The following is a 109818-nucleotide window of genomic DNA, read 5'->3' as shown; positions in this document are numbered from 1 at the left end:
GATCCTGTAGGGCTTCCTAAAATGGCTATTTCTGATGATGTTCAAAGACATTGACCTCAGAGATTGTTACTATGACCCATGTTACTACGAAGTAACATTTAAATTGTAAGTCTGTAAGTGATTGTCTTTCGCAAAGAAAATGTCTTGCCCTAGTAATAAGCTGCTAATTGGCAGCTCCTTTTTTCCTCAAGATCTTTATCTTTGTGATATTTGTTAATCAGAAGAAGACAATTGGTTTTTCCTACTTCCCCCATATGCGTGGAAATAAAGTAAAAAAATATTAAAAGAAATCAGTGATTCACTAGAGAGCTGATTTCAACAGAATTTGAGTCTGTGCCTCATGTAAATAGAGGAAACAAGGAGCTAAAGGAGAGAGAGGGGCAAGCTGGGTTCAGGGAACAAGGGTGGGCCATTTGCAGAAGGCAGTGGAACCAGGAAGGGAAGAGGTGGAGCTTCCGTTAAGATCCTTACCGCCTCTACCTTCCCCTTTCATTTTATTCATTGTAAGACAGGAGAAATAAGAACAGTTACTAAAAAAAATAAAAAAATTAAAAAAAGGAGAAAAATTTGAAAGGAACAAAGAAAAGTAGGTAGAGGAGAATACATCACAGTAAGACAAATATAACATAATTAGAAAAGAATAAGTTTATTTATTAACTAGTTAGTCTACAATAAACTACTCCAAACAACTTTCACCACTTTTACCTCATTGTTGGTAGGGAGCTGAAATTTTTTTATTATTTGTTTAGTTCACTTTTTTATCCATTTACTTAAATTGCCAAAAAAAAAAAAAAAAAGCTGTTGAATGCCTGCTGTGTGTGTGACCTGCTCTGTCTAGAGCTGCCAAGTGCGAAACAGATTCTTTTCAGTTGAGGATTTAGGAGGATAGGGAGATCCAGGCATTTGATCTGGGTTTTGGTGGTATGGACAGTATACTGGACAGCTTGACATGGACACAGAAATCTCTGTTAATGTCCAGAGTTCTCCAGCTGTGGGATTAAGGTTTTCAGGAAGCTTTCAGGTATTTTTTGTTTAGTCCACACTATTATACATTTTTTATTAGTTGTGATGAAATAAAATTCATATTTTATGGCAAGACAAGAAAATTTTAAACATAAAATTTTTCTTTGCCTATTTGGGCCTCCTCCCTCCCCTTTAGTGTGTGTTGTACATCTGTATTAACCAGATCTCCCTAGGAGATAACATTCCTTATTAATCTCATCAGGGTCACTATTCCTTAGGAGATAACCTTCCGTCGTAATCTCATAAGGGGCCATGATGGCCCTGACCCACTACTTGATTTGTAGGCATAGATCTGGATTGTGTAAACTGTCAATAACACGTCATTGTATGTACAGGTCTCAGTCTCAAAAACTTAACTGTGCTTTGATCTTTAACGGGTGGAACAGTCTCTCAGAACTTTCTGAGAGACTGTTCCTGGGTTATCAGCCGCAATTTGGCTTGAATAAAAGTTTCCATTTCTTTCTTAGATTGACCGATTAATTTTTTTGTTGACAATTGCCAATTTGGAAAATTTGAAGTATTCCTTATTAAAATGCAAATCCTCTTGAAAAAATTGAAAGACTCACTGACCCTGAGCCTGCAGCCCCACGAGGCAACAGTCAAGTGAAATCATAGTGTATAGGCTCTGCAGCCTTCAGTTTTCTGCAGTTCCCACTGGTCCCCTTAGTTTCCAAGTGTGAGTTGGCATTTATCAACATCCTTGTGCTGTGGTTGTTCGTAGGGTAGTATTAAGAGAACAGTGAAATATGCTACTAAAACTGGGAAGGTGAAATACAGTGTCAGAAGTCTTTGTACTTCAAGAAAAATAGCAAAGAGCACCTTGTAGCCAGTTTTGCTTTTATCTGCTAGGCCCCCATGAGCATTTGACTTTTAACCTCTGGTTTAGGGTATATCACAACTGTCTCTTTAGCTGCAGTTAAAGCTAAATGTAAACATTTTATGAAAGACAATTTGGAATAGAAAGTTGGGATCAAAGCATGGAAAAAATGGCCTAAATGCCAAAATGGACTCAATCGTGTTCCCTCAAAATTCCTTTGTTTTGAGCCCTAACCCCAAAGTAACTATATTTGGAGATAGGGCCTTTAAAGAGGTAATTAAAGTTAAATGAGATCATTAGGGTAGGGTCCTAATCCGAAAGCCCTGGTATCTTTATAAGAAAAGGAAAAGACTCCAGGGGTGCAGACACACAGAAAAAAGAGTATGTGAGGACACAGCAAGACAGCCAGCTGCAAGCCAAGGAGGGAAACCAGTCCTGCCGACACCTTAACCTTGGACTTCTAGCCTCCAGAACTGTGAGAAAATAAATTTTTGTTGTTTAAGACACCCAGTGTGTGGTATTTTGTTGTGGCAGTGCTAGCAAACTAATACAAGCATTTTAATAGGATGTTTGTTTGGACTTAGGCAGTAGAAACTGTCAAAGCAGGACTAAGAGACAGAAACGTTTGGAAAGGAAAAAAAAAGTCTACCTGCAAAGAGGTCAAGAGTCAGACTTTGAGGAAAACACACACACACACAAGTATTTAAAATGGTGTGTGTTGGAGGGGGGAGCTGCAAAATGACTGAGGTTACCACGTGCACGTTGGCCTGTTCATGGTGGAAAAATTGCAACTCACATGGTAATTATTATCCTGACAAGTCCTGACACATCTTCAAAGAGCAGTCTAGCAAAAATCAGGGTATCATTGTTCTGTCAGGTGTTTAGGTTTACAGAAAACATTCAAGTATTTATTACTTTGAGGACCAGAACTAGGGTGAGCAGGACCCTATTATTTTTTATTTATTTTAGGGTGCATAATATTTTGATTTCTTTTTTAAAATTTTATTCCTTTTTATTTCCACAGCTCTGACCAGAGCACAAAACAATACCTCTCTCCCTCTCTCACATGCGCACAAGTGACTCTTGAAGTGACTAACAAATCCGGCGGTTAAAGGGAGACAGAAATGATCACTCTACTCATCCTAACTCACTGTTAGTAAAAAGTTGAAGTTAGGAAGCATTTCAGCTGGATCTGGAAAACACGACACCTTGGATCGGTCCTTCTGTTTTCTTGCCACAAGATGGCAGAAGAGGGCAATACTTCTTATTTCACCCACTCTGAAGGTAATTATCCCTCTGATCTCTTAACAGTGGAAGAAAAAAATCTCGGAAAAAGCAAATAATAGAAAGAGGGGATGAATATGATGCTGATGAGTTCAGGATGAAATTAGGGGACTGCTCTCCACCAAGTAGGGTAGCTTGTCGGTGGGTTTTGTCGCCAACTCCCAAGACCTAATGACAGGGGCGCAGGGACTGGAAGAAGAATCTCATCTTAGAGGAGTGAATGACAAACCCGTATATTTTGCAGACCCATTGACCTGTCGGCATGAATTCCTGGAGGCTTGTTGTCTGTGACAGGGACAAGACTGTTCGTCTGACATAGGATCTATACCTACAACTTTAAGGAAAGTGACAATAGGGAAAGAGAGGAAATGTTACAGCCTGGAGGGGGGATGTGGTAGTAGGGGCTTATTTTGCTGTTAATGGGGGAAAAAAAGATTTACAATAGCAGTCATTTACTGGTGAGAGGGGATGACAGGGTAGAGGAAAATGTTAATGCTTCCAACTGCAAAAAAAAAGAATTTAGGCATTGTTGAAAGGTGCAGGGGAGGGGGGAATTGAAGGACTTTCGATCATGCCTTGAGACTCCATTCCCTAATATTCCTAGTTAGCCCATGCGTTAAGTAAGTACGCCCTTCTCTTAAATACTGAGTTCTCTGACTTCTATCGCGGGATTTTAAATCGCGGACTCTAAAGTCACTGCCAGATAACTACTCCCCCAGCCTAGCGAGTCCTGGCATATCTCCTTCCGGCACATCGATTAAACATTGGAAGAACGCGGCTTTCCCAAATTGCTGGGTTCCTTGTTCAAACTTTTCTCCTTAAGGAACGTCCCTGACCTTTAATATTCCCGTTGCACTTTGACATAAATCACTTCAACTCACCCTAAGATCTCCGTAGGATAGGCAGGTCTAATGTTACCGTACCCATTCTGTAGTGGATGAGAGATAGACACCGAGAGGTTAATTTCGCCCAGGATCCGACTGCAGAACACAGTACCGTTAATTGTCAGCTTTATGGCTCTTGGCTCCAGAGCCCGGTGCATTTCCGCAGATAAAGCAAGTCATCCTTTTACTTTGGAGAAAATCTCTTCAAAACGCACAACCCTGATGGCAGACTATTTGGCCAATTGCAGCCCACGGCGGGCTTTTCAAATAGTGCTTCTGCCCAATCAGAGACGGGGAGCGTTCCTTGCGTTGAAAAAGTGTAAACAAAAGCGAAATTTTGGCTATTGCAGCTGAGGGCAAAACTGAAAATCTTTTTCAAAGGACGCCAAAGAATCCACACTAAATTTGCATGACACTGCATAAATGCGTATACTAGAATGTTTACGGAGGGCTTTTTAAGTTTTTACCCCGTTTTCCGCTCCCAAACCAACCCCCTACTCTCCCGAGAGAAACTAGACTACAGGCAAGTGCACCAGCTATTTCTCTGAAAGTGTAGGTGGCTCTGAAAAGAGCCTTTGGGTCATGTGTGGCAGCGGGCTGGCTCACTTGGAGCTGGTGTACTTGGTGACGGCCTTAGTGCCCTCGGACACGGCGTGCTTGGCCAGCTCGCCGGGCAGCAGCAGGCGCACGGCCGTCTGGATCTCCCTGGAGGTGATGGTCGAACGCTTGTTGTAATGCGCCAGGCGCGACGACTCACCCGCGATGCGCTCGAAAATGTCGTTGACAAACGAGTTCATGATGCCCATGGCCTTGGACGAGATGCCGGTGTCCGGGTGGACCTGCTTCAGCACTTTGTACACGTAGATAGAGTAGCTCTCCTTGCGGCTGCGCTTGCGCTTCTTGCCATCTTTCTTCTGGGCCTTGGTCACCGCTTTCTTGGACCCCTTCTTCGGAGCCGGGGCGGATTTAGCCGACTCAGGCATGATGAAAAAAATGACAAGATTCCCGAGAAGTAAAGAGAGAATAGTGAATCGGTCGAGTCCTTTTTATTTACAAATCCATATGCAAATAAGGTTTAGTAAAGTTCTTCGTCGGATTGGCGAATATTAGTGATGACGTGATTTCAATATTGTCCAATCAGAACACGCATTATTAGGAACTGCATTTGTCTTGTTTAAAATGGGACAGCAACTCTGGCCAATGGAATAGCTTCTTTTTCGCGCGCAGCTGCGGTTATAAGTTGTGGGTTTTTCTTTCTCTTTAGTCTTTTTTGGTGTAGGTGCATAAGCTTTGCACTATGTCTGGACGTGGCAAGCAAGGCGGCAAAGCTCGCGCCAAGGCCAAGACTCGCTCCTCGCGGGCCGGGCTCCAGTTTCCCGTAGGCCGAGTGCACCGCCTGCTCCGCAAAGGCAACTACGCCGAGCGGGTCGGGGCCGGCGCGCCGGTGTATCTGGCCGCGGTGCTGGAGTACCTGACGGCCGAGATCCTGGAGCTGGCGGGCAACGCGGCCCGCGACAATAAGAAGACGCGCATCATCCCGCGCCACCTGCAGCTGGCCATCCGTAACGACGAGGAGCTCAACAAGCTGCTAGGCAAAGTCACCATCGCTCAGGGCGGCGTCCTGCCCAATATCCAAGCCGTGCTGCTGCCCAAGAAGACTGAGAGCCACCACAAGGCCAAGGGCAAGTAAGATCTGAATTAATACTCCAATCTCTAAGAACAAAGGCTCTTTTCAGAGCCACCCACAACTTATGTGGAAGAACTGAACACTGTCCTGAAACCTATCACGAATCCCTGGCTAAGTTTACAGTACTGTACGTTGAAATATGTAGTCCTATTGATTTGACCGAGCATGCGTTAACTCATCTGGTAAAAACTAGTTTGCAGTTTACTCTTGTAAAACCATGAAAGCGGCCGCATTTATTGTCCCCTCCCCAGGAACACATTTCCGGTGATTATTTGTTCCAGCAAATGTTAAATATTAAACCAATTTTGTCTTGTTTCTGGGTCTTTATCGTTAAAACCCGATGGTCCATTAGTTAACTAAAACTGCCCCTACTCGAAAGCTCCTTTCAGAGCTACCCCTATTTACAGGAAAACACCTAATCACTGATCAATGTAAATGTATCATTACTCCAGGCCTGCTTAAGTACACAGTTTACATATTAAAGTCCAATCAGCCATTTGATTGCATCAAAATCAATTAATGAAGTCACAGTCATTTACTAGTATTTAGTCAAGCACACATCAAGCTCCCCCTTCCCCACACCACGCTAGGCAAAGTTCTGTGTTCAGGAGGCCGGTGTGCCAGAGTCTATTCTGAAACTTTATTTTAGGTCTTGGTACACTCATTAAAAATAGATCCTGATGCAATTATGAAATGTAACTACTATTTAGAGAGACTAACAAATACATTATTTTGCTGTAATTTCTCCCTACATTATCTGAAAAGGAAAAAAGTCTCCAATGAAAAAATGCATTTCTTTTAGGACAGTTTAGGCGCTGACTTCCACAAATTCTGAACCAGACTCCTTTTTTACTGGAGTCTTAACATTTTGGTCGAAAACCATAAACTCAGGATGGAGTACGACCATAATTCTTTCCTGCGAAAATAGAAATCACAAAATAGTATGGACAACAAAACTTTTCAGAGGCGGTAAAAACCAAATGAGGATTGAATTAAAAGCCAATCAGGTTACTCCCGCAAAGTTCTGGCCAATCAGGATCGGATCATCTGTATAAAGTCTGGTCCTGGAAGCGCTCAGTTGCTTCTCTCGCGGCATTAGCACAGAAGCATGGCTAGGACCAAGCAGACAGCTCGCAAATCCACCGGCGGCAAGGCGCCACGTAAGCAGCTGGCCACCAAGGCGGCCCGCAAGAGCGCGCCGGCCACGGGCGGCGTGAAGAAGCCGCACCGCTACCGGCCCGGCACGGTGGCCCTGCGCGAGATCCGCCGCTACCAGAAGTCTACGGAGCTGCTGATCCGCAAGCTGCCGTTCCAGCGCCTGGTGCGCGAGATCGCGCAGGACTTCAAGACTGACCTGCGCTTCCAGAGTTCGGCTGTGATGGCGCTGCAGGAGGCGTGCGAGGCCTACCTGGTGGGTCTCTTCGAGGACACCAACTTGTGTGCTATCCATGCTAAGCGTGTCACTATTATGCCCAAGGACATCCAGCTTGCGCGCCGCATCCGTGGGGAGAGGGCATAAACGGTCCTTTCTAATCCGCCCTGGGCGCATTTGCTTTTTTTCCAAAGGCTCTTTTAAGAGCCACTTCTGTTCTCATTGAGAGTAGCTGTTATACTAGGGTGGGTATTTAGAAAATGGAGAAGGGTTTCTTTCAGCAACTAATTTTTGTCATGCAAAATGGGTATACAGAATACTTGGCAAGGCTACACATGCCGTGTTCGTTTTGTTAGCTATCTAAAAGGACTTACTGAATAGCAGCTTATAAGGGCAACAGTGTCTCCAGCAATAAGGTCACCTGGACCCTGAGTAAAAAAAGATTTCACTAGAAGGAATCAGTCAACAAAAGAACTCTCAACCAAGTAAACTGGGATTCAGAGCATAAATACTAGCCAATCCCTCCCCCACTTCGGATATAGTCGGGGTGCGGAGTTCTGGCTGACTGTTCTGTGATGTATTGGCAGTGCATGGAAGGACAAGCACTTTGCATGCCCTAATCAATTATTGATTTGAACTGTTCAGGGTCCCAGGAGGGGCAGAGTACATCTCGATTAAGCCAGACAATGTTGGTGGTTTGCCCGGGATCTAACAATAGGGGGCAGACTTCTAATGTACTAATTTAGTTTCTTTTATACAACTCCAAAAGGAAAGAATGAATCTGGCTGAAGCTACAGGGTGTTCAAACTAAGCATTTTTGTTCTCATGAGAATTGCATTTCTAGCTGTTTAGTAGTACCACCTGGTAACCCTACGGGATAAAGCTCTGAACTGTTTACTCTCCTTCACACCCATTCCAAGATTCGGTACTGTAAAATTAACAAATTAACTTTTTTATTTGATAGCTTTCAGGAGCCTCCTAATGCAGATGTGCACGAGGAGCAATCCACAGGTACCGTGCATGCCATCAACATCTGGTGACTTCCCTGAGGCAGAAGCCACAGTGAGCCCGTTTGGGACAGTAATACCCCCCACACCACGTGTGGACTTCCCCGTGTCTCCTTATCCCTTAAATGAGGTCACACTTACAAGTATGAAATACTAGCTCCAGGAGCGTAGTCTCCCAACTCTGTGTGAACCTGTTTTAAAAGTCGAATTTTGCCCCTTTTTTCTCACCATATACATATAAGGCCAAAGATTTTTTCGTGTTCACTGTTGTTTCTCCAGAATAGAAAAAGCCTGACACGGGCAGGTGCTCATTAAACTCTAGTTGAATGAATGTATTGCTGATAAGCAACCTTGTAGACACAAGATAGCCTCAGTCGCTGAGTGCTTCCCACCTTCTGCATTACACATTTCATCACAGATTCTTTTTGAATTCTATGGGGAGTAGATATAATACTGATGACAACAATTATATAAAGCTTTATAGTTTCCAAAGTATTTTCACATGTCTTTTCATATGTGAACTTGGTAATAGCTCCCCAGGTTTAGATGAGGCACATATTAATCCTTCACTAGCTCTAGAAAAGTCTGTCTTTTCTAAAGGTAGCCAAGTATTGGGAGGACAAAGCCAGGAAATCTGTTTGGGATTCTTTCAACAAACCCTGAAAGGGGATGAGATCTGGGTACGCCTCCAATGACTAGGAAAATAAAGGAGGAGAAATCGTTTAAAAAAAAAAAAAAGAAAGAAAGAACTGGGCAGAAAAGCCTGATTTCTTTTAAGTGGAAAAGCAGAAGTTCTCCTCAGCAAGGACATCTGCTGGGATTTGGGAGTCTTTTGAGATCTGAACTTAAGATCTCAGAAGTGTACTATGGGTCAATGAGGACATGTTCTATTTGACGCCTAAATTTGATTGTAGAAAAGGTGGTTTTAGGAAATATCCAAAAATTCTTTGATAATCTTCCCTTCAAAAAATGGAAACTAGGGAATTCCCTGGCGGTCCAGCGATTAGGAGTCCACACTTTCACTGATGAGGGTGTGGGTTCGATCCCTGGTTGGGGAAATAAGATCCCGCAAGCCGCCCAGCGCGGCCAAGAAAAAAAAAAAAGGCATCTAATTCTTCTCCCCTTGAATGTGAGCTGGATTTAGAGACTGGTGTGGCATAAAGCCAAAGTGACAATAAGTACTTTGGAGACTAAGTCATAAAAGGTGCTTGTTTCCTGCTTGCTCTCTCTCAGGTCACTTGCTGGGGATGGGGTGGGGGAGCCCCAGCCGCCATGTTGAGAAGATATTCAGGCAGCCCTGTGGAGACGCCGGCACGATAAGAAGCTGATGCATTCTCCAACAGTCAGTGGGCAACTACCAACAGCCGTGTGAGTGAGCCATCTCAGGCCCAGTCAAACCTCATGTAACTGCAGCCTCTGCTGACAGCTTGATTTTTCACTTCTTGGGAGACCCTGAACCTGAACCACCCAACTAAACTACTCTCTGATTCCTGACCTTCAGAAACTGTGTGAGAAAATACATTTGTTGTTTTAAGCTACTAACTTTTCTGGTAATTCACTACACAATAATAAATAACAGATGCAAGGGAAAAAACAAGAAGAGTTAGGAGTTATCTGACAGACTTCACTGGTCTAATACAAGGGAATAAATAAAATATAGTGGGCACATAAAAAGAAATTCTCTCTTTCTTCTGAGATCAAGAAACAAATAAATGGCAAAAATAAAAGCTGAACCCAAGAATCAGTCCATACCTGGGCACACCTGTGCCAGGATCTCCAACAGCATTTTCTAGCTTTATTTTAAAAAACAAACAACAACAACAACAAACAAACAAGCAAATCCAGAATAACCACCAAAACCAAAGGCAAAAAATCTGAGTACTATTTTAAAGCATGACTTGCAGAGTACCAGTGTCTTAGTCTGCTCAGGCTGCTGTAACAGAATACCATAGACTAGATGTCTTATAAACAATAGAAATGTATTTCTCACAGTTCCGGAGACTGGGAAGTCCAAGATCAAGGTACTGTCAGATTCAGTGTCTGGTAAGAGCCTACTTCCTAATTCATAGATGGCTATTTTCTCAGTGTGGAAGAGACAATGGGGTCTCTTTTATAGAGGCACTAATCGCATTCATGAGGGCCCTCCACTTATGACCTAAGCACCTCCCAATAACCCTACCTCCAAATACCCAATACCCTCACATTAGAGATTAGGTTTCAATATATGAATTCTGGGGGAACAGAAACATTCAGTCTATTGAAACCAGTCTGTTTTTAAAGATTAGAAGCTTAGGAACTGTGTTCTTAGCTTCTGTCCCTGTTGTAAACCCAAGAGGGCGAGGCAGTAGAGGACCCCTACCCCAAAGGACCCACACCTTCATTTTGATTCTTGTCTTCTCAGTATCCAACCCTGCAGATGCTAGTAAGTTGATGTGAATGAAAGGGAATCAGAGTTTCTGGCAGCTATTGTCTGATATATTTCAGGCATGATAACTAGCTACATTAGGAGACACTTAGAAGGAACTATAAAGACCATGGTATTATAAAATTTTGGAAACAAGGTAGGACATTATACAAAACAAGGAGGGAGTGTTAGGCATGAAAAGCTGTGTATATTAGAGAATACATTTAGGTTTTGAGAGAGTTTCAGGAGAAAGTAAGGGGTTTCTTAAAGGTTTTTGCAAATTAAGGTTCTGACTTGGTAAAAGGCCAATCTATGTGGAGAAATAAGACTGTATGGAATGGAAGGAAAGATTTGAGAGGTTAAGTTCATGGAGTTGAAAAGACTCCAAATGGCTAGTGGTGTTTTGGATTAGTGTGTGTGTGTGTTTGGGGACAGGAGAAATGAGAATTAGGAAAGGTACTAGTTACTAGTCAGTAAACTAATTTTGAACGAAGAACAACTAAAGAACAATAAAAGAGAAAAAAATTAAAAACAAAAAGAAAAGTAAGAGATATAAACACAATCTACCAGCTAATTCCAAAGGTTTAATCAAAACAGAGAAAACAAAGTCAAGTGTCAAGAAAATAAACGTGTGGCACATCAAATTGAAAATACAGTAATAATGAAAAGGATTGAGCCCAACACTTGGAACTAAGAACATTAAGAATTGTCAACCAGACAAGTGTGAATCAGTAGCAACCCTCAGAACATTGGAAAGGCAAGTATACCTACCTCATTTATTCAGCTGATTGAAGGGGAAAGGAATTCTATGGACTGTAAAGCATTGCCAACATTTCTCTCAGAAAAGAATAGCTCTCCTAATGTGAGAAACAAACAAACAACTCCTAAATATTTATCCCAATTATTCAACAAGAATTTATCAGGCAATATCATTATTATTTGCTGAGAAAGACAAAAAGGAAGCATTTGAACAGTACTTAATTTAAATAACATTCTCAAACTCAATTTTTTAATTGAATTATATTTGATTTACAATTTTATGTAAGTTTCAGGTGTACAACAAGGTGATTCAAATATACCTATATATCTATGTACATACAGATATCTATCTTTTCCAGATTCTTTTCCATTATAGGTTATTAAAAGACTCAAACTTTTTAAGCTGAGAAATCTGCAGTTTGTTTCCTCCATGAAGGTCGGAGAAGAGACTTAACAAATTATTTTAACAAAGAGAATCACACCTTTGGGACACATAGATGTGAATATAAATATTTCCAGGGCAAAGCATTGGCAAGGCAACTGTATTTGTCAATTAAAGGCATGGAGTTTTTGGGTGCACTTGATTTCTCAGTTCAACAAAGGAGAGAAGCGAGGGGGGGAGGGGGCAGGGCGGTAATCCCTGAGAGGCATTTTTACTTGTTCATGGACTCATCAAAGGAAACTACAGGTAAAAGATTACCTTCCTCAAACAGCTTCCTGAAGTGTTTCTAAGTGAGATGAAGAAAATTTGAAAAAGCCAGTACTACCCCGCAAAATGTGGCAGCCAGTGAGGGAAGGGAAAGTAAGGTGATAGGATGAGTAAGGAAAAGGGGAGAGCACCGACGCTGAGAACGACAAAAAACCCCACCTGGACGCTATCTATAATCAGGCGGCCAGCCACGAGGTTTCACAAAAGCTCCCAAATGCCTACAATCATCGCTCTTGAGATGCGCCATTCATTCCAGCAGCCACAAGTCGCTAAGAGATGGCAGAAAACAAAACAAAACAAAACAAAACGGACAGCAAGCCCTGACCAAACCAAAAGAAAGGTCTTCCAGGGGCGGGCGAGCGCAACACAATGTAGAAATTAGGCTGAGGGATTTTCATTAGGCGCCGGTTCTGACCAAGTAGTTTAAGCACCGCCCTTTCCAGTTTGCTGAAAACGTGGGCGGGGCTTCGGGTCTGGAACCTCCCTGAAGAGACGCAGCTGGCTTGAGCGGTTCCCAACCAGGTCCGATATACCACTATATAAAACACCGCCTTTGCGAATTGGAGCATCGTGTTTGATTAGAATTGGTGAGATGTCTGGTCGCGGTAAGGGTGGGAAGGGCCTCGGGAAAGGAGGTGCTAAGCGCCACCGCAAGGTTCTGCGTGATAACATCCAGGGCATTACTAAGCCGGCTATCCGACGCCTAGCTCGGCGTGGCGGGGTGAAGCGCATCTCCGGCCTCATCTATGAGGAGACCCGTGGGGTGCTAAAGGTGTTTCTGGAGAATGTGATCCGGGATGCTGTTACGTACACTGAGCACGCCAAGCGCAAGACTGTCACTGCTATGGACGTAGTCTACGCGCTCAAGCGCCAGGGACGCACTCTGTACGGCTTTGGCGGTTAGAGTTCCAAAGGCATCATAACGTCGCTTAAAGGCCCTTTTTAGGGCCACCCACGAAATCTGTTAAAGAGCTGTAGGCATTAATGTGCACTCTAAGTATTTGGGAGTAGTTGGGTTGGGGGGGCTAAAAATTTGAAGTTGAGCTTAAGTTGCGCGTTGTCGCAGTCCCCAAGCCCTCGTCAGCCTTTCCACCTACAGTGGCAAATTCTCTGAAAACTCAGCTGCGTTGCCAGTTTTTACAGAGGTTTAGTGTAAGCTCGGGCTCATCTAACCTATGTCGACTGCGCTCGCACTCCCACGTCAAGGGCAAAGTAATAATACAGTATAGCGAGTAATGCCTAAAATACTATCATACCTTTTTTGCAGAAAAAGTTGGCCGACCCTCGTTTTAATAAGCTGAGAGGTTCTTAAGCACGCTGAAGTTTGAGACCACTGACATAGAACATGGCTGGATTTCGACTTTCAATGCCTCCGTTTATCATAAGCTGGTTGGTTCCCTTTTATGTTATTCAGTAAACTATTTTTGTCAAGAACCCAATCATGACATCTTGTACTGTATTTAAAATAGTGCAAGGCACTTTGAGATTCTCTAGATAGCACCTTAAGAATTTTGATGCATCCTGCAATCTTTTTTTTTTTTGGCGGTACAGCGGGCCTCTCAACGCCGCGGCCTCTCCCACCGCGGAGCACAGGCTCAGGAAGCGCAGGCCCAGCGGCCACGGCCCGCGGGACCCTCCCGGACCGGGGCACGAACCCGCGCCCCCCGCATCGGCAGGCGGACCCCCAACCACCGCGCCACCAGGGAAGCCCATCTCGCAGTCTTTTAAAGCCAATAAGATACCTCCTCTGTACATTATCCTAATGACCGAAGTAGAAGCGGGAAAAGGCTTCCTTTTCTTTGAGGAATAAGCCTAGAACCAATTCTGTGGGCGGGGAAGGGCGGGGCAGGCGAGGGAGGCAGCAGTCTATTGTCCAATCAAGACGCGAGGGTCCCTATATATATTGGGACGACTGGGTCCTGTTACTACCGTTAAAGTAATTGGCGCTGCTTGTGCATGGCTCGCACAAAGCAGACCGCTCGCAAGTCCACAGGCGGCAAGGCGCCGCGCAAGCAGCTGGCCACTAAGGCGGCTCGCAAGAGCGCGCCGGCCACGGGCGGCGTGAAGAAGCCGCACCGCTACCGGCCCGGCACGGTGGCCCTGCGCGAGATCCGCCGCTATCAGAAGTCCACGGAGCTGCTGATCCGCAAGCTACCGTTCCAGCGCCTGGTGCGCGAGATCGCGCAGGACTTCAAGACCGACCTGCGCTTCCAGAGCTCGGCCGTGATGGCGCTGCAGGAGGCGTGCGAGGCCTACCTGGTGGGTCTCTTCGAGGACACCAACTTGTGTGCCATCCACGCCAAGCGCGTCACCATCATGCCCAAGGACATCCAGCTCGCCCGTCGCATCCGCGGGGAAAGGGCTTAAATCTTACACCGCCTCCTATTATATATACCTCATCTGAAAAGGCTCTTTTCAGAGCCCCTCAACTGTCACCAAAAAGGAACTGTTCATTCTAGAGGATACATGTTATCCCCAAAAGAAAAATGACAGGAGAGTTTTGATGAAATAGCTGTTGTGGGCTCAATTGTTGCTGTGTCACTTCAGTGCTGCATATTTGGAGATTAAGCTGCAGACGGAGGTTACTGTATTCTGTGATCTTAGTCAGCCTATTGAGCTGTTTCTGGGGAAGCATACTTAAAGTGATACAACCATTAAGCCTTTGGCTACACGAAGGGACTGAAGGAAAACTGGCCCATACCTTGCGAAAGTTTATTGGTTTCTGTGGATAATTGTGTAAATGGCAAATGAAGGGTTTTTTTGTTTGTTTTTGCCCAGTACCCTAGCTCCTTGACTTCAGAAAATGTGCCTCTTGCCTTCCTGTTGCAGAAAGAAATACTGGTCGAGGTTAAAGCCTCACAGCTGCCATTTACTACTAGCTGTATAATCTGCCAAATTACTCATCTCTCTGGGACTCACCTAGAACAGCTGTAAAATGTAGCAGACGAATTGGTTTGTACGGCATGCTTAGATTCGTTCCTGGCAGTTAAATGCTCAATGAATGTTAGCTCTCTTTATTATGCTTCTCTCCTGTAAAGCATGACTTCCCCCAACCTCTTCCCAAATTTTCTGAAAGTTTTGTGATTGAAAAAGTGGGAAATACTTGGTTGGAACATTTTCTTGTTAAGATCTCCTTTTTAGGTCTCGATTTGCATAGTTCTGAAAGGCAGGCCTGTAGCAACACACCATGAACTGTGTCTGTGAGAAGGAATACAAAACAGCAAAAGAGCCAAATAGTAAATATTTTAGGTTTTGCAGGCAACATATAGTCTGTCACAGTTTTTTAAAAATACAATTTAAAAATAGAAAAACTCAGCTCGACGACCATTCAAAAATAGGCCACTGTCTAGATTTGGCCATAGTAGGCTATAGTTTCAACTCCAGGAGCTCCTGAAGAGATGAAGTGTATTGGCCTACCGTTTTTCACAGGGGAGAACTGTTGATTGCATGAGAGATCCTAATCATCACCCCATCCAGCCACAAAATCCTGTCCATGCCTCCCCCTCCCACCTCCCAATAAATAGCAAACTTCATCCTCCATTCCACTTCCTGGTCATTGCCTCAGTTCCCTTGGATGTTAATGTTTTCCTGAATTCTCTTAAACTTCTATAACCTCCAGTCCCTTAAGAGCCAGTCCACACTTACAGTCAGTGGCCAATTATTTCACTGGAAGATACAGGTCTATCTTCACTTAAACACACAAAAATATCCACACTGATGTCCTACAAAAGAGGGTGTTTTGACCGTGTAATTTGTTAAATGTTGATGGAGGTAAGGAGTTTGAGAGCATTGGGAAAAGCACCGTGAAAGAGGGACAAAGTCCCATGCCATCTAAACAGTTTGCGCTTTCGAGGGCTACTGGAAGCCCTTGAATAATTTTTAGCAGGTTTCAGGGTTTTTTCTAAAATACATTATTGGGGTTAAGCATTTTTCTTTGTTCTTATTTTATTGGATTCGCTTAGGAATTAAAGAGAGAAAGCATCTCAATCAAAAACAAACCAAATTTGTTTGAATGAAGGTCATTGGATCCTGTAGCCAAAGCAATTTCTATTCCTCCTGGAAGAAGTCCCTTTGGCAACAGAACTTTTCCTAGCGGCAAAATCCCATTCTCTAAAGACAATGGCACGTGGAAACTCCTTGGGAGGCAGAACCGGTTTTTAAAGTAAGATCTATATGGTTAATTTGGAGCTGTAGGCAACCAGCTGTCCTGCGCCTGTGTTACTTGCCGCAGTTTGAAACAAAGTTTATGGCAAAACCACGGAACCTAGTGTCTTTCCTCTTGCAAAAATCAAAGGCCGAACTTAGGGACAAAACCTTTTAAAAAACGTTCACTTGGTACTTAGTAAAAATTTATTGCAACAATGCAACTAACTAGCTCGATGCCTTACGCCTGATGGACACATATGAAAAGCTGAAGGGATTTTTAAAAATATCTTTCATTAATTGCGCGTGATTCATAAAAACACAAACAAGTATGTGAACATGGAGGCTGTTTTCCTCCTTTGGAGCTTCAAAGAGTCAAATTCTGTACCACTGTTTTTAGCATTTAATCAAATTTTGGGACTAACAAACACAATTTGGGAGTCCAACCACGAGAGCCGGCTGCCTGAGGGCGGTGGATCGGACGCTCCACCAATCACAGGGCAGCACCGGCTTATATAAGCCCCGGGCCCGAGCAAGGTAGCATTGCAAAACTTGCTCTTTGGGTTTTGAATCTCTCTTCTTCTAGCAGTTTCTTCCGTCGCCATGTCGGAAACCGCTCCTGCTGAGACGGCTGCCCCGGCGCCGGTGGAGAAATCTCCTGCCAAGAAGAAGTCTACCAAGAAGTCCGCGAGCGGTGGCGCGGCTAAGCGCAAGGCGACCGGGCCCCCAGTTTCTGAGCTGATCACTAAGGCTGTGGCCGCCTCCAAAGAGCGCAATGGCCTTTCTTTGGCAGCGCTCAAGAAGACCCTGGCAGCTGGCGGCTACGACGTGGAGAAGAACAACAGTCGAATCAAGCTAGGTCTCAAGAGCCTGGTGAGCAAGGGTACCCTTGTGCAGACCAAGGGCACGGGTGCTTCCGGCTCCTTTAAGCTCAATAGGAAGGCGCCCACTGGGGAAGCCAAGCCGAAGGCCAAGAAGGCGGGGGCTGCTAAAGCGAAAAAACCCGCAGGGGCCACCCCTAAGAAGCCCAAGAAGGCTGCGGGAGCAAAGAAAGCAGTGAAGAAGACTCCCAAGAAGGCGAAGAAGCCCGCAGCCGCTGGCGTCAAAAAGGTGGCCAAGAGTCCCAAGAAAACCAAAGCCGCGGCAAAGCCGAAGAAGGCTGCCAAAAGCCCCGCTAAGCCTAAGGCAGTGAAGCCAAAAGCGGCGAAACCCAAAGCTGCCAAGCCTAAGGCAGCAAAACCCAAAGCTGCAAAGGCAAAGAAGGCGGCTCCCAAAAAGAAGTAGGAAGTTGGCGCTTAAGACGCAAACCCCAAAGGCTCTTTTCAGAGCCACCCAGAGATCTCTGAAAACAGCTGTGCACTGAGTAACAATTCTCAGCCGCCCGCCAAGAAAAAGTTGCTTGCCCTCTACTTCCACTAAACGTTTTCACCTTTCCTCCTGCTTGGAACTCAAAGCGAAAAACATACTCTTTTTAAAACACAACAAAGTTAGAAAATTTGACCTGTATCCAGGAACCTGCAAAATTGTCCACAAACATGTTAAATGTGAGTTGACCATTTTAAGACATTTTGGTTCCTGGGTGTTTAGCTACAAAGAACTTTTTAAAGTTAAAAAGCCCGCGTCACGTTCAGATAGGTCAACTGTTTCTGTTCAAATGGTAGACGTTTTTATTCCGGTTTATGCACCACCTAATTCACTGCACACATCTATTTTTGTTATTGCAGGAATCAAGGCACAGAGCATAACTTTAGCACTGGCAGAGGTCGAGTTATACCGCAAATAAGCCGAGAAAGTGTTTTGATTGTCCTCAGGGGCCCTTAAAGATACTTTGATTTTGCGTCTTGACACTGCACTCAATTCCTTACCAAAGCTCTTGATATCTTCCTGACATTCCGAAGACATGACTAGGAGTCCGAAAAGTGGCTCAAACTGCTTGCCAAACTAATTACATGAAGTAATTTCTTTTCCCCAGGCAATAATGACAATGGAATTAAATGAAACTACTGTCCCAGCTCCTCCGCAGAAAAAGTAGGTGGCTCTGAAAAGAGCCTTTGGTTTCGAAGGCGTTGCTCTTGAGGCCTTACTTGCCCTTGGCCTTGTGGTGGCTCTCGGTCTTCTTGGGTAGCAGCACCGCCTGGATGTTGGGCAGGACGCCGCCCTGAGCGATGGTGACTTTGCCTAGCAGCTTGTTGAGCTCCTCGTCGTTGCGGATGGCCAGCTGCAGGTGGCGCGGGATGATGCGAGTCTTCTTGTTGTCGCGGGCCGCATTGCCCGCCAGCTCCAGGATCTCGGCCGTCAGGTACTCCAACACCGCCGCCAAGTACACCGGTGCGCCGGCCCCGACACGCTCAGCGTAGTTGCCCTTGCGGAGCAGGCGGTGCACTCGGCCCACGGGAAACTGGAGACCGGCGCGAGAAGAGCGAGTCTTGGCCTTGGCGCGAACTTTGCCGCCTTGCTTGCCACGTCCAGACATAATGCAGTATTTTAAAGCCTACACCAGAAGCAACTAAGGTGAAAGAAGAAAATCGCACATTTTATAGCTGCAGCTGGGCGCGAAAAAGAAGCTATTCCATTGGGTAAAGTAGTAATTCCGTTTTAAAAGAGACGTGTCCGTCCTTTAAATGCGCGTTCTGATTGGACAAAGTTGATAATGACGTCATTAGCAGTGTTCGCCAATCAGACATAGAACTTTACTAAGTGTCATTTGAATATGCAGTTGTAAGTGAAACGGACTCGCCTCGCCCATTGCTCACTCTTTGTTTCTCGAGGATTTTGTTAACGCCACTTCACCATGCCTGAGCTTGCCAAGTCCGCTCCTGCCCCGAAGAAAGGCTCCAAGAAGGCGGTGACCAAGGCTCAGAAGAAAGACGGCAAGAAGCGCAAGCGCAGCCGCAAGGAGAGCTACTCCGTATACGTGTACAAAGTGCTGAAGCAGGTCCACCCGGACACCGGCATCTCGTCCAAGGCCATGGGCATCATGAACTCGTTCGTTAACGACATCTTCGAGCGCATCGCGGGCGAGGCGTCGCGCCTGGCGCATTACAACAAGCGCTCGACTATCACCTCCAGGGAGATCCAGACGGCCGTGCGCTTGCTGCTGCCCGGCGAGCTGGCCAAGCACGCCGTGTCTGAGGGCACCAAGGCTGTCACCAAGTACACCAGCTCCAAGTGAGCCACTGGCTGCAAAGCAGTTGATCAGGTTCCGTCATATCCAAAGGCTCTTTTCAGAGCCATCCACGCTTTCCAAAGAGAACTGGCACTTAGTTTAAACAGCTTTAGAGGTAGACAAAAGCAATATTAATCTGAAGCCTTTAGTAAATGCTGCTTAATTTGTGCAACAAATTAGATTTTGGGTTTGTGGCATTTCAAATAAGATGATCTTGATAACAAGTTGTACATGTTACAGCCATCACCCAAAACGAATTTTATTGTGCTTATTTCACTTACTGTCCAGCTCAGCTTTACTCTGAGGATCAATCTTTAAGCTAGTGGCTAGCAAATTTCAAATGCTCTTTAACTGAACGTTTACTTATCTTACGTCATTTTTCAGCAGTTGTACACTTGCCATTCCATGCCCTGACCCTCACCATGCTTTATAAATATCACCCCAAAAAATGGATTAAAGGAAAACAAGCAGGTAGTGTCCCCTTTAGATTTTTCATGTAATTTGATCCTGCTGCATTCTTAAGTTTTGGGGAATGGCATTTCTGTTCACTATTATTTTTACATGGTCAAATTTTTTAATTGGGAAAAAGAATTTAGAGTATCAGTTTCTTTACTGAGTCAGTTCCACATTTCATCTCACTCTGTTTCCTCTTTACCTTTTTTCCCCTTGTAATAAGGGAGAAACTCTAAATGAAAAGGCAATCTTTGAGACCTGAAGGATGGCATTTTTCTCCAAGGGGGAAGCGCAATCTCCCGGTGTTTAGGCCCATATTTCAGAGCTAATTAGGCATTCTCAAAAATCAGTGTGGAAATGTAAGTCCCAAGCATGCTACAGACTATCAGATATTAAGATGGTAAAACCCAACATCTTTACTGTTTTTCTAGATATTATTCAATCTTTTCCCATTAAAGGACAGGAGGCCTTGGGCTTCTGGGATAGAAAGCACAAAATTGGGGCTGAACTTATGAGCTCAGGAACAAAGGAGAGTTAAGCCAAAACTGTAGACAAAAACCAGTGATTGCCTTCCCTGTAGCCTCAAAAAGGTCACTAGAAATATGCAGAATATTTATGGAGTTTAATATTAGTTCATTTCTTTACTACATCAATTAACAGTGAATATGAAATTAGAATTGTTATTGATGTAGTGAAGACATGACTAATATCAGGCCTAGAAAGATAGTTATTTCCTGAAATGTACCATATAGCCGTTCTCCATTCTGTTTCTGTTAAGCCCCAGTTCCTCTACCATCTAAATCCTGTCTGTCCTGTCCTGCAAAGCCAATTTCAAATCTAATCGCCTCTCTGATTATTCCAACTTGCATTGTTTTACCTTCTTGAAGTTTCTCCAGTTTTTTTCTTTTTTATTTCAACCTCTCCCACACACATACACCCTGTCTATATGCAAACCAGGACCTCCCAGTCTTTCCTATATCTTTATGCCTTTATCTCCATTAGACCTAGGAAGTGTGATTTATTTCTAGAGTATTCTCTAGGTATTTAGCATTTTATTTTACAATTTTTTTGGGGCGGTGCGTGCCATGGCCTGTGGGATCTAGATATCCGACCACTGCATTGGAAGCACAGAGTCTTAACCACTGGACCACCAGAGAATTCCCTTATAATTCATTTTTAATCAACATTACCTGTGTCCACTGTTATGATTGGCCTATGGGACCTACACTTGAAATTAGGAGACCAATTCCTAAAACGTTTGCCACTTACTTTAAGAGGCCAAGATTTTGGCTTCTCTGAAACACAGTTTCCCTATCTGTAAACTGGGCATAACAGCAATTCCTAGTCACATGACTATTGTGAAGATCAGTGAGACTGCTTTGTGAATGTCTAAGAATTATTATGCACATATTTTGTATATATTAAAAAGGAATCTTATACATGTATTTGGCATTTGAAAGGCTTAAGGTCATCTTCATTTATCAAACTGAATCTCAAAGTTCAGCCCGTACAGTGTTTTCTAGTTCATTTTTTCTTTCAATAAATATTTGTTGAGCACATATTATGTCCCATAAACTCTTCTAGGTGCCAGAAATATATCAATGAACTAAACAGAAAGGAAGTCACGCACAGATACAGTTTATTTTCTAATGTGGGAACAGACACGCACATAACAAAAACAACAACAAAAAAAGAGTGTCAGAAGATAATGAACATTAAACATTTGGGAGGAAAACAAAGCAGAAAAGGGAGATAAAGAATGGTTTTGTTATCTTCCATTTTAAATAACATAATCACAGAATGCTGATCAAGAAGGTGAAATTTTAACAAAGATGAAGAGACGAGGGAGTGGGCCACTGGGGAAGATTCTTCTAGGCAGAAGGAAGCAGGAACAAGAGACCCCGAATGTATATGTGGGGTAAGGGGGAAATACCTGGTGTTAGACAAGGGACAGCAGGTGGCCAATGTGACTGGGACTGAAGTGGCAAAATAGCTGGAGGTGGGAAACGGTGCCGGGAATGGGGCCTTCCAGAATGTGTAGGACCTTATATGACAGTACAATGGCTTTGGTTTCATTCTTATATGTTTCAAATTCTTAGTAGCTGCAGAAAGCTGTAGGTTTTGGGTGATCAGCTGTGACTCTTTTTTTTTTTTTTTTTTTTTTTGCGGTACGCGGGCCTCTCACTGTTGTGGCCTCTCCCGTTGCGGAGCACAGGCTCCGGACGCACAGGCTCAGCGGCCATGGCTCACGGGCCCAGCCGCTCCGCGGCATGTGGGATCTTCCCAGACCGGGGCACGAACCCGTGTCCCCTGCATCGGCAGGCGGACTCTCAACCACTGCGCCACCAGGGAAGCCCAGCTGTGACTCATTTTGACCCCTGATCCTGGACTTCAAAAGGACAACGGGCATGGTGCTCTGTGTGGAAGTGTCATTTTACTTCTTTGCTGAAACCTCTCAGAGAGGTCAGAGAGGACTACCAGGCCAAGTCAGGGCATCAGGCCCTTCCTTACAGATATAGGAACTCCAGGCCTTTTACTCCCAACAGTTACTTTTTGTTCCAGAATAGTCCTCTTCTCCAAAGCCTCCTGAACTGAGCAAATTCCTGTGGAAGAATCACTGATTTTGAATCTGTTTCCAGTTGGGGGTCACCAGGGACCACACAAACAAGAGCCACTGACAAATAATGTTCTTTCAAACATCAAACCCATACCCACCTTTTAATACATGTGTCCACTCCTGAATCTTAACCTTTCTCCAACTTCTTTTGTTTTTTCTGGCCTTATTTCCACCCTTGTCTCAAGCCACGAGAGCGAAATCTCGCATATTTCTTCTCATGGTACATTATCCATGTAACTAGGTAATAATCAAATGGCCACTCTCACTTTTACGTTCCTAGTTTCTCACTCCTCTTGTGTTCAGTGGTTCCCAATTTTAATCATGCATCAAACTTGCTGGTAGAACTTTGAAAAAATATATTACTGCAGAGCTTTGCCCCTAGAGATTCTGATTCAATTTATCAGAGGAGGGGCCTGGACATCTGGGGTATTTGAAATTCCCCAGCTAATGCTGATGGCTGTGAGGATTGAGAGGCACACTCTTCTGTGCCCACTGTGGGAAGTAGCCCCTAAGATGGCACCCAGTGACCCCTACCTTCTAATACTTGTGCCCTTCCCACATTGCTCCAGCATTATGGTCAACAGGATATGACAGAAGTAATGGTATGTCACTTTCAAGATTCGATAAGAGACTTCCATCTTGATAACTCCCACTCTCTTGGATCACTTGTTCCAGAGGAAGGAAGCCAGCCCTTGTCATGAGTAACCTTATAGAGATATCCACATGGTGACGTACTGAGGCCTCCAGCCAACAGCATTATAAACAAGCTTTTTCTTGGACTTTAGAAGCTCCAGTCCCAGTCAAGTCTTTAGAATCTAAAGTTTAGATGACCTGACTGCAGCTTTGTGAGAGATCTTGAATCGGACTACCACCTAAGCTGCTCCCAGGTTCCTGACCCTAAGAAAATCTATGAGGTAATAAATGTTTGCTGTTTTAAGCTGTTCAATTTTGGAACAATGTGTTACCCAACATATTTAGTTGATAATATACCAACTGAAACCTTAGCGATCTTTTCTTTCAAGGTCAAATCTTGTTATACCTCTTCCAAGAAACTTTCCCAGATTGCCACATTCCAGAATAATATTACTCCCTCCAAATTGCTACAGCAGTTAATATTAAATACAGTTTGATGTGATAATAATAAATATTAATTATATTACATTTTATATATACAATTATATATAAGTAGTGTTATATTAATGCTATAATATATAATTTATATATTTATATAACATATATAGATCTATAATTTATATAGAAGTATAAAATATAACAATAGTGCCATTTTGCCATTTACTGGTTTATGACATTGCTTATTTTATTCAGTATTGTTCAAACTTCAGTTAGTTATTTGAGTTCCACTTTTATGATTTTTTCTGTATCAGGGTGCGATCTATACTATTGTTTACTTAATATTAAAAAAAATATATATTCTTTAGGGGAATTCCCTGGCAGTCCAGTGGTTAGGACTCTGCACTTTCACTGCTGTGGGCCCAGGTTCGATCCCAGGTCGGGGAACTAAGATCCTGCAAGCAGGGCTGCTCAGCCTAAAAAGAAAAAAAAAAAAAAAAAAATGAAATCAATGTATTTTAAAAGACATAGTGGAAAATTCCTGCCTCTGACCGTGAACAACTATAAAACAATATGTAAATATGTAAATATATGTATATATTATTCAATTTCAGTTATATGCTATTTGCTGTCTACTACTTTGAGTCTGAAACTTGTTCTTTGTTATAAAGTTGAAAGACTGGGAAAGGGGGCAAGGATTAACAAGTGTTTGCAAGGCCTTAAAGATCTGCTAGAACCAAATTAATGCTTTCCCAGTTACTTAATCAGAAAGATTTAGAGAGAGAAGAAAAGAGAATGATATTTTCACTCTCTTTCAACATTTTAAACACCAAAGTCCACATACTACTTATGATAATTTTCCATGCCCCCAGTAATACTTAGTACAGATCTGAGAAAATACTGGTTAATTAATGTACTATTTAATTGAGCCACTATTATATGTCTAACCCAGGAAATATAAAGTTGTATGACCCAGGGAAGCTCACTTTGTGGTGGAACATTTATTAAATTATACTTATTTTTGTTTCTCATATTATTTAATCATTATTTTGTTGAAAGAAAAAAAAATCTATGTAATGTCTTTTTCATAGTAACTTTTATTTGTGCACCTCACCTGGGTCCCAAGAACACACTTGGAAGCAGGGTACATCATCTCATAAAATCCTTCTAAGAAAACTGGGGCCTTATTATTATCTCCATTTTACAGGTAATCAGAAGAATCACAGTGTTAGGCTGCACCCTGTAGGCCTGCAAGTCCTGTAATTGCCCAGCCTTGAGACCAAAAAAAATGCCTGGAGACAGCAACAGAGACATCAATGGTTTATTGAACAGGGGATTTACACATCTGAAGCAAAGTTCTAGAGTGACTCCCCACTCCGTACCAACAGCAGACAGAACATGGCAGCAGTCTTCATGGTGGGGGTTGGGTGGGGGGTGTACCAGTGTACCAATTATAGGGGGAACTGATGTCAGGTGGGCTCATCAGTTACCGGGGAAATCAGCAGAGGAGGACATCCCTCACCGTCCCTTTGGTTAACAGCCATCAAGGGGGCAGATATTTCCCTTTAATAACCCAGCATGCTGGAGCCGTTCTGTTCTAAGAACCAGAAAAATTTCTGGTTGGAGCAGGGGCAAGCACTTAAGCAGATACTGATAAGCTCTATGATTAAGAGGAAAGGTCAGTCCTGTGAGTAGGGTGAGGTGAAGCAGGGACTGTTCGATCAGGGGATGTACAGAGAGCAAGAGAACAGCCATCTTGTGTGGCCTGATCATACACACAGGCTCACTGAAGCAGTATCCAAGATAACCAGCTAACAAGCATTGGGCAGAACTTCAGTCACAAAAGGTTTTCCAGGGCCTATGTTCCTTCCACCTGTTTAGGCTGCTTTAGAGTAGGTTCTTTATTAATTCAGATTATCAGAATGACCTTCCTTTGGTGCTCTATTTGGTTTTGCTATTTTCAGCATTTTATTCCCGTTCATGTATTTCTCTTGCTTATCTCCAGTACATCTGGAAGTTCTTCATTTCGTTTGCGCTAATATTTTGTCATTTGAGGGATTATTGAATGTCAGAGTTTACGTCATGGCTCTTCACTCAAGGATCTGCCCTTAAGCAGTAAACTGTATGGCACTTACATCTTGCTTTTGGCATATGGGGAAAAAATCCCAGTAGTTATTGGCTGTCATTTATTAAGTGTGTACTATCTTTGGATACTGTGCATTATCTAATTTATTTTTCCAATCTAATGAGGTAAGTGCTAGTGGTATCTTTGGTTTACAGCTAAAGAGACAGAGGATTGGGATTGTAACATTATCCTAACATATTGGCTGCTTTATTAGTTTGCTAAAGCTGTCATAATAAGGTACCTCAGTCTGAGTGGCTGAAAAAACAGAAATTTGTTTTCTCACTGTTCTGGAGTCTAGAAGTCTGAGATCAAGGTGCCAGCAGGGCTGTTTACTTCTGAGGGCTGTGAGAGAAAGTTGGGTTCTAGGCCTCTCTCCTTAGCTTGTAGACGGCCATCTTTCCCCCTCTATCTTCACATGTGTTCCCTCTGTACTTGCCTATGTCCAAATTTCCTCTTCTTAAAAGGACACTAGTCATATTGGAGTAGGACCTAACCACTTTCCAAGGACCTCATTTTAATTTAATTACCTCTTTAAAGACTCTATCCCTAAATATGGTTACATTCTGAGGGTTTAGCGAGGCAGGGGGAGGCAGATAAAATTCTCCCCATAATAGCTGCCTTACTTTAAATAGAACAGCCAATAGAAATCAGGGGTGTATGACTACCTTCCCCGGACTAGGCCTAGTTTTGGTTCTTTGGAATGAGGAGGACAAAAGAAACTAAGAATAAGGATAGGTTAATGTTTAAATGTCTACTTTAAAGATAACTACATTGTATCTATTGCAAATAATTAAGCAGCATTCAGGTCTCATCCACAGTGATACTTGCCTTTTACTTGGGCAAACCTGGATTGCTGACCCTCTGGAAGAATGAGTATAAAGGGTCTTCCCAGGGGGGGCTGCTGCTTCAGGGAGAGGCCTCTTCTTGTCTATTTCATTACTGCTTTCAAGGCAGAAATAATGGTCAGATAAGAGATATAACAACAAGTCCATGTCTCACGTGGTGCGATTTCAGGGGGCAGGTTTCTCTCTGCTCCTTGGTGGTACATATTTCCAACAATTGAAATACAGGGTGTCTGCAAGCATTGTGAGTATAAGTTGCAATTTTCAAACACTGTCTTCTGGAAAAGTTACAGACAGAGCTTAGCTCGTCTTAATTTCAGTACTATAATCAACAGGCAGACTTTGCTATACATGCTTGTTTCCCACAGGAAAGGCAAAAGTTATTAATTGTATGATGATGATAGGGTAGAGCTATAGGATCCTCCAAAGAGAATTTGACCAGTATTCTCCAAGAAAAAAAAAGAAAAAATTGACATTTTTTTTCTTTCCTGTTCTTGGGAACAAGAGGGAGAATCTTTTTTTTTTTTTTTCAAATAAAGAATGGCATCTTTTTCACTATTAAAACAAATATGAATGAGTCATCTCCATTTGTTTTGAAAGAATTTAGTTTGATGATAACAAAAGACCACAAAATCTATCATTTGTATACTGATGGCCACTACCACGAGGCTTATAAACTGATTCTGTCATTGATCCTCTAGCTATTTAGACAAAATACTCCCCTTCTCTGCATCAGTTTGTTCATCTAGAAAATAGGTATGGAATGAGAGTGGCCTTAAAGTTCTATTGCAGGCTATCATCTTCCTACATAGGAAGGACTGAGGTCCGGGACACTGGAGCAGCAGGGCACGGTGCAGATTAATGGTATATATTCTTCTATATTTCTTAACTCCATCAAATTACAACTGAAAAATTATTGAAAGTCATGGTTTGTGGTTTGTAGAGGTCTATGTTCCACGGTGTGGCCACTGTGAAAATTTAACACTAGGCTTGAAGTAAGCAACAACTACAGTCTGATGTAGCCTAAGGAGATAAGCATCCCACCTTAAGAAGTCAGGATGTTGTTCAGGGATTTCCCTCCACCAAGATTTTGGTTCCGACAAAAATATATCAGAGGTTGTCAGGATGGCAGAAGCGGAGAATCCATAGTAGATGTTATTCTGAGCGCTCTGATGAGGTTAATTGTTCTGATGACTTCAGAAGGATCCCTTCTCAAGCACGAAGTGATGGATGTAGCTCTGGAAAACAAGGCATAAGCGAAAGTTCAAGGAAAAAAAGATGTGACTGAAGAGATGGTAGCTTTGATAAAAATGTCCTTGACAGTGAGGTGAAGGTGTTTGAATGTTAAGCTCTTTGGTGTGGACACTGCAAAAAAATGGAGCCAGAATGAAATGTCTAAACTTCAAGAGATTTGACTCAAATATAACCTATACTTTTTAAGGTATATCCTATTACCATTTACTGATAAGGTATTGCAGTTAATCTCTGTATGTTTAAATTTTGGGCTTCACAGACACTGCATAAAAGTTATTGATTTCTTCAAATTTATAAACCTGATTTCTTGAACCAACAATACAGTGTTTAGTCTCTTCCTCTAGTCCTGTGACTAGTATTTATTTACATTCAATTTACCATCTCACTTCTTTGATCATGAACAACTAACCCACTATGGCAACTGATGTGCTAACTTGAGCATCGTTAGCAAGAACTTGAGTTATCGCTGGACCAGAGTGTATGCCTGCAGTGACCCGTATCAATTTTACACAACTGCATTTTAAAGATTTTAAGGATTGGAAGTCCTAGAGTAATTTATGGGTTGACATTTAAAAAAACATTTTAACAAATACTATACCTTGATCCTATGTCCAGTAATAGTAGACTAGGCAACTCAGATAAACCCTGATGCTTAGAACAACTAGAAAACATCTGATTGAAGGGTCAGGCAGCTAGCAAGAAAATGAATTACAGAGCCAAGAATCAGAAAAAGAAGAAAGCCCAGAGTACTAGGCAGCTAGAAAGTAAGAAAGGAAGAAAATCTCCATATACTATTGTGGAATGATCTTCAGGATATATATTTTAAAGGAAAAAAAACAAAAACAAAAACAAACCCAAGGTAGAGAAAATTATGTGTAAGATGTTACTGTTTATCTAGTAGAGAGGTACTGGGACTTCCCTGGTGTTCTAGTGGTAAAGAATCTGCCTTCTAATGCAGAGGAAGCTGGTTCCGTCCCTGGTCAAGGAACTAAAGATCCCACATGCCAAGGGGCAACTAAGCTGGCGCGCCACAACTACTGAGCTCGCACGCTTCAACTAGAGAGCCCGCGTGCCGCAAACTACAGAGCCCACGCACTCTGGAACCCGCACCACAACTACAGAGCCCACGCGCCCTGGAGCCTGTGCGCCACAACTAGAGAGAGAAAACCCGCACGCCACAACTAGATAGAAGCCTGCACGCCACAATGAAAGATCCCGCATGCCTCAACGACGATCCCGCATGCCACAACTAAAACCGGAGGCGGCCAAATAAATAAATAAATATAAAATAAATATTAAAAAATATAATAGAGGGGAACTAAGAATACACAAATGCATGTTTATAATTAACAAACAAATAATTGGAAGTTAAATCACAACATTAAAAATTGTTACTTATGAGAGAGGCTATAGGCTAAAAGAGAAAGACCTCTTTGAACATAGCTTGAGTTGACCTTGGAACTATGTAAAAATATTTTATGTAAGGATAAGGTTAAATTTTAAAAAGCCAAATCCCTAAACATAACAGCAAAATGAAGCAAATGGATCTGTGTATTCAGATAGTAGCATAAGCACACAGGAAATTATTTCCAAATAATTTGAAAAACAGTAAATCAAACAGTTCTAGTGTGACATAATTTATTAAGGCAGCAGTTCTCAAAGTTTTCGACCCATGCACGTTTTAAAAGTATTGAGGATCCAACGAATTTGTGTTTCTGTAGGTTACTACTATTGATATTTACCTTACTAGAAGTTAAAACTGAAAGAATATTTGTTTTATTAATTCATTTAAAAATTACAATAAACCCTTTTCAACATACATATTTTATGAAGATAGCTATATTTTTCAAAATTAAAAAATTAGTAAGAAGATTAGCACTGTTCTATATTTTGCAAGTATCTTTTAAATAAGTTTCAGGATAATTGTGAAAATAATTTTAGCTTCACAGACCCATTAAAAGGATCTCAGGGACCCCCAGGGGTCCCCAGACCACATTTTGAGAATCACTGCCTTTAGGACAAAGAGAAAGCTAACATTTTATTTATTTATTTAGTAACCACATTGTTGGTGGTAGTGCTGGCGATGGCTGTGGCAGAAGCTGGTACACAGGACAATTTCAGAATGCCTTGCTTATTAGCGCTTGGATTGATTTCTAACAATGGCAATCATTAAAATACAATTTGCTCTCCTGAAATTTTATTGAACAAAGCATCAGCGAGTTTCTCAGGGAGCTCTTTTTTGAGACTTGATCCTATAGCATTGCAGGAGGTGGAGTTTCCCCTAATATAAGTACAACAGAACCTTAAGACTGTAAAGCCAGGCACTTTCTGGAGAAGAAGATGCTCATCTCAGTGACACAGGGCACAAAGACTTTGGAAAAGATGAATAGTGAGACACACCAGGTAAACTTCTTATTCAGCTCATCATAGTATTTGTTCCAATTGCTTATTACGGATTCATGGCTTTTACATGCTGAATCTATTCCAGTAAACTACAACTGTTCTGTTTGTTTAGTTTTAATTCTCAAGTTAGCACTACTTACACCGTGGGGATTCTTTCAGGCTTTCTTGCCACTCTCATCTTAACTCTCTTTATTGTTACTCCAAACATGGAAGATCATCCTTGCTTTCAGTGAGCATGGTGTTCTAGACCCATCAGATTTTCCCTTGTCTCAAAACTTGTAATCAGTTCCTCTTCAAGGAATTTAGTTTCTTGAATAGAGGTGGAAATCTCCATACCAGGGTTTTGCGTCATGCACCTGGCTGCATCAGATGACTTTGAGAACACTATGATGACAGATTAAAAGCCCTGTTTTTAAAGGCTAAGTGCCTGTTACTCTTTTCACAGAAAGCACTTTATCTTGTCCCCAAATAAATTTTTTTTTCAATCAAACTCGCTTTTCTTCTTGAGCTGATAGCTTCACTCTTCTCTGCCATATAAAACGTCACCTCACCAAGGTTAATTTACTAGATTTTGGGCTGCTTATCTAAACAATGTGTTTATAAAACAGTATTATTAAAAATTTTATAAAACATACAATGGACTTTTATCCAGATATATATTTCTAAGATACACATAATACATTAGTAATTTTAATATTTCACTTTGAGCTTTTGGAAGAATTAATATAGTCCACAGCTCATAAACATGAGGATGATCTTACTATGTTTTCTTTTTGCAATGCATTGTCCCAAATGATTCTCCCAGTCATTATCATCTGTACACCAGTTATTTTAAAAGAAAATGAAATTTTAATTTTTCCAACACTTCCCACTTTCTGATTATTCTATTAATTCCATTAAATATAATTAAAATATAATAGAAATTAAAACTTAATATATATGTATGCATGTATAAAGTGTATCCTGGCTAATGGAATGGTATAGCTAAAAATCTCAAAGGTTTGGCTCTATACTCTCCATCTCACTGCTGTTCTGTACCAAGAGCCTAAAATAATCAGACACTAGACAGTCAATGCTTTTATATTTTTTGTCACCCTCTTGGAGCAAGAGTGTTGGAAAAATTAAAATATAACATATTTTAGTAATGTGTGTATAAATAAAACATATTTTATGTGTATATAATATGTATATGGATAAATATATGTACATATACATACATGCACACACTCATATTATGGTGTAATTATTTTAATTGCAGGCAGCACTGAATTTCAATTTCTTAAGATTTTTGGTCAAATACAGCTATTTGGCCAAATACAAATACATTAAAACATACAGAGTTATCTTAATATTTCACTAGTTTATTTTCAAGATATCAGTTTAAAATGTTGGGGAAGAAAGAGTAAATTAAAACGAAGCTACAATCAAATTAATACAATCAAATTAATATCAATAATTATTTTTTAGGGGCTTCCCTGGTGGCGCAGTGATTATCCGCTTGCCAGTGCAGGGCACAGGGGGTCCAGCCCTGGTCCGGGAAGATCCCACACGCTGTGGAGCAACTAATCCCATGCACCACTACTACTGAGCCTGCGCTCTAGAGCCTGCGAGCCACAACTACTGAGCCCGCGTACCACAACTGCTGAAGCCCGCGCGCCTAGAGCCCATGCTCCGCAGAAGAGGCCACCGCAGTGATAGGACGGTGCACCGCAGCAAGGAGTGGCCCCCTCTGGCCGCAACTAGAGAAAGACCACGCGCAGCAACAAAGACCCAAAAGAGCCAAAAATAAATAAATACAATGAGCATCTGAGGTAGTATTTGTTGGTCTCATTCCACACATGAGGAAAATAAGGCAAAAAATAAAATAAACTTAGCAATGTTATGCACATAAAATTTCTTTAAAAAAATTATTTTTTAAAAGTCCAGTGTTACATTTATACAATGTCACGTACCAAATTTGAGTGGGATATTTTTATACAGTTCATATTCTCAAAACACTGTTCCACAAGAACCAACTAGTAAAAGACACTGATATATTTGAGCTATATTTTAGGTGCAACTCCAGAGTCACATCACATATACATATTCCTAGTATTAAATGAGGTGTAACTTTATAGTTTTCTTTTTTCTTGGACATGTGCAAGGACGTTAGAAATTAAAGCAGACACGATATAAAAAAAGTCATTTTTTAAAGAATTAAAACATATTTTAAAAAACCCTTAATTTATTAATGGATATTTTTCTTTATTCTAAGCACATGAGGAAATCCTCTGGGAAATATTTTGTCTCTATGCTTTATTATAACCTACATTAAATTATTCTTTTTAATATGCCTAATATAAAAAGTCAGAAATTTGAAATTATAAATCACCTAGAAAAAATAATATAATACACTTTGCAAAGATGTAGGTCATACTTATTAATTCTGAATGTAAGCCCTTAAGCAAAGATTCAAAGTAGTTTCTCCATCGTAAGACTTTAGTCCTTAAGAGACTTTTCATGGCTAGTCACTCATTTGTCTTGGCATACTGCAAATTAAACATATTAGGTCACTTATGTATTTTCATATGCAATATGAACAAATGGTAATTTTTGCATCAAGTGGTCATTTTGTAGAATAACATACTTTTTTGGGGAAGCATTTCCATGCTGATTCCCTGTAAAGACTAAAATAGTTTTAAATATGCCATTCATTCCTAAGGGCCTAAAATGAAGAGATGGATTTTGGTTTCCCGAACTGAGGATAGGGAAACAGCCCTTCTCTATTTAAAAAAAATTTATTCCGATTAATAGAGAAACAGTAAATGCAAGTGACATGCAGAAAGAAAGAAAACATGGAGAGGATCCTCACAGTAAAGGCAGGAGTAGGACCTAATCCCTCCCATACAGAGAAATTTCACTCAGAGAAATTAGGGAGTGGAGAAAATGGCAGAGTTCTTCCAACAAAGCCGCGTGGCCCAGAAATCTCCCAATTAGGATAGACTCATGAGGGACACCGTTGGTAAACTTCAAACTGCGCGCGCAGCGTCTGGATTGGCTATCGATAAACGTGGCACCTGGTTGATGTGTGCGATAATTTGAATTGGATTCTCACTTCCGTTTGTTTTTCTTCTGCCTTTCTAACTTAATATTTGGCAAACCCAAACCCAGGGAAAGGGGAGGAGAGCCAGCACCTCTCCCCAAAGAAAACATAAGTGAATAAAACGATTGGTACCTTTCTTACTGTGTGCCAAGCAATTCATTAGCCAGGTATGTACACGTTAAAATTAAGGATGGAAGACTTCCCTGGTGACGCAGTGGTTGAGAGTCCGCCTGCCGACGCAGGGGACACGGGTTCGTGCCCCGGTCCGGGAAGATCCCACATGACGCGGAGCGGCTGAGTCCGTGAGCCATGGCCGCTGAGCCTGCGCGTCCGGAGCCTGTGCTCCGCAACGGGAGAGGCCGCAACAGTGAGAGGCCCGCGTACCACTAAATAAATAAATAAATAAATAAAGTTAAGGATGGAGCGCTCAAGCCATTGTTAGCAAAAACTTCTGCCGGGTTCAAACTTAAAGGCGAGCGGATTTTCCTTTGGGACAAAGTGCATTTTGCCTTCTTCACTACGTGTGTGTCTGATAATGAACCTCCCCCTTCTCGACATAAAACATAAAAATATCTCGAGTATTGCTGCAGCACCACCTACATTGTAGTGGAAGTAATTTCTAACAAGATGAAAATGAGGAAACGCGAACAGAAGGAAGACCAAATGAAGACAGAAAAGATGACCATCTGCAAACCAAAGAGAGAAGCCTCAGAATAAACCACCCCTGCTGACAGCAAATCTTGGCCCTCTAGCTTGCAGAACTGCGAGAAAATAAATCTGTTTAAAGACCAAAAAAAAAAAAAAGGAATCGCGGAACTTGTTATACTTTGAACCAAATAACAAACACCTGCTGCATAAAGTGAGTGCCACTTCTCTTCAGAAGATTGAGTGGCTCTGAAAAGAGCCTTTGGGGTGTGGGCCTAGCCTTACCGCTCGCTCCGCTGCGGCCTGGCTCATTTGGAGCTGGTGTACTTGGTGACGGCCTTGGTGCCCTCGGACACGGCGTGCTTGGCCAGTTCGCCGGGCAGCAGCAAGCGCACGGCCGTCTGGATCTCCCTGGAGGTGATAGTCGAGCGCTTGTTGTAATGCGCCAGGCGCGACGCCTCGCCCGCGATGCGCTCGAAGATGTCGTTAACGAACGAGTTCATGATGCCCATGGCCTTGGACGAGATGCCGGTGTCCGGGTGGACCTGCTTTAGCACCTTGTACACGTACACGGAGTAGCTCTCCTTGCGGCTGCGCTTGCGCTTCTTGCCGTCCTTCTTCTGAGCCTTGGTCACCGCCTTCTTGGAGCCTTTCTTCGGGGCCGGAGCAGACTTGGACGGTTCAGGCATGGCGCGGAGTTAACTGCCAAGCAGTTCAAAAATAACAGGAAGAACAAGAACCAGGCTGAGCCCTCTTCCTTCACAGCTTCTTAAACAAAGGAGGCAGTGAGTAAAGTCGAGCGTCTGATTGGTGGTGAATCCTGGAAACAGCACGTAACAGTTTTGTCCAATCAAAATAAGTGTATTTCAAAATCCGATTTCATTGGGTTAAATAAAACTAGTTTTAGCCAATGGTACACCTTCATTTTCGCGCCCAGTGAAAACTATAAGTAGAGTAGCTCTCTCTGTATCTATTCAGACCTAACTCATACTGGTGGGTTTCTACTTTCAGTATGTCTGGACGTGGCAAGCAAGGAGGCAAAGCTCGCGCCAAGGCCAAGACTCGCTCCTCGCGGGCCGGGCTCCAGTTCCCCGTGGGCCGAGTGCACCGCTTGCTCCGCAAGGGCAACTACTCCGAGCGGGTCGGGGCCGGCGCGCCGGTGTACCTTGCGGCGGTGCTGGAGTACCTGACGGCCGAGATCCTGGAGCTGGCAGGCAACGCGGCCCGCGACAACAAGAAGACTCGCATCATCCCGCGCCACCTGCAGCTGGCCATCCGCAACGACGAGGAGCTCAACAAGTTGCTGGGTAAAGTCACTATTGCTCAGGGCGGCGTTCTGCCCAACATCCAGGCGGTGCTGCTGCCCAAAAAGACCGAGAGCCACCACAAGGCCAAGGGCAAGTAGAAGTACGTTGTTCTTTGCAACTCAAATCTTTCCAAACCAAAAGGCTCTTTTCAGAGCCACCCACCTTATCAACAAAAGGAGCTGTGCTTTCAAAGTCGCATTGTTTTGGAAAGCAAGATGCTGTTGGAAATTAATCCTAGAACAAAGTTTGGCTAAGTCATTTGCATCTAGGTTATTTTCCTTAATAACCTTAAATGCCTTCCAAAAAGCAAAACATCTGCTTACATAATTTAGGTTAAATTTATAAGCAAAATTAACATCCCTGTGATTCCTCTACAGGGGCAAGTGTCCATCTATCTGAGATAAAAAAACTTAGCACCATCCGACTTTGGCCTACCTTCCCTTCTAATTCAATTCAGTCTTACTGCGCACCACACACCCTGCTAAATGGGAATGGGGTAGTAATCCAGACAGGTAAACTACTTGTTTAAAAGTAACTTCAGGCAGAGGACACATTTCATAATGGACTGTTTACATCAATGATGGTGAAGTAAAGGCGGTTTGGAACTGCATTAGGAAGAGTGTGTGTTAACAAATAGGAAAGGTCGACATTGTAAATCACTTATCAGGTTCTTATAGTCCTAGTGCTGTCAATGATTTTTGCTTCCCCTTTACCCCACCATCATCCTTTTCACCTTCTCTCAGATCACCAAGTCACCCTAGCTAGAGAGGGCCTTCAATTCCTCTCCACAGCAGCTCATGAATACATTTTGAATACATTTTAATGAAAATGAATTTCTATGGCATTCCTAGTCCATTAGAATAGGTTTTCTGAGTCTCCTGAAATATTTGTCTTATACACACACACAGGCCCTCTGCAGTGGAAGCGCCTAGTTCTAACCACTGGACTGCCAGGGAATTCCCAGTATATCCTATATTTAAATCTGAACCTCAATCACATGTAAATAATATTCAGTGGAATAAAAGTGACCTCAGCAATCACAAACAGGACGTAAATGTTACCTTTTTTCCCTTTTCTTTTTGGCTTCATTATTTGATGTTGGAAGACCCGAATCCTGATATCAGTGAATCTAATTATTCAATTTTTCCCTCTTAAAAACTCATCTGCGGGACTTCCCAGGTGGTCCAGTTGTAAAGAATCCGCCTTCCAATTCAGGGGACGCGGGTTCGATCCCTGGTCAGGGAAATAAGATCCTACATGCCACATGCTGCTGGACAACTAAGCCAGCGCTCTGCAACTAGAGAGAGAAAACTGGCACGCCACAACTAGAGAGAAGCCCGCGCGCCGCAACGAAAGATCCCGAGCACCGCAACTAAGACCCGACGCAGCCAAAAAATAAAAATAAATAAATTAAGAAAAGAAAGTCATCTGCATTACTTGAGTTTGTATATTTTAAACAACTATATCTCAGAAGTAGAACGGTCAAGTAGAGTAAGTGATACAGCTCCAAGGAAGGCCTATGAGTTCTTTCAATTTTTAATAATAAAATATGCTGTTGTTATCGTTATTGATATTGATCATGCAATTACTAACACTTGCTTATTGCATCATTCTATTCCCCATGGCAAGAACCACCACATTGTTAAAATAACGCCTTTATAATTATCGATGTGGTTTTGATTGATAAAATCAATGAACCTATAATCAAATAGTTGATAAATGACTATAAATTTTTGTTTTAAATAAAATAAAATATTCAAGTGTGATATGTCATTGCTTATAATTCCACGTGTTAACTGAGTTTTTTAAATTAATGGAGTATTAACCCAATTTCATTGGATAAAGCACTTACTGTTCTTTACTATCTACATAATCAGAAAAAAAGTAAAACTTGTATTTAAAAATGGAGATAACAAAACTTTCAAAAAATCTTGCCAAAATAATTTAGATATTTCTAATTTCAATTAGCTCCTGAAGAACTTTTCAGGACTCCATAGTTTATACTGTAAAGTTGTTTTCATAAGAGGTACAGTTCAATTTTAGTAGCACAAGATTTATGAAAGGATTATTTAAACTTTATTCCTGGAGTTGGTCTTCCCATTATTTTCCCTTTCTGCAGACTCTGGACTACCATGAAAGAACCTAACAGTATCTTCCCATATTAGATTTGTTTTATATTGTCGGGGAACAAGGATTTTCCTCTACCCTTCTAAGGTTCTTTTAGCTGGTCTAATCATCAAATTGACATGAGATAGATTAACAGGAGAAAGTCAAGTTTAATTTCATACATACGGAAACCCCACATACATGAGAAGTTCAAAAACAGAAAGGTAAATATGCCTTCCTGAGCTAAGGAATGGCTTAGTGGCTTCCAAGCACAAGGGGATAATTCACATGGACAATAAGAGGAAAATTAAATATTGGGTAATTAGTTTGCCCTGCCATGCAGCTGGCTCACTCAGATAAAATTTTTCTCTGGTAATAATTCTCATAGTGGGAAAGACCCCCAATTCAAATCCTTCTAAGTAGTTAAGGGAGGGGCAGAAGTTTATCTTGAGATTGCAGGATCTCAATTGCCTTTACCTCAAAATAATCAATGTGCAAATGTGGCACATTTTGGGGAGCTCATTCTGAACACTTTTGGTATCTTATCCATTAGTGTACAAATTCCTTTAGAGTGGAGACTGGGTTTTATTCATATTTGCATATCCCCAGACCCTATTTCAATGACAAGCTCATAAAATATAGTCCAAAAATTCTGTTAATTCTATAATAATAAAAATCCTTATAAACTAAATAAGTGATATAAATAAAGGCAAAAAAGAAGTTGAAAGTTAAACAAGGATGAGATCACATGGAGGAAAATGTAGGGATTTTCAAATGAATAACTTCAAAGTAGCTAAACTGGAGGAAGGAGCCTAAAGATCAGAGGGGTCCAACGAGCAAAGACCAGTTGTAAAGAGTTACACTGCCTTTTCACTTCATGATATTAATTTATCTGTAAAAAAATTGATCTGCATGACCTTATTAGTTTGGTGTACCTCCTACTTCCTTCTCCAGTCTAGCAACAGTCTCACATTTAAATAAATGCTACTGATGTTAATGAATATTAATTACCTGGTGGAATAATGAAGACACTGAATGATTTTGGGGACCAGTAACTTGGAAGAAGGCAGGGACTCTGGACAAGAGGCAGACAGTAAGTACAGAGAATTAGGGAGCCTTCAACAATACGAATCTGTGAGGCTCCCAAACAATGCCTTTCCCCTAAGGTTGTTTTTTGTGGTTTTTATAAATTTCTCCTCTTCCAGACCTTTATCTATGCTTACTATTTCAATTGTTTATACGAAAACATTAGTTTCACTGGTTCTGTGGCTGACACCCTGCTGTAATTAAAAACAAAACAAAACAAAACCAGACTAACAAGAGAAAAACAAACTGTAATACTGTGTATGTCTCATGTATACATGGAATAAACAGAGGGGAACTGAGTAAAACTCCCAGAAGTGGCCCGAACCGCCACTTTAAATATCATCTTCAGCTAAAGACAAAAGACATGGCTGTGTGTGTGTGTGGGGGGGCTGTTGGAGGTGACCCGGAAGAGCACAGTAAACAAGGGGAGGCCGATTAAATCCTGCATCTTCTCCATTGGTAAGTTTCCTGTGAGTTATCTTTCTCTTCCTGGCACACTGAGTGAGATACCCTTACAAATGGAGATTTCTCATATAAATGTAAATTTCCCTTAAAAAGGGGTAAATTCTATTCTGTTTTTAGAGCTTCTGTATCTGCTTTTTCTCAGAAACAATCCGCTCAAAATAATCCTTATGCTAAAGGATATTTGGGAGTGGCGTATTCTGCTATCCTTCATTAGAAATGTCAGTATAGTATATACCCAAGTAGAGTGAAGAAGTAAATTTTTCTTAAATGGAAAAAAAAAAAGATTTATTAAAAAAAAAAACTGGCTGCTAGGGAGTTGGTTAAAACTGTATTAAAGAGCATTCATAAGAATAACAAGCAGACATAAAAAATGTATTTTCTCTTTAAATAAGGGAAATTGGTTAAAATGTAATCAAAGAGGTTCCAAAATGCCATTTGCGGCATTGCATACATTTTCTTTGAAAGACTGTGCTTTTATCTGTTCACCAAAATATTGATACGAAATTAGCTACCAGCAATGATCTATGTGTGGTGAGATAACGAGTTTTACCCTTTTCCACAATATTTATGTTTTGCGTTCGCATTCAAAAGCAATTGTTAAAGCCTTAAACACGGTAACAAAATAGTTACCACCGTATGAAACACAGTACAAAGGAACAAAAAAGGCTTTTTTTTTTTTTTTTGGTCAAATTCCCCTCCCCCTCCCGGGGCGGGACTTCCCGCTACCTTTCTTCAGGTTCTCAGTTTGGTCCGCCAACGGACGTATAAAGGCCTGCATCTGGGAGGCCTGGAAGTTAACCTTTGTTAATCTTCCAGGTTTTCGACATGTCGGGTCGCGGCAAAGGTGGTAAGGGCCTTGGAAAAGGGGGCGCTAAGCGTCATCGCAAAGTTCTGCGCGATAACATCCAGGGCATCACGAAGCCTGCTATTCGCCGTCTGGCCCGGCGTGGCGGTGTGAAGCGCATTTCTGGTCTCATCTACGAGGAGACGCGCGGGGTGCTGAAGGTGTTTCTGGAGAACGTGATCCGGGACGCTGTCACCTACACCGAGCACGCCAAGCGCAAGACTGTTACCGCCATGGACGTGGTCTACGCGCTCAAGCGCCAGGGACGCACTCTCTACGGCTTCGGCGGCTGAGTGTTCGCGCTCTTTGTTCAACAAAAGGCCCTTTTCAGGGCCCCCATCTTTTCATCTGAGGAGCCGTGATACTGGTTTGTTTTGAGCTTGCTTTTTCACGCTTCACATTCTCTACACCCATAAGCTCTTAGCTTTGCTCTTTACCCTTAACTGTTTAGAAGCACTACTTACATCCTTTACTGTGAAAGTTTCTTTGCTCGAGCACAGAAAGCTTAGATGGTCATAAGCTGGAAGCAAACGGGCCACCCAAATACATATGACTTGAGTGTTTTACCAGAGTGGTATTTCTCTTTGTAGATGGAGTGCAAGCGATTGTTTAGAAAGGGATGGAAAAGAAGTGCACCTGGCTCCTCACTAATTCGTAGCATATTTAGTATACATAAATGATTCGATCACAATAACCTATTCTAGCTCCATGTGTCCTCTGCTCAAGAAACAAACCCGTGGCTGTTAAATAGGCTTTAACACTCCAGTATGGAAGGCTGATAAAGGACAGGCTCACTGTAAAATCTCAGAATAGTTGGTGAGGGTGGGATATGATTAAAAGACATTTCAACTAAATTATAAAAGAAACAAGGTCGCATTACAGAAATGTTCTCTACGGTGAAAAAATACAGGCAGCCCTCTAAGCTAGGAGAACTAATTAAAATAAGATCCTTGGTAGAGTTTTTCCTAACAGATTAGGAAATCCAGGCCTAATCTCAAAGGAGGCCTTAGTATCTTCCCACAGGTCTTAGAAGCTATAGGAAAAAACCCAAAGCCAAAGGTGAAAGCTTGACTAATGCAGAGACACAGACTAAAGGACAATTGCCTACATGTACAAAAAATGAGAAAACAATGACCAGATTTACATATTTTATAGCTGAAGTTAAAAATTCCCTTGCCTCACCAGTAAATCTTCATAATGTCAAGTGCTAAATACTCATCTAGCCAGTCTCCCAACTCAGGAATGTTTCCTCTTTGAAATACAATCAAGGAAGATAACACATCTGTTCCGGAAAGAGGCCTAACTTCCCTTATCACAAGATTCCAAACTGCTAAGCCTACATAATGTTTGAATGGGTTGTACCCATTTAGCTGTATAAAAGAGATTTCTCTCTGCTTTGCAATCCCTTTGGCAAATTGCCTGTGATGTACTTCACGTTCTGGTTTAATGCTTATGCAATAGTAAAACTTTTCTGTTCCTACTCCCTTTTTGGAGAGCTTTTCTGAATTGGGAGATTTTGCTTTTAATTATATTTCCCCAACATTTTCTGAGCGTCTATTACTATTTGTGGCTTTCCACTGATTTCTCGAATAATTTTGACAAAAGTCTCTCAGTTCTTTGAAAAAGAAAAAAAAACCCAACAGTCAAAAAAAATCCCTAAGCATTCTGTGTATAGTTTAAATGCTATCTTATACCCAATATTTTAGTATTTGGCTGTAGAAATCTCTTATTACATTCATAGCCTGATTTCTTTTTGATATTACTTTTTCTAAATCCAGACCCCCAAATTTTGAATAATGAAGCCATTAAGGTATTATCTATTTATATCTAAGTTATTTTTGTAGTTGTGACCACTAGACCACAGGTAAGGTTTGTTCTCTCATTTATATTTGTAATGAAGCATATACAGTTGTGAGAATTATTCTCTATATATTGTGCAATATTTGAAAAAAGAGGGCAAATCAAAAGAGGAAACTATACATCCCTAAGTTAACCAGATAAAATGCTATTGATATAAATGTTTAACGGTTATACTTTTTAAGTTGGGTAGACCATAATTATATGCATATAAAAGACACAAGAAACTGCCAACAGATTTTGTTCCTAGGTATAAATACCTTCTCATTTGGTGACAATAATAGCAAATACTTTATGACATATATCAAAGGGCACTCGGAGGTATGTCAGTGTCCTCACTATTCATAATACATATCTAAATCGGGGATTCTATCCTACTCCATACTGATAACGTTGATTAATATAATACATTGACCAGACGTTTTCTCTTTTATCATCAACAGATAGTTGCTGGTTTTCCATACAGTTATCTCTAAAGGCCCCTGCTACAAAACAGATCTGAAATTGAGTTTTCCAGAAGAAACATCGAAAGAACTTTAATAAATAACTGTACCTGATACTGTCAGGCTCTACCACAGGTCTGATCTAAGATTTTGCAAGCCATATTAGAAGCAGGCTGCTTAACCCAAGATCAACAAAGCAATGATTAATCACTTTTCTTTTTTTTTTGGCCACGTGGCATGAGGGAATTTTAGTTCCCCCACCAGGGATCGAACCTGTGTCTCCTTCAGTGGAAGTGCGGAGCCCTAACCACTGGACCGCCAGGGAATTCCCAAGAATTAATCACTTTGGACTGAATGAACTGATTTGATTGTGGCTAAAGGTCCTTTACTAAAACCTTTTTATACTTTCAGTTGCTATATTTTTCAAACTGACTCCTCAAATTTTAGAAAAATATTCCATTAAAAGAACTTTTGATAAACAGTAATACTTAACAATGACTTTTGAAAATATAAAATATAGATTGATTGGCCCTGTCTACAAAACAATACAGAAGAGTGATTGGATTTTATACAGAATCCTTTTTCATAGGAATGTGGTTATTAATATAGGCTTAGAACTAACCACTCCTCTTAAACAAGTAAGCCTTCATCCCTTTTTCACAACTATGTCATATTAGTAAAAAACAGACCAAGTTAAACAAAAGATAAAAATTTAAATACTCTATTATAAAATACCTATCTAAAGGTCTGAGCATACTTAATCAAATTCTTGGCTTCCTAAATATTATGAAATATGTATTTCTTATACTATTTGCAGAGATTTAATTCTGCTACAGAGAAACAAAGTGATGGATGAAACTCATAAGATGTATTAAGTACTGTATAGATAAGTAGTTAGAAAGTAGAGCACATGTGTGTTAAGTATAAGGAGAAAGGACCAGGAGATCTGCACGATCCTTGAGGCACTAGTTATACCTGATACACCTGGACACTAAATATGCCTGGGATACATGAGGCACTAAATATTCCTGATACACTAAATATATTTGGGATATGGGTTATCCATTCTGGCCCCCAAGCATCCTTTGCCCAAGATAACACAAATAAAACCCATGGCTATTTGGCAGGCAAATTGGTGAGCAAGCAACAGATGTGGTCAGGGGTAATAATCTCTCTTTGATAGGTACTGGCCAGGGTCTATCTGTGGACCTTCTTGCCCAAACCTGGACTCTGGGCTTCATAACCAAACCATCAGTAAGGAAGTTTGATGCAGCAGAAAGATATCTGAACATTGTGTAACCCATGATTCAGCTACTGTGGCCCATCTCTTTGAAACCTTATTTTAAGTCTTAACTTACCTCAATCTTTCCCCTTGTCTCAGGTTATGTGTTTAAATTAATTTAAAAAATCATGCATCCCCGACATTTTGATTTAATTTGAGTCTTTTTATGCCATGGGAGAGCTTGCCTGGTAGTGTGTTTGGAGGCTACCAGGGCATCAAGGTACCTTCCCACAGGACAGTGGGGAGTCAAATGTGGAAGTAGGAAAAATATTAAGGAAACTGAAGCCAGTAACCTAGGGGAGAGAAGACGGTCCTCAAGCCAGGGTGGTAGCATAGTGGTACAGAGAATTGATGTTTCCATATATATTTTGAAGGCAAAATCAAGAGGATTTCTAGAAGAATTGAATGGACAAGAATGAAGTAATTATCAACTAAATGGGGGAGTGTTTTAATGAAAGATTGGGAGGGGGGAATACTAAGGATTCTATTTTGGACATGTTAACTTTAAGATGTCAAACATCCACGTGAAGAAAAAATATAGGGAACTGTGGGGAATTCTCTGGCTGTCCAGTTGTTCAGACTCGGTGCTTTCACTGCTGAGGCGTGGGTTCAATCCCTAGTGGGGGAACTAAGGTACTGCAATCCACTCGCCCCCAACCTCCACGCAAAAAAAAAAAAAAAAGAAAAGAAAAGAAAAAGAGAAAGAAATTGGGTGTATGTCTGTCTGGAGTTTAGGAGAGAAGCCTGGGTTGGCAATATAAAATTGGAGGTCATTAATGTACAGATGGCATTGAAAGTCTGAACTTGGTGAGATCTTCAAGCGAGTGAGTACAGAAAAAGAAGTAGTAAAAACTTAGCCCTGTATCCCCCAACATTAAGGGTCTGGGGAGAAGAGATGAGCTAACAATAGATACAGAGCCTCTGGTAAGAGAGAACCAAGTGAAGAAAGTATATCAAAGAGAAATTGTAGGGTCAATTATGTCAGTGTTTCCAATAGGTCAAAAAAAAATGAAGACTAATAATTGGTCATTGGATGTAGAAAAATGATTGTATATTAGTTTATTTTCTGTCTTTCCCTAGTAAAAAGAGACTTTTTTTTCCTTGCTGTATCACTAGTGCCAAGTACAATGCCTGAAGCACAGCAGTCATTCAGTAATATTAATGAATAAATGAATTAATGAACTAACATTCCTGATGCTATCGACTGAGAGCTTTCCTGTATACTCACTAGGTTAGAGTCCTGAACAAGCAATGAAACTGTGTTAAGTAATACATGCTGATTCTCAGGGTATTTAGTCACGATACTTTTTTCTATTTGTTAAGGTTTTAGTGTAGACTATGTTGTGTTTTGTGTTTTTTGTTTTGTCTGCATTGGGTCTTTGTCGCTGCGCGTGGGGTTTCTTCAGTTGTGGCAAGCAGGGGAGCGGGGGCTACTCTCTGTTGCAGTAAGTGGGCCTCCCATTGCGGCGCCTCCTGTTGTGGAGTATGGGTTCCAGGAGCATGGGCCTCAGTAGTTGCAGCATGCGGGTTCAGTAGTTGCAGCACGTGGGCCCTAGAGCGTGTGGGCTTCAGTAGTTGTGGTGCACGGGCTCAGTGGTTGTGGCTCTCGGGCTCCAGAGTGCAGGGTCAGCAGCTGTGGCACACGGGCTTAGCCGCTCTGCAGTATGTGGGATCCTCCCTGGCCAGGGATGGAACGCATGTCCGCTGCATTGGCAGGCAGATCACCAACTACTGCGCCACCAGGGAACTCCTACGGTTTCTTTTTTAAGGGTAATTTTCCCAGTACAGCTGGAAAGGAAAGCCAAGAAGTTGTCCTTGGTTTCTGATGTCTCGATTCTATAACCGCTGAACCTAGCAGATGTTTATAGCAAGAACTTTTTATGCAACAAACTTTAATCCATTAACCACAGATAAAATAAACCCATGAATTTTGAACTAAATCCTCTCTTGGGAGAAAGGTAAGGACTTGAACTCCTGGACAGGCCCTCTCATTGCAAGAAAGGATGATTGATCCTTTGTCCATTAATTTGGGTCTGAGCTTTGGGTCTGAGAGTTCCACAGCCTTTGAGAGCATTCTCTTAAAGTTGAAATTGATGAAAAGATGGTATTAAAACACCGAGATTTCCCCTTAGATTTGAAAAGGCCTGTGGGACCAGTAGAAGTGGGAAGTGCTAATGAGTTGTATTTGAGGTGACCCAATCCTACAGATTCTGATTAACTGGTCTAGGGAAAGACCAGTTATTATTTAAACAAACAACTTTTTCATAGTAATTCTTATGTGCCTTCACATGAGAGACAGATCTTTTGTCCACATGATGCCTGGGTTTCTCTTTGGAAGTTAAATTCTATGGCTATTCAGAAAAAATGAGATGAGGTTGATAGAAAGTGAGAAAGAGAAAGACAAAAATCACAGCAAACCTACCCAGTTATGCTGTGACCATCCTCAGAAGGCTAAGGAAGGCTCCTCCTGCCTTTTATTTACCACCCAGAATGTGAGTACAAACGAACAGGTGTGACACTTAGGAATAATCAAGATAATATCTCCAAGTGCAAAAACTGGTTCAAAAAACATATTGACTTTAGGGTATTTCCCATGGCCCCATAACAGACTAGAGAATCTCAGCTGGAATGTGGTTGTGATGCAATTAGGGATGAGGCATAGATGAGTAATAACTGCTACACTTTGCACTTACTATTTGTCAGGCACTGGTACTTAAGCACTTTTCATTTATCGACTCATGAATCCTCAAAACAATCCTTTGAGCGAGGTATCAATATCATTATCACACAGTTGTATAAATGGAGAAACTAAGGCCCAGAAAAGATGTGTAACTTAACCCGTTCTCACCACAAGAGAATGGTGGTATAGGTTTAATCCCAAGCCATCTGCTTCTAATGATTATGCTTAAACGTTTCACCATCTTGCATTCTTTTGGTAGTGAAGTCACAAAACAAGACATTTACATCTCCTAAAATATTTATTTTTATCTTTTACATCCTAAACAGAGAGATTATTTTTTATGTCCAAAATATATGTGGGTCTGCTTAGCGGTGCCAAGTCGGACGATTTTTCACAAGTAGAAAACAAGTACATTTTTCATTAACATGCTTACATTAATGACAAAAAATTAAGAAAAATATGTCTAAAGAAAACATATGTGCTCTCCATACGTGGACCAGGAATTTTGTACTTTTGCTTTATCTGAATCCATTACTATAACTGTCCCTCCCCAGTTCTTGTCACCAGTGACATTCACTTCACCAAATACATAAATTAAGACTTAATGAGCGCTAATTATGAGCCTCGCCTTTTAAAATCAACCAAAAAACCCTTTACTCACTTGACTCTATGAATGGACTAATTTAAGTTTAAAATGTTCTCCCTATCCTTTGTGGTAAATAAGTGATCCGGACCAGTAATAGGCTACTGACTATCCCTCCAGGGACATAGAACATGCCTGCGAGCTTGATTTGACAAGATAGTTATTACCTTTAGAGAGGCAGAGATGTCACTAACTAATCTTAAAGACGAATTCTTTTTCTATAAAACTTTCCCACTTTGGGATCTGAATACACTTTTTCCAAGTAACACTGCCAGACTCCAGATTGTGTGTGACTTCTTGCCAGTGGTACCGTGTATTAACTGATACAAAGTTACCCCACTTTTAATAGGTGGTTCAACTATAAGTTACTTTGTAAAAGAAAAAGTTACACAGTAGCGAACGTAGGCATCTGCAAGGACTTTCCCCACTACCTCCTTTAGCAAATTACACAACTAAAGATTCCATACCAACTCAGCGTGGATATATCCTTAGATAAAGAATTGACTGGACAGCGACCCTAACGACCCCTGCTGTACCTAGGCGGGATTGGGAACACACGCGTCCCAGAATGAGCACAAAATTTCGCAGGCTAAAGTACAATAATTAAATACTCTTTTTAATATCTCCAAGCAATGAAAAAATTAGAGAATCACAGCTCCTTACAAGCGAAAAGTAGGAAGCCCTGAAAAGGGCCTTTTGTTAACAGAACAGACACAAAACTGAACACTCTAGCCGCCAAAGCCGTAAAGGGTGCGTCCCTGGCGCTTGAGCGCGTAGACCACGTCCATGGCGGTGACGGTCTTGCGCTTGGCGTGCTCAGTGTAAGTGACAGCGTCCCGAATCACGTTCTCTAGGAACACCTTCAGCACCCCGCGAGTCTCCTCGTAGATGAGGCCAGAGATGCGCTTGACGCCACCACGCCTAGCTAAACGCCGAATAGCGGGCTTAGTGATGCCCTGAATATTATCGCGCAGCACCTTGCGGTGGCGCTTGGCACCCCCCTTTCCGAGACCCTTCCCGCCCTTCCCACGACCGGACATAACGAACACTTACTGAAGCTCAACAAACCTTTGCTTCCACGGATCGCGGATGCAAGCTTTTATACGTCCGGTAGCGGACCGAACTGAGAACCTGAAGGCGGGAAGTCCCTCCCTAAGAGGGGGAGGGGAATTTGACCAAAAAAAAAAAAAAGAAAAAGAGGCCTTCTCTGTTCCTTTGTACTGTTTCACGCTGTGGTAACTTATTTTGTTACCATGTTTTAAGGCTTTAACAATTGCTTTTGAATGCGCACGCAAAACATTAGTGTTGTGGAAAAGGGCAAAACTCGTTATCTCACCACACAGAGATCACTGCTGGTAGCTAATTTGGTATTTTGTTGAATAGATAAAAGCACATATTCTTTCAAAGAAAATGTATGCAATGCTGCATATGCCCTTTTAAAACCTCTTTACACTGGTGTATTTAACTCAATTTCCCTTGAGTTTTTAATAACAAGTTATTAATGTCTGCTTATTATTCCTTCCCATTAATTCTCCATAGCACAGTTTTAAACAATTCCCTAGCAATTCCTTAATCAGCCAGATTTTTAAAATAATTCTTTTCTCCACCAATGAAATGCCTTTAACATCATACTTGGAGCTATTACTAAAATTCTATTCTGTTCTATATACTATGGTTTCCCAAATCTATTTGTTACATTCAGAATTAATTTGGGGATAGATGATTTTTTTTTGGTCTGGTTGATCAAGTGGTCAGCAAGCAAGATTTATGGATTTATTTGCCAGTGATAAAGTACCCTTTTTAATTTCTGTAATGTACTGGGGACACTAGTTCTTCCTATTGTGTTTCCATTAAAATGTTTTAAACATTGTAACTTGTTTCAAGAAAAAAAGAAAACGCCTTTGGGTTTTTCAGAGGCACCAGGCTTTCCTACCAACATAGGAAAGGTATAATTTCAAAGAGAACTGAAGAGGTGAAGGAAAAAATTTTAAATTTCCAACCTTTTCTCTTACAAGAGAAAGGACTCAGGTTTATATTTCAAACTGCTCTTGTTTACTCCATGACTAAAAGCCATCTAATCCCTTTAGCAATGCTTATCATTTTAGTTACGTATGGGAGGTGGTGGAGCAAGGTGGGGTACATTGAAAGGAGAGGGAACTAGGTGAGAAACTAGAAAATGAAACAATCTACATTATGCTGTCTCGTAACTCTTAAGTCATCAAGTCCTGTCAGCACTCGATCTTAAAATTACCCCAGCTTCCAACTATTAAGGTTGAGATTTTAATAATGCATAAGGTTGTGGGCCCGTTGCAGCTTAGGGAGGAAGCACTCAGACACACTGGCTGCGAATTCGGCCTCCTTGTCAACTAATACCTTCGACTTCTGAATCCTCCAGGAGTAAGTAATTCCTTACTTCAATTTCATAGGCAGTAAGTAGCTAAGTAGCTTATTGGATAGGACCCAGAAACTAGGTAGCTTATCGGGATAGGATCCGGAAAACCTAGGATAGGATAAAGAAAACCCCAGGAGTTATTGCGATGCTCTGGCTACTTGCAGTGCAATGAGTTATCTTCAAATACTTCTGCAAACTGAAGGATACATGCATTATTAGTTCTTCACTAAGTACACAAAATCTACTTATAATAGTGAAAGGTAACTGTAACGAACATGCAAAAATGCATGAGAATCAAGGCTCCCCAAAAAACGTACAAACTTTTAATCTAAAGCTATATTTACACATTCAAGAAAACATGAAACATTTCAAAACAGACCTAACAACGGACAAGCTCTTTTTCGGAAAGTGTAGGTGGCTCTGAAAAGAGCCATTGGGTGTGAGAAAGTCTGATCAATCGCTCTGCAATCAGTGACTCACTTGGAGCTGGTGTACTTGGTGACAGCCTTGGTGCCCTCAGACACGGCGTGCTTGGCCAGCTCGCCGGGCAGCAGCAGGCGCACGGCCGTCTGGATCTCCCTGGAGGTGATGGTCGAGCGCTTGTTGTAATGCGCCAAGCGCGACGCCTCGCCCGCGATGCGCTCGAAAATGTCGTTAACGAACGAATTCATGATGCCCATGGCTTTAGACGAGATACCGGTGTCCGGGTGGACCTGCTTCAGCACCTTGTAGACGTACACCGAGTAACTTTCCTTGCGGCTGCGCTTGCGCTTCTTACCATTTTTTTTCTGGGCCTTGGTCACCGCCTTCTTGGAACCCTTCTTCGGGGCAGGAGTGGACTTGGCAAACTCAGGCATGGCGAAAAACTGCGATACAAGGGATAAACGAAGATCAGGACACCAACAGGTACCTCTTTAACAACAAGGCTTTATGCAAATGAGGTGCAGTAAAGGTTTCTAGTGATTGGTGATTCTTCTCCAGTGAAGTCATAGCTCAGTTTTGCCCAATCAAGGTAAGCATTCTGCATAGTCGCGTTTCCATTGGTCTAAGTGAAAGTAAAATGTTAGCCAATCGTATAGCTTCCTTTTCGCGCCCAGCAGGGGCTATAAAAGGTGCGCTTTAAAGCTTTTGCGTCAGTTATCTTTGGAAGCGTCGGTTGGTGTCGAGTTATGTCTGGGCGAGGCAAACAAGGCGGCAAGGCTCGTGCCAAGGCTAAGACCCGGTCTTCGCGGGCTGGGCTTCAGTTCCCCGTGGGCCGAGTGCACCGTCTGCTCCGCAAAGGCAATTACGCTGAGCGGGTCGGGGCTGGCGCTCCGGTGTACTTGGCGGCGGTGCTAGAGTACCTGACAGCCGAGATCCTGGAGCTGGCGGGTAACGCGGCCCGCGACAACAAGAAGACGCGTATCATCCCGCGTCACCTACAGCTGGCTATCCGCAACGACGAGGAGCTCAATAAGCTGTTGGGTAAAGTCACAATCGCGCAGGGCGGCGTCCTGCCCAACATCCAGGCCGTGCTGCTGCCCAAGAAGACCGAGAGCCACCACAAGGCCAAGTAGGGATCAAGTTTGGAAGCAACAAAAGGCTCTTTTCAGAGCCACTTCTATCATCATAAAAAAGGTGACACGACTTGGTACATTTTTAATTTGTTCTGTGAAGTACAGTACTGATACTCTCTAGTTAGGCTTCAGTCCTAGGATATCCTCATCTTTCCTGTTCATATTTCACAGTTGTTATTTAGAAGTCAACAAAATTGACATTTGTGTTAGACTAATTTCAAAGTCACTGAAGCTACAAGGTTATTGGCTCATATCTATCTAGGTCCATATGTGGGAGTTAGGCAAGTGGCATAAGTGAGTTTTTATGAAGCCAAAGTATCTGTTGGAGGGGCCCTGAGGTGGTTTTTTTGTTAATGATACACAAACTCATTTGGGGTGTCAGATAGTAAATCCTGCATCTTAAAATTTGCTTTTAAAGAGTTGTTTTAAAACACGATACGCAGTCGTTACTTAGGCTTATTTTCAACAAATACCACACGCTTGGATACCAGGCATTAAGGATACAATGTTAACGAGACGCCGCCGGTCCTAAAGAAAGTCTAATGGGGAGAAACAAAAGTAAGTAAAGAACAATGTAGCAAGATAAGTAAGCTCAGAATATAAGGGGAGAGTAGAGGAATAAGATCTGTGAGAGGTAACACTTGGTCTAAGGATTAAAGGAAGTCGGGAAATAGAGGAAAGTGTAGGGATTCCAGCAGAAAATGAGCGTCACCAAATTCATGGCTTGTGGTGTGTGCAGGCAAATGAGAAAAAGTTCGATACTGGCAAATAAGGCAGAGTGATCGCAAGAGAGGAAGAGCCAGAGGGATTTCTAGGCCAGTCCTTTGGTTTCAATGCTTTATATATACTAATGACTTCCAAATCTTATGTCCATCCCAGACTTATCTCAAGTTCAGACATACACATACATCTACTTTCTGATATTCTTGTAGATCTCCGGCGAATTCAAAATGTATATCCCAGACTGAACATCATCACTACTTTCCCAGTGAATCTTATCTTAGTACTTGGCATCACCATCTACCCATTAGCATGAGCCAAAATGGTCTGGCGTCTTGAGTATTCATTTTTGTGAGCCATTACTATAGCAAAAATCCAAGTTCCTTGTATGGAATGATGAAATTATGTTGAAATTCCAGAAAAGCTTAGGTAGAAGGATAACACTACCGGAGTTCAGCACTTAGTTTAGAGACATGGAATATTTGTATCCACATAATTAGAAATGTACACATAACTAGGACTGCTCATTTCCCCTGAATAAATCTTCAAATAATGAGGACTGAAAGATTACTTGGGGAAGCAATATACTGACTGCATATATTCAGGGGAGGGTGCCCTACCCAGCCAGCAGAAAGGGCCATCTCTGTTGTGGGCCCCTCTTGACTTAATATCTCAGTTCCCCAAGCTAGAAGGCCCTGTTTACACACTCAAGAATACCAATCTGATTAGAAATTGGCCTTAGATGTGCCCGGGGAGGGGGTGGGGGACGACTGCTTCCCATGAAATCTTTTTTCCCATAGGAAGGCTGATTCCTGGGAGGGGACACTCAATTATTTTTTGCTTAAGGTGTTAATCCAAGTAGAAAGCATTAAATCATTTTAACGTGGTAAAATATTAGCATCACCCTAAATCCCATGTGGAAATCATAGGTCCTACATTTCACAAGCCCCCTCAGAAAAGGAAAGGGCATGATTACATCTGACAGTCTAATCGTAGCAGTAGTGTTTTCTAACTAAAAGAGAAATTAGGAATGTAAGAAAGATCTAACCACTTGTTTTACTACATTGGGAGACGGAAATAACACATACACCTGGTACTTAGAAAATCACAATGTATAAAGTTCACCTGTCTCCCACAAGCAAAGCTAGTAGCAGTAATTAGCAGGGAAACAGTCCTTTTTCAGTGTGCATGTAGGCGGCTCTGAAAAGAGCCTTTTGGGGTGGATGGGAGACCTTCAGGCTCACGCCCTCTCCCCGCGGATGCGGCGGGCAAGCTGGATGTCCTTAGGCATGATGGTGACGCGCTTGGCGTGGATGGCACACAGGTTGGTGTCCTCGAAGAGTCCCACCAGATAGGCCTCGCACGCCTCCTGCAGCGCCATCACGGCAGAACTCTGGAAGCGCAGGTCGGTCTTGAAGTCCTGCGCGATCTCGCGCACCAGGCGCTGGAACGGCAGCTTGCGGATCAGCAGCTCCGTGGACTTCTGGTAGCGGCGGATCTCGCGCAGGGCCACCGTGCCGGGCCGGTAGCGGTGCGGCTTCTTCACGCCGCCCGTGGCCGGCGCGCTCTTGCGGGCCGCCTTGGTGGCCAGCTGTTTACGTGGCGCCTTGCCGCCGGTGGACTTGCGAGCGGTCTGCTTAGTGCGAGCCATGACTAGATGGTTCAGCTAGCATAAAGGCGCGCCCTAGCCACCTATTTATAGCGAGAGTCACAAGCTGATTGGACAAAAGGAGACCAGGACTATCCAACCGGTAACCGGACTGGTTAGGACTCGAAAATTTTATTTGTTGTTCCCCCAATCCTCCGACAGTGTCAGTTATCTGTGACCTCAATTTTTTTTCATTTTTCCTGTAAAGTTGTTTGCTCTGTAACAGCAATTTCCAGTAGAAATAAATACAAGCTACATAAGAAACAGAAACTTTTCTAGCAACATTAGAACAAAATAAAAACAGAAGAAATTGTTTTTAATAGTATTCTGTTTAACCTCATATATCTAAAATATTCATTTCAACATGTAATCAATATAATTGTTAGATATTTCACATTAATTTTTTTTATTTTGCAGTTTGAAATCCAGTGTGTATATTACATGTCTACTGCTTTGTTCAAACGAGCCACATATCCAGTGATCAGTGGCCACAATTGGTTAATAGTAGCACTGTACCATCACCCCTCAGCTTTCCTTCAAACACGAATTTTAAGAACTTAAAAATTTTTTTCAGTAAGTACAATCTGATTTGCATGTGAGGAATTAAAGGGTTAATAACTTCATAGGGAAACTCATCCTTACATGAACTTCTTTTCATTGTTAGTTAATATAAAACAATTCCATTGCAGCACAATTTATTTTTCTATTTTAGGAATGTAATTCCTTTGTTTTTAAAGAATCTAATTCCCCACCAGTAACCTATGTTTACCGCAAGCTACACACCCCTTGGGTTTGCATCTACATCCAATAGTTCCTTAGCAACTGGCAGAACCTTAGGAGAGCCTCCTTGCCTGGCATCTGATACATCTGATCCTCCCCCTCCCCCCAGGGCCTAGAAATTACCAAGGCAAGCTTTTTTTTTTTTAAGGAAAAAATGATCTAATCCCATCAGTACAAGGTCTTTTAACAATAAAAAGACTAAGAAAACGGTATTTTAAACTAGAACTTAGCATTTTTATCCTGAAACGAATGATCATCGACTTATATAGACATCTGTTTGTATGGATGGGTGCGAGGGAGCTTGGAAAATACTTGAGAACCCAATAATAAACAATGAGTATAATTGTCAGGCACCTCAGCTAACTTTTCCAATAAGAAGCCTGAGTATTTAAATATTCCTTAATCAGCAATGTAAAAGGTAATGTACACTGATGTGAAATTAGGTCTTTCTCAGATATCTTACGGCTCCAAAAATGGCCTTTGACCTAAGATACAGGTTTGGTTTGATCCCTGAACATTCAGGATGTCTAGAACCCAGAAAACAAAGATGTCTTAAAACTGCCACAAAAAGGCACATTGACCTTCCACCAGAAGTTTGTGCTTTCCAGAGGTTCATGATGCGTAGAGGTGAAGGTGACAATACTTAAGAATGACTCACTCCACATAACCCCTCAAATCTGCCAATGGTGTTGAATCAAAGTTTATAGGTTATTTCACACACTTTAACATGGAGTGGAAATCACTTCCTAACACAAGTTTTGAGGTTGGTATAATTCACCTATAATGGTCCTAAGTATTATCTAGAGTATAAGCTTTATAAACCTAGTGCTCAGTTCTTCCCAGAAAACTGTAGGTGGCTCTGAAAAGAGCCTTTGGTTTGATTGCGAACCTTGAGCTGCATTAAACTAATCCAGACTTCTATTTGCCTTTGGCCTTGTGGTGGCTCTCAGTCTTCTTGGGCAGCAGCACGGCCTGGATGTTGGGCAGGACCCCACCCTGCGCGATGGTGACTTTACCCAGCAGCTTGTTGAGCTCCTCGTCGTTGCGGATGGCCAGCTGCAGGTGGCGCGGGATGATGCGCGTCTTCTTGTTGTCGCGGGCCGCGTTACCCGCCAGCTCCAGGATCTCGGCCGTCAGGTACTCCAGCACCGCCGCCAGGTACACCGGCGCGCCGGCCCCGACCCGCTCGGCGTAGTTGCCCTTACGGAGCAGGCGGTGCACTCGGCCCACGGGAAACTGGAGCCCGGCCCGCGAAGAGCGAGTCTTAGCCTTGGCGCGAGCCTTGCCCCCTTGTTTGCCTCGTCCGGACATGGCTCGGGATCAACAACGGCTATCAAAGATAAGAAGCAAAAACTTAAAAACGCATGTTTTATAGGCCCTGCTAGGCGCGAAAAGGAAGCGGTACGATTGGCTAACATTTTAGTTTCATTTAGGCCAATGGAAACGCCACTATGCAGGATGCCTACCTTGACTGGGCAAAAATTGAGCTATGACGTCACTGGGGAAAATCACCAATCACCAGCCACCTTTATCCCACCTCATTTGCATAAACCCTTGTTGTTAAAGAAGCGCCTTTTACTTTCCTGGTCCTTTGTTTCATTTCGATCGCAGTACTTCAGCATGCCTTAGCCTGCGACGTCCACTCCTGCCCCAAAGAAGGGCTCCAAGAAGGCGGTGACTAAGGCACAGAAGGATGGCAAGAAGCGCAAACGCAGCCGCAAGGACAGCTACTCCGTGTACGTGTACAAGGTGCTGAAGCAGGTCCATCCGGACGATGGCGTCTCGTCCAAGGACATGGGCATCATGAATTCGTTCGTTAACGACATCTTCGAGCGCATCGCGGGCGAGGCGTCGCGCCTGGCGCATTGCGCTCGACCATTACATCCAGGGAGATCCAGACGGCCGTTCGCCTGCTGCTGCCTGGAAAGCTGGCCAAGCATGCAGTGTCTGAGGGCACCAAGGCTGTCACCAAGTATACCAGCTCCAAGTAAATGTGTTTATAGGCGTTACCAAACCCAAAGGCTCTTTTCAGAGCTACTTAACACTTCTCAAGAAAGCTGGGGCGCCTTGCCTGTCATTTCCGTGCGGGGGGTGGGGGAAGGTGGCGGGGAGAGAGAAGGAGGAGGTGTCTTTGCTGGATTTGGGTAATATTTGAAGAGGTGACGTTTAACCCAAATTTGGTGTTAATCTGACAAATGTTCAGACAAGGAAGTGCATTTTGGCGAGCACTTCTGGTGTCAACACTATGTTCTTTGATTCATCTAGCCCGTCTCCCCAGGTTTTGACTGGACAGACAATACCTGAAAACCTCGAGAACAACAATGACAACGCCAGGGAAATCCAGGAAGTCACTGGACTGGTTCCCTTTAGATACTAGTTTAATTTCACAGTTAGGAAGCCCCAGGTTAAAATGTTTGCAGTTTAGCCCATTCTATAAGTGCGCCTGGGAGCCTGTAAGCATTGTGAATGGAAGCCATTTTTACGTGTACAGGAACTCCACACCCATTCACTGCATAGCCCTTTTTCTCGTATCACTTTGCAGCAGACCACGATGCCGTACACTAGTGCAGGAACAAAGGAACAAGACTTCAGCTGCAATACGTGATCTGAACAGATAACTCCTTAAAAGAAAAGATAGGTACCCCTGAAAAGAGCTTTTACAATTGAAAACAGCAATACTGCAATCAGCCGCCAAAGCCATAGTGGGTGTGTCCCTGGAGCTTCCTAACACAAGTTACAAAGTCTACAGCGGTGACCGTCTTTCGCTTGGCACGCTGGTTATGGCGTCATGGTCACATTTCATAGTAAGACCTTCAGCACACCGCGTGTCTCTGTAGATGACACCGGAGATGCACTTGACTCCACCGCGGCAGGCCAGGCGCCGGATGGCGGGCCTGGTGATACCATGGATGTTGGCACACAGGACCTTACCGTGGCTCTTAGCACCACCATTAACCCTAGCCCCTCCCCGCCTTGCCGTGGCCTTGCCATGTTGAGAGTACAGATAAATCGAAACTCTAAAGACAACAGTGGAAAAAAGGTGTACTCAAGGCGGGGGGTGGGGTGGGGTGGGGGTGGGGGTGGGGGGGCAGCCGTTTATTTGAATTCTTCGGACCAAATTAAAAACTAGAGAAATTTGAATTTGAATTCAAATTCAAATTTGAATTTGAATTCAAATTTGAATTCTTCGGACCAAATTAAAAACTCGAGAGGGAAAGACTCGCATTTCTCGTTCCGCTCCCTTCCTTGTTCCAAACAAAAGCGGAACTCCCGAAGTAGCTGAGTTCATCTTGGATAAGGTGAGGCCTAAGGTGCGGTGCCCTTGGAGGGAAGAAAAGGTGCTGTGGACTCAGAGATGTATTTTAGGCACGAAAAAGAGATTAACCAGAGAATGCGGAATGTGCTGGATGGCCTAGGGGCAGGGATGGATGGAGGCTCTTTTTAATTGTGCCCGTTTTAAGCACTTTGAATCATATGTACACATTGTCCATAAATAAACAAACAAAACACAGGTAAGATAATAAATGCTTCAGTAGAGATGTGCGTGGAAAGCCCAAAGAGCCCAGAATAAATAATATTACCAATAAAGGAGCGTGGTGTACAAAACAGCATTCTGGATACTTGAAGTAAGAAAGTGGATATCACATTCAAGGCATTGGAAATGGTCAGTGGGACTAAAGTCTACAGGAGTGGGCTTCTCAAAACGATGACAGAATTTCAGTATAAAACCACTAGGTATGAACCATGAAACGTTTATCAAGTAAGATTCTGAAGTATTCACGATTCAAGATGCCAATTTAGTGTTGTATGGTTATTTAAATGAAGCAGACTCTCACATTACTTGTTAAATTAATCTAGCAGTCATACGAGTTTCTTTGTTCCCCTGAGCATGAAGGAGAAAAAGAAAGTACCATTGGTCCGTTTTGGAACTAGTAGTCCTCTTTTTAACAAGCTAAAAAGAGATGTCAAATACAACATTGTTACCTTTGCAGCCAGCCAGGGATCAGAATTGCAAACTGCATAGATCTATATCTAAGGAATATGCAACAATGTCTAATGTTTGGACTTCCTAGGAGATCTCTTACAAATCAAATGAGACTCCCACATTTTTATTAACTGAGAACAGACAACTCGGTGGTAGTTTTGAACACCGGCAGAGAATTCCATATTAGACAGGAGAAAGAGAATCTGACAACTCTTTAGATCACATTCTTTTGACTACTTTTATGAAGGAGGATTGGAACTGTAATTTCAGGGTAGAGGAACATCTTACTTTTTTGAGAATCATTAATTATAGACTTTCATTTTTAAGGTTAGGTTCTGAAATTTAAGTAGTTAATATTATAAGAAAGAGCAGGCCTGAGTTCATATTTTACATGAAAAACAGAAAAAAGACTGCAGAGGATTTTATCCTTCAAAAGGGCTTTATCTTCCACCATCCAGGAAGTCCTCTCTACTGTACAGATTGGCTTATTGTCAATAATAAGGGTATTCTTTGTTTTTTGTTATTTTCATATGTTTAGTAGGTACATTCCTCACCTTCGTTCGTGCAAGTTTTTTAATAAATTTGTTTTCTATAACCTCATATTCTTCTATGAGAACCTACTATTTAGTCTGTCTCAGCAGGTTTATAAGACAGAAGTTGTAACAGAGATGCGAGAATCCATAGAGCGTAAGGAGGGCCTGCTTTCCTTTCCAGTGTTTCTATGAGCCTTAGTTGTTATAAACTGGAAGTAACAATGCAATGCTTCAAGCTGGGACTTTATTAGGATTCTTACATCTGAGGAATATATTCACGATAACAAAACTCACAAGAGATGCTCATCAAACTAGAATTCACTATATTAGTTGTAATGAGAAGTATGCCTGGCCTGACTGACCAATTTGTTGGTCACAAATTGCTTTAGTAAGTCAAGAAAGTAAATGAAGTAGCCTGATTCCTAAGGAACATTTTCATAAATCTTTAACAGTACTATAACTTCTCTCTCTTTATTCTTGGTATAATTGTATCTTAAACAGTCACACTTGCAATCTAGCATGAATTGATTGTCTCCCTGGAGGATTTTGAGGTAGAGGTCACCAACAATCCTCACACCTCACCTTTCCTTTGCTCAGATCCTAGCATTCCATCTCAACTCCCGTGCACATATCTGTCATTAAATTGTTGGAGTTTCACTTTTATATCATTTTACATTTGACTGCATGATTTCTTAATATCTGAGAAACATTAGAGATTTGGAAGTGCTTTCAAAGAACCTCATCCATCTATTCCTGCTCCTGTTATGACCAGGTTCTATTTCTGTACCCTTTCTTCAACTTCTGGGAAAGAACCCCACGTAGGGTTTATAAAACTGAATTCCCAGATGAGAGCCCCCAAAGATGCACTTACATATGGGAGAGGTTAGCACCCTTCAGGCTCTCAAATGTGTTGATTTAGAAACTCAATATCTGTGTGTACAAAGAAAGATTACAGACTTAGAATTTTAAAACAAAACTTTGTCATTTATAAAACTGTGCTGCAGGAAGAAAGGGAAAGGGGGGTGAGAAGGAGACCTGCAAGCTTAACCAAGCAGAGGTCCAACCAACCTCTCATTTAGTGGCCCCCAGGTATTCCTCTCCCTCTCCATGCAATGAAGGTAGGAGTTAGAACTCTTAGATACCAAGACCATGTTTCCTTGGCAAAACAAGACAAAACAAAACAAAATACCAGAAAATGGATGATCTGAGGTCACCGAGGGGTGACTTCAATACCACAAAGAGGCAAATGCCATTCTGGTCACTGTGCGGATCACAGACAAGTCAGTGAAACTCGTACCAGTTTCCTTATCCGCAAAACAGGGGTAGAAAGCCAGCCCAGTTTCATCAAAAAGTTGTTTGGATCGAATAAAACAATATATGTATCAGGGAAATAATTAAGCATCATACAATAAGGGAAGAAGAATTATATAGAAAGTATTGCCAATTCCAGTTATAAATCAGGCATATCATTGTAGAGCCAATGATTTTATGTGACCCAATCAGCCAGCAAAAGGTAAATTAATTTATTTCATTGTCAAGTATTTGTTAAGCACCTATGATTATGTGACAAGCACTATGCTAGTATGGAGGATACACAGTGAAAAAAAGCCTGTGAAAGTTTCTTGGGAAAAAAAAGCCTGTGAAAGGGGAAAAAAAAGCCTGTGAAAGTTCCTGCTCATGTGACACTTTGAGGGGAGGGGTAAGCTAGGCAATAAAAAAATAAATTAATAAAATTCTTAATATATCAGCTCCTTAGTAAGTGATTTGGATAAAAATAAAGCAGGAAAGGGGATAGGAAGTTGGGGATCTCAATTTTAAGGAGGGTATGCAGACAAGGCGTCGTGGAGGAGTCATTGGCATAAAGTGCTGAGTCACTACCTGGGGAAATCTGTTCCAGGCAAAAGGAACAAGTAACCAAGTCAGGTACTTAGTGTGTTCTGGGAACTGCAAGAGGCCGTTGTGGCTGGGGAAAGGGAGCTATGGGGTGAGCAGTTTTGAGCTTCTTGTGTCTTTTTCTCTTAGTCCAACTTAATTTCTGCACAGAGCCTTGGCAGCCTGCATGTTTTCTAAATAGCTGCTGAAAAAAATGCCCTGCAAACAAGACGAGATGGTGCCACCTCTGCAAGGCTCTAGATCCAGGAAAGCAAACAGTATTATTGCAAAACCATCCCGAAAGAGGTGAATTCCAACAAAGGAGTCTTGTTCTCAGCCATACCCCAGCACCAAGTGCAGAGCCTGGAATGTACACTCAGTGAATGACACCCCAACAAATGTTTTTTTACAGCTTAATATAATAACCATACATAGCACTTAGATGGTGTCTTTAGGGGAGTTTTCTTATCTCTAATCATCTCACTCTCACAAAACTCCACGCAAGCCCAACAATTTTGTAAACAATCATCATTTCTGAAAACATATGACAAACTTAAATAGCCCCATAAGAAGACACTGACGTTCACTAAAGCATTACTATAGTGGCAAAAAATTGGGGACACTCCTACTGAGTAAAACTAAGGGAGTAGATCAGGAAAATTCCTGTTTCTAGAGTTGTTCAGGTTACTGTTACTGCATAGTAAGCAGCCCAAGCTCGGTGGCACAAAACATTTTATTATGTGCATGGATTCTGTGATCAGGAATTAGGGCAGAGCACAGCAGGAATGGCTGTCTGCTCCAAAATGTCTGGGGCCCCAGGTGGAGGGTCACTGACTTGTGATTCTTGGGACAGCCGCTGAGGGCTGGAATCATCTGGAAGCATCTTCACCCACATGTCTGGCAACTGACACTGGCTGTGGGCTGGGACTGTCTGCGAGAGCACTTTTATGTGGTCTGGCTTCCTAACTGTGTGGTGGCCCAGAATGTTCAGACTTCTCATATATTCCAGAAGTGAGTCTCCCAGGACATTTAACCAGAAGCTGTGACTACCCATCTTAGGATAAAAGTCAAAATCCTAACCAGGTCCCACACAGCATTGTCAGTTGTATATAAGATGATTAAGTGGGAGGTACAAAGCTGGAAGCAGGGATTCCACCCTTAGAAAAGGTCCCTGAAAACCCAGATGAAAATGTCGTTTTACAAAAGTTGAGGAGTCCTAACGATAATTCTTGGGTATAGGACTGTCCTGAGCACAGCTGGACTTCCAGCATCTCTGGCCCTGTTCTGTCAACGCCAGTTGTGCCCTGAGCCATTGAGACAACCAAAACACCCACACGTTTTCAAAATGCCCCTCCAGGAGGCGGTACAGTTTTGTTGGTGGGGTGGGGGGAACAGGTTGTTTAAAATTTACTAGTTGGGATCCGGTGCCTAAAAGATGGATATTTGTCACAAGAGATACCTTTCCAAAATTATTCCTTGTGGGCCCCATGGTGTAATGGTTAGCACTCTGGACTTTGAATCCAGCGATCCGAGTTCAAATCTCGGTGGGACCTTACTGAATGTTCTCGTTTTCATTTTTATTTCTGCAATCTCGTCCCTTAAAACCAGCATTTCCCCCTGTAATCCAGCCCACCACACGTCAGTTATAATGAGCAATAGTATCTTGGTCAAGCTTCGGAAATCGGAGCCCACCGGCTGCTGGAGCGAAGCTGTATGCAGAAACCAGCGCCGCGGGGAGCAGCCGCCAATCCTGTTACCTGTGCCCAGGTCCGGGCGCGGAGGGGCTGTCTCTCGACTGTCTCCCCTCGCTTTATTCCTAGAAAGGAATCTATGTACGCATGCAAACGGACTTTCTGTTTTTAAAAGAATGGCCACATTACCCTAAAACTGGAAAAGGAAGTCTAAACCGAGACGTGATAAATATCTGATTAGCAGCTGCTTTCCCTCGCGGCTTTGCTCTTCACTGAGCTTTCTCAGAGGGTGGCATCCGAGCCCACACAGGCAGAGCACGATGCATTAGCAGTCCCGGGCCTTAACCACTTTCACGCCACCTCGACCCATCTTAGCTGCAAATTCCTTAGATTCTTCCTTAGACTTATGTTAGTAATACTTCTGCACTTCGATTACGTTGATCCGTGTGGTACAGTTCTTCAAACTGCAGGTAGCAACCCATGAATGAGCAGCCCTTGTTGTCACCTTTGAGAATCCTAAGACAGGACAAGTTCTTTTCACTTTGCTCGGGCAGCTTTCCACATTTTAATGATTGCTGACCTAACCTGCCCACATCTCCAACCTCATTTGTCACCGTTCCTGTCACACACTTACCTCCAAATTAGCTTCTAGCCACAAGCCACGATAAAATTATTTCTATTCTTCCTTTTTTTTTCCTCTCCACATTTTCTACCAGCAAAACTTTTTTGCCCTCCCATTTCCCCTCATGTTATGAGGTCTGATTCTCTACTCATTCCTCAAATATTAACTTAGCCCTTTCAGCCCTTCTTACTGAGGACTTCATTGACTCCCTTCCTCTAGGCTTTCGTGCCCCATCTGTTTCCTCAGCACCGGAATGTCCCCTTCTCCTACCACCTCACGTTTTAATTGCTTGTTTGATAAGCCCTCCCTCCTGCTCTAGACAGCAAGGTCTCCTAGGGGAGAGACCAGTACTGTGGCCTTGTTCACCTTTCAGTTCTCAGTCCCACAGTCCCTGTTTCCTGTTAGGAGTTCAAAAATACTTGCTGAGTGCAGGGAGTTCCCTGGTTCCTAGTGGTTAGGATTCCGGGCTTTCCCTGTTTGGGGAACTGAGATCCCACAAGATGCATGGCCAACAAAACAAAACAAACAAACAAAAAACAAGTTGCTGAGTGCATAAAGTTTTCACCTAATCTGGTTTGATCATCCCAGAACCCAGGACAGTTCATGTCCACGCTTGGTTCCAAATCTGTCTGCTCCACTTCTTCCCAGATTTCTTCTCACTCTTTTCCTTCAATGATCCCAAGTCTACAGTGACTCTAAGAACAAGTCTTTGCCCAAGACTGGAGCAGAAGCCTCCCTGAAGGTGAATGTCAACCATGACTCTGTCTTAATGAGACCACAGCGGTAAAGTTGGGTGGGGGGATGTGTAATTTGAGCACTGAATTTTGCACTTTTGAATGAGAGTTTGAAAAGAAAGTCTCCTTTGACTACATTCGTGCCCTGTCTTCCTGAAGTCTGTATGTGCCTAGTTTCGGTTACCTATTGGTTGTAGGGAGGCCAGTGCCTGCCATGGGCTTAGCCTCTGGAAAGCACTAATTACACATTTGTCCTTCAGCTGAAGATTTTTGAGCGCTGCACAGAAAGCTAGGATTTAGGCTGAAGGTGTTCTTTTTCCCTTTCTGAGGGTGCAGGAAAGAGACAGACCTTAACCTCTGAACGCTGCACTTGTTTGTCCCCTACTCAGAAGGGTTTGTCCCCTACTCAGAAGGGTTTCACTTGCTGCTCTCATCACAGTTTGCCTGGGGGCAAGAGTCTGGGAAAGCTGTAGGATGTGGCCCTGGAGAAGCACAGATGCTTTTCTCTGCTAGACGGGGAGCCACTGCTGCACAAGTCACAGGCACCTTCCTGCACGTGGTGCACTTTTGTTAACATATCGGGAACCGCGCAGGGTCAAGGCCATTGGGACTATTCTTCCCTGTGGCGTTGGAAAATGTAATTGAACTGGTGTATTCGTCGCTGACCGGTTATGCCGAGGGAAGAGGAATCTACTGCTTTCCCCGCACAGGTTTAAAAGCATCTCCTTTGTAAGGACATTTTTCTTGAATCTGCCAGGTTTCGACAGTTTAGAATCTCCAGTGGAGGATGTTTACCCTCTCTCCTGAGGGTTTCCTACCCACTCTATGCAAAAAATGAACCGTCCTTGGCCATTCTCCACCTGTTCTAAGCTTGAGGAAAACTCCCAACCCAGCTTTCCAGAAAAGAACCAATTTAAGATTTTTCCAGTAAAAGCCACCCTGAAAAAATCCTTCTGCAAGGGAATCCTGCAAGAAGCCTGGTGTTTACAGGGATACTTACAGGGTTGTGGAGTTTTTTGTTGGTTTGTTTGGGGTATTTGGTGGGGTTTTGTTTGGGGCGGGGAGGGAGGGCTTGCGCTTTATAGTCTGTGTCCACAAGAGGGCGCGCCGTCCTCGAAGCCCGCCTCCAGCGTATCTTCGCTTAAAATCTGAAATCCTGGAAATATATTTGGAGCAAAACTGGACTCCCCTATACCACTAAAGAATTTGCTAGGCACTCACTCCTAAACTTGCGCAGGATATCGTCGCGCTCTGAGCCAGCGAAAAGCCAGCGCAGGAAACTTGTGAAGATACTGGATTAGGATGCGACTCAGAACATTCACCAAGACCCATCACAGAAACTGATTTGTCTTGTGGGTTTTCACAAAGTGTGGGCGCCTATGTGTGTGCGGGAAATAGATGTGACAGGCGGGGCGGGAATTTTCTTTGTGCCCTTTTGGGAGTCTCCTCTGCTCATATTTCCCGTTGGTGAAAGGGGAGCAGGAGGGCCGTGGGGCTGGACTCGGTCCTAGGAAAACTCCCGAGCGCTTCTCCTTTCTGCTTCCCCCCCATCGCCCCCCAACTCTGAGTTGTGTTCCCAAGACTGCAGGGATCCTTCCTCCAGCCGCGTCTTCCAAGCATGTTTATTTCAGTTTTTTCTTAAACACCAATGTCTCCTCTGCTACTTTGGTAAATCTTTCCATAACGCGTCCGTAAAAGATTATCATCCTAAAAAAAGACGAATTTTCGTGAAAGCAACAGGATCCAATAAAGTAGGGTGAAAGACACCAGGTCTCTGCCTCAGTTTCTTCACCTGTAAAGCGATAATGCCTCCCATCTCACAGGGCGATTGTGAGCCTTGGGTGAAGTAATAGTACAGTCACAAAACCGAGCACTCTGTGGGATGGATGCAGGCATGTGACAGGTAAGCGTCCATGAATTAATCCTAGAGGAAGAAAAGCAAAATGTGCTTATACCTTTCAGATAACCAGATAAAGGGACTTAGGGAGGAAGAACTATATCATCAAAGAATTTAGCAAACACTAAGTGAAAACAGGCCCCACGGTGTAATGGTTAGCACTCTGGACTCTAAATCCAGCGATCCAAGTTCAAATCTCGCTGTGGACCTGAGGTTTACCTGGTTATCCATCTCTCTGCAAATTTCTGATAATTCTGCTATTTCTACGGAAGCTTTCCCATTCCAGCTCCTAGAAATTTTCATCCGCAGACACATGAGCTAACTTGGGGGAAAAAGTCCTGTCCCTTTCATTAGGTTCAAATACAATTTTACTCTTCATATACTAAATACTTCTCAAAAATACTTTGAGATACTTTTTATTGATCACATGTTACTATTAAACTTGAAAACAACTCAAACTGGGGGCGAGGCGGGGGGAGATTCTTAAAATACGAAGACACTCATTGGAAATAACTAAATATCATATCTCATTTTTAATATATTTTTCTGTTTCGGAGTAGTATAATAATCAGTCACAGCCTTTAAGCATAAAAAATGCAATATATGGGGATAAAATTCCATGACAGCTATAGAACAGAAATGCCTTTGAAAGAGAAAAATAACTCATGAACATTTTTCGACTGTTAAATAAAAGTATACCAAGTACATTTTTAAAGGATGCTAGGGTATATCAAATTGCTCTTAGGTTCCAATGGAAAAAAATCAATGATGGATTGGACTCTTTTAATGTTCAAATCTTACCATATACTGGCAATTACATTCTTTAGAATGATTTAAATTTATTAAGAAACATTTTAGAAGACCACTGGAAAGCAGTGTGTAAGAGCATCAAAATATTTGGCAATTCATAGACTAAGGAATTAAGATAGCATGAAGACACTGTCCTTGGTTAAAACAATGAAGTGATAGACCAAAGCAGCCCCCTCACCAACATCTCATTCTCAGACTCATTCATTTCTAATTTTCAGGTGGATTTTTTTCTTCTGTGAATTTCCCATTTGTGTACATCTGATTTAAGATAGCTTATTATGATTTTGTAGGCTTTCATCAAAGCATATTTTTATTAAGCCTTTGTTGCTCAAACTTTTCCTATGCAATAGTTTCCAAGTAAATATTTTTCTTCTGAGTTCTTTTATTATTTGCAACTACATGTTTTATTATTTTATATTTTGTATTTAAGTCACTAATCTATCTGGAACTTGATTTATTACTGGCTGAGAGGTAAATGTCCATCTTTGTTTTCTCCAATAGGCAAAGTTAGTTATAGTGTCACAATTATTTTAAAATCAATTTTGCCTACCTACTAAATTGAAGTATCAACTTTGTCATTTACTAATTTCTACATATCCTTGTATCCATTTTTAAATTTATCTGTTTCCCTCTATGTATATACTTATGACAGTGCTAGGATCTTCTGATTAGATTTTCTTTTAATACATTTTACTGCCCATAGAGCATTCTTCCCCTAGGCTATTTGACATTTTCAGCTGCAGGGGAATAAGAAGATAAAGAGCGGGAGGTTGGAGATTTAAATAATGTTTCAGTTTGTCATTTCAAGCTCCTGGTAAAGAATTGAGAACAAATTGAGATGAGCTGACATATGACCCAGTTAGCCTGGGGTAGAGCACAACAGAGTAGATCAAAAACAGCCATGTTACAATAGAATGTATTTTTGTGGGGTAGGGGAATGAAAATACAAGTTCAAATACAAAAGAGAAGATGTAAAATTTCAAATGTTAGAGAAAACTTATTTTTTTAAATAGATGATAGTCCATTTAAAAAATAATCACTATGGTATTTAGATTCATTTAGAAGAGTGATGGAACACATTTTGAAATGGCACAATTTACAATGTACTGGAAATCAGGTTCTTTACAACTGTCTGAACTTATGTGAAATTTTTAGATGTTGATCTAAAATTGTACAGGGGGTACATAATTTTTCAGAGGAGCATGCTTTCAAAGTTTGAAGACTACTACTTTAGAGCAGGAGTTCTTAACATGTGTAACACAGTGGCCACAAACAGACTTAGGAGTCAAGTCTTGCTGGTTGTGTGACATTGGGCAAGTGACTTAAATTCAGCTCAGTCTACTTCTCTGTAAAATGGGGACAATAACAATACCCTATCTACAGAGATAAAGTTGTCAAACTTCAGCATACATCAGAATCGCCTGGAGGGTTTGCTAAAACAGACTGCTGGGCCCCACTCCCAGAGATTCTGCTTCAGGAGGTCTGGGGTCAGGCCCCCAAATCTGCATTTCTAACAAGTTTCCAGGTGATGCTAATGCTGCTGGCTCAGGGACCACACTTTGAGAACCTTTGGTCTATCTCATAAAGTCATTCATTGTGAGGATTAAAAACGTTAGTACATAAACATTCTTAGAACTCCACTGGCCCACAACAGGTGCTAATACATATTAGCCTATCAGTCAGGATTGGATTCACTGCAAACAAAAATTCTACTCCAGTGGGTTAAACAGAAAGGAGTTAGTATATGTCATTTAGCAAGAGGTCCTGAGGTCAGTCGTCCAGGGCTGGCGCCACTGTTCAAGAATGTCATGAAGTTCCGAGGCTCCCTCTGTCTTCTTTGCTCAATTGTCTTTATTCTGTGGCTTTTATCATCACACTTATAATAGTTGCTGTTCCTCCAGGAATCTTGTCTGAATTCCAGACAGGGAGAGAGAAGAGCAAAGGATACAGGGTAAAGAGTTGATGGAGCACGCCAGCCAAGTCACAGCCCCTCCCTTTATTTTTTAGAGAAGTCACTTGCATTTTAAAAATGTTTCCAGAAGTCCCCCACGAGCGACTTTCACTTGAATCTCAGTGGTCAGACCCAGCTCACATCCCACCCCAACTACAAGAGACAAGAAAGGGAAGGATTTTGGCTTTCTAGCTACCATGGTGGAGGAAATCAAAGGAGAAAGGAGTTTAGGATAAATAATATACAGCATCTGCCTAAAGGGTATCCACGAACACACAGAAACTCATGCAAAATATCAAATGTATGTGTATTTTTTTGAGGAGTCAGTCCACAGCTTTCATTAGATATTTAAAGATCAAAAAAATATGGCTCTCAAGCCCAAATTTCTTGACTCAAGCATCCAAATATTTTAAAAGGATGTCTACTCCTCTGCATGCTCCATCTCTCAGCCATCACATGAAATCAAAAAACCTGAGAGCATGGAAGCCTCTTAATTGCTCTCTCTCTTCCTTTTTTAAAAGATTCTACTGAACTTGTAAATGCCGCTTATGTTATTTAAATACCTGTTTATAAGTAGTCCTACAGGGTGGTTCTTGCGGTGTGCCTGTGTTTTAATGTGACTTCCCAAATAGATCATATACTTCTTTAAAAAAGGCTTCCTCGTATATTTTCTTCCTGTTTCATTTATATAAAGTTGCGGAACAAGGAGCATTAACTTAAGAATTAAGTTCTTCTGTCCTGAATTTCAGGCTGGCATTAGTAACTGGAGATTTAGGTTCCCTGACAGAAGAAACTGGATGACTATTTAAAGAAGACAGGCAGGACTGGATTTATTTCTTTTCTAACTGTTTAAAACACTGAAGTCTGTACTTTGGGCACCTCTGCTTTAACTATCAAAACAGAGCAGCAGTTGACAAACTTATTTGGGGTTGCCATAAAACCATGTTAAATGTTATTATGAATGGTTTCCTTAAGGAATATGGATTCCTGGTGTCAAATGAGATATGAACTCTGGTCGGATATTTATTAGGTATTATGGGTTGAGTTGTATTCCCCCCAAATTCAAACATTTAGGTTCTAGCCCTCAGTACCTCAGAATGTGACCCTTATTTGGAGACAGGGTCTTTAAAGAAATAAAATGAGGAAAAGTTAAAGTGAGGTCATTAGGGTGGGCCCTAATCTAATATGACTGGTGTCTTTATAAAAAGAGGAAAGATGAACACAGTGACACAGAGGGAAGACAATGTGAAGAGACATAGAGAAAGGATGGCCATCTACAAGCGTAGAAAGGCCTGAAACAGATCTTTCCCTCACTGCCCTTCAGAGGGAATCAACCCTGCTGACACTTTGATTTTGGACTTCCAGACTCCAGAATTATGAGACAATATATTTCTGTTGGTTAAGCCATCCAGGTGTGGTACTTTGTTACCACAGCCCTAGCAGACTAGTACAGCAAGGATTCTCTGATGTTGTACAAAAGTTTTCTCTTATTCCTCACATTCAAAGACCACTTCCTTCTTTCTCCATGCAAGGACACGATTATATAAAGGCTGAGCTGTGGCCGAAAATTTGCCCATGCTTTTCATACTTACAAACACTTTCCTAAATATATGGCCCCTCTGATGTCAGAAAGAATATCCCAAGTTTTAGCTTAACACAGAGTGTGAGCAAAAGTGTTGTGGGCAACTTTCATTCTGTCATGTTGCTTAAAAGGAAGTTGCTTGGTCACAATATTTTCCTTCCCTTTCCTATAGGCTGTGATTTGGTTTTGCCCATGTGGACAAGGATAGTACTCTGGAGATCGCAGAGCAGCAAGAAAAGCACAGGCCACTGGAGAACTTTTTGGAGAAGAGCTTCCAGAAATTTCTGACTTGCCTTTCAGCAGGACATTCACATGATAAATAAATTTTCTATCCTACTTAAACCACTGTTACTTGTTCTTTGGGGTTCTAATCATATAAACAACCTAACAAATACATGAAAAAAAAAGAGAATAAAGGGCTGTTAACTGAGGAGGTGGCTAAAGTTTATACACACTTCCCTAGATTATTTCAAGAGTCTCTTAACTGATTTTACTGCTTGGGGTCTTGTGCCTGTCCAACACATTCTCCACATTCTGACTATAAAGTAATCTTTCTAAGATATAAATCTGGTTATGCTACTTCTCATTTAAAACCACTGCCTAGAGTTGTACTGTCCAATATGGTGGCCACTAGCCATATGGAGCTAAAAAAATTAATAAACATTCAATAAAATAAATTCAATGGTACTAGCCACATTTCAAGCATCCAATAGCCACAGGTAGCCAGTGACTACCATGGTGGACAACACCAATGTAGGACATTTCCACCATTATGCAAAGTTCTACTGGACAGCACTGGGCTACAAGATGCATGTCTAAGTCTCCTATAAAGTTCTTTCTCTCCAGACTTACCTGCTGTTGCTATACACGTTACCAGAGGTCAGCAGGCTGTTTCTCAGATCTGCACTGTTTACCATCCTGCTGCCTGGGAATTCTATCTTCACCTTGCCCATCTGGAAAACAAGAATTCATTTTTTAAGTGTTACCTTCTCTACACACATATACTAAAAAAAAAAAAGCCAGAAGAATTGAACATGATTCAAGACTTATTTCTGAGCGTATCTTCTCTTTTATCTACCATCCCTGCAAAGAATAGCAGATGAAGGAGGTTCTTCAATTAAAAAAAAAAGAAATCACAACTTAACAAAAAAAACAACTTGATTAGAAAATGGAAAAAGAACTTGAACATTTCACCAAGGAAGATATACAAATGGCCAATAAGCACAGGAAAAGATGCTTAACATCGCTAATCATTAGGCATATGCAAATCAAACCCACAATGATACTACCACCTCACACCCATGAGGATGGCTACTATCAAAAAACTCAGAAAATAACAAGTGTCGGCAAGGAGGAGAAGAAACTGGAATCCTTACATACTGTTGGTGGAATTGTAAAATGGAGCAGCTGCTATGGAAAACAGTATGAAGGTTTCTCAAAAAATTAAAAATAGAATTATATGATCTAGCCATTCCACTTGTGGGTACATACCCCAAAGAATTGAAAGCAGGGTCTCGTAGAAATATTTGTACACCCATGTGCAATAGCAGAATTATTCACAATCCAAAAGGTGGAAGCAATCCAAGTGCCCATCAGTGAACAAATGGATATACAAAATGTGGTATATACATACAATAGAATAATAGTCTTAAAAAGAAAAGAAATTCTGACACATGCCACCACAAGGGTGAAACCTGAGGGCAAATACATCCTCAACCATATCTTCAAACATCCCGGATTCTTATACTAAACAATGATCTTGCTTTTCTTTCTTTTTGTTGAAGAAATATCTGCTTAAACATAGAAAAATATTGCTGAGTGCCTCAGATTAGACAGCATAAAATGAGAACTGTCTTCTTCTACTCTGTATTATCCAAGTGTTGGACCCTGCTGATAAATTTCATTCGGAGAACCTCTACACACAAATTAAGTGCTAGTTAGGCCCCAATGCTTCGACTAGACAGTGTCAGAAGAATGGTTTCTGCCCAGAAGAGTAAAGAGTGAGATGCACTTCTTCAATCTGACAGCACCTCAGTGGTTATTATCACCCGCTGCACACTATCACTACCTAGGAAATTTAAAAGCTCTCTAGATGGTTCTAAAGTGAAGGCAGGCTGGCTGTGGAGACGTACTGTCTGATGACGAACACCCCCCCCCCTTTACCATTACACAGCTCATATTTACTTGATACCCAGAATCATCAAACTGCACTCAACACAGTCGCAACATTTCTGCCTTGCGGGTAACAGTTTTCCACCAAGTATTATTACCCAGAGCATGCGGACTCTCCACCACCTGTCGCTCAAGAGCCTGAATGCCTCCCTGCATGCGTCCATCCCTCATAACCACACCCATAAATAGTGACTCGTTACCTATTACCATCCGCTAGGCCAGGCCACTTCCAGATGGACCGTATTGATGGCGAGTGTGCAGGCCTGTGCCATCTGCTCTCTGGCCAGAGGCGTCTCTGCAGTCGTCGACTCCGTTCCGCTCCCAAATCCGCGGAGGCTGTGTTGGGGTCCGGAGGCGAAGCGCCGGAGCTTACTTGCCTTCATCCCCCGCCCGCCCCGACACCTCCTGATTTTTGAAATCTGCTGCTTCTGACCAAGAATGTGCGCCATGGGGGCCAACTTTAGTCCCAGACTTAGGCCTCTCGACATTTGCCCAAGTCCCACCTTTGTCAGGTTGGAGGCTCCGAAGCCTAGCCCTTCTCAAGCCACCTGGAAGAACCAGGCGGTGCTGCCTGGGCACGAGATTCACGGTGTTTGCTCCACAGCCCGCAGAGGCCCACTGACCGGAACACAAAACGACGAACTCTTCCGCCCTGGGGGTTGAATAAAGGATGGTTTACCTCCACTGACGTCATTTCCAGGTCCGCTCTAGGAACCTGGGAGGTTTCTGCGTCTCTGTGGTTATTTCTAGCTGTTAAAGCTTCACGTGCCTTTAACTCGGTCCTAGGCCTTGCCTTCTAAATGTGCTGGGAAGGTTTCACAGAGAAATTATTTGGGAAAAACTTCAAAAGTATATATGCAGGGCTTTCCTGGTGGCGCAGTGGTTGAGAGTCCGCCTGCCGATGCAGGGGACATAGGTTCGTGCCCTGGTCCGGGAAGATCCCACATGCCGCGGAGCGGCTGGGCCCGTGAGCCATGGCCGCTGAGCCTGCGCGTCCGGAGCCTGTGCTCCGCAACGGGAGAGACCACAACAGTGAGAGGCCCGCGAACAGCAAAAAAAAAAAAAAAAAAAAAATAGTACAATGAATTCGATGTTCATATCTCACACCTTCAACAATTATCAACTCACGGCAATCTTATTAACATATAACCCAACCCTCATTCCTCCAGACACGTGTCATTGGTAAATTTAACACAGCCTAGACTAAGATGAAACGAGTTAGACACTTGCCTCGGGCACAAAATTTAAGAGGCTGCCAAAAAGCTTAGCAATAGACACAAATAATATTTTAAAGCAATATTTTTAAATGAAAATTAATGCAAAAAATCCGTAATGAGTACAGTATGTTAAATAGAAAATCAGTATTACTGATTTTTCCTTCTGCTTAGCTCCTATATGACTGACACAATACTGAAACTAAAGTATCTCTAAAAGATAAGGATGCTTTTGAAAAACATAATCACAATATCCTTATCACATTTAAAAATAATAACAAAAATAAGATCAAGTGTCAAATCATTGTTCAAATTTCACCAGTTTTATATATTTTGTAAATATATTCTATAATATATATTATAAAAATCATACATATATACAAGATATATATATCATATCTATGTGTTTTACAAACAATTCATTGGACATATATATCTCAAGTTTTTTGAAACTATAGTTTCTCTCTTTCTCCTTTTCATGTGTTTGTAGAAGAAACCTGAGATTTTGTTTCCCAGGGACTTTTAAGAATGCACACATCAGAAAACTCAAGTCACTCGCTCCAGTGTAGGGGAGGGAAAATAATCTTTCCCTCTACCCTTCGAAATTCTCAGCTAGGTCCCCTGTAACAAAAGACAGATTAAGAGGAGAAAAATATACAAATGTATTTAAGTTTTTGTGATATGGGAGCCCTCATAAGGAAATGAAGACCCAAAGAAGCAGTTAAGAGTTGATGCATATACACTGAATCAGAAAAAGAGTAGTAACATTATGAAACCATGACAAGGCAAAGGGACTTGGGCTAGGTGAACTGACTAGGGAGATATAAGGGTTAATTTGTAAAGATTTCCCTCAGCCTCAGCTTTCCATCCTTAATAATAGGAATGTTACTTTTCTCAGAGTATAAGGAAGACATCTTTCACATGGAAATTTTATCTCCTACTTTAAAGAAAAAGAAGGAAAATTAGAGTGTTCTTCTTATAGCTGCTATTTTTCAACTGCCTTTAGCTCAAAATAATCCTTATGCCAAAATGGCATATTTGGGGCATACTCTTCCACCCTTCACCAGCTTCAGTCTATTTCCTAATGGCAAAGCCCACAGATCAGCAAACCTACCTCACAACAGCAGACTTTGCAGCTGGACCACCTGAAACTAGAGATTGTTCCAAGACTTATATGAGCAGGGAAAGCTAGAGTACTAGATCCTTTCCCTTACCAGCTTTCTTCAGCCACACTGGCCATCTGTCCCTACAGCATTGCAAGGTCACTTGGTTTTAGGGCCTTTGGAGTTGCTGTGCCTTCTCTTCCAGTGCTTTGCCTCAAATCATTCATGGCTGACTTTTTCCACATTCCCTTATCAGCTTGAAAGTGACCTCTGCAGAATGCCCTTCCCTGGCCACCCCATCTAAAATAGTTTTCCACCCAGTCTTCTCCATCATACCACCCTGTCTTATTTTCTCATAAGTATAATACACCTACCACTACTCAGAATTATCTTGATCCTTCATTTGTTTACTTGTTTGTCTCTCCCACTAGAATGAAAGCTCCATAAAAGCAAACTCTTTGCCTATTTTGTGCACAGATTGGAAACCTGTTGAGGTCACAGGTGAGTAACAAGGAGAGGCTTGAGGGAGAACTCTCTTAGCTAAAAGATATCTCTTAGATAAAAGATATCTCTTAGATATCTCTTAGATAAAAGTATCTAAGGTCCATTTGTTACCAATTCCATAGACATAGATCATCTGAAGCATTATGTTATCATCAAAGGTTTGGCGACAAACTTCCAACAGGCCTGGTCTGGGAAAGCTGTCTTGGGAAAGCTGATACCTGAGTATGAAGTTTATGTGAATGAAAGAGTAAGACAGTAGGAAAGAGGTAGGAATGCGAAGGTATCTCAGATAGTGGTAATGGTGGGTAATGATACTAGGATGGAGTAGTGGGGCAAAAAGAAAATCAAGGAATTTGGACAAGCATAGAGATATAAAAAGAGAAATAAGGATCATAATCAGTGGAATGGGTAAAGAGAAAAGATTATCATGGCTGTGGGACAGCACAGGAAAGAAAAGAGAGAAATCTGGTGTCTGTCAATCAGATAGATGAGTAAAACGATCAAGGTCCATGAAGGAGTAGGATCTGTAGGCTGATCTATAATGGGTAAGCCTCACTGTGCAAAAGCCAGCTAAAAAGTCAGAAGTCATTCACAGTGTTCCCAGTGTCAAGGCCTTCTCTTATACTCCATCAATTGCCTAAACTCCTTTAAGTTTTACTTTACCTCAAATATGGACCACAGCTTTTTTAACTGGATTTTTTTGGCCTTTATTTCCCACCATTTATCTTTACCACAACTGCAGCAGACAATGTTGATAGCTAATCAGTGTTCTCAGTTTCAGAAAATAGAATCCACTCTAATTAAGTAAAATTAAAAGGGATTTCTTATGAGTTTACAGAGTTTCTTGGAGACCAGAATCAAGTGTGGATACTACACTGTCAGAAGCACCCAGCCATGAAAATGCTTCGGTAGAAATCTTACTGCTGCCACTTCTGGTTCCACAAAATCCTAGACTGTAGTTGCAGGTAAACTAAAATATCCCAACAACCACGCACGTGTGAAAGGATTTCAATCTAAAATTGAACCAGAGGATATGAAATAGAGAATCTCACACATGCACCCTCAGAAGAATGGAAGATAAGAACTGAGGGACTGATTTCCCCTAAATGCCTGATTTACAGAAGACAGAGACTTATCTCCTGATCCATGGATAGCCGCTAATCTGGCTAGACTTCCCCCCCTTTACACTCCTTGCCCGTAAATACAGCCACCCCAAGCCCTCAACAGACCCACCCGTGGCTTGCTACATGTTGCGTTTCTTGAATTGCAATTCCTCTGCTATTCCCAAATAAACTCAATTTCTGGTCCTTTTAACTTGCCTCAGTTTACCTCTTTATTTAGACTGACATATGCCAGAAGAGCTATCCAGGCTTTATCTCACAATATTCATTTCTCCAAAGTCTCGCACGAGTACGTCTGCTCAGCCAAAGCTACGTGACACAGGGAATCCTAGTGACAAGGAGGTCTGAGAAATGTAGCTTTTAGTGCTGCAGGCCCAGTGTATTGAAGGCACACTACAACGGGGTGGCAGAGGTGTAGAGGAAGCCAGTCTATACTACTGGTCACAGTTGCTACCTCGTAACCATTTCACCCTTTTTCCTTCTTAATATAATTCTGATTTTGTTCAGATATGCACTACTCATGCACATAAACTGGATAACTCAGGAGATTCTACCCCCCTTTTAAGTTCCAGGGGCAATTCATGATTAGTCTATGATAAATATCTATGTCCTGAGCCTTTATAGGCGATTAATTTACAAATTTAGGTTTAAACCAGTGAGCAAAAGCGTTCCCTTGCTGGCTATTATCAGTTCAGAGGTAGGGAAGGGATCTAAATGGTCATAATCAAGCTTTCATGATTGTAAGAAGTTATGATTTCCTTTTGAATCATGAGCAAAGAAAACTGTCCAACGTTATCGCGGGAGCATCAAAGGCATGGCCCGTATGGGGATCGAACCCACGACCTTGGCGTTATTAGCACCACGCTCTAACCGACTGAGCTAACAGGCCTGCATGCCTATTATGACTCTTCGTTAATATTTTTAACAGCGTTGACTTCGTGGAATTTCTTTACCATTAACAGGAATTTCATCAGTCGTATTTCCACCGGGCCCACTTTTCGTTAAAAGAGAGAGTAAAGAAGAAAGCTCTGTGTTGGTAAAGAATGAACCTTGTCTTTCAGGACATCCTTTCTTGGAACCAATGCAAATTCTTTTGTAACAAGTACAAAAACCACTTGTAATGAAAATGGCAAATTGAAACATTCGATTGTAAGGACTTTGATGTATTTGCATCTTTGAGACCACAGTAAAGGATGATAAGAGATGGGAAAAGAGTCTTCCAACCTGCAGACTCTTTGGGAATGAGAAGAATGCGTGGTTGGAAGGAATAAGAGCAGTATTTTTAAAGAACAACTAATTTAAAGCAATCCATCCATCCATCCCTGAGCAAAAATTAAAAGCTTCCTTCCACAAGGAAATAATCAAATGTAATGCATATGACCTTGATAATGAGGCTGAGCTAGGAAAAAACTCATCGTGAAAAAGCTCTAAAATGAACCCAGGAAATAGTAATGAACAAAACTTTGCATGAACAAAAGAGGAACTAGATCTGAGGTGAGAAAAGTCAGCTGATTCTTAGGACAGGTGGAAAAGAATATACATTGAATTTGGGAATGAATGTAGTGTTGTGAGAATAAAATAGACCTGCTTTTTAAGGTTGATCCCAGAATTGCTATGCTATACTGCAGTTCTGGTTTTTCAACATTTACTATTTAGACATATGTACCATATGTCTAAATAAAACACACTATTTATGTGTTTTAAATGAATTAACATATTTAAACATAACAACTAACTTATGAGGTGGGTATTATAACCATGCTCATTTTACAAATAACCAATGACAGAATTTAGAATCAGCATTCTCATCATTTAGCTCTAGAGAACTTCCTTTTAACTAAGTCACTAAACTGCTTCTTAAAATCATGTTCATCATTTTGTTGCTGGATTACTATATTCTGAGGACCCTCCTATTCAAATAACCAAATTCATAGCATCTTGATTTATACCCCAGGGTATTAATTGGTTCAATTTTCAATTAATATTAATCTCACCACTAATATTGAATATGTAACATAGACCTGAAAACTCCTATCCCAGATAAGGAACTCTGAGCATCAGCCATGTGCACTGCATTATTATGGCAGGGTAATTCCTTCTAGGAATTTTACTCTATTATTTAGTAATTCACTTTCTCTTCTTGGTTCCCCAATAAGGAAAGGAGGTACATTGAGAGCAAACACCCTAGAGATTGATTGATTTTTTTCTCCCTCTTTGTTTTACTCTGAAGTTTTTTTTCTTTTTATATTATGCAATTATTTATAAAGGTTCATTGTAGAAAATTTAGAAGGTGTGGCTAAACAAAAAGAAAAAAATAAATATGGTCCATAAATTCCACCATCTGGAGGGAATTACTGGTCAGCACATTTGTTGAATGTCCTTTAATATATGTGTGTACACATTCTTGTTGAGTTTACACTTTTAAGGTCATATACATATATATATATATATATATATATATATATATATAATGTCAGACTTACAGAAGAAGTGCAAAAATAATACAAAGAACTCCTATATACTCTATACCCATTTTCAGTAATTGTTAACACATTTTCTACATTTGTTTGGTTTTTTGTTCTCTCTTCATATGTACTCATTTTTTCCCCCCTGAATCATTTGAGAGTTAGTTGCAGTGTATTTTTTTTAAGAGATCATATTCACGCGCACACAGTTTTTTGTACTCTAATTTGTCGATTAGCTATATTTCCTTCATATCTTTTCATGAAGGACAATAATTGCCATGCTGAAAAGTGAGAGAGATCAATAAATATTTGTTGAAATTATACCTAATTTTATTTGATTATTGAGCAGCTTGGGAGCCCATATTCAAACCTCTTTGAACATTATATGGCTTAAGAAAGTGCTTTATTTCACATTATAAGAGAAAATTATGGATATCATCTCCACCACCTCCTTCCTTGGGTTGGAAAAGCCTACACTTTGTACAATGGTTAAGAAGTTTGTAGAGTCAGTCAACTTCTGGCTGGCAGGACCAACTCATTTTAAAATAAACTCTGATTTGACAGTGTACAAAGTTGAAAGTGCAATTTGGGACATCCAATATATACTAAGAGAAAAATGCAAATGCAAAACAGTGAATAAATAATTATGCTATCTTTCGTGTGGAAAAACAAGAAAAAATAACAATCAATATACATGTTTACTTGTATATGCATAAAGAAAACCAATAAGGATAAACGAAAAATTAAGGACAGACTTTACCTATGCGAAGTGATGGAGAAAAGAGGGCTGGTGGAGGATAAGAATGGAAGTGAAACTTTCCAATGTATCTATTTTTAGTTTCTCCTTTTTTAAACATGTGATTGTCTTATTTATGCAATAAAAACAAAATTAAAAATGTTTAAAGTATGTATACCTTTCATGTTGGTATAAATGTGCAGAGTGTATAAAACAAAGATCTTTTGTCATTTTTTCTACTTAAGTTTTGGACAATTTTTCTTTCTATTTTTAAATCTTGTTTTCTTTAGACGGAACTGGGGAGTACAGAATGACCCAGAGGGAGCAATATGAAGAATGGGTGGTTTTACAATTTGTTTTCGGAGGAAGCAATCAAATAACCCAGTTTTTCCTCCAAGAAATAGTTTCCTTACAGGAAAACAAAACAAAATGAAATAAACAAAGAATGGCCCTCTGTTGTACCTTTCACCTGCAGGTTTCTGCTACTGTTGTGCTTTGTGAGTTGGAGAAGCGCCTGGAGCCTAGAAAAGGTACCAGGCCTTGTGGGGGGCGGGGTGGGGGTCTGTTTACTCCACCCAAACAAGGTTCTAGAACCCCCTAGCAAGGAAGTTAGAAGGAAATGTGATAGTCACTACGTTCAGAGACTCTTCCTTCCTCTTTGCAGTTTGCACGCCAGGTACAGAACTCTAGCATTCTATGGTAGGTTTACTCTTTTGGGGGACAGAAAAGGTCAAACCGGATTGGCCCGTGTGGGGATCGAACCCACGACCTTGGCGTTATTAGCACCACGCTCTAACCATCTGAGCTAACCGGCCGGAACAATATGAGTTTTCTTCACATTACCAATGATACTTAAACAGCATTGTCTTGCAGTTTACACTGGGAAGAGAGAGTTGCTTCTTTGGCCGGGGAAATGGATGAGGAGGGAAGAAAAAGCTTCTTATTCTGTCTCAAGGAAGTGTCCTTCTTCCGGGAAAACTTAATCTTTCTCAAACATCGGATTCTGGCCCGAGAAGACTCAGGCCAACGTCCCCAGTCAGGGCTTCCTGAGACCGCGACGTGTGAATCACGGAACTGACCATTGAGCCGCCACAGACCTCGAAGGACTCGGCTCCTGCGCGCGGGATCCAGATTCCTCTCTGCTCCTGGAGACCATTTCGGGCAGGTCAGCTCCTCTTGGAAGCCTCGGGACGCGGGAACCTGCACCCTGTGGCCGCCTGGCCCCGGGGTCCTTCCGCGGTCACCGCGACCCTGAGTCCTCAGCTGTGCTTTCGGGCCTCCCTCTCCGCGCGGGGGAGTCACGGCCTTTGTGCTGCAGTGCTGGTCATCGAACACTTGAGTGGCTGGGGTCCGCGGGAGGGAAAGAACCTTGCGGATGGCTTCTCAAGAGCATCTGACCGGCCGTGTCCTTGGGTAGAACCAAAGACAAGGGATGTCGAAGCCAGGACGTGTCAGGGATCAGGTCAGTTATCTGGACCTGAGAGGAACGTTGGGATCTGAAAGGGAAGGAGAAGCCGAGGCCCCAGTTGGGCAACTCAGTGGAAAGAGGCGGGAAACCTCCTTCGAGAGGCATAACTGAGAAATGCACCCTTTCCAGGCCGAAGTGCACCCTGATCCACCTGCGGGCAGGTGTCAACCCAGGGAGGGGCCAGTAGAGCAGCTAATTCCTGAGTCACCCTCTGCTCTCTTTGCTGGGTTCTACTTCTTCCCTCCTTCCCACCACGACTGTTTCTGTTAAGTTAGGGGTAGTAGTATTTTTCAGAAGTTAATTGATTTGTGTACATTGTAAAAAGCCTTCTTTATGCTCTCTCCCGCCGTTTATAAGTACATGTGTGCATGTATATCTATATATATTACATAGTTTCCTTTCGGATATGCACTGCTAGTATATAAAGTGTTTAGTCTTTGGTATTCACGGGGTTTTTTTCCCCCTAGAAATGAGAATCATATCCTTTGACTAGCTAAATTTGCCATTTATTTTCTAACTTTCCATTTCAATCCTTTGCTTTTAATATCATAAATGTAAATGATTCTTCTGGTTCTTTAGCACCTTTCACTAAATTTGTACATCTTCCAAATCAACTTGCAGGTGTCTTCATTTGTTTTGTTCCGTGGTGAAAATTTTGAAAGTTTGTAGAGCAGAATATTATTAGTACTATCTATCATTCCTGTTTTACTAGGGTACTTGGTATGGTTAAGTGATTTTTGAAAATCTGGCCACATTCAGACTTACTTTGATAGTAGGCCACAGTCACTTGCTTTTGGTCATAGGTCAGTTCCCTGGAAAATAGACATTGAGATGGAGATTTGTGTGCAGGAGTTTTACTGGGAACACTCTTAGAATCAACAGCAGTGAGAGGGTGAGGGAAGTAGGATTGGGAGGAGGCAGAAGTTGAACTTGCTGTTGTAACAGCGGCCTCAGCTGATCTCACTGGGATATCTGAACCTGAAATGGCCCTTCAGTAATGTTCTGAACTGAGGCTGGATTTGAGCTGCACCCAGGGGCAGGTATAACTTTGAGCAAGGTGCCTTTTTTCCCTTGAGGACAGGGCACAGAGACCAACCCAGTAGTAAGCCATCAGAAGTCAACATTCCTGAAGTGGAGAGATAAGTGCTGCCATCCCGAGGATGATGTGACAGGTGCAACAAACACAGTTCTTCCAGCAACCATGTGTCAAACATGTGCTAATCTTTGACCAGTAACGCCTCAACACACTAACAGAGAAGAGAGCAGGTGTGGTTTGAACAAAATGCTGGTTAGTAGAAAGCCATTTCATTTTTTCTCTTGGGACAAAAGTCTTTGACCCCTGCTGCCAGAGTTTATAGTCTAGTGAATCTAGTGGTGTCCACGCTGGAACAATTTCCCAGGAGGAGATAGTCATCTTAATCTAGTCCCTGTATTTATTCTTCCAAAAGAACATTTTTTCCTTGGTTTTGACTGAGACAAGGTGTCTTTTTTTTTATATATATATATATTTTAATCACCTGGTAAACCAGTTACTAGACTCATTAGAGCAGAGGTGTGTAAAATTGTGTTCAAATGATATGTAACCAAATGCCACAGCAAGTGAGGCTCCGTGGCTTAGTTGGTTAAAGCGCCTGTCTAGTAAACAGGAAATCCTGGGTTCGAATCCCAGCGGGGCCTACTCCTACTCTGCTGAGTGATTTAATATGGTAAAAATGTATTTTTCTCTGGGTGATTCCAACTTGAATTGACACCCGATGAATCTTCCAATACTCAGGACTTAAGCTTTGCTTGGGAAAAACGGATTACTTGTAGAAGAGGACAGAGGTAGAAGGTCGAATAATAACCGGAGAAGCATTCCGAATATACATACTAAGAGTAATTTAAGGACTCTGAATATTTGTCCGAACCATGATATTAGCAGTGGATAGCTAGCCTAGCCTAGCAGAGGTTTGCCCCTTTAGCCAACTGTTTGATCAAGTGATGGAGATTCAACAGCTTTAAATACATGCCCTTTCAGATATCCTTTGGATTTGCCTGATTACTGAGAGGTTTAATTATTTTTTCAACCTCAGACACACTTCGCATAGAGTTGGCACTCAGTTTTTTTTTACAATGAACTATTAAATGGCTAATGTCTTTTCTAATTTCAAGGTCATAAGTAGAAGTATTTATCAAGTACCTTTGAGGGACAATGGATAGTGCACTGAAGACAGAGACCCATGGTCAATGGGGGTGAGTTTAAATCCTCTACCATTGAATCATTCTTGCTACTCACCATTTCTCCTAGTAAACTTGCAATTTTCCCTTGCATTTTTGCTCCTACCTCTATTCTAAAGGAAGAATAGAGGAAGGTAAGGGGAAGAAATTAAAGAGCTAAAAACCCCTAATTTAAACTTTAAATTGAGTATTGTAATAGCTGTTTCTACTTTTTAAGTGATTCTGGACTCTAGGACATCACTGAAATTTTTGAAAAGAGAAGAATATGATGCCATCTTAAGAGAAAAATGGTTAGTGACAAAACATATAAAGCATCTAACAAGAGTTTCGAGACAGATGAAAAAAGCATTTTGAGGTCTGAAGTCTTAGCCTCTTTTCTAGACAGATTTTTACATAAAAGTTCTGAAAAACACATCAAATCCTAAAAACAAATGTGTTTCTGTTTTATCTGCAGTTTCTTTTGGCATTCTAAGATATATCTTAAAATAATTTGTCAGACTCTACAAATGCCCACTCCCCCATACTTAGAAATGTGCACAGAATTCTACAAGCAATGATTGCACCCTAAGTACCTTCTTGCTTCTCACTGTCATGGGCCAACAGATTAATTACACCTTTGTTGAGCATCAGGTATGCAAATGTGTCAGAAGACTGACATTTTAAAGAATGCCTTAAAATGGAATTGAATCTAATCAGTAATATTCTGTACCTCCAGAAATATTGACTACTTAATAGTACTAAATGATAAAACTATCGTTATTCTATAAAACGGCTTTAAACAAATCATGGACATTCACAATCGTGTCTTTGTTAAAGGGACTTCTCTCTAACTGAAATGCTATTTCATTCTTGACCTAAACAATTCTTCATTCAAACTTCCTCCCCCATTAAATGTGTCCTGGCTTGGGATCCTCAAAGGGACAGCTCCTCTTTTGTGCTCTCAGTGTAGGCCTGACGTTGTCTTAGGCCAGCTGTGTGGTTCTTTCTTCTTCATGGCCAGCTATTCATTTCTCGTGTTGGGCACTGGATAAAGTTTGGTGAACCGATTCGACTGGAAAGTCCCTTAAAAAGGTGGAAGGTAAGGCACGGTGATGATGGAAAATGTTGGGGGGAGAGAAATGATTAAGAAGTGTTTCCACTTGGTGCCCACACACTTAGGTGTGTGAAGTGAATATGATAACGACTACACTATGGAAAACTACTTCCAAACATTGTTACTCTGCAGACTCAACTGAGATCTTCTGGATTCAACTGTCCTTGTTTCCTGTTACCATACTTTCTTCTCTGTGTCTACAATTCCCCATAAGCAGCACACCAAACTTAGGAGTCTTGAACATCCACAGATTGCTAAGTTTAAAGTTCTCTGAGCCTTGCACCTAAACCACGATCACACATGGAAAACTTGAAAGCACTCAGCACTCTCCAGGGCTGACATTTACATCTTGTCTCTGTTGTGGAGTCTCTGGAGCTGACCCTTCCTTGGCTGCCTGCCTAGAGCTGATCTTTCAAAATATCCATGTCTGAAAGAGGTGTCTCCCTAATATCAAACTCATATTTCCATTGCCACCTGCATTTCACATGAGTACCACTTGCACAGTACACCATGATCTCAACTGATCATCAATCCCACTGGAAATCTGTGGTAAAACTTGACTCCTCCCACTGCCTTACCCGACCAATCAAATTATCTCAAAGTCTTCCTGATTTTACCTTCAGCATATGTGAGATGTCCTTCCCTTCTGTTCATCTGTTGGTTCCTATTTGGATCTTCAACATCTCTTCTTCACCACAATCTACAACAGCCTCTTCCTGTTCTCCCTGTCTCCAAGACTGGCCATCTGAAGCCATTCTCAACACAGCAGACAAAAATCTCTGGCTTAAAATACAAAACATAATTTCCTCCTTAAAATTTCCCAATCTTAAACCTTTCTTCTTTTTCTAATATATGCATTTAAACCTATATATCTCCCTCTAAGCACTGCTTAGTTGCATGTTTTATTTTCATTCTTTCAGTTCAAAGTATTTTCTAGTTTCCGTTGTACTTATACTTCATTCAGAAGTGCAATGCTTGTTTCCCAGCATTAGAATTTTCTAATTATCTTTTTGTTATTGACTTCTAGTTTACTTCTGTTATTGTCAGAAAACATTTAAAAATTGTTTTATTCCTTTAAAATTTATTGAGACTTGTTTGAAGGCACTTGTTTGTTTTGGTGAATTTTTAATATGCACTTGAGAATAATGTGAATTCTGCAGTAGTTGCGTGTAGTCTGAATGTCTGTTAGGTCAAGTTGATTGGTTACTAGCTATGGTTCATCTTCTCTATCCCTACTTATTTCCCCTTTTCCGTCCGTTTCTCATCAGCTGCTCAAAGTGGTCTTTAAAATCACCAACAATGATTGTGCTTATTGTAGTTCTTGTTTTAGTTTTCTCAGTTTTGCTTCATATAAGAATTGATATGTCTTCTTGCTGAATTGATCATTTTATCATTATGAAGTGTTCCTCTTTATCTTTAGTATGACTTTTTACTTTGATGTCTACTCTGTCTCATATTGTATACCCACACCAGCTTTCTAATGGTTGATGTTTTCATGGTTTATCTTTCCCCGTCACTTTACTTTCAATCTTTTGTCTTATTTTTCAAGTGTATGTCTTGTAAGCAGGACACAGAGGGCTCCTGTTTTTCTTTGTTTTATTTTACTATTTAGCCTGCCAATTTCTGCCTTTTAATTGTTTATTCCATTTACATTAAATGCAATTATTTATATTTGGGTTTAAGTTGGTCATCATAATTTTTTTCCATTTGTCCTACTTGTTCTCTGTTTCTCCTTCCCTACCTTTCTTTGAATTAATATTTGTTATTCCATTTAATCTTTGTTTAACCTAACATGTAGTATCGTTTCTCTTCAGCTTCTTTTAAGATGTTTTTATCTTTGTTTTTCAAGAATTTCAACATAATTTGGCTAGTTATAGTTTTCTTTATGTTTATCCTTGTTGTTATTTGCTGAACTTATTGAATCAATGAGTTGTTGTCACATTTTTTTCCCCATTGAGCTATAAGTACCCTTAAGATTAGAGCATTTTAATGTATGTAAACTACGCTTTGATTTAAAAAAAAACCCTTCAATGATAACGTCTATACTCCAAGAATTATAGGTTAGTCTCCAATCTCTCATCATATTCAGATTGAAATCTACCTTCCCCTCTTTGGAAGGCACATCCCTCTTCCCTCTGATCTTGCTCATATATTTCCATTTAAGTCTCATTTCTTTCCATGCCTTGCTTCAAATTCTTGGATTCCCACCCCCGCTCCACTCCATGAACTATTCCCACTTCATTCAGTTCCCAGTAACAAAATTCCCTTTCTACCTCTCTACAACCATCATACTTCTTTTCATCTATGAAGTCTTAGATTTGGTGTCATTTTCTCTGGGAAGCCTTCAGAGGCATGCCAGTTTTTTGGCTGTTGGAACAGATTTCTTCTGAACATTGTGGTAGATATATTTGGTAAACGCATTTCTATTCATGTATAATATTGTTAATTTCAAAAAATATGGAAAAATTTCAGAGACCTAGGGCATCAAGGAATACCTTCACATGTTCGTTATGTGTGTCCACTTTCCGTAGTGTAGCGGTTATCACGTTCGCCTAACTACGCGGTAGGTCTCCGGTTCGAAACCGGGTGGAAACAGGTCTGGCTTCTCCTACTGTTACTTCTGAGTTGTTTCCCATTTCGGCACGAAACCTGTGCTTCCTTTTTGTGGTGCCAGACTTCAAAACATACACAGACATTTGCGCTTCTTTTGAGGTCCAGGGGTTTAAAATGAAAAGCGGTCCCGACGCCACCTGCGCTGAAGCCCGGGTCTCCCCGCCGCCCCTCCCGCGCAGGTCGCGGGCCGCTCTTTCTCCTCCTGCACTCGGCGTCCTCCCACTGGAAGGGCCGAGAGGCCCGAATGGTGTCAACCCGAGGAGACACCCGCTGCACAAGACCCCGGCCTGCGCTGCGCGGGAGACACTGGCTCCCTTGGACGTGTGGGTTTTCTGCAAAGTGACTTTCTCCTGAACTTCAGAGGAAGAAAAGCGCTCCACTTCGAAACTGAGCAGCGACCGCACAACTATCCAGTTATGCTTATTCCTATTGATACCATCCAGTAGTTCCAAAACTCATCAGGCGTAGATGGGGAAGAAGAGTTGTGGGGAGGAGTAGGGGCGGGGGGTTTGAGTAAGAGAAGAATCCTGCCCTCAAAAACACCCTGAGTATCTGCACTGGAGAAAGGCGACTCTTCCCTGCATTTTCGGGACCGCCCCTTCCCCTCCGTTCCCACCACCCCAGGAAGATCCTCTGGGTCTGCTTCTCGGCGGGGCTTGATGTTAGGCTATTCAACTCCAGTGGGTGTCCCCCCGCAGGGGGAAATGCCGGATCCGCCCCCTCCCCCCACGCCACCCCCAGGCTCAGGGCGGACTCGGGGCCCTCGCTTATCGTTGATTCCTTTTCTTCAGCGAAATCAACGCAACTTTTTCCTAAAACTCGGCATCTGGCATCCAGCTCAGGCGGAGACCGTCCCGGATGAAAGGAAGGATCCTTACCATTTCTGAAATCAGGTATTCGGGCAGTTTGAGGGATTTCCCGGAAATAAGAAAGGGTTGAGAAGTTTGGTGACTTGTTTGTGTATATTTTATGATATATTTTGCTAAAACCATTAAGGAGGACAGTTTTTTCTTTTGGAATGGACATAACACAGGAAGGAGGGTGCTTCCGCTTTCCAGACCCACCTTCAGGGAAATTATTTCGTCTTGCAAGCGTTCAACTCAGTTAACATCCGTGCCTGCACGAAGTGACCACACAAGGGCGACAGAGATTGAGATCTCCGAATGGGAAGCAGGGGCTCCGATTTTGCCCCTACCAGCCTCTAGGAGGGTTCTCACGATCCTTGAGGTGAATTCTTTCAAACTTATTGGGGGAATTTAACTGGTTTTTCCTTAGAGGTTAAGTCACACCAGATCTCATATTCTGGATATTTTGTCTAGATAAAGGCAAGAGGAGGCAGAAACAAGCATTTTAAGAGTCTGAACCACACTACACGTTGTAGATGTCATATTGTATGACACATTACGTATAACTGCTCCAAATACCAACTCTTAAGTACTTCTCCACCCTCATGTCACAGCTCACTGTGTCTTGCAGTCTGTGTTCCATACTCATGGGTCTTCAGGTAATCAGTCTCTCTGCACGTGATGTCCCCTCTAGTTGAAGAACTTTGTGCTTGCCTCATTGCTTAGTTATCTCTTGCTCGTGCTTAGATCTCAGCTGGATTATTACTTTCTCAGGGAAGACTTCCTTAAAATCCCTAAGTGAACGTCCTGTATTACTCACAGTATCATGTATTCTCTTTCCCAGCACATTTTACATTTATCAGTGTGATAACTTTCTTAATGTCTGTTTCTCTCACTGGAATGTAGTAAATTGCATGAGGGTAAGAGCAGTGTCTAGTTTTGCTCATCAATGAATCCACACTGCCTTGCATATACCTGATACAAAATAGACACTCAGTAGATACTGGTGTTAAGATTGAACCCTTACCATGATTCTCTGAGGAAGGTATTCTTTTCCTAATTTCACTGCAAGACTCAGTATCTCAGTAATTTGAGATACTGAGTCTTGCAGTGATTGCCTATCTGGCCTAAGTGTGGATCTAGTGTGTGTGTTATGACTCAAACATGAGTACGCCTGGCTCCACATTACCTGTTCATTCCTTAGTATCCTATTGGAAGTGGGTGTATTTTCTTCAAAGTCGCAAAGCTCTGATCTTTGCACCTGCCATGTGTAAGGGAGGAAAAACTTTTTCCCTACCTTCTTAGGTCTGTAGCTGGGACCTATGAATTAAACTGACAAAGGACAGATTACTAAAAGAAAACGTTTACAAATTCTATTGATGTTAATATTTTAATTTTACATGCACAGAGACTTCACAGAATAGAAGTGAAAACCCAAAGAAGCAGTTAGACTCAAAGATTTTATACTGTTTTAACAAAGCGCAATAAATTATAGAGAAGTAGAGACAGAGAAAAGAGGGATTTGGGCTTCCAAAGGCAGTAATCTGGGAAGGTAAATACATAGGGCAAATAATAGAAGATAAGGGTTATTTTAGTAAGGTTGGTTGTGCAGTCATCTTGGTGTTGACTTTCCATCTCTGGTGATAAGGGTTGTTCTCCTCCTTCTGGTACAGGAGATGGGGAGGGGAACATCTTCACAAAGGGAAATTAACGACCTGCTTTTAGGCAGAGAGGAAGAGGGCTGAGAGTCCTTCCTGTGTTTGCTTTTTCTCCGTTGCCTTCAACCATCCTTATGCCAAAGTGATATATTTTGGGGTGGCATATTCTGACTCCCTCCCCATGTTATGTTGTTGAAACTAAAAATGGGAAAGAAAGAGCTAGAACAGTAGTAATAGCTACCATTTGTTACCAGCTATTAAATCAAGTAGTTTTTGATTTTTCATATATAAACTAACAAGCAAGTGTAAGGGGGTAGGTGCCGTTATTATTGACAATCATTTACTTGTTTTATAGATGCAGACGCGGAGGAGTGCTCAAGATCACCAGGTTGTAAAATTTGGAGCCAGTATTTGCATCCATGACTGACTGGGGCTGAAGTGTTCCACATTATTGCAGTTTTCTAGAAGAAGGGTGGGCCTACAGAAAGACATGGATATTAAGATGGTGATACTGAGCATAGAATATGAAAGTGATTTTACCAGATTAGGGAGAAGGCAGAGAAAGCTAGATATGAAGAGTCTCAGAGGATATGGAGAGTAACCAGAGATAACTGTCACAAACATTATGCTTGTTATTGGTATTGCTCCCCTGGAGGAAATAGGGAAATGAATATTTCAGAACCAAAGGAGACTTGAATTTTTTCATTTAAGCGAATGGGTATGAACAATGGTCCTGATGTTGAGGCAGTGTTCCCTAAGACACACTATATAGATTGCTGCCTTTGAATGTGAGCATCAGAAAAGTTCTAGTCAAATACATGGTTCTCATGGAGGAAGCTGTTTGTTTTGAACCATCCCAACCTCTGTAGTTCTTCCTCTTTCTCCAAGTCAGCCAACACTGCTTCCCTATCCTCTCCCCCCAACTTCATCCCTAACCCTTAAGGCATCTCTGGAAGAGCAGAAAGATCTTTAGGAAGGAAGTCTGAATGCTGGGTTTCTGTCTTGGTTTTATTATGTTGTGATCCTGGGAAACTTAATAACCTCTCTGCATCTCACTTCCTCATCTGCAAAATGGGATATTAAAACCCATTTCATTCATTTTCAGCAAATATTTATTGAATGCCATCCATTCAATAAATGTACCAGACATTCCTCTAGGTACTGGGAGTCTAGCAGTAAACAGACAAAAATCTCTGCCCTCACTGGAGTTTGCACTCTCATAGAGGAGACAGAAAATACACAAAATAAACAAGCTAGTTTTAAAGTGTGTCAAATGATCATAAGTGATATGGAAAAAAAATAAAGGGGAGGAAAAGCATTGGAATAAGGGGAGGAGAAGCATTGGAATGAGGGGAGGAGAAGCATTGGAATGAGGGGAGTTTATACTTATGGCCACTGATAAGGTGATATTTGAGAAAAGACCTGAAGTAGATAAGGGGCTGAGTCATACATATATCAAAGCAAGAGTATTACCAGCAGGGGGAACAGTCAGTGCAAAGGCCCTGAAACAGCAATGTGCCTGATGCATACGATGTAAAACAAGAGGGTCAGTATTAACGGCAGCAGAGTAGGCAAGAAGGAGTACAACCAGAGAAATGAGATCACGGACAATCCAGTAGGCCCAGTGAAGACTTTGGCATCTACTCTGATGAAATGAGGAGTTGCCGGTTCAGTTTTGAGCAAAGCTGTGCTATAAAGTGTTTTAGGTTCACAAAGATCTCTCAGACTGCTTTTCATAGAATATTTTGTAGGGATGAAAAAGGTGGAAGAAGGGAAACCTACTAAGAGATTTGTGTAACATTCCATGTTAGAGATGAAGGTTTCTTGGAGCAGGGCTGTAGCAGTTGGGGTGGTGAGAAGTTTTTCAGATTTTATAGGTAGAACAAGACAATTCCCCCACATCCATGGAATGAAAGAAAAATTGAAGTATTAAAAAATGTTGCCAACATTTTTTTTTTTTTTGCCTAAATATCTGAAAAGTCGAAATCGCCTCTGAGTGAAATAAGCAAGCCTGGAGTTGGAGAAGTTTTTCTTGGGGACACTTAGAAGTCCGTGATCTTATCTCTTCTTCCACTTTGCATGGAAACAATACATACTTGTCTTTAGTCTGATGAAAAGAGACCGTGCCGATTAGCTGTGATGGCCGAGTGGTTAAGGCGTTGGACTCGAAATCCAATGGGGATTCCCCGCGCAGGTTCAAATCCTGCTCACAGCGTTTTCGATGTGGCTTCCGCAAAATTTACTGCTGTGCCTACTCGCCTCACAGAAATCCCTCAGGCTGCAGTTCCGATTTAGAACGCAAATTTTCAAAGAGCGTGGGCAGCAGCCAGATTTCAATCCCTTTCATTGCTCTGTGAGCCTCCTGAGCCCAGCCTCCCCACTGTCCTCACCGGGTTTAGAGCGCGCTCAAAAATACTGGCTGCGATGAAATGAAGTTATTAAATCTGTTAAGAGAGATTACAGCAGCAAACTGTACAGAGGAGACGTTGGAATTTGGGGAAATCGTTTCTCTTTGTGATGGTAGAGAGCCGATTATAAAGAATGCTTCTTTAAAGCATTCCCAGGCAGCAATCTTCAGTGTCTGTCCTGATATCAGCGGCTGCTGGTGAGAACCATAAAAATTTAAGATAATATTCCATCATATTTGCTACACGCTCTTTAAGACAAGCGTTTTATACAAACGAGGAAATTGAGGCACAGAGAGGATATATTACATTTTAACTTCTGACTTTGCCTTGAATTTCAAAAACTTGGTCTCCTTCTTAACGTACTAAACCACTCTTAAAGCACTTTTGCATTTTCAGCTATTTTGCCTACTTTGAACAGCTAAGTACATTTTTAAGCCAATTCTATTCTGTTTTCTAAGTTTATTTTTCAAATGAGATTCTTAAAATGTATATTTCTGTTGAATTCTTGTCTCCTTATTGCATTTTGAGGGCAGATGAATATTCTGAGAAAAAAAAAAAAAGGAATGAAGAGCTCAAAACCAGGCAGTAATATAAGCTGGGTAAGAAAGGATGTGAAATAGAGTGAGGAAAAGTGAATAGATAACTGAGTTCATAGAGATTTGTTCAAGCAACGAGAGCTGCTGCATACTAAGCACCAAACAAGTTTTCAACTGCGTAGTCAGAGAATAAGTGAAGATTAACCATTGTTTTCAAAGAAAACATCTTATGTAAATCTATGTTATGCAACCAAAGCACAAAAGAAATCATGCTTTCCCAAAGTCCATACAGTCTCTGGTTTTAACCTCTTACTCAATTAAAAAAAAAAAAGCAATCATTCTTTTAGCTGGCATAAACTGTGGATGGTAATGAAAATATGAATATGAGAACACTCATTCAGCAGAGGCCAGTGGTGCAATGGTTAACACGTCTGACTACCAATCAGAAGGTTCTAGGTTCGACTCCTTGTTGGCTCGGTAAGCTCCGTTTTTCCTTCATCTTCCTAGGTACTTTTTTCAAAAGGATACTGAAACAATTTTTAAAGTCTTTCGAAAGTATTTTCGTGGAAGTGATCCTTCACCTTCTGTCAGTTGAGTCTGAAAGAGACTTCAGAAGCATCAGAGGACCATCCTGAAAATTTTCTTCTTTTCATCACTTCTTGAACTTGAGAAAAGATATTGGCTGAAAAAGACCACTGGAAGGGAGGGTTTTAAATCAAAGAAACTTTAAAGAAAAATAAACGAAAAAAAATTTCCTGGCAGTATCTTCTCCATCAATATTTTTTCCCATTGGGAAGAGTCCTCACTCACAGAGGACTACCTGCACAGCTCTTTCCTCGCATGGGTACTAGCAAAAAGAAAAGGGACATCTCCTGGGGAAAGGTTCGGCTGTTGTGGACGCGGGATGCGAGAGGCTCCTTGCCTCACTCAGTTGGGCCCATTAGGGTTCAGTTCTGAAGCCCGGCGGATGCCCCTCTTCCCCCTCCCTCACCAGCCGTAACTGACCATCTTCTGGAAGTAGACAGGAGCTGGGAAACCGGACCTCAGTGGACAGAAGAACCAAGAGGAGTGCCCTCCCCATTATTTTTTTAAAGTAAATACCCCAGGAGAAGATGAGCGTGTAAGGAAGACGTGGGAAGGCAGCTTTGGAGCGGCCCCTCCAAAGAACAGACCTGCCTCTTTTCTCTGTGTGGAGACAGAATAGAGAGGCTGGGGGGAAATCACTGCCAAGGCGGGAGGGTGGGTGGGGGGTGGGAAACATTTCTCAAACTAAACCAAAAGAGCATCTTAATATGTGGCTCGATTTCCGAAGGTATAGCTTGTATCCTCGCTCTGCACCGCAGGTAAATTTATCGAAGTTGCCGACGTGCGCTATGAGGAGCCCCTGAGGCTGAAATGAAAGGAACCACCTAGCGCGCTGCCTCCGGGGGCCCAAGTCTGTTGGGCTGTGAACGGATTGAAAGGAGAACTGGCGTCTTACAGCTTCTTATCCCGTTCCCAGCTCTTTACTGCTAAAGGGAGAGAAGATCTTCCATGAAAGCCAAGTGCAACCTCACGTGGAGCGGGCATTTACCTTGGAAACTGCCTGGGATAAGGAAAGAGAACGAAGCACAGACGTTATGGGAACACACCCCGCGTCTTGCTGCTACTAGGACCACGCTCTAAACAACTCAGTCGCTAGCCACCCTGAGCTTGCTTTCTTTTCTCGATTGAAACTCGTTTAAAGCGCCAAAGTAATACTGTCTCCTGAAGGTTCACAAAAACTAAGCAGGCACATTTCGTAACTCTTTTTAACCTTAATCCTTCCCTAAAACACAACCATCTCGTTCCCACACTACTCCTTCAATTTTCTTCAATAAACTTGAACTTTTAAAGTTACTTTTACTTTGAAAAACTACAACAAACAAGGCGAAACGAAAATACATAGCTTTCTTGTTTCACAAAGAAGACAATATCTGAACTTCCTGTTCTGAGCAGCAGCGTTTCGGAGTTAATACGTACTTTGGATTCTAAGTGCCTACTCGGCAGGCACCAGAAGGTCAAAACCACACCTCGACTGGCCGCTACGGGAATCAAACCCGCGCTCTTGGTGTTATTAGCACCACGGTCTAACCAACTGAACTAACCTGCTACTCTGAAAGTTACTCTCTTTTAAGAAAGTAAATTCGTTTACATTTTTTGTGTTTGAAAAATAAAAGGAACTTCTTTTCCCCCGCTCCCTCAAACCACATTCATAGACTTTCATGAGGAAACTACACGATTTCAATTCTTCTTATTTGGACTAGAAAATCCACGGAGAAATTTTCATGCAGAGGCTGTCTAGTTTATTTGTGGAGAAAGCACTGTTATGAGATTTTCAATCGTGAATGAAGGGAGCCTCCGGTTTTTAGAAGCATGTCCCTACTGGATCACTAATAGCAAACGTCTCTTTAATGACTTTCAACTTAGTGACCTAATTTTTTCAAGTCGGTATTAAAATTTTCACCCAAATGTTCATTCTCTGTATCACTCAACTTCCATTTTGAGAAGCAGAGGATCCAAGCACTAGGTCGGAGAGGATAGAACAAGTGAGATGTGCTCTTTGGTCCTTGGTGAGGCTATAGTTTTTAACATGTGAAGTTGAAGGAATCTCCTGCAGCCTCGGGAAATGTCCCTTTACATTTCATGAGGTTGTATCATTTCTTTTCTACTTTTCGAACTTTCATGCTGACTGACCCCTAGTTAAATTTTCAACGAATATATTAATTTAAAGCTAAATGAATCAGCAAGTGATGATTTTGTTGATTTTTAGGCCGACGCTGGCGCAAGAGAGAAGTGTGGGTTTCTAGTGGTAAATATTCAACCGTTACTGGCTCAAGTTCCGCCAGAGTCTTCTAAGTTTTATTCCTCTAGTCTTCAAGAGCTCTTGTCTTGGGTTGCAAGAGCTAAGACTTCAAGGTGCTCAAAAATCACAGAAGAGACATCTATCTGACACCTCTTCTGCAGTCACACGTCCTCTGTACTTGTCAAAATCAACCACATTCTGGCTTTTGAAGATCCTTGTACATCCCACAGTTTGTGTATAGATCCCTGATGTTCACATAGAAAGCCTTCGCGAAGGAATGAGCTTGTTTTAGTAATTTGAACACCTAAAGAATTACTGTAAGTAAGTGGAGAATTTAAAGTGCTTATGCCCTGCTTCTTACAGATGCCTTTAATAACATCTAGGTGCAAACTAAATAAAGCACTAAGTTTTGTGGGGTATTTTAGGGTTTTTTTGGGGGTTTTTTTCTTTACCGCAAGGAATTACTTGAAGCTGTGGAAGAATTTATGCATATGGGCATAGAATTGCTTTTTGCCATGGAAATTAAGGGTAAATGTATGTAACTCCTCACTGTATAAATGGCACTAGGGACAATATATTTGAAGGTGACGGACACTTGGTATTGGGTCAGTATCTCCTAGTTCACAATTACAAAAGGGTGTCCAATAAGTGCCGAAACCCGGGATTGAACCAGGGACCTTTAGATCTTCAGTCTAACGCTCTCCCAACTGAGCTATTTCGGCTACCCCTTGGCTAGGTTTTTCTCAGCTACTCCCTTTAAATAGTCTTTTCTTAACAACCTCTTCCATTTCAGAAAGAAAAGAGAAAAATTTTTGCCTTGTTTTCTGAAAATGTAACGTATTTCCCATTTCAAAAATAATTGTACCAACAAAAACTCAGACAATGGGGAAACATACTCAAAGTTTCCTGAGTATGATAGGAAGAACAAAAAACCAGTGATAAAAGAAAATGTATGTATTGTTCTTAAGGATACGAATTGGATAGCTAGAGGGGTGTGGTGATTCAGAACTTCCTGTTGGAATGGTAAGCTTCCTAGATACATAAGACAACATCATTTGGGATCATTTCTAGCTTGACGCTTAAATATCTTTTACTCTTTCAGTCGTTTTTTATTCCTTTCTATTCTATTAAGGTATAAGTTATATACAGTAAAGTACCCAAATCTTAAGTGTACAGCGTGTTGATTTTTACAAGTTTACACCCCTTTGTCACCATGCATGCTCCCTCCTGCTCCCTCTGATTTGATACCCCCGCAAAGTAAGCCACTGTTTTGAACTCTTTCACTATATCTACTGTCATTTGTTTTTAAACTTCTACAATGAATCAGGTAGACTCCGCATTCTTATGTCTGGCTTCTTTCACTCAATATTGTCTTTGAGATCCACCTATGTTTTCTAAAGTAGTTAAAAGCAGTTTGTTCCTAGGTATCGACTTCCATTTTATGGATATACTACAATTTACTTACCCATTCTGAAGTCGATGGACATTTGGTTTTCAATTTAGGGTTATTATAAAAAGCACTGAACCTTCTTGTGCATGGTTTTAGGTGAACATAATCACTGATTTATTAGATAGATACATAGGTGGAATTGCTGGTCTATAGGATATATGTATGTTTAACTTTATTAGGTGCTGCTAAACTGTTTTCCAAAATGCACGTACCAGTTCTCACTACTGAAAACAATGTATGAGGCTTCTGGTTGCTTCACAGCCTAGCCACTACTGGGTATTGTTATTTTAATTTTAGCTACTCAGGCCAGGATGTAGTGATAGGTCTTTGTGATCTTGACTTGCATTTTTGATGACTATGATATTTTGCATCTTCCCATATGCTTTTCCCCATTTAAAAAATTGGGTTGATTGCCAGTTTTTACAAAATTGATTTGTAGTTCATTACGTATTGTGAATGCAAGTCCTTTGTCAGGTATACGTGTTGCGAATATCTTCTAATTTGTGGCACACCTTTAGTTCTCCTAATTTTGTATTTTGAACTTTTCAGTTTTAACGAAGTCCAATTGGACTTTTAATGAAGTCCAATCTTTACAGTTAGTGCTTTTTTGCATCCTAGTTCAGAAATATTTGCCTACACTAAAGTCATGAAGCTATTCTATGTTTTCTTCTAGAAGTTTAAGTATTTTACTTTTAACATTTAAGTTTATATTCCATTTTCAATTTATATATGGTGTGAGATAAGGATTGAAATCATTTTCTTTACTATATGATTTCAATTGACCCAGCATTATTTATTGAAAAGTCAATCTTTTCCCCACTGAATTGCAATGTCTCCTTGTCATCAAACAGGGAACTGCATATGTGTGGGTTTTGTTTCCCCTAGGCTCTCTATTCTGTCCCATTGGTATCTGTCTGCCTTTACACTAATATTACACTGTCTTAATTTTTTTAACTTAAAAGTAAGTAATAATATCTGATAATATAGGGGCTCAGTTTTGTTTTTTTCACTTTGGATTGCCATAGCTATTCTGGATTTTTAAAAAATTATTATTTCAATATAAATGTTAGAATCAACTGTCAATTTCCACCTCCCACTCTCCCCCCAAATCCTGCTAGCAGTTTTTTGTTTGTTTTTTGTTTTTTGTTTTTTTGGTGATGCATAAAGTCTATAAGTAAGTTTGGGGAGAATTAATATTTTAGCAAGATTGGATTTTTCTGGCCAGGACCATGGTAGATTCCTCCATTCAAGTCTTTAATTTCTCTCAACAATGTTTGGAAGTTTTCAGTGTTGAAGTGTTGTTTTAAAAGATTAACTGCTCTGCATTTGATGTTTAACAATGCTATTTTACATGGCATTTCTTCTTAAATTTCATTTTCTAATTGCTTATCGTTAGTATAGAGACATGCCATTTATTTTTGTATATCCACCTTATATACAGTAAATTTGCTAGATTTACTTATTAATGATAATTGTTAGTAGATCATGGTTGTATGTATGCTATCATGTCAGTGTGATCAATGCTGATTTTACTTCTTTCTAGTCTTTATACTTTTTTCCCCCTTACCTGTTGTTTAGAACCTCCAGTACAATACTGAATAGAGGTTACTATGGTGGACACTCCTGTCTTATTCCTAGTCTCAAAGAAAGCTTTCAATATTTCACCATTGCATAAGGTTAGTTGTAGGGTTTTTTTTTTTCCAGAATACTCTTTTAGATTAAAGAAGATACCTTTATTCCTAGTTTGTATAAATTGTAATTATGAATGGGGATTGAACCTTATTAAATAATTTTTCTGCATCTATTGAGATATACATATAATTTTTTTCCTTTAAAATTCAGTGTGGTAATGTATATTGTTTTTTACAGGCTAAACCAAATATTCTTAAATTTACAGAATGAGTTCCATGTGGTCATAATAGATTATTCTTTTAATATGTTGCTGGATTCAATTTACCAATATTTAGAACTTTTCATCTATTTCCCTGAGATATATTGACCTGAAATTTTCTAGTTTTATAATATCCTAGTCAAGTTTTGATATCAGGATCATGCTAACTTCATCAAGTAAGCTGGGAAGCTTCCCTTTTATATTATCTGGAAGAATTAGTGTACAATTTGTATTATTTCTTTCTTAAATATTTGGAAGAATTCACCAGTGAGCTATATTGACCTAAAGCTTAATTTGTAGGAAAATTTCATATTAGAGATTCTATTTCTCTGATTGATATAGGACAGATCAGATTTTCTATTTCTTCTTGTGTCAGCTATGGCAAATTGCATTTTTCACTCTGTGACAAATCGTTTCATCTAAATCGTTAACTTCATTGGCAAAAAGATGTTAATATTTTTGCTTTGTTGATTTTTTTCTATTGTGTGTTAGCTTTCATTTCAATGGATATCTCCTCTTATTTTTAGCATCTTCTTCATTTTACTTTCTTAGAATTAATTTGCTCTTGTTTATCTAGCTTCTATTGATGAAAGCTTAAATATTTGATTTTCAACCTTTTCTTTTTAACATATACATTTAAAGACATGAATTTGCCTCTCAACACTGCTCTAATTACACCTCAGCACTTTTAATGTCATATTTTCATTATCATTCAATTCTACCTATTTTATATTTTCCATTTGATTTCTTATTTTGCCCCAGTGTTATTTAGAAATGTGTTCTTTGCTTAATTTCCAAACAGTGGGAGATTTTCTAGATACATTCATTGATTTATAATTTAATTCCACTGTGATGTGAGAGTATAAACTACATAACTTAAGTCTTTGGAGTTTTGTTCATGGCTCATTATATGGTCTATTTTGACATATGTTCCATGTACATTTGAAAGTAATATGCATTCTAACACTGTTCTATATATTGTTTTAGACATGTCAATTTGGTGAGGTTGGCTAATCATGCAGTTTACATTTTCACATCTTTACTATGTCTAGTTTGTTCTTGTTCCTTGAATTTCCTGAGCATTTTTTGTTTGTTTGTTTGATTGTTTTACCCTGACAGATGTTTGTCTCTTTAGCTGTGGAAGACTGTAGGAGATGACATGCTGGCCCTCAGATATTTTGAGTTTTTAGTCTCCTATCTCCTACAGCTTCAAATCTAGCAAACATCTTGAAAGGGAGAGCAGCTCTGTGTACAAGATAGAGGCCTGTCTCTAGCTGGACTTTCTGTTTTAAACAGTATGATTATGGAAGATTTTACTCTGTCCTTAGAAGCCTTTGGCCAAACTCCCCAAGTATGCTTGTACAGTCCCCCAATCTATCAAGTGTCTCATTAGGGAAACTAATCATATTTGGAGCTCCTGTAGTTTCTAAATTATCATGTCAGCTCCCTTAACCAACAAAATCCTTTCAGGCTTCTCTTTTCTCCAGAACAGTCCTTTTACAAGCTAATCTCAGTATGTTACAAAACAAAAGAAAAAAATCCAGTTAAGGGCTTCCCTGGTGGCGCAGTGGTTGAGAGTCCGCCTGCCGATGCAGGGGACACGGGTTCGTGCCCTGGTCCAGGAGGATACCACATGCCGCGGAGCGGCTGGGCCCGTGGGCCATGGCTGCTGAGCCTGCGCGTCCGGAGCCTGTGCTCCGCAACGAGAGAGGCCACGACAGTGAGAGGCCCACATAATGCAAAAAAAAAAAAAAAATCCAGTTAATATAAGCTCACCACAGAAGGGTTTACCATTCTCTGAAACTCCAATTCATACAGTCTTCATTGCTTCCATAACACTCCCATGTTTTACAAATATGATGTTTGTAATTGTGATTCATCTCACCTTCTTTCTTGTTGTAGTGGGAGTTTTAGGATTTCGTGTCCTACATAATTTTTCTCAGAGGCAGAAGTTAAGCTCAAATTTCATATTAAGGGGCTTGAATTTAGGACCTCATCTTAAAAGAACTAAAGCATTACCCAGCATACTACCCATGTTAGCCACAGCAAAGACACAGTCTTTGTCTTTATCAAGAAGAAAGAGCTCGGATACTTGATGTGGACATTATTAGAACTCACTGATCCTAATAAAATTATTTCTTACACCATTTTACATAGAAAAGTGCTATCATAACTATTTGAAAATGGAAATACAATATTTAGAAATGTTTAGTTGTTGTAATTAAAGCCTAATTAACTGAGCACCATGAATAATGAGAAATCCCAAAGTCAGTACCTACTGCACCATTAACAACAATAACATTCTAATCTATAAATAGGAGTCATTTTATATATATATTATATATATATATATATATATATATATAATATATATATATAGTATATAAGTGCAAAGACAACACATGGGAAATGTCCACAAGGGAAATTCATTCATTAGAGACTCAGTGTGCAGATATTTATTGGTAGCTGCCTAGCATGTACCAGAACTCCCAGAAAGAAAGTGTTCAGGATAAACCATATTGTTTGCACAGTTTAGGCAGAGTGAGCCACTTGTGTCATTTAAGAAATGGTGGGAACTATTTCAAAATCTTAGTTTCCAGATGCCAGTTAAGGGCCCATCTTGCAAGCTGATCTTTCTAAGAATAGCAATCTCAGGTTTCTATGTTAACCCTTTTCTGTACAATCCCCTTAAAAGTAACTAGACCCAGAGATAAATATTTTCTATTCATCTGATTGAGATTTCCAAGCAATTCCCAATGTAAATAACTTCACCTGTAACTCGTCTACTATTCCCTATAAAAATCTAAAGCAAACCACTTTGCAGAGACACTGATCTTTGAATCTGGAGTTCTCTCCTGAATGCAATAGCCCGAATAAAATAAATCTCATTTATCTGGGTTTTGTCTTTGACAGTTTGTTGCCATGAGTCATAGCCCACCTCAGACACCCATCTTTTCCATCCAGGCACCGGGTCCTTGCATGCCTGCTGTGGCCCTTTCCTGACTGGCAATTTGGAGATCCCTCAGTGAGTCCAGCTCCTGGACTCTGTGCTCCAGACATGTGTCAGTTGTAGCATGGTAAGGATTTGATTTTGGTTCCTTGTTTGAGCACTATTTTGGTTTGGTTTTGTTGCCAGTTTTTGTTTACCTTTGGCATTTGGGGTTAAAATATAAAATCCACCCCTCAACCCTCACCATTACATGCTTTTGCATTATGATAACAATTCAGTTCATTACCTCCTAAAATGGCAGAATTTAACTACTAGGACACTCTTTTTATTATGTCTTGATTATTTAAGATAACGAAGTCTTTCCACTTTCGAAACAGTTAAGGTTATTTATAATTACATTACCTCCTATGTTTACTTTTTTAACTAGACTCTATTCTTTAGAGAATTTTTAGGTTTACATAAAAACTGAGCAGAAAATACAGAGACTTCCTATATACCATCTTTTCCCCACTTCGGAGTTTCCCTGATTATTAAAGGTAAAATCAAATATTTTATTTTTATTTTTAAAATCAATCTAACAGATAACAGTTTGCTAAAAATAATAGCAACAATGTATTCACTGATTATAACTTATAGATAATTGAAATGAATAACAACAATGTTATAATTGATGGGAGGAAGGAATTGGGAAAATTCTGTTATGAGGTATTTGCACTACCCATGAAGTTGTGTAGTGTTATTTGAAAGAGTATTTAGATTAGTTATAAATATAAATTGTGAGCTCCCCTAGTTTCCAGTGGTTTGCTGGCAATCTTTGGTGTTCCTTGGCTTGTAAATGCACTACTCCAATCTCTGCCTTCCTCTTCACAAGGCATTCTCCCTGTGTTCATGTCTGCTTCCAAATTTCCCCTTATTATAAGGAGATGTCATATTGGTTTTACTGGATTAGGATTCCCCTCCTCTCCAGTATAAGTTCCTCCTAACTTAATTAATCTGCATTTATCCACATTACATCTGCAATTATCTTATTTCCAAATAAGGCCACATTCTGAAATACTGGAGTTTAGGGCTTCAACATATGAATTTGGAGCAGAGGAAACACAATTCAACTGATAACAATGTAGTTGTATCTTGTCTTTTTATTCACTCTGATAGTCTTTGTTCTTTATTAGTGTATTTAGAACATTTATATTTAATGTGACTATTGCTATTGTTGGATTACTATCTACCATATTTGTAACTACTTTCTATTCATTTTCCTATTCTTTGTTTTATTCTTTGTCTTCCACTCTGTTTCTGCCTTCTCTGGGTTTAATTGAGCATTTTATAGATTCTTTTTTCTCTCCTCTTAGCATATCAGTTAGAGTTTATGTACTGGATACTCCAACTAGTACCGGCTCCAGCTGTGAGCTTTTGCTCTTTGGCTTCTATCCGCTGGTAACTGTGATTCATGGGATCTGCCTCTCTCTCCTGTTTTTTTGTCAGCATGTTTCCCTGTGACTCAATTCTCTGATATATCTAAGAAGGGTTGTTAGTTTTTAGTTTTTCTTAGCTTTCCTGTTGTTGTGAGGTAGGGAGTGATGACTTCCAAACTTTTTACAATTGGGGTAGAAACTTGAAGTCCTCTATGTCTACTTTTAAAATCTTATTGTCACTTTGATTAACTAGGCAGCCAAGTATCGTTTTCCAGTAATATGTGATCCTGTTTAATTAGGTGTTCAAAATGTCTGACAACTTTTGACATTTTTCTTCCTCAAATCAAGTCCCAATGTACATCATTTGCAGCTAAAACTGGCTTTGAGATTTCCCAGAAGGCCCTAGAAAAAGAGGTAAAAAGAGAGGTGCTAGAAAGAGTTTAATTTATTTGATATATTACAATATATATATATTGCATGGGAAGTGTTGTCAAATTGGAAGAGGTATTTAGCTCTCTACTTGGAGTTAGTCAAACAACAAAGTCCCCTTGACTGTCCTCACTTCTGACACTATTTGCAAGTTTGAGGGGGTTCCCAAAAACACCTTTGGGTTTGATAATTCACTAGAAGAATTCACAGAACTCACCAAAAGCTATTATGCTCACTGGCTATGACTTATTACAGAAAAAGGATACAAATTAAAATCAGCCAAAAGGAGAGACATATAGTGTAGATTCTGGCAGGGTTCTAAATATAAGACTTTCCTTGTCCTCAGGATGAGTTACCCTCCTGATGTCTATGTGTGACAATACACACAGACTATTGCTAGCTCAGGAATATCACCCAACCTTCCTTGTCCAGAATTTTTATTGGCGCTTCATTACATAGGCATGAGTGATTGACCACCCACATGCTTGAACTCACTCGCTAGGCTGACTGATACTGAGTGAACCGAAGCCCTCCCTGTAAATCACATGGTTGGTTTTTCTGACATGGCTACAGAGAATGGCCAAGCCCACCACCCCCCGCCCTCGAAATACACTACTATTAGATGTGATATAGATTACCTCCCAAAAGCTGAGGGCAAAGGCCAGACCTCTCTTTGGGCGTGGCCAAATTTTTCTCTACATGGGAAGGGATGGGTTCCTCCCCAGACCCTCACCTAGAATGGTATCTGGCAAAGAGAATGCGAATAATTCTATTTTTCCAAGAAACTAATAACATAAATGAGTAGCCTGTACTGAGGGGAACTGGTTGGCTGGGGATAGGAATAGGGAGGGCCTTTATACATAAAATATTTTGAACCATATGAATATATTATGTATACAAAAAACTTGAAAATTAACAAAGTAGTTATATGAAATATAATTTGGACATGCCAAAGACACAAAAGTAGGCCATATTTATGTTATAGATAAAATCACTTGGAGACCCTTTAAGGATACAAATCTTTTCTGCTTGCATCAGCAACAGAAACGGAAACTGGGGAGAAATAAATAGTAAAGAAACCCAAAAGGTCAAAATGGTAAGAAAAGTTTCTTGTTCCACTATTATATAAGACACTATAATTCTATAAATAGTCTAAAAATTATTGGAGTATTCTTATATGAAGAGGAAAAAATTTTAAGCAGAATATTTAACTCTTTTTCATGATAGTATGAGATCTACAGTAGTTATTTACCCTACGATGGGGCTAAAACAAACTCATTTCGAATTCTAATTATTAGCCAAACATATATTTTAGTCCTTTATTTGGCAGAAGCATATATCAACTCCAGAAAAACCTTGAGTAACAGTGTTCAAAATGTCCAATATTTTCATCTGGAACAACCAAAAAGAAACACATTGTTTTTCCTTCTCATCATTCCCATCCAAACCACCTTATCTTTTCCTTCTTCTTTTCCTATCCTCCTCTTCTATCCAAAGTTCTGACTTTATTCCACTGTACAGTTTTGAGACTCTATTGATATTTTTGAGGCTTTACTAAGTGTCACATACTGGACTACTTACCTGAAAAAAAAATTTTTTAAATAAAGTCATGGCAATTGTCCTTGATAAGCAAACTAGTAGGAAGACAGTTGTATGTGTAAATACATCGTTTTTACAATGAGATAAATGTGAATTTAATATTACGAATTATCTATTAGTAAGAAGAAATAAATTATCAGATTTTTTTTCTGGGCCATGAAGTATGAGTAGGCGTCTGTCACATGGACAAGAGGATGATGAGCATTATTTGTGGAGAAAAGAGCTTAAGAGGTCTTTTTTATTTGCACTGGCAAATCTCTTTTCTGACCTCAGATCTTTACATTCCTTTAGTGAAAGAAACTGCAAGACAAAACAAAACTCTCTTGCTAATGTTGCTCATTTCCCAGAGCTGAAATTTAACCTTTATTTTGCCAAAATGAATAAATTAAATCAATACAATAAACTTTCACCCTAAGCAGTGAGAATGGGGTAAGACAAAAGAGTGCTGTAAAGGAAGCAGAGACCTCCACGAAACCACAGGCGGAAAAATTATGTGAGAGTTACAATCTCTTCAGTCAGCAGCTGAGCTGGGTGCTAAATAAACAAGCAATGAAGATGCAGTCCCTGTCTCCCCCAAGGAGCTTATGACCCAATAAATGAGAGTGAATTAAGATAAGACTGAACTAATACATCAAGTGCCTGGCACAGCATGAGAGCATGAGATCCACACTGTGGAGGTGGAGCTCTCATCACGTCCTGAGGACAGACAAGTGATCTCCGATGGAAGAAGTAGAAGCAAATGAAGAGGAGGAGCAAAGAAGTTTCAGGGCAGAAGAGGAGTATTTGCCATAGGAGGAGGCCTTCGGGAACACTGACTGTGAGCACAGTAATATTGAGAGATATTAAGGAGGTAAGATAGAACTGAGAAGACTCAGGAACAGATAAACATGGGGAGTGTGGAGAAGCCGGGAATCAAAAATGATTCTCTGCTACAGAGATCAGCACAGTGTTAAGCTAAGTAAAAGAAATCTAACACAAATGGCTACAAATGGTATCATTTTATTTACATGAGATTCTAGAAAAGGACATATTATAGTGATAGAAAGCAGATCACTGGTGGCCAGAGGCAGGAGTGTAGGGAGATGATGGACTACCAAAGAGCAGGAGGAAACTTTTTAGGGGAAAGGTGCTGTTCTCCATGTTAAATGCAGTGCTATGTGTACAATGGTATATAACTATTGTGGTAGGCAAATGAGAGCTCCCCAAAAGAGGTCCATACCATAGTCCCCAGAACCTGTGAATGTGCTTCCTTACATGGCAAAAGGGTCTTTGCAGATGTGATTAAGGTAAGGATCTTAAAACAAGGAGGTTACCCCGGATTATCCAAGTGGGCTTGATATAATCATAGGGTCCTTAAAGATAGGAGAGAGAAGCATAAGAAGATGAGAGTCAGAGAAGATGTGACAGCAGAAGCAGAGATCAGAGTGATGCAGTTGCTGGCTTTGAAGATGAATGGGGCCAATGGCCAAGGAATGTGGGCAGCCTCTAGAAGCTAGAAAAAGCAAGAAAAGAATTCTCTGTGAGAATTTTCAGGAGGAACACAGACCTGCCAACAGCTTGATTTTAGTCGAGTGAGAGCCATTTTGGACTTCTGACCTACAGAACTGCAAGACAATAATTTTGTGCTAAGCCACTAAGTTTGTGCTAATTTGTTACAGCAGCAATAGGAAATTAATACAATTATCAAAATTAATCAAACTGTACACTTAAAATGGGTGAATCTTATTGTACATACATGTCTTACTAAAAAGGAAATGTTAGAGAACTGTATCTCTGTTTTCTGTTTTGAACAGCTCTGCAGAAGCTGGTGTGATCAGAGTCATTTCAGAGTTCTAAAATCAAGCCATGAAAACCAGGGACAACCCCAGCCCTTGACTGGTCTGAGATTCCTACAGGAAACATGAATAGCCCCTGGAGACATCTTTGTGCCTCTGGCAACTTTACTTTCACACTGTTTCCTCAACCGTCGTTTGGTCACTGTCTTAACTAGTATTATAAAATATCATGTCACGCATTAGCTTTTAAGAATCATTGATGAGGCTTTTCTGTTTAAATATTCAGTAAGTCCCTTACATACAAACGAGTTCCCTTGGAAGAGTGCATCTGTAAGTCCAATTTGTTCCGAAGTCCAACAAAGTTAGCCTAGGTACCCAACTAACACAATCGGCTACATGGTACTGTACTGTAATAGGTTTATAATACTTTTCACACAAATAATACATAAAAAACAAACACACACACAAAAAATTTAATCTTACAGTACAGTACCTTGAAAAGTACAGTAGTACAGTCCAACAGCTGGCACACAGGGGCTGGCATTGAGTACACAGACAAGAAGAGTTATGAATGGAGGAGGGAGAGGAGGTGGGAGATGGTAGAGCTGAAGGATCGTCAGCAATAGGAGACAGAGGACAAGCTGCAATTTCACTAATGCCTGACGTTGATGGCTCAGGTTCCGGTTCCTAGCTGGATTCAATTCTATCTACCCTCTTGAAAAAAACGATCCAGTGATATCTGGGTAGTAGCTCTTTTTTTCTCTTCGTAGATGACACAGTAGCACTGGATCGCATTCTGAACGGCTGCTGCAACCTTCGTGCACCGTTCTACCTTCAGGTCCTGTGCCTCAAAACTAACAGTGCCTCCTCAAAGAAAGAAAATCCCCTTGCCATTGCTTGCATCCTGAATCTCTTTGGTTCTTCAGTTACTTCTTCCTCTTGTCTCTCTTCGTCCTTTCTCTAAGCCTCCAATTCCTGGTGCTTCTTAGCATTACCATCTACATCACCACTGCTTTTATGCTTGCCTCCAGACATCCGGGGCTTGAAATAAAGAGACTGTACTGCCGTACTCTATACAGTACTGTACAGTAAAGTACACAAAAACACACCTACTTGTAGCGGATGCACGCACATGACAAGGTACGCCAGACACGTGAACTAACTTATGTGGTTGGATGTGCAAACACACATTCGCATCTTTGAAAGCTCGCCTCTTGAAGGTTCATATGTAGGGGACTTACTGGAGCGACCTCTGTTCCTTGTTCTCCTCTAACCATGCTCATGGGGCCATTCCCACGTCTAGGCTTTTGCATTTGTTCTTACCTCTGCCTCCACCTCTTTCAACATATATATCCAAGACTTTCTCCCGTATTTCCTTCAGGTTTCTGCTCAAATGTCACTTGCTTAGAGAGGCCTTCTCTAACAACCTTACCTCATATAGCACTCCCAGCATAATCCCTGTTATCCCTGATCCCTCTTATACTATTTTGGTTTTTCTCTATAAAACGTATCATCACTTTGCCTAACTGTGTATTTATATTTACTTGTTCATTGTTTACTTCTCCCTATTAGAACTTAGATTCCAGAAAGCAGAGGCTGATTTTTTAAATTTTACCGCAGTAATCTCAGCACCTAGAGTGGATCTGGCAAAAAGCAGGCATCAGGTATTTGTTGAATGACTGCCTTTGAGATACAGTGCACAGGAGAGGGAGTGGATTTGAAGTTGATGATTATCCCATGTGTTGATGTTGCAGATCTGTGTAAATTTCTGGACAAAAACGTCCTGCAGGCAGTAGGATGCATAGGTCTGGATTCAAATGCGAGGACTGGATGGGAAAGAAATATTACAATCATCAGTATTTAGAGAGATGTTGTAATCAAGGGAATAAATATAATACAAAGAATGTGTATATCATTAGATGAGAAAGAAGCTGAGATGGAACTGTGGGATATATCCATATGTAAGAGACAGAAGAGGAGGGCCCTGTGAGACACTGAAATCCAGGAGAAACTGGTTAAAAGCAGAGCAACATTCAATCATTTATTTCAGACACAGCGTCAGGATGAATGTCATTTTCCCAAACAAGGCCGTTTATTTTCTGATGAAATTAGGAAGAGATACATACATAGCCACCTATGTTTCATTGCTGGGGGAAATTATTTTCTGTTCCCCAGTCTGGTTTATGTAAAGTAGGTGGTGGAGCCTGACTCAAAGCACATGTATATTTCAAAGATGGAGTTCAGCAACCTCACTGCAAATCTTGTGGAACTCAAAGCTAGGATGCCTGACAGCAGCTTCCGCAAATTCGTGAGCCCCGGTGACAGCTGCACGAAATTGCAGAGCACAAGACCCAGGTTTTCCTCCTCCTTGCTCAGTTCCTAAGGATCTGAGAAATGGTTTTTTAAAAGGAGCGAGGAAAGGGTGAGGGAGACTCATCTGAGGCTGTACAACCTGACTTTAAATTCTCCTAATTGAGGAGAATCGAATTTGCTTGAATATGTTCAATTTACCTCCTTTTGGCTTGTGATTTCTTCCTATGTTTGAAAAATGACCAAATATCCTCCTTAATCATGGAATATCTGCATTCTCACCATGGAAAATGTAATAACCTCTTTTTAGCTTTTTCTTTAAAGAAGAGGGACAGAAAGCAGTAGAATGAAAAGAGACTGAAATCGTAAAGGGCAGAAAACATGCTCCAGGTGAGGCTCGAACTCACAACCTCGGCATCACCCGCACATATACTGCTGTATAAGTACCGCGCGCTAACCGATTGCGCCACTGGAGCATGCTTTCTTCGCGTTCTCGGTGCGCGCTCTACAGAGTCATGAGCTACGGGAGCGCTCGGTCCCCGAGACAAGCTGGAGATGGAGCGCGCGACACTGCTAGGGACCCTCTTCACCCCTACCCTCCTCCACCGCGGCTACCCTGGCGAATAAAACACGCTTTGTTCGAGACGCTTTCATCTTTCGCGGAAGCGTGTATGTGATCCTTCCTCTACGCCAGCGGAAATCAGCATTTCCCCGGGATCCGGGGGTGCTCCTTTTAGAAGCCCCGAGAGAAGACTGAGGAGAAAGAGCGAGCGGACTCTAGCTCTTCCTCGCCTTGACCCCAATAAGGGAACGATATCCATGGAAGACAAGGGCTATTTGGCTGAGGCAGAGCATCACCGCGCACCGCCTGGCTGGTCCGTGATGCTTCCTACCAGATGGAGGACGCCGAGAAGCCGAGACAGCCCAGCCCTCGCTCCGCGAGTCTCCCAGCACCCGCCGCGCTCCTGGAGGGACTACCCGCCTCGCTGTCCAGCACCTCCAGGCTGCGCCTCCCGGTTCCCCCAAATCCTCCCCGAGCCTGCCTGAAAACCGCATTCGAAGTCATACAGCCAGCTGGTCCGGCATCTCTTGCGGGAAAAGCCAGAGTGGTAACCGCTCCTTTGTGGCGCGTGTTACAGAAATCAAGGCGGTGTCCACCACCCCTAATCCCACCCTGCTCCTCCACCTGTTTTGACCTTCTTTAGAGGTTCATTGCAGATAGTTTGCCTCTGCGATCTAATGCCCACCCAGTATCCTCGTTTCCTGCCTGGGGCATCTAATTATAAAGGCTAGTTTTGTTTATTTGTGTGTTTGCTTGCTTGGTTTTGGCGTGGGGAAATCGCAGCTGTCACATACACACGAGATGTGAAGCCTTTTGGCTTTTATGGAATAATTCCTGTCAGAGAAAAGGAGAATTGTGTAAAGAAGGGAATAGTCTATTCCTGACCACAGAGTACTTAACAAACAGGACAGAGAGTAATAGACCAGTGAGCAAATTTCTCCATACTGACGCATGAAGGGATGCGAGGGCAGAAGTGTTTCCACATCTCGGTGTCTATTGCATTACTGAATTGGGATCTTCACATACACCTTAAAGTGAGGAGCAGTGAGAAGAGATATAGACTCTTTAGTAATGACCATCTCACCACACGATCTCCTCCTACATTCCCACCACACAGTCCCAGAGAGAGACCGAGATCTGCCTGAACCTCTAGAGGTCATTCCATCTAAATAACAATAGCAGCCACTAGTTGGATCGAGCTTATCATGGGCCGGACACTGTTCTGAG

The 109818-nt window shown here is 41.2% G+C and overlaps 16 protein-coding genes, 1 long non-coding RNA gene, 8 other non-coding genes and 2 pseudogenes across 25 annotated transcripts; 14 read left to right on the top strand and 13 right to left on the bottom strand.

The window, feature by feature from the left end:
- Window positions 1-4549: 4549 nt before the first annotated feature.
- Window positions 4550-5011, bottom strand: H2BC17 (H2B clustered histone 17). The gene has a single exon (XM_067752315.1). The coding sequence runs from the start codon at window positions 4989-4991 to the stop codon at window positions 4611-4613; it is 381 nt and encodes a 126-aa protein (XP_067608416.1). The 5' UTR covers window positions 4992-5011; the 3' UTR covers window positions 4550-4610.
- A 247-nt stretch (window positions 5012-5258) lies between these two features.
- H2AC17 (H2A clustered histone 17) lies at window positions 5259-5972 on the top strand. Its single transcript, XM_067752310.1, has one exon. It carries the CDS (start codon window positions 5306-5308, stop codon window positions 5696-5698), a length of 393 nt encoding a protein of 130 aa, XP_067608411.1. The 5' UTR covers window positions 5259-5305; the 3' UTR covers window positions 5699-5972.
- A 749-nt stretch (window positions 5973-6721) lies between these two features.
- On the top strand, window positions 6722-7253 carry LOC137231726 (histone H3.1). The gene has a single exon (XM_067752305.1). It carries the CDS (start codon window positions 6804-6806, stop codon window positions 7212-7214), a length of 411 nt encoding a protein of 136 aa, XP_067608406.1. The 5' UTR covers window positions 6722-6803; the 3' UTR covers window positions 7215-7253.
- A 5281-nt stretch (window positions 7254-12534) lies between these two features.
- Window positions 12535-12869, top strand: H4C13 (H4 clustered histone 13). The gene has a single exon (XM_067752317.1). The coding sequence runs from the start codon at window positions 12539-12541 to the stop codon at window positions 12848-12850; it is 312 nt and encodes a 103-aa protein (XP_067608418.1). The 5' UTR covers window positions 12535-12538; the 3' UTR covers window positions 12851-12869.
- A 1033-nt stretch (window positions 12870-13902) lies between these two features.
- LOC137231724 (histone H3.1) lies at window positions 13903-14313 on the top strand. The gene has a single exon (XM_067752303.1). The coding sequence runs from the start codon at window positions 13903-13905 to the stop codon at window positions 14311-14313; it is 411 nt and encodes a 136-aa protein (XP_067608404.1).
- A 2164-nt stretch (window positions 14314-16477) lies between these two features.
- Window positions 16478-18996, bottom strand: LOC137231728 (histone H2A type 1-like). Its single transcript, XM_067752308.1, has one exon. The coding sequence runs from the start codon at window positions 18560-18562 to the stop codon at window positions 18170-18172; it is 393 nt and encodes a 130-aa protein (XP_067608409.1). The 5' UTR covers window positions 18563-18996; the 3' UTR covers window positions 16478-18169.
- H1-5 (H1.5 linker histone, cluster member) lies at window positions 16646-17430 on the top strand. The gene has a single exon (XM_067752300.1). It carries the CDS (start codon window positions 16693-16695, stop codon window positions 17371-17373), a length of 681 nt encoding a protein of 226 aa, XP_067608401.1. The 5' UTR covers window positions 16646-16692; the 3' UTR covers window positions 17374-17430.
- LOC137231733 (histone H2B type 1-L) lies at window positions 18510-21865 on the top strand. Its single transcript, XM_067752313.1, has one exon. It carries the CDS (start codon window positions 18881-18883, stop codon window positions 19259-19261), a length of 381 nt encoding a protein of 126 aa, XP_067608414.1. The 5' UTR covers window positions 18510-18880; the 3' UTR covers window positions 19262-21865.
- A 2828-nt stretch (window positions 21866-24693) lies between these two features.
- LOC137231732 (histone H2B type 1-N) lies at window positions 24694-34552 on the bottom strand. Its single transcript, XM_067752312.1, has 2 exons — window positions 34033-34552; window positions 24694-27601 (listed from the first exon to the last, which is right to left on the bottom strand). Exon 1 carries the CDS (start codon window positions 34434-34436, stop codon window positions 34056-34058), a length of 381 nt encoding a protein of 126 aa, XP_067608413.1. The 5' UTR covers window positions 34437-34552; the 3' UTR covers window positions 24694-27601; window positions 34033-34055.
- Window positions 34553-34747: 195 nt separating this feature from the next.
- On the top strand, window positions 34748-36809 carry LOC137231727 (histone H2A type 1-D). Its single transcript, XM_067752307.1, has 2 exons — window positions 34748-35154; window positions 36234-36809. The coding sequence occupies exon 1, from the start codon at window positions 34760-34762 to the stop codon at window positions 35150-35152; it is 393 nt and encodes a 130-aa protein (XP_067608408.1). The 5' UTR covers window positions 34748-34759; the 3' UTR covers window positions 35153-35154; window positions 36234-36809.
- Window positions 36810-39526: 2717 nt separating this feature from the next.
- Window positions 39527-39848, top strand: H4C12 (H4 clustered histone 12). The gene has a single exon (XM_067752319.1). The coding sequence runs from the start codon at window positions 39537-39539 to the stop codon at window positions 39846-39848; it is 312 nt and encodes a 103-aa protein (XP_067608420.1). The 5' UTR covers window positions 39527-39536.
- A 6430-nt stretch (window positions 39849-46278) lies between these two features.
- LOC137231738 (histone H4) lies at window positions 46279-47501 on the bottom strand. The gene has a single exon (XM_067752318.1). It carries the CDS (start codon window positions 47498-47500, stop codon window positions 47189-47191), a length of 312 nt encoding a protein of 103 aa, XP_067608419.1. The 5' UTR covers window position 47501; the 3' UTR covers window positions 46279-47188.
- A 1704-nt stretch (window positions 47502-49205) lies between these two features.
- Window positions 49206-49717, bottom strand: LOC137231735 (histone H2B type 1-L-like). Its single transcript, XM_067752316.1, has one exon. The coding sequence runs from the start codon at window positions 49707-49709 to the stop codon at window positions 49329-49331; it is 381 nt and encodes a 126-aa protein (XP_067608417.1). The 5' UTR covers window positions 49710-49717; the 3' UTR covers window positions 49206-49328.
- Window positions 49718-49888: 171 nt separating this feature from the next.
- LOC137231731 (histone H2A type 1-H) lies at window positions 49889-50547 on the top strand. The gene has a single exon (XM_067752311.1). It carries the CDS (start codon window positions 50022-50024, stop codon window positions 50406-50408), a length of 387 nt encoding a protein of 128 aa, XP_067608412.1. The 5' UTR covers window positions 49889-50021; the 3' UTR covers window positions 50409-50547.
- A 1806-nt stretch (window positions 50548-52353) lies between these two features.
- Window positions 52354-52779, bottom strand: LOC137231725 (histone H3.1). The gene has a single exon (XM_067752304.1). It carries the CDS (start codon window positions 52777-52779, stop codon window positions 52369-52371), a length of 411 nt encoding a protein of 136 aa, XP_067608405.1. The 3' UTR covers window positions 52354-52368.
- A 947-nt stretch (window positions 52780-53726) lies between these two features.
- LOC137231729 (histone H2A type 1) lies at window positions 53727-54867 on the bottom strand. The gene has a single exon (XM_067752309.1). The coding sequence runs from the start codon at window positions 54865-54867 to the stop codon at window positions 54475-54477; it is 393 nt and encodes a 130-aa protein (XP_067608410.1). The 3' UTR covers window positions 53727-54474.
- A 309-nt stretch (window positions 54868-55176) lies between these two features.
- Window positions 55177-55547, top strand: LOC137231736 (histone H2B type 1-C/E/F/G/I-like; annotated as a pseudogene).
- Window positions 55548-56240: 693 nt separating this feature from the next.
- On the bottom strand, window positions 56241-61000 carry LOC137232870 (histone H4-like; annotated as a pseudogene).
- Window positions 61001-61427: 427 nt separating this feature from the next.
- Window positions 61428-61499, top strand: TRNAQ-UUG (transfer RNA glutamine (anticodon UUG)). Its single transcript has one exon. It is a non-coding gene; the product is annotated as a tRNA-Gln (tRNA).
- A 3894-nt stretch (window positions 61500-65393) lies between these two features.
- LOC137231742 (uncharacterized) lies at window positions 65394-72057 on the bottom strand. The gene is made up of 3 exons (XR_010946715.1): window positions 71606-72057; window positions 70086-70186; window positions 65394-67610 (listed from the first exon to the last, which is right to left on the bottom strand). It is a non-coding gene; the product is annotated as an uncharacterized lncRNA (long non-coding RNA).
- Window positions 72058-76162: 4105 nt separating this feature from the next.
- Window positions 76163-76236, bottom strand: TRNAI-AAU (transfer RNA isoleucine (anticodon AAU)). The gene has a single exon. It is a non-coding gene; the product is annotated as a tRNA-Ile (tRNA).
- A 3053-nt stretch (window positions 76237-79289) lies between these two features.
- TRNAI-AAU (transfer RNA isoleucine (anticodon AAU)) lies at window positions 79290-79363 on the bottom strand. Its single transcript has one exon. It is a non-coding gene; the product is annotated as a tRNA-Ile (tRNA).
- A 2256-nt stretch (window positions 79364-81619) lies between these two features.
- Window positions 81620-81693, top strand: TRNAT-AGU (transfer RNA threonine (anticodon AGU)). The gene has a single exon. It is a non-coding gene; the product is annotated as a tRNA-Thr (tRNA).
- An 8882-nt stretch (window positions 81694-90575) lies between these two features.
- Window positions 90576-90657, top strand: TRNAS-CGA (transfer RNA serine (anticodon CGA)). Its single transcript has one exon. It is a non-coding gene; the product is annotated as a tRNA-Ser (tRNA).
- Window positions 90658-91790: 1133 nt separating this feature from the next.
- On the top strand, window positions 91791-91863 carry TRNAG-ACC (transfer RNA glycine (anticodon ACC)). Its single transcript has one exon. It is a non-coding gene; the product is annotated as a tRNA-Gly (tRNA).
- Window positions 91864-94859: 2996 nt separating this feature from the next.
- On the bottom strand, window positions 94860-94932 carry TRNAF-GAA (transfer RNA phenylalanine (anticodon GAA)). The gene has a single exon. It is a non-coding gene; the product is annotated as a tRNA-Phe (tRNA).
- Window positions 94933-108411: 13479 nt separating this feature from the next.
- Window positions 108412-108505, bottom strand: TRNAI-UAU (transfer RNA isoleucine (anticodon UAU)). Its single transcript has 2 exons — window positions 108468-108505; window positions 108412-108447 (listed from the first exon to the last, which is right to left on the bottom strand). It is a non-coding gene; the product is annotated as a tRNA-Ile (tRNA).
- Window positions 108506-109818: the final 1313 nt, after the last annotated feature.

Source organism: Pseudorca crassidens, chromosome 10 (genome assembly GCF_039906515.1).
Source record: "Pseudorca crassidens isolate mPseCra1 chromosome 10, mPseCra1.hap1, whole genome shotgun sequence".
Classification (NCBI taxonomy): domain Eukaryota; kingdom Metazoa; phylum Chordata; class Mammalia; order Artiodactyla; family Delphinidae; genus Pseudorca; species Pseudorca crassidens.
Note: the sequence above shows the minus strand (reverse complement) of the source record. Positions and strands in the feature narration are given on the sequence as shown.

Coding starts and splice junctions, on each gene's coding strand:
- H2BC17 (XM_067752315.1), bottom strand. CDS start 4,991: ATGCCTGAGTCGGCTAAATCCGCCCCGGCTCCGAAGAAGGGGTCCAAG.
- H2AC17 (XM_067752310.1), top strand. CDS start 5,306: ATGTCTGGACGTGGCAAGCAAGGCGGCAAAGCTCGCGCCAAGGCCAAG.
- LOC137231726 (XM_067752305.1), top strand. CDS start 6,804: ATGGCTAGGACCAAGCAGACAGCTCGCAAATCCACCGGCGGCAAGGCG.
- H4C13 (XM_067752317.1), top strand. CDS start 12,539: ATGTCTGGTCGCGGTAAGGGTGGGAAGGGCCTCGGGAAAGGAGGTGCT.
- LOC137231724 (XM_067752303.1), top strand. CDS start 13,903: ATGGCTCGCACAAAGCAGACCGCTCGCAAGTCCACAGGCGGCAAGGCG.
- H1-5 (XM_067752300.1), top strand. CDS start 16,693: ATGTCGGAAACCGCTCCTGCTGAGACGGCTGCCCCGGCGCCGGTGGAG.
- LOC137231728 (XM_067752308.1), bottom strand. CDS start 18,562: ATGTCTGGACGTGGCAAGCAAGGCGGCAAAGTTCGCGCCAAGGCCAAG.
- LOC137231733 (XM_067752313.1), top strand. CDS start 18,881: ATGCCTGAGCTTGCCAAGTCCGCTCCTGCCCCGAAGAAAGGCTCCAAG.
- LOC137231732 (XM_067752312.1), bottom strand. CDS start 34,436: ATGCCTGAACCGTCCAAGTCTGCTCCGGCCCCGAAGAAAGGCTCCAAG.
- LOC137231727 (XM_067752307.1), top strand. CDS start 34,760: ATGTCTGGACGTGGCAAGCAAGGAGGCAAAGCTCGCGCCAAGGCCAAG.
- H4C12 (XM_067752319.1), top strand. CDS start 39,537: ATGTCGGGTCGCGGCAAAGGTGGTAAGGGCCTTGGAAAAGGGGGCGCT.
- LOC137231738 (XM_067752318.1), bottom strand. CDS start 47,500: ATGTCCGGTCGTGGGAAGGGCGGGAAGGGTCTCGGAAAGGGGGGTGCC.
- LOC137231735 (XM_067752316.1), bottom strand. CDS start 49,709: ATGCCTGAGTTTGCCAAGTCCACTCCTGCCCCGAAGAAGGGTTCCAAG.
- LOC137231731 (XM_067752311.1), top strand. CDS start 50,022: ATGTCTGGGCGAGGCAAACAAGGCGGCAAGGCTCGTGCCAAGGCTAAG.
- LOC137231725 (XM_067752304.1), bottom strand. CDS start 52,779: ATGGCTCGCACTAAGCAGACCGCTCGCAAGTCCACCGGCGGCAAGGCG.
- LOC137231729 (XM_067752309.1), bottom strand. CDS start 54,867: ATGTCCGGACGAGGCAAACAAGGGGGCAAGGCTCGCGCCAAGGCTAAG.